Consider the following 144,179-nt stretch of genomic DNA (forward strand, 5'->3'; position numbering starts at 1 on the left):
TCATGTACGGCATAATTTTTTTCCGCCTCTAAACGTTGTGCTGATTTAAAAAAAACATATCAACATTCCTCATTCGAGCTTCGCATACCATCGATTCCCACTGTACGTGGGGTCTGACACTTTTTTTTTCCTCGATGTAGAAGGTTATCGATGCACCGACATTGACAGCGACGATGAACGATCAGCTGCTAGCTCCCGAGAAACTAATGGCACTTCACGTCCTCCCGTGCGTTAATGTTTTTCATGCTCATAAGTCGCTTTGACTGTATTTAATGTATAGTATCATTCGACATGGTCAAAAAAAAAGCATAGCTTTTCTTGTGCACTGTATGTTGCGCGATTACTGCAGATGCTATTGAAAGCCGCATGCCACCAACACGCTCGAGCTCGACCAGCAAAGCGAATTGCTTTGAGCGATGGAACGAGCGGTTCCGACTACAATGCACGCCTTTCTGCCAACTTCTCCTGCATTTCACCGGTACCTTCCAAACGGCGTTGTTTTTCGACGGATTTTCTTATTGCGACGTTGCGTAAAGCGTACGTGCGTATTTTTCTCGATATTTTTGTTTCTATTGTGCTGGTGGAACGTGCGACATTCGAGTTCAGTGAATATCATACGGCTAGAGTTTGAACGGGGCTATGATACCTGCGCTATTTTCATGTAATCTTAAATGCTTGTGTTCCGATGAGTAACCACATCTGTGTTTCTTACAGCACCAGTAATGATGACGGTGTAATATATTTGCAAACCATCGCCACATCAAACATTCGGTCCCGTGCAATTGCGATCGTGCTGCTCACTAGTCGCCTGCTACTGCGGTAAATCCTTCAGGCAGGTTCAGCACATACTATCTTTGAGTGTCGTTGAGTTCATACGTATATTCATGCGTTTTTCAGTCACACGCGAAGGGCTACACAGTGTATCGTTGATCGATGGTTGATCAGGTGACACTACTATGCGGTAAAAAAATGAAGTAGTAAACATTTAGCAGTTCGTATTGGTTTGAAAGGTAGTTTGCTCCGATATACATACACTTAACGATTAAGAGTTCATCTGGTGAAACCGGTAAGTGGCGTTCGTTCATGCACCCTAACTTTTCCTATGTAAATTCGCGGGTGGACCCTCCTCCTGCAGCCCTCTTGGATTGCACGGCGTGCCACCTATTGCGCGTGGGCATTGCGAATACATCGATCATAAATCACCAAGTGGCCCAATTGTTCGCTTTGGCTATTTACCACATTGACACGCATATATTTTTTATTTCAGGGTATTATTTAGAAGAGTAACTGAAGACACAAATAAAGCAAACAGTTTAGGACCGTAATAAAAAGCCCACAACTTATTCAACCACGCAATTTATTGGCATGGCAATTGACATGAAGGATAATTATGACAACTTAGATTTTAGACCACACTGGCACGCCATCTTGGTGAGGTGTTCAGCCTCACACCTTTTCTCTCTAGTATAACACGATTTATAGAACTCGCTCTTCTACTACATGCTGCATTAATCATTGACGGTTTATTTAGTAATGTTTGGGCTCACATTGTCACCATGTCATTTTACTTTTGTTTACTTTAAAGCCTTGTGTCTACTTCGAAATGCAGCTAAAATAACGTCTATGCATCAGAAACACAGGCGTTTTCTATAAACGCTTCACAATACAACATTTAATATCGCAGCAACATTGCGTTGTACCAGCGTACATAGCCCTAAGGTGTTAGGGCATGACAGAACGACTTCGTGGTTTGAAGTCGGCCACCCATTACAGAAAGCGCACACGTTACTGCGCCTTCTTCTGTAAGACCACGTAGTGGTTGCTTAGCAAGTTCAAAAAGAGTCCATTCTCATGATTTCTCGAGGTTTAAAGCATGCTACCCACTATGAAAGATGCAGCCATATGCAAAAGATGCACAGTCACAAGCCACTTTCAACGTTATTGATAATATTGTAGTAATTCAAAATCTTATGTTCTCGAGCACTTTCGTATACGACAAAAAAACTATGCACTGAGTAGTGGAAGTACGCACTATGGACAGGATATTTCGGTCGCCTTACACTCTTAAAGAAGAATAAAACACTTTCGGGGAACTACTACTGACTTCAAAGAGGCCTACTACATCATGAATGTTCGAAATTCTTGTGTAGGGAGAATGCGGGGCGGAGCGTCCACAATGTCATCATTTATACTTCTTCGAAAAAGCATTTTGACCGCTACACACTTATGAGGCATAAAGTGCTCTTGGTAGATGCTGCGGCTGGCGACAATGAAGAATTTTGTCTGAGAGTTTCGTAATGGGTTGAAGCAATCACCCACACACTCATTACGCAATTCATATTGTGTAACACCTGGTTGTTGCTTTACTGTTCTAAAGCATTTTAATACGCGTGTTAACGTGATTCCTTAGCCAACATAAAGGTTGCATAATATTTCTTTGGAATGGAGTTTCGCGCAACGGCTTAGCTCAGTGGCATAATGCGGCTGCGATAGACCCCTTGTGCAAACTGCAGGCAATCCTAAATATTTTTCTAAATAATATATTTGTTTCAATTCACACCATAGCGGTTACGAACACCGGGGCTGGTGGCAGCGGCAGACAACTACGACACTCTTGTTATCATGTCACAACAGCTTTCGCTGTAAAATTTAGTCCTACGCCACCCTCATTGTGCGCACATTGTGATTCCTCAAAATGAAAGTTTATACTCTCTTTCGCTCAGCTACCCCAACGCCTGCGTCCGTGACGTAAGGCATTTGAGTGAGTACTGTTTACGTGGTGTTTTTTTACGTGTCAATGCAATGTATTTTGTGCGGATGCCTTATGTCCAAAAATGAAACAAAATCCCAGCATATAAATGGAGTGAATGATGGTGAGTGTGCGCGGCTCCAAATGTACATTTGTAAACCGTGAATCTGCCGTACATCTTGCCCAGTCGATCATTATGTAAAGCCGGCGAGCACACGCCGCAGCTGTTTTCCGAGCCCTCCTATCAGCCGCCTTATCTTCGTCGCTCATATTCGAACCACACATACTGCCGGCGAAAGAGGAAGCGTGCCAAGAGCGAACTCATTTCATTCCATTAGCGAACGCGGTCTCCTATATCACACGAGAGCGCATATCTGAGTGGAGCGAGCGCCGCAGCACCATCTGGTGAGCACTCTGAGTACTAGCCGTGACTACTACAACGCAGGACTTGTCTACGCCTCAAGGGGCTTCGCTCGTAAAAAACATGGCAGGCCTGAGCAGAAAGGACAGCACAGTCACAGTGAAAGCTGAAAAATAGTTATTTCTAGAATCCGTTCTGAGATACGAATACAAGTACGCCCGTGGGGTACCCATTGCGACAGAAATTGTATTCTTCTCACAAAATGTGAAGAACGCACTACGCCATTGTTCGTCACTCTGCGCAGGGGCGAGGTACCCGCTACGTATTTGCAAAGCGTTATGTGCATTTGGTTTATGCTCTGCCTGATGACGAAGAGGAATAATGACTGCACACTTCGTAACGGGTTGGAATCATTCAACGACTCACTTCTCACGCAATTTGCTTTGTGGGACATACCTCCTTACACAAGTTGCATTGTCTGACGGCTTGTCCTTATTTCATTCCCCACCGTGATATATAATAAATATGTTAACGGCGGTTCCTTTCCACCAAGGCGCCAGTGAAGATCTTTTTGCGAAAGAGTTTCAAGCACCGGCATGACTGTTTGCTAGAATACTGAGTTGCCACGAACTGGGCTCTAGTTCGAACCTCGTTCCATCCTGGACATTTTGCTTTATTTTCGGCTTCTTCTTATGTTTGTGTAGATGTGACAAGGTCACATTTACACACACGTTGCCCTTCACTTCTCTCTCTATTCTCCTTTAATCTCCTCACCCCTACCCCCGTGCAGGGCAGCAAACCGGACGTGCGTCTGGTTGACCTCCCTGCCTTTTATTTCTTCCCTTCCTCCTCCTCCTCCTCCTCCTCCTTCTCCTCCTCTTCTTCTTCTTCTTCTTCTTCTTCTTCTTATCTCGCAAAATAGCGACTATGGACACCGACAGCAGCAGTGAGCAACTGCGGAGCCGTAAAGTGTCCTTGTAGTGGCATTCACTGTAATACATTTGATACATGTGCGTGTACGAAATATGCATGAGAGAGACTGTCTCTGAATATGGGCTTAAATTGCAACAGGGCACAAATTTGGAGTTAAAAAATATTCTAGGCCCATTGCTGAACACCTCCTGTGCGTTAGACTCTACACAATTGCTACTGACGTTCTTACGGGTCACAGGCATGAACGACACCTTGCAGATAGTGCAGTGCATGTGAGTGACTTTATTGTTATGTGGCTGTTATGCGTGTATGTAACTGTATGTGTTGTGTGTTTATCATTGTATATATGACTTTCATCACCTGGCTACTGGAGTGGCCTGTCAGGTGAAAAACCAGGCAAACCTCTCCAGCTTCCCGTTAAAATATTTCTCTCTCTGAAATACTGAAAGGAAGGCACAACCATACCAGGCATTCTAGCCAGGTGGTCAGGTACATAGCACCGCTTACTACTTTTATTACATGAAAGTTTGTAATTTCGAAGGTGCGAAATACATTGAAACCATTATACCTTCATCCATGTTAAAAGTTCAAAGCACACTGCTTGCTTGGGCTTGAAAGCACAATCTTTCACTACATTATAATCAAACCAGCCACTGATTTGTAGCGGACACCACGTGCACCACAATTCAAAGCTAGCATCTGCGTCAAACTCAGGTTCGTGTTCCCAAAATTATTTTTGCAATTAGACGTCAGTCGGCATAACATTATTACATGAACTTGGTGTACATACTTGCACATTTTCACTCAGCTGCTAACTTTTACCTGTGTGACTACAATGATTCACTGTCGCAAAGCTCAGACCATCGCACCATCGTGACTCCTCTAGAGTTTCCGACTGTCGCAGACTGCGCTGAGTGGCACTACTGTGCTGTGCTGCTTTTTCTCGCGCTTAAGGACGATGCAGTAATGCAGACAAGCTGAATTGTTCTCAACGCGTGTTTTTTTTCGTGCTTTAGGATCTCATATTTCACCTGGCCATGTCTACTTAGAACCACACATGCACAGCTTGGCAGCCCAGTACAATGCGGTTTTGGGGTGAGGGCGACCGTTCTTTGAATAACCTAGATGGTCAAAATTTCCGCACTCTTCCACTACAACGTTTTGCATAATCATTTGGTGTCTTTCGGGGTTTGAAACCCCAACAGTGATAATAGTGCCCGTGCAGCTGAGTGAGTAACCGGCATATGCTCGTATGCGCCTCTGTATAAGAACGGCGCTGAACGCCAGGCACGTGAAATGTACGAAACGTACGGTGCCGTCATCACGGAGGCCAGCCGAAAGTAATAAATATTGATACAAAACAGCCGCTAAACACGGCTGCATGAAAGAAGAGGACGAAGTCAGTTTTCGTTGGATGCTGATCTGGCGCCATCTTGCTCGTCGAGACCTGTGCGCTGTAAATAGTTCATTAAACAAGTTACTCGTAACATTATTGGTGGAGATGAACGACCCCCGTACCTTGATGGAGACATGCAGCGGTCGCACCATCGGCGACCTTTCGACTGCTTCGACTACTGGTACTTCCTCTACGTCGCCATCATCAGTTTAAGCCACCACCTACGTCACACTCCCGCACCTCCAGGATCCCGGCACTTTCTCCGGTGATGGTACGATCGATCTCGACACTTGGCTGAAGCGGTACGAGCGCGTCAGTGATACTCACCGCTGGGATCCCACGCTCATGCTCTCCAACGTGCTTTTCTACCTGGATGGCACTCCCCGAACATGGTTTGAAAGCCACGAAGCCGACATAACGAGCTGGAATCTCTTCAAAGAAAAGATACGTGACCTGTTTGGCGATTCATCTGGTCGTCAGCTCGCTGCGAAGAAGACTCTTGCCACAAGGGCCTAGTCTTCTACCGAATCGTACGTCTCCTACATTCTTGCCGTTTTGGCCCTTTGTTCCAAGGCCGACCAGTCCATGTCGGAAGACGAAAAGGTTAACCACGTCTTGAAAGGCATTGCCGACGATGCTTTCAACCTGCTGGTTTTTAACAACGTCTCGAGCATCGACATCATCCTTAAAGAATGCTGACGTCTCGAACAAGCTAAAGCCCGCCGTTTAGCCCAAAACATCGTGCGCCTTCTGAACACAGCGGCCACTTCTTCGTGTGACGATGCCTTCCACCAGGCCCCTGTATGTGACATTCTCACACGCACCATTCATCGAGAGGTCGAGGCAGCACAACCAATAGCCACGCCACTACCGACGCCTGCGCCTTCCCCGACCACGATTTCTTTGATACAAGCCGTCGTTCGTCAAGAGCTATCGAATGTCGGCCTACACTGTTCCTGCCGTATACTCTGCTGCGCCTTCTTTTCGTCCCCCTTCTGCTCCTCGCCGACAACGCAATCCGTCCGAATGGCGTACCCTTGATGACAGGCCCATATGTTTCAACTGTCGACGCGTTAGTCATATCGCACGTCATTGCCGCAGCCGCTGGGCTCCATCGTACCATTATGCACCTCAGTATCACACCAATTCTGCTCGTTAGTCGTCCCCATCACTTTCTCCATCAACGCCGACCACATTTTCCGCCCCTACAGCACCTCTGAGCAGACCTCGCTACGACTGGTCACCATCCCCTGCTCGTCGTCAGTCCCTGTCGCCCCCACAACGCCGTGCTGCCTCCCCGACCTATTCGCAGCACCTCTGACCGGAAAACTAGGCCGTGCAGCTTCTGGAGGTGGAGCTGCGTTGACGACCTTCGTACGAAATCCTCGATTAACGTTAACAATGAACCGGAACATTTTGGACGTTACTATCGACAATGTTCGTGTCAGTGCATTGATAGATACTGGCACGCATGTGTCCATTATGAGTGCTAACCTTCGCCGCCGACTTAGAAAAGTTGTCACGCCCACCCTCAACCGAGCTGTACGAGTCGCCAATGGAGGAACTGCCGCAATTCTGGGCATGTGATCTGCGCGAGTGTCTATTGGGGAGAGAAGCACTGTCGTTCTTTTCGCCGTTATCGAACATTGCCCTCATGAACTCATTCTCGGTATGTATTTTATAGCCACGCATTCTGCCCTCATAGACTGTTCAGCTGGCTCTCTCCATCTTGAATTACCCCTCTTTTCCGACCCACCTAGCCCACCGCAAACCAGCCTCTGCTGCATTGATTTCACGCGTCTCTATCCTAACTCCGTCACACATGTCGACTTATCCTCCACGCCGCCAGTACCTGATGGTGATTACATGGTGGCCCGGATTCCTGCAGTGATGCTTACGTATGGTGTTGCTGTGCCACATATGATTCTGACGATTAAGAGAAACCGCACCTTCCTTCTACTGGTCAACTTTTCACTCACCACCCAAGTTCTGCCACAAGGTATCTCCCTGGCCAAAATTACTGCTTTCCAAGATGACCATGTCGAGCCCTTCAGAGTTGAAGATTGCTGCAGCTCAGTCAGTGGTTCCACTCCATCACGTTCTTGGGGCGCCGACATCGAGCGAATAGTGTCATCGGACCTCACGTCTGAGCAAGCTGCAGCGCTTTGCCACGTTCTTGAGGGCTATCATGGCATTTTCGACTTTGCCAGCAACTCTTTAGGTCAAACGACCATTGTCACCCATCGCATAAATACTGGCCATGCAACCCGAATTCACCGACGCCCCTACCGTGTGTCTGCGTCGGAGCGTGCAATATTACAACATGAAGTCGGCAAAATGCTTGTGAAAAACATTCTCGAGCCTTCATGCAGCCCCTGGGCTTCTACAGTCGTCCTTGTTAAAAAGAAAGATGGAACATGGCGCTTTTGTGTCGATTACCGTCACCTTAACAAAATTACCAAAAAAGACGTTTATTCTTTACCTCGCATCGACGACGCCCTCGACTGCCTGTACGGTGCCACTTATTTTTCAACGATTGATCTTCGGTCAGGTTACTGGCAGATAGCCGTCGACGAGATGGACCGCGAGAAGACCGCATTCATCCCTCCTGATGGTCTTTATCAGTTTAAGGTGATGCCCTTTGGACTCTGCAATGCACCAGCCACATTTGAAAGAATGATGGACCAATGATGGCTCCGGGGGTTGAAATGGTCCACCTGCTTATGTTACCTTGATGATGTTATTGTCTTTTCGCCCACATTCGACTCGCATCTTGATCGTTTGTCAGCTATTCTGGACGTTTTTCGTCGAGCCGGACTCCAGCTTAGTGCCTCCAAGTGCCGCTTCGCTCGTCGTCGAATTTCCGTGATCGGTCACCTTCTCGATGCCCAAGGTGTGCGTCCAGACCCAGAGAAAATTCGCACAGTCACGAACTTTCCCGTTCCGAAGACCACAAAGGATGTCCGCAGTTTTGTGGGGTTGTGCTCGTATTTCAGACGCTTTGTTAAGGACTTTGCGACCATTGCACGCCCACTCACAGACCTCTTGAAGAAAGACGCCTCGTTTACCTGGGGCCATGACGAAGCGTCATCGTTTTCGTAACTTACGACACTGCTTACAACGCCACCAATCTTGGCTCACTTTGATCCATTAGCCCCAACCGAGGTTCACATGGACGCCAGTGGACATGGCATAGGAGCTGTGCTATTGCAGCAATAACGCGGACACGACCGTGTTATAGCCTACGCAAGTTGACTGCTATCTCCAGCCGAGCGCAACTATTCCATCACGGAGCGCGAGTGCCTCGCCCTTGTATGGGCAGTCGCCATGTTTCGCCCATACCTTTACGGGCGCTCATTCCGTGTTGTCACGGATCATCACGCGCTTTGCTGGCTAACCTCCCTGAAGGACCCCACGGGATGTCTCGCTCGTTGGGCTCTACGCCTTCAAGAGTACACGTTCTCTACAATGTACAAAACAAGGCGATTACATCAGGATGCAGATTGTTTATCCCGCTACCCTGTTGACAAAGCAACCGATACCGACGCTATCACGGACGTTTTTTTTCCGTGTCGCAGCTGTTAAACATTGGCGAAGAGCAACGTCGGGATACTTCTTTACGAGCCATCATTGACAAACTGGAGTCAACGCCTCGCGACCCGTCCCTACGAATGTTTTTGGTGAAAGACGGGATCCTATATTGCCGCAACCTTGATTCTTTCGGATCTGACCTACTTCCTGTCGTCCCAGTGCACCTGCGTTCCACTGTCTTGCATCAACTTCATGACGCTCCCATGACGGGCTATTTGGGCGTTTCTCGCACATACGATCGGGTACAACGTCGGTTTTTTTTTTTTGCCTGGACTTGCCCGCTCTGTTCGATGCTATGTCGCCGCTTGTGAGCCCTGTCGGCGTCGCAAAAGGCCGTCTGCCCTCCCAGCCGGCTACCTTCAACCGATCGACGTTCCCAACGAGCCTTTCTTTCGAGTTAATCTCGACCTGTTGGGTCCTTTTCCACTCTCCACAACCGGAAATAAATGGATTGCTGTTGCCATGGACTACGCGACGCGGTACGCAGTCACACGAGCACTCCCGACCAGCTGCGCTACCGACGTTGCGGACTTTCTGCTGTACGACATAATATTAGTGCACGGTGCTCCCCGTCAGCTTTTCACCGACCGGGGCCGCACGTTCTTATCAGCTGTCGTTCATGAAATCCTGAGGTCTTGCCATATCAAGCACAAATTTACTACTTCGTACCATCCCCAGTCAAATGGCCTCATGGAACGCCTTAACAGGACCCTAACCGATCTGCTTGCCAAATACATTGCGCCAGACCACCATGATTGGGACATTCATTTGCCATATGTGACGTTCGCCTACAATTCATCTCGTCACAACACTGCCGGATATTCGCCCTTCTATCTACTATATGGCCGGGACCCAACTCTACCTTTAGACACGTTACTACCTGCGGCCACTGAATATGCTGGGGAAGCCATTGCCCGCGCCGACCACGCGCGCCAAGTCGCCCGTAACCATCTACAGGCTTCACAGGCGCGCCAACAACAGCTCTACAATTCTCACCATAGGGACGTGCACTTTTCTCCGGGTTCTCTCGTGCTCCTCTGGTCACCTACTCGGCGTGTGGGACTGTCGGAAAAACTGTTGTCGCCCTACACTGGACCATTCCGTATCGTTCGCCAAGTGACAGACGTCACGTACGAGATTGTTCCAACTGATCCAACAAAGTCATCGTCAGCTCCGAGCGACATTGTTCACGTGGCTTGGCTAAAGCCCTATTACCCCTCTTTGACATCATCTGCGTAAATTTAGCACCGGGACGGTGCTTCTACCGCCGGGGGTTATGATACAAAACAGCCGCTAAACACGCCTGCATGAAAGAGGAGGACGAAGTCAGTTTTCGTTGGATGCTGGTCTGGCGCCATCTTGCTCGTCGAGTTCTGTGCGCTGTAAATACATCATTAAACAAGTTACTCGTAGCAATATCAACTCTCTTTTTCTTCATCGGTGTCCTAAGAGAGGCCAACTGGATGGCAGGAGCATCACGGCACCTTGGCCCTCTTTTTACAAACATTTTTGTCAATGTGAACGAGCACATTATAAACACTGGTGCAGACGGAACCACTACTCTCTATGAATGATTTTCCACAATTGGTTTCCACATGTAAATTCAGATGGCACCATAACACAATGGACGACTCCTTACCATGGCCGTGTTTCTGCCATGTCTATCTGCAGCACTGCTCAACAACGACTTCACGTCGTCTGTTCAACGTCATCGTAGTGCCTGCGCGCACTCGAGTAGAAGCGAAAAGTGAAGCGGAGCACCGCCGTGCGGTCTAGTGGCTAAGTTACTCGGCTGCTGACCCGCAGGTCGCGGGATCGATTCCCGGCTGTGGCGGCTGCATTTCCGATTAAAGTGGGAATGCTTTAGGCCCGTGTGCTCAGCTTTTCGTACAAGTTAAAGAACCCCAGGTGGTTGAAACTTTTCGGATCCCTCCAATACCGCGTCTCTCATAATCATACGGTGGTTTTGGGACGTTAAACCCCACATCTCGATCAATCAAAAGCGAAGCAGACACTGTGGGGACGCCGAGCCGACGATGTGGCAGAAATTTTCAGCCAGCTTCCGCATAGCAGCATAAGGTCACGGCAGAAAGACGGCTATGGTAGGGAAAGTCAACATGGCGGCACCTATGGGACAGTTTCCTTCCGCCTCGATCATAGCATGTTGTCCTCCTGCGCTATGTGGCCCGTAAGTTCGCACCACATGCGTTTATTTGCTTGATATTACCATCCTGAAGCTTCGAGAGCAATGTATTCGTCGGTATTTTGCAGTGCTTTCTTGATTTATACTCAATTTCTTGAATACGAGGCTTAGCAGGCATGGTTAAATAAAAACAGCTGATCTCCTTAACAAATACAGTACATACCTGATGTTTGCCCTCAGCTTAAGATGACACGAAGTAGTAGCTGCTTTCTCAACTTATTTTTGTTGTGATGATGTTTATTCAAACAGAGAACTCGCAACGAGATGCCAACAGAAAATGGGCGTACGGAAATTCTGGCAAAGGTGGCACTCGTTCTCACGCAATCAGACGATGATGATTCCACAGCCACGGCTCGTTCCCACTCAGGGGGGTCGGCCAATCAGAGCACGAGGTTTTTGTTCTCTTTCGAGGGTGCATACGAGTTGGTGCGTATGCTCCACTTCAATACCCCTAGGGTGAAGATTAGCCATCCTGGTAACTCAGGCAGTAGGCACAATGAGGGGGTCGAAGTAGGGGGTGTAGATGGTCGACGTGTACGATCTCACGTCCTATATGGCGCAAATCTGGCGATTGTGTTAGGGGCTCAATGGTGTAATTCACCAGCAAGGTTGCGTCAATGACATGGTACGGACCATGGCACCGGGCCAGAAGTTTAGAAGAAAGGCCAGGAACGTGTGTGGGCACTCAAAGCCACACAAGGGAGCCAGCACGAAACGTAGAAGCTATGTGATGAACATCGTCATGTCGGGTCTTTTGTAGACCTTGAGCCTTACTTGTCAGAGACCTAGCCAACTGACGGCAGTCTTCAGCTTATCTGGTGACCTCCGAAAGCGGGGAGCACTCAAATGCATCAGGGGGGTACGGGAGTATAGTGTCGAGTGGGTGGGAACATTAGCAGCCGTAAAACAGAAAGTACGGGGGAAAACTGGTAGTCGCTTGCGTCGCGGTATTATAAGCGAAGGTAACAAAAGATAATACAGCGTCCCAGTTAAGGTGGTCGGAGGAGGTGCACATCCTCAGCATGTCACCAACTGTGTGGTCGAACCGCTCAGTGAGACCATTTATCTGTGGATGGTATGCGGTAGATTTCCGGTAGATGATGATACATTCAGCGAGGATTCCTTGGATGACCTCCGACAGGAACACTCGACCCCTATCACTGAGTAATTCCCGTGGAGCACCATGGCGTAGAATGAAACTGCGGAGAATAAAGAGTGCAACTTCATGGGTGGTCGCTGCCGGTAGAGCTGCAGTCTCAGCGTAGCGTGTCAGATGATTGACGCCGACAATACTCCACTGGTTTCCAGAGCCACCTCAAGGGAGGGGGCCATTGAGGTCGATACCCACGCGGTCGAATGGGCGAGCTGGGAACGGGAGTGGCTGTAACATGCCAGTAAAGTGCCTCAGAGGTGTCTTGTTCTGTTGGGAAGTGATGCAAGCCAACGCATTTCTGCACAAAGCGATACATTCCTCGCTAGTAATGTTGTTGGCGCAGCCATTCGTAGGTTTTCAGGACACCTGCGTGAGCACTCTGGAAATCTGCATGGAAATTCATGCAGATGCCAGAGCACATATGAGCAGGGACAGCAAGTAGCCACTTCCGACCACCAGGCATATAGTTGCGGCGGTACAGAATGTTGTCTCACATGAAAAAGTGAGCTGCTTGCCGGCGTAGCGCTCTTGTGGAAAGGACAGCAGACGGATCGACAAGGTAGTCGATTAACAAGGCAAAGTATGGGTCTTTACACTGCTCCGAGAGCATGTCAGTGGTGTCGAGTGGTGACAAGGTGGTAAAAAGGGGTGACAGAGAAGCCACATCTGGTGTTAATAGCGATCGAGAAAGTGCACCAGCATCCGCATGCTTGCGACCAGAATGATATACGACGCGAATGTTGTATTCCTGCAATCGAAGTGCCCAATGCCTCAGGAGTCCGGACGGGTCTTTCAAGGGGGACAGCCAACATTTAGCGTGGTGGTCTGTGGCCACGCCGAAAGGATGGCCATAAATGTACGGACGAAACTTCGTCAACGCCCAGATGATGGCCAAACACTCCTTCTCTGTTACGGAGCAATTCAATTCAGCCTTCTTAAGAGCGCGGCTTGCATAAGCGACTACGTATTCGGCTTGGGTGCCTTTTCGTTGTGCCAAAACTGCACCAAGACCAACGCCACTTTCGTCGGTGTGAATTTTTGTGGCAGCAGTGGGGTCGTAGTGACGAAGAATAGGTGGTGAGGTCAGCAGGTAGCACAGCTGGGGAAACGCGTCGTCACATGGAGGTGACCGTGCAGATATACCTTTGCGGTTCGAAAGCAGGCTCGTAAGAGGTGCGATGATGGACGCGAAGTTGCGCACGAAGCGACGAAAGTAGAAACAGAGACCAACAAAACTTCTTAGGGCTTTCAGTGATGTGGGTATTGGGAAGTCAGTGACAGCTCCAAGTTTATTGGGATCCAGAAGAACACCGTTTCTTGTGACGACATGTCCCAAGATGATTAGCTTTCGTGCTGCGAAGTGGCACTTCTTGGTGTCAAGTTGTAGGCCTGCAGAAGTTAGACACGTCAGAATCTTATGGAGACGACCAAGATGTGTTGGGAAATCAGCTGAAAAGACTACGATGTCATCCAGGTAAAACGAGCAAGTTTTCCACTTGTCAGCACGCGAGGTGGTATCGATCATGCGCTCAAATGTCACAGGCACGTTTCAGAGCCAAAATGGCATGACTTTGAACTTATTTAGGCCATCTGGTATTACAAAGGCTGTTTTAGGGCGATCGCATTCAACCATTGGCACCTGCCGATACCCAGAACGCAGATCCAAGGATGTAGAGTACTCGGCGCCTTGTAAACAGTCAAGAGCATCGTCGATTCATGGTAGCGGGTAGACATCTTTCTTCGTAATCTCGTTTAAGCGGTGATAGTCTATGCAAAATCGAACACGGTGCCATTTTTTTTTCTTTACCAGAACCACAGGTGATGAATAAGCGCTTTGAGAAGGCTGTATGACTCCACGTTTAAGCATATTATCTACTTGCTCTGTGATGACGCGGCGTTCTTCGGCGGAAAAGCGGTAAGGAGGCTGTCATAGAGGCGAATGTGAGCCGGTGTCAGTAGTATGTGTGATAGTCGCGGTGCGGCCCAAAGCAGGTTCTTGAAAGTCTAAAGAAGAGCGAAACTTATTAAGGAGAGCAACAAGTTGCCGGCAATGTGAGGGGGGGGGGGGTCTGCGTCAATAGCATTGTCGAAAGCTGACGAAATTGACGGCTCAGGCGCAATCAGTGATTGCGGCAATGTGACATGGGGTTTCGTCGGGAAAAACAATATCATCGATATGGTCGAGAGACTGTACATATCCTATGGTTTCACCACGGAGTAAGCCAATGGGGCAGTTGAAGTGGTTGGTGACCTAACCAGCATTATGGTTAAACCATACGCAATTGTGAGAATGGCAAATGGGAGAACGATACTCTTGCGTTCAGTAAAAACCGTAGATGGCGTAAACATCACCGTGGCGTCAGTTTGCGTCACACATTAAAGGCTAATAGAGACTGAACCTTCCGGAGGCAAGGTGAAGTCGTCGTCAGCGACGAGTTTGCAGAGCAGTGGAGAACGGTCGGGAGATGAAAATTCACATGTTGGCACAAGGGACACTTTCGCACGCGAACAATCGATGATAGCTTGATGGCGTGATAAGAAATCCCACCCAGGATCAGGTCATGAGAATAATATGGTAGAACAAAACATTGGACGATGTACAAAACGTCTTGAATGACGGCGCGCGCCGTACACACAGCCGAGGGATGAATGCGTTGTGCGCTAGCCATAGACAGCACCATGCCACAGAGAGATATGGTCACTTTCTTCAGTTTCCGACAAAATTTTTCGTTCTTCACAGAAACAGTGGCCCCGGTATCAATTAACCCTAGTGTGACGACTCCCTCTACATCGACGTCAATAACATAATGCAGTGGAAATGGAGGCATTCAGAATTGCGCAGAAGTTGCAGTTCTTGATTCCGGAACTGCACTGATTATTTTCCCTCCTTAGGAGGTGGTCGACCACGCATAGCCCATAGCGATCGGCGACGAGGGAATGGGAAACAAGCAGTTGACGGGCGGCGATCCGAGTCGGAGTGCCTTTGTTCATATGCAGACGTGGTGGCCTGCTACGGCGCGTAAGTAGGAGTTCCAAAGGAGGCGTACGCAGGTGTGGGACGGTGGCGGCAGAAGCGTGCAATGTGGCCAGCGACGCCACACGCGAAGAAGATAGGACGGTTGTCATGGGTGCGCCACTCATTATATGGACGGAAGTGGGGTCCTGTAAACTGGAGGCGAGGCCGGAGGAGGTGGACCTGATAAGGAGACTGGATGCGGTGGGCGCCGTGTGACCATGGCTGTGTAGCTGAGAGGTGAAAATGGCGCAGGTGGTGCGTAGCCGGTAGTTGAGAAATCAGGTGGTACCGAAGTGCATGGGTAAGGGGCTGGCACTGTAGGGAGGACATCGAAAATTTCAGTGCGTATGGCCTGCTGAAAGACTTGTGGTTGGCGTGCCGCTATGCGGCAGCAGGGAGCGCTGTCGGGCGACTTCCTCTCTGATGAAGTCTTTGATCTGGTTGGACAGACTTTCTTGACGAATGTTGGCATTTGCGAGTGCGACAGCCGAGATCGAATCTGGTGGTGGGAAACTCTGTCAGGCAATGAAACGCTGACGACGCAATTCATCGAAGCTCTGGCGCAGACTTACGGGGACTGCCACCGTTGTCGGGCTTTTTGGCAGCAACATCGGGAATGCGCCATCCTCGATGCCCTTGAGAATCTGTCGAATTTTCTCTTCTTCAGGCATAGATGAGTTAACACGCCGGCAGAGGTCGAGCACATCCTCAATATAACTAGTAAACATCTCGCCAGCCTGCTGGGCTCGGTGGCATAGACGCTGGTTAGCGCTGAGTTTGTGGACCTCTGGTTGGCCGAAAGCTTCGGTCACGGGGGTCTTAAAGGTGGACCAGTTGGCGATGGCGGTTTTGCGGTTGTTAAATCATCGCTTAGCGACGTCATCCAAGTAAAAGATAACATAGGCGAGCTTGAAGTCATCGTCCCACTTGTTGCTGGAGCTTACGCATTCGTACAAGGAAAGCCAGTCTTCAACGTCTTGCTCACCTCTACCGCTGAAGATTGGTGGGTCCCGCTGACGGGTAGCGCCGGGGAAGATAGACGGGGCAGCCGATGGTGCTGGCTGTGCTTGGATGGGCTGGTTGGCGACTGCGTAAGTCATGTTGTGCGGTGGTCTTTCGGCCAACTTGCGAGAGCGGAGCTCCAGGTCTTCTTCGGGATCTCAGCACCGCCACCAAATGTGATTACGTTTATTCAACCGGAGAAGTCGAAACGAGGTCGCTACGAAAAATGGCCATACGGCAAGTCTGGCAAAGGCGGCACAGGTTCTCTCGCAATCAGAGCGCGGGTTTTCCGTTCTATTCCGAAGGCGCATACGCGTTGGTGCGTATGCTTCACTACACTGTTACAACAGGGGGAGAGCAGCAAGCTTAACTTGCCTTAAGCAGGTGGTCGCGTCTTCGTACATGGGTGCTGCTATGTTGGCTTCTTAACAGCGTACACATTGTGTCACTTCACTGGCCCAATAAATTCGCTTGGCAAACAGGCTGGGAGAAGGCCAGTTTACGGTTACGTGATCAAACATGACAGCCTGTGGGCCCCAGTGCAGGAAATCGTCTATAGGGCTCACCCACGTTTTTGCTGCCGTTTTCTGCTGAAATATGCAAGGACGTATCACGTAATTATAGCTGAAATAGCCGTACTGCGAGCTAGGTCTTTGCATAGGTCAGCGAACTCACTCAGGAGTCAACTCACTGACTCAGATCGAGGCGCGACTCTGAGCCTTAGTGAGCCTGGGTGAGTAGTATTTTTTGTGAGTCTAAGTCCGAGTGAGTGTGCTTGAAGAAACTTTTCGTGAGTGTGAGTCCTAGTGAGTTAGGCTGAGGAAAACTGCTGAGTCTGAGTGAGTCCGACTTCCCAACATGTCTCTCTTGAGTGAGTCTGAGCGAGTTCCACTTTGTTTTGCCGACCTAACGTTCTACCTAGGTATCTTCAGCATTGCTGTCAGCCTAACCTGGATTCACGTTTATGCTCACGTTTACTCACTAGTTTTCCAAAGCAGCGTTGTTCATACACATATTTATTGATCTGAGGCAAGAACTACGTTGGGGGTTGCCTTGACCTTCCCCTCCTCAACTCTTTCAGAGAAGGTATAGTTAAATATATGCTATGCTGTCACGTTTTTAAGAAAATTACATAATTAATTTGCAAGCCCTCAGAACTTCTTTTAAAAGATACAAAGATGTCAAATGGGGCCAAGAAGAGTACCAATGACGCGTGACATTTGTGTTAAAAAAGCATTGACACCATGGTCGAAGGAGAAAATTCTAGGCTAACGGACTTATGCGTCGACACACTCGGACTCGGGTGGAACCTTGATTCTGAGTGAGTACAGGGTAGTAATATTTTGGTGAGTTGGAGTTCGAATGAGTCCAGTTGAGGAAACTTTTTGTGAGTTTGAGCCCCGATGAGTCCGGCCGAGGGAAATTTTTGTGAGCCTGAGTTTGTGTTAGTTCAAAGCTCTAAATAAATTTCATGCGTGACTCTGAGTGAAGTCCTTGTGCTATAGTTCAAGCTTCAACAAAAGCTAGTAGTTAACGTGATATGGCAGCTACGAACGACAACAGTGTCCAAACTCACGCGTTCCGGCACTCTCGACCAGTGTGAGTCTGTACTCGATATGCACGTCTTCAAAGTTTCGTCAATTAGGGAGGCAAATAGCACGGGATGCACTGCCGAGTAGAAGAGTAACCAACACCATACTCGTAATCGCCTTAAATTGTCCCGCCACCAGGGGGCATACAGGAGCGTCCTCTCAAGAAGGATACATCGAGGAGGTATACAATACAATGGCCGCACTACGCAGTCGCTCCCTTGTGCGGCTGTGCTAGCGTTGTTAGCACGTTAGTGAAAAATAAACAATGCGACCTTGCATGGTTCTTGTATCAGACAGCAAACCGGACCTTCCATGACACGATAAATCTGATTGGCTCTCGCAAGTCGTGAAAATTACGTGAAAATACGTGGTAACTCATGGTTTCAATCATAGCCTGCAGCGTACACATATGAGCTTCGCGAGGTTTTTGTAGCCACATAGGTAACATGGGTCATTAAATGTTATCGTCGGACCTTTTCAGTTGAAACTTATCTTCTTTTATTACCATATAGCATCCGTGAGGGCTTTTGTAAGGCATGAATCCAGTGACATAGAACGCGGGAACTCACGCAGGCTTCAGATTTGCTCTTCTATAACAAACATACAAACGCAAGCGACGCAGCACTGGCTATTTGAGATTGTTCAGTAATTTTAAAAAAACTTTCAGAAAAAAGGACTAAACTAAACATTGTACAAAACTTTTGTACTTAACAAATTCTGCAGAAAAACATGTGCGACTCAAAGAAGATTAGCATTTTTTTGCTTCAACATCTTTAAATCATAGGACGTCCAAGTTAGTGTGATAGTTAATATACACACATTTTTATTAATGAACATTATGAGCATTGTTTCATAGACTTTTCTAACTCCTAGAAGGCCGCTGGTATACTTCCGCTTCACGTTATAGTACTAATTTAGAGAAGCACGTGATCAAAATCGGGAGTCAAACTCTGTTTTGCAGAACGCCCGATATGTTTCATCATTCGCGCAATCACGTTTCATTAGCCGACACGTAAATTGCTGATTCCACAATCTCATTACGGGACAGGAGATCCTAAAAGGACACCGCCATTACGTCACACTATCACGACGATTATTGCCACATTGGTTACAACTGCTGATAACATTAAATGTAAGCCTTATGCTAACCCCACCCCCGAACAAAAAGAGTCTCACTTGACGAATACATAAGCGCTTCTATTATCCAGCATTCTAGGCAATACGTTTATTGCTAAGCAAAAGATCCCAATAAAACGCACATGATAATTACACATGTAATTTGCTTCAGTTTAGCGCAAGAGTGAACATAATAATGCAAGTGACAACTCAGCTGCAGAAACACCACGCCAGGTAACAAACATGAATGTTAATATTAACATTTTAGTGATAATATTTACGATTTCACGTTGAGCTTGGTTATGTTCGTACCTAACTGTGTTCCTGGAGAGTTATATTCCACTTGGTCCTTCACAACTTAGGCTACACCGAACGTGTTGTCAGTGTCTTCAAGTTTTCAAGCTGCATGATAGAAGATCCTTACAGCATGCCTTGGGCAGGATATATTCTGTAAACAGTTTCAAAGCGAGGCACTCAATATGACAAAGCGAAATTTCATCAGTGTTCTCTTAGTTTTAATTATTTCGCCTTCACAATTACACAACATGTATAACTAATCATCTTTTCGAACTACAATGACACGTTGCTTTCTTCCTGTGACAGAGCAGTTCGCTTTTTTTTTGCCGAAAACAAATTCTTGACGCCAAAAAATGACACCACCTCCACGAAGGGAATCGCGAGCAAATGCGAATGCATTTCTTGCGCCGAGAGAGGGTACCATTGTCGTCAAACATTCGCCTTCACGGACTTCTGACATTGCCTTGAGAGGCGCCCAGCCAAGGAACGGTCGAGAGTTATAAGCGAGCGGACAGAAGAGTGAGCACCAGCATTCTCGGCTCGGCGTTCACGTTTCACAGGTGCACCTCGATCACACCTAGCCAGCGCACAGTCGAGATATGCGCAAGCGGATAGGAAAGGGGAGCGCAGGACTGATAATGGCCGAACGGCGAAAGAAGGAGCGGTGAAGCACTAACCCTACCTTCTGCCACACTTTGATTGATTGATATGTGGGATTTAACGTCCCAAAACCACCATATGATTATGAGAGACGCCGTAGTGAAGGGCTCCGCAAATTTCGACAACCTGGGGTTCTTTAAGAAGCACCCAAATCTGAGCACACGGGCCTACAACATTTCTGCCTCCATCGGAACAGCTCAACGGCATCAACACGCGACGGCGCCTTTCTGTCACCCACGTGCAATGAGTCTCCTCAGCAAGCGAGCCCGTCGAGTAAACAACCGGCGCCTTCCTGTCTAGCGGGTCTGACGCAACGCCTGGCGACGTCACTCGTCCTTGGGTGCAGCCACCTGCAGCGCAGCCTCTCCAGATTCGATGAGAAAGAATGACGCGGCCCAGCGGCGACACCAATGGCGGATTCTGACCTCATGACAAGCGGCGCTTCTGGTTGAACATTTGGGATGGACCCGGTGCATAAAAAGAAGCCCTGCGGCGCGTCGAGAGCAGACCTGTTGGAGAGCAGACATGTGTGTCGCAGTTGAGCTATGTGTTAGCAAACCCATTTGAGAGTAGAGCTATGTGTTAGAGAGAAGAGCTCGGCTCTTCGCGTCTCTGTCGGCCCCAGCGCCAAATTTGTAACGCCTGTGTATATATGCTGTACATAAACCTGTTTAACTCACCGTCGTCTCGTCCGCTCGTCTATCAGCTCTGCGCAGAAGCAGTCGCGAGCTGAGAAGCCTACGCTACCAACCGGCTGGTGACCTTCCCGGTGAAATTCGAAGCAGTGGCGCCTTCGGGACCATGTTGGCGTCGCCGTCTTTCGCAACAGTGGTTGGCAGCTGCGGGATCGGCCGGCGTCAGCGACATCGATGCGGTGAGTGCCTGATGTTTTCCCTTCAGTTCACCAGACTACTCTAGCTCAGGTTGTAGTAGTTTAGAGAAGGGCTGTGTGAAGCATTGAAGTGAGCTTTGATCGTTTCAAGCAAAGTCGAAGTGCTTTGAAACCAAATTTAATGCGGAGGGGGTAAACACAGGAGTGTGAAAAATTGCTGGCGCGTCTTGCTAGTTGAATTATAGTGGGTACGGCAAGTAAACTGCTAACAGGGGCAAACAGCAAGAGGCTAGTGTGAACAATAGAGAACCTTAAAGTGAAGGAACTCATCGAAATTTGTGAGGAACTCGGCATTACTTTGGGCCGTAAGAAACGAAAGCAAGCGATCCTTGAGATCATGAAAGATTAGGGAGTGTCGGCTGAGGAAGTCGATGAGGTCTGGGTGGATATCAAAGCACGCCGCGAGGAGGCTGAAATGCGAGGAGCTCGCGAACGTGAAGAAGCTGAAAGGCGAGAACGCCGCGAGGAAGCCGAGAGACAGGAGCGCCTCGAGTTCAAACGAATAGAATTGGCAATACTACAGTGTTCGCAGGCGCCTAGCGTAGCTTCTCCAGCAATTCAAGTGAGCGGTTATAGAATTCGGGACCAATTGCCGCCGTTCATACTAGGCGAGGACATGGCGAAGTATCTCGTCAAGTTTGAACGCATCTGTGAGCGAAATGCTTTGGAGCGGTCTCTTTGGGCGCAGAACCTGTTAGCTCTTCTTCCCGGCGAAGTGTCCGACGCGATAACTTGCTTGTCGAGGGAAGCGTTTGAGAGCTATGACGAGGTTAAGGAAGTGCTCTTGAGACGTTATAAGTTGTCACCTAAGGCTTTCAGGCAAAGGTTCCGGTATGCCAAAAAGGGGAATGAGTCACACGTTGACTTCGCGTTTCGTCTTAAAGCCGATTTAATTGAATGGCTCAAGGGCGAAGGTGTTTATGTCGACCGCGATAAAATGGTGGAATGCGTTGCATGGAGCAATTCTAGAGCTGCATTGAGGAGGATGTCAAACTTTGGCTGCAGGACAAACTTGGTGAAGTACAGCTAAACAAGGCAACAGAGTTGGCTGAGGAGTATTATACTCGCCGAAAGTTGCATAGCAGGGCAGTGCACGTTGAAAAGGATGAAAGGAAAGAGGGCTTTTCAAAGAAACCTGATCAACGGAAACCCGCTCCGCACCGTAATTTCAAGAAGGACCCGTCTCTTACGAAGGACACTGTAGGGGGAGGGCAAACGGAAGCGGAGAAATCGAGTGAGGTTTCTAAACAACGCACTGATACCACTAGGGCGTTTGAATCACGGAAGCCACTAATCTGCTACAACTGCAAAAAGGAATGGCACATCGCGATAAACTGTAAGCAAACGTTTGCTTTAGCAACAATTCGAGAATGGGAAAAGAACATGCGGTTGTTAGAGCTGTATCTCCAAGAAATTAGGGTGAATGTGAAAACGTGTCGAGCACTTAGAGACTCAGTGGCAACCATGAACGTTGTCCATCCTTCATTGGTGTCTCCGGATGACTTTACAGGAGAATGCGCATGGATCAGGCAAGTCGCCGAGAAGCAGAGTGCTTGCTTACCAATCGCCACGGTTGTCATTGAAGGCCCGTTCGGTAAGCTTCGCACCCAAGCGGCTGTGACTGCCGCGCTTCCCGATCGTTTTCCTTACCTTTTCTCCAACAACTCAGAGCAGCTTCTCGAAGAGCAGGGTAAACCGTTCTTCCCCAACTTAGCGTACATTGCCCTCACGCGATCGCAAGCACGGAAGCTTTCGCAGGAGCTTGATTTTGTTCAATGCGGTGAACTCTCAAGTGACCTTGTCGGCAGGTCGACGGAACCTCAGAGAGGAAATTTTCCGCGTGAGTCATGTGAGCAGTCATGCGAGTGGCCCGTCGCCGAAGCGACCGGCGCGGTTTCCGTAGCAAGGAGAGACGACATGGCGCCATTGAATCAGAGCGAGAGGGCTGCAACGCTCTCGCCTCTAGCGAAAAGTTGGAGTGAGCTGTCGAGGGTTGATCGAGAAACGCTCATTTGAGAGCAGCGTGAGGACCTCTCGATTAAAGCGCTATTGGAAAGCGTAAACTTTGGAAAAAAGAAAAAGAATGTTTTTTTGAGAAAGCAGGGCTTTTGTATCAGAGCTACACAAATGCGCAAGGTCGCAAGTATGAGCAGCTCTTGGCGCCACAAAAGTATCGTCGCCAACTATTGGAACTGGCGCATGAAAACGCATGGGCAGGGCATCTCGGCATAAAAAAACCAAGGCTAGAGTTTCCCTTGAGTTTTACAGGCCAAAATGCTGGAAGGATATCGAAGACTTTGTACGCTCATGCGACACTTGTCAGAGAGCGGGGAAATCCACGGTGGAAGGCACCCATGAAGCTTATGCCAATTATCACAGAACATTTTCGGCGCCTAGTAGTTGATATAGTCGGGCCATTACCAGAGTCAAGGCAAGGTTGTCTGTACATCATACGGCTCTCTGCGTAGCCACAAGATTTCCGGAAGCGATACCACTTAAGGAGCTCAATTCTCCTTATGTCGTGGATGCACTGCTATCTCTAATTGCATGCGTCGGATTTCCTTCTGAAATCTAATTCGACAATGGTAGTGTCTTCACCAGCTGCCTTACTTCTACCTTTGAGGATAAATGTGGAATAAAAGTAGTGCACACCTCTATCTATCACCCGCAATCTAATCCAGTAGAGCGTATGCATTCCGTTCTGAAACGGATACTAAGAGCTCTCTGCTACGAGCACAAATGCGACTGAGAAGCGTGTATTCCTCCCGCTATGTTCGCTTTGAGATCAGCTCCTCATGAGAGCACTGATTTTAGCCCTGCAGAGCTTGTGTATGGCAGGAGTTTGAGAACATCATTGCGAATGCTACGCGAGTCCTGGGAGGGATTCGATGAGGACCCTAATGTAGTTGCATATGTTTTAGACCTCCTTCAGAGGCTTGAAAAAACGAAAGATCTTGTGGAAAGCCACATGAAGGCTGGACAAGTGTTGTCGAAGGAGTACTACGACAAATCGGCGAAGAAGCGCACATTTGAAGTTGGTAGTGAAGTAATGCTGCTGCGGCTGTCCAAAAAGAACAAGCTTGAGGTTCATTGGGAAGGGCCCGCCAAAGTAATATCGAAGCTTTCTGATACCAATTATGAAGTGAAATTAGAAAGGCGGCCGAACAAAATTTACCACAGTAACTTGACGAAACCATGCGTTCAAAGTCAAGCGGACGTAAATCTGCTGTTGAATGCTTCAGAGGAAGAGGGAGAAGAAATTGTGAGTTCTTGTGATGTAATCGAAAGGGGATCGGAGTTTATCTTGGAGCAGTTAAACCTACAGCCTAGGTTAAGTGAAGTCCAGAAGGAGGACCTGAGAAGGATTGTTTCCGAGTTTCAAGGCGTGTTTTCGGACCGTCCCGGAAACACGACGGTGATCTAGCACGATATCGAGCTAACTTGTGAGGGGCCAATCCGTAGCAAGCCGTATCGCGGTTCCTCCGTGCAAAAGCAGATCATGAAAGAGGAGATCGATAAAATGCTGGAGTTGGGAGTCATAGTACCGGGCGAGAATCACTATACATCCCCTCTAATATTGGTTCAGGTGCCAAGAAAAGATCCCAGGCCATGCATCAATTACCGGCGTCTTAACGCAATAACTCGAGACACAACTTACCCGATACCAAACATTGAGGACAGGGTGGAAACTGTGTCACAGTCCAGCTATATTTCCACGGTAGACCTCACGCGAGGGTATCGGCAAGTCCCCCTTACAGAGCGTGCTAGCCGCTATGCCACATTTGTTTCTCCATTTGGAACGTATCGTCCGCTTAAGCTGAGCTTTAGGTTGAAAAATGCACCCTTTTGTTTTTCAGGCATAATGGACCGCGTTCTTAAAGACTTCTCAGAGTTCGCTCTGCTGTATCTTGACGATGACGCCATCTTCTCCAACAACTGGGAAGAACATGTCGAGCATTTACGCGTCATGCTGAATAGGTTGAGAGAGGATGGCCTTACCGTAAAACCTACTAAATGTCACCTAGGGTGTGGCGAGGTGTCTTACCTGGGGCACGTTGTGTTGCGTGGCCGGCGTAGACCTTCAGAAATTAAGGTAGCCGCTGTCGTGAACTATCCACAAGCAACCACTCAATCTGAGATAAGGGCATTCTTGGGGATGGCTGGATACTATCAGCATTATGTGCAAAATTACTCTAGCATTGCCAGCTCTCTAACTGACACACTTCGAAAATCCGAGCCAGTTAAAGTAGTATGGGACTCAGAAAAGGAGAATGCATTTTGCCAGCTAAAACAGGCCCTAAGCGAAAAGCCTGTTCTCATGGCACCCGATTTCTTTAAGAGATTTGTGATTCAATGCGACGCGAGTGATTGCAGCATGGGAGCGGTATTGTGCCAGGAAGACAGTGCTGGTAACGTAAGGCCAGTTTTGTATTTAAGTCGAAAACTCAGCGGCAGGGAAGAGGCGTACAGTACCTCTGAAAAGGAATGCGCTTGCCTCGTGTAGGCCGTTCAAAAGCTAGCTTGTTATGTCTCCGGTTCGAGGTTTGTGGTTGAAATGGACCGCTGTCCTCTAACCTGGTTAAATAACATGTCCGCTAAATGTGGCCGGTTACTGAGGTGGAGCATGATACTCCAACAGCACAACTTTGACGTTCGCTACAAAAAAAGAAAGCTAAACGCTAATGCAGACGCATTGAGCCGTGCGTTTACTTGGTACCTTTTCCACCTTTCGGTTTCTCGCTGGCGATTCGGGGCAAAATATTGTCCTCATCACGGCCTTAGCTGAGCGCTCTCGTCCAGAATGAGCTCAAGGAGCCAACTTTATGTTCTATTCTATTTCGTTACGCTGTTGTACGTGTAAAAAAAATGAGTTCTCATTTTAAGAGTCTTGTGTCCCACATGTGCCTCTTGATGTAGAGGGAACGAAATTACGATAGACGCGTAGCTAGGTATATGTTGTACTATACTTTGCCTGGTGTTCTGTCGGGTGACCGAGGGCACTTGCTTGTGCCGTGTGTTGTCTGTTGTCGAACCGTTCTTGACAATTCGCAGAACCATCGACAAGTGCTAAAACCAAGGATCGTCAGAGACGAGCGAATCTGACCGGAAGTCGTGGCGACAAGCCAGTGGAGCTTGGATCCGTCCTCAAGAATGTGTTCCCGGAACAGAGTCTGGAGCTGCATTCTCCCCATGGCCCTGAAGGCGAACCTGGAGGGACCTGGTGCACGAGCGCACCTGACTTCCGAGCCCCGTGGAAGCAGCTCGTCTTTCCGGCGCATCGTCTGGCAGCGGGGATGCTGTTATGCCTGCGAGTCCGCAGCAAACGTCCATGCCTCAGAAGAAAAGAAATATGTGTCAAGGCCAGCACGCGAGCCCGCCTGACGCGATGACCAGCTCAACGGCGACAACACGCGACGGCGCCTTTCTGTCGCCCACGTGCAGTGAGTCACCTCAGCAAGCGAGCCGTCGAGCAAACAACCGGCGTCTTCCTGTCTGGGGGTGGGTTACGCAATGCCTGGCGACGTCACTCGTCCTTGGGTGCAGCCACCTGCAGCGCAGCCTCTCCAGATTCGATGAGAAAGAATGACGCGGCCCAGCGGCGACGCCAGTGGAGGATACTGACCTCACGACCAGCGGCGCTTCTGGTTAGACATTTGGGTTGGACCCGGTGCATATAAAAGAAGCTCTGCAGTGCGTCGAGAGCAGACCTGTTGGAGAGCAGAAATGTGTGTTGCAGTTGGGCTATGTGTTAGCAGACCCATTCGAGAGTAGAGCTATGTGTTAGAGAGAAGAGCTCGGCTCTTCGCGTCTCTGTCGCTCCAGTGCTGAATTTGTAACGCCTCTGTATATATGCTGTACATAAAGCTTGTTTAACTCACCGTCATCTCGTCCGCTCGTCTATCAGCTCTGCGCAGAAGCAGTCGGGAGCTGAGAAACCTACGCTACTGTTATGCCTGCAAGTCCGCAGCGAACTTCCATGCCTCGGAAAAAGGAAATCTGTGTCAAGGCCAGCACGCGAGCCCACCTGACGCGAACAACTCAACGGCGTCAACACGCGACGGCGCCTTTCTGGCGCGCACGTGCAGTGAGTCACCTCAGCAAGTGAGCCCGTCGAGTAAACAACCGGCGTCTTCCTGTCTGGCGGGTCTGACGCAATGCCTGGCGACGTCACTCGTCCTTGGGTGCAGCCACCAGCAGCACAGCCTCTCCAGATTCGATGAGAAAGAAAGACGCGGCCCAGCGGCGACACCAATGGCGGATTCTGACCTCATGACAAGCGGCGCTTCTGGTTGGACATTTTGTTATTCAAAGAATCCACCCGGTGCATATAAAGGAAGCCCTGCGGCGCGTCGCGAGCAGCAGACCTGTTGGAGAGCAGACATGTGTGTCGTAGCAGTTCTATGTGAGAGCAGACATGTGTGTCGCAGTTGAGCTATGTGTTAGCAGCCCTCTTGGAGAGCAGACATGTGTGTCGCAGTTGAGCTATGTGTTAGCAGTCCTATGTGAGAGCAGACATGTGTGTCGCAGTTGAGCTGTGTGACAGAGAAGAGAGCGTTGTGATAGAGAGTTGAGCTATGTGTTAGCAGAAGACATGTGTGTCAGAGCAGACCCATTTGAGAGCAGACCTATGTGTTAGAGAGGAGAGCTCGGCTCTTCGAGTCTCTGTCGGCCCCAGTTCCGAATGTGTAACGCCTCTGTATATATGCTGTACATAAACCTTGTTTAGCTCACCGTCGTCTCGTCCGCTCGTCTTTCAGCTCTGCACAGAAGCAGAGACGAGCTGAGAAATCTACGCTACCGAACGGCTGGTGACCTTCCCGGTGGAATTCGGAGCAGTGGCGCCTTCAGGACCGTGTTGGCGTCGCCGTATTTCGAAACAGTGGTTGCAGCGGTGAGATTCGTAGCGCCCTTCACAACACTACCAAACGTCTGGTGACCTTCCCGGTGGAATTCGAAGCAGTGGCACCTTCGGGACCGTGTTGGCGTCACCGTCTTTCGCAACAGCAAACACTAGTGGGAAGCATTCCACGTCGGTGCCCGTCGGCGCGATCACATAGCAAGCAGCGTCAAGCTGTTCACACTATCGGCGCTGTGAAACTCTCGAGGCGCGCTCACCCGCTGGCTCGTGGCTTTTTCTCGCCAACAGGTGGCGCGGGTGACACGTGAAATTCACAGCATGTGATAATCGCCGGGGACTCAAATTCAAATCGATGCACAGAAGCCATCAAAGAGAGGGTAAGGGGTAACAAGAGGGTTGCAGTAGGGGTGTTCCCAGGACGCAAGCTTGAAACAGTCATGAGGCAAGCAAGCGCAAAACTCAAAACTACAGCTGATAGACGAAACCTCGTTATAATTTCAGGCGGTTTAAACGATGGGTTAAATGAAGATACAGCAGGACTAGCAGCCACACTGGCGAAAGGCGTCGATGACATGCGCGCCACTTCTCCTAAGGTACAGGTAGTGATATGCACGATACGGGAGGTACCGGTGCGTGATAGCCACCTGCAAAGAGCGGTTGTCAACGCAAACCAAGAAATATGGCGGATGAGTCGAGAAAAAGGCTTTGAGGTGGTGTAAATAAACAGAGAAGTGCATAGGTGGGGTGGTTTTCAACGAGACAGAATTCACTTCGATAGATGGCTAGGTCATGAGGTGGGCTGGCGGCTTGCAGGACGCGCAGTAGCTTTTTTGGGGGGCAAGCGAGCCCTTCGGGGTTCAGGATAGCTATTAACGAGGAAAACAGCCAGGGAGACTCTTCGACAGGTGGTCAGGTGGTAGGGACCGATACGATTCCAAAGTGGCACCAGTATCTAAGATAGCTAGAGTCCGGGCATAAATAGACGTAGCCACAAGCGCCGAGCCAATTCAGACATAGGGTATATTAACATGCAGGGTGGTAGGAACAGGCTCAAGTGGGAAGAGATAGAATAACAGCTAAGGGAAGAGAGGCCAATGGTATACGGTTTTGTAGAAACACATTTCAGGGACATGGAACAACCTCCGAACAATCTGGACTACGCGTGGTAATATTGTAATAGAACAGAAGGCAGCAGAAAGGGGGGTGGTATTGGGGCATTCATCCATAAAAGTACAGACTGGCAAAGGGTCAAGCAGGAATGCAAGGAACATATATGGCTAAAAGGGAAAGTGGCAGGTCAAACGACACTCCATGGTTTCGTGTACTTGTGTACGGGAGCAAAGGCCAGAGAGGAAAACCAGGCAATGGTAGAGCGTATATCAAAGGACATTCAAGAGTTAGGAAGAGAGTGCGAGATAATTATACTAGGAGACATGAATGCGCACAGAGAAGATATAGATTGATATACTGACCCGACAGGCAAAATAATCATGGATATTTGTGAAAGGCTTGATTTGATCATTTGCAACAGTACCGAGAAGTGTGAAGGGCAAATAACATGGGAGGTAGAAAGGCTGCATTCGACGATAGATTATGCACTGATGTCACATAGAATGTATGATAAGCTCAGGGGAATGCACATAGATGAAGATGGCTCCAGAAGTCTGGGTAGTGATCACAAACGTATCGAGCTAAGTTTTGGAAGAGCAGTGAAAGTGGGAAGGAGATAAGATGAGCAACTACAGCAAAATTTTTATTCAGAAAGGCAAATTGAAATAGCCACTAAACAAACTGAGAAAGTAATCACGGAGGATAATAAGACTGTGTGGACATACGCGAATCTAATTAAACTGTTTGAGCTAGAGCCTGCTACGACGCGTGACAAGTCACCCGGAAAAGACGACACAAACCCAAAAGTTGGTGGGATGAGGAAGTTCAGAGAGCCATAGCAAAACGACAAGAATTCTCTGGGGAACACAGACATGCTAAGCAGCGGGGTGAACCGACAGATCATGTTGAAAGAAAATGGGAAACCTTTCTAAGCTGTACAAGGGATGCATCCCTTCTGATCAATGAAAAGATTAGAACAAAAGGAGCTCAGTGGCTGGCAGAAGTACATAAAAAAGATAGAAAGGCAGCTGCGGAATTTCGGAACCATCTAAACTCCCTAAGAAATGAGACGAGTCGAGAGCAGTGGTTTTTAACTACAGCCCAAGGTGCTAGGCTAGAAGGGGACGAAGCTATTAAATATATAAGAACAAGGGTGACAGAAACATTTCAACAAAGAAGTGCTTTATGCACCACAATAGACAAGGACGAACCAAGTGGTGCAATTGCTCCATTTTCACAACGTGAGTGGGAAAGGGCTGAGAAAAGGGTTCCGAGTAGCACATCAACAGGTCCACATGGCATTCCAGTTATGGTGATAAAGACATTAGGTCCGAAGTCTGAGCAGGCTTTGAGAGAGGCAGTGAGCAAACTAATAATCGATCGGGAAGTTCCCGATGGATGGAAACTTAGCAGGATGAGCAAGATCTATAAAGGAAAGGGGGACAAAGCTGACATAAACAACTACCGTCCCATAACAGTCACATCAGTGGTCTACAGGCTGGCGATGCAGATTATAAAGGAAAGACTGCAGGCATGGATAGAGGGTGAGGGGGTGCTGGGAGAACTGCAGAATGGGTTTCGGAAATACAGGAGGCTGGAAGACAATCTGTTCTCACTGACGCAGTGCATAGAAATAGCAGAAAAGGAACACAGGCCCCTGTGGCTAGCATTTTTGGATATCAAGGGAGCGTACGATAGCGTGGTTCAAGAAGAATTGTGGGGAATACTGAACGCACTAGGCGTGAAACATGTAGTCACTAATCTTTTAAAGGATATCTATAAAGGTAACAAGGTAGTTATAAAGTGAGAAAAACAGGTATCCAAGCCTGCAGAGGTAAAACGGGGGCTTAGGCTGGGGTGTCCCCTGTCACCCTTATTATTCATGATGTACCTACAAGGATTAGAGGCCAAATTAGAGGGAAGTAGACTGGGCTTCAACCTCTCTTTAGTCAAACAAGAAAAACTCATTGATAAGGCACTACCAGCAACAATGTACGCAGATGATATAGTGCTAATGGCCAACAACAATGAAGATTTGCAGAGATTGATGGACATCTGCGGTAATGAGGAAGATCGGTTAGATTTCAGATTCAGTAAGAAAAAATCAGTAGTCATGATTTTCAATGATAACGAAGGTAGTGAGCTTAGAATACCGGAGGTCACGCTAGAGATAACAGATAAATACAAATATCTGGGCGTATGGATAAGCAATGGGACCGAGTACTTGAGGGAACACGAAATATACGTGACGACTAAAGGTAACAGGAATGCAGCAGTGATGAAAAATAGGGCACTGTGGAATTACAATAGGTATGATGTTGTGAGAGGAATATGGAAAGGGGTCATGGTTCCTGGGCTGACGTTTGGCAATGTGGTCTTGTGCATGAGATCAGAAGTTCAAGGAAGATTAGAAATTAAGCAACGTGGAATAGGTAGGCTTGCTTTAGGAGCTCACGGGAATACACCAAATCAGGGAGTACAAGGTGATATATGATGGACATCATTTGAGGGCAGGGAAGCTAGCAGCAAGATAAAATTTGAGAAGCGATTGAGAGAAATGGGGGAGGAGCGTTGGGCTAGGAAGGTTTTCAGCTACTTGTACATGAAGAATGTCGATACAAAATGGATGAAGCGAACCAGGAAATTAACTGGTAAATACTTAGAAAACAGCAGGTGGCCAAACCAAAAAGAACTATCGGTTAAGAAGAAAGTGAAGGAAACTGAGACTGACATGTGGAGAATGGGCATGATTAAGAAATCTGCACTAGAGACCTATCGAACCTTTAAGCAGAAAATTGCCAAGGAAAGGATCTATGATAATACTCGGGGTAGTTCTCTACTGTTTGAGGCCAGGACGGAAGTACTGCGAACCAAGACATATCGGGCCAAATACGAAGGGGTAGACACAGTATGCAGTGCGTGTGGAGAGGAAGAAGAAACTACCGAACACTTGATAATGTTCTGTAAAGGGCTTCACCCTATAGTTCAGGATGATGGCGCTGAGTTTTTCAAAGCACTGGGGTTTAGGGACCGGGAGGGCAAAATAGACATTAAGCGGGTAGACGTAACTAGAAGAAGGTTATCTGATTGGTGGCTAAAGTCAAGGCACGAGTTAAAATTAAACCCTTCACTGCAAAGTACGAATCCTCAAACTCACTTTTTAAAGAAAAAAATAAATCTAGTTTTCGGTTCATTAAGTATTACGGCTTGGTGGCGCTAGCCACCGCCTAATCTAAAGGGTATAGCCATATCCATCCATCCATTCATCCATCCACGTGAGGAGAGGGCTCGGGTGTTGCAAGCGGTTAACAGGTTGAAGCGAGAGAAAGGTGACAAGCGGCGAGTGCACGGCAGGCGAGGGAGAGAGACGTCACCACGCATAGCTAGGAGGGCTGAACTACTTGGAGTGGTGTGAAAAGAGGGACATGGTTACACGGGCTAGTCAAATAGCTGCTTCGCATCCAAAAGAAAATATGCATGATTTGTAGGCGTGCGGCTGTGCCACCTTCATCTTGTATTGTTTGTTAAACTTAATTACAATACTTACCACGCTCTCCCTTATGCTACCTATTTATCTATCTTGCCAGCGATATTATTGTTTATAGGAAACCCCGCCCTAGTTTTTTTGTGAACTAATCCACGGTAGCATAGGACGTGTACTTTCTTCAGCACTGTGTAAGCCTCACATGTGCTCCTACTTGGCTGAGCCGTATTACATCCTGTTCAACATTCTCCAATTCCTCGAATAGCACAGCTAGACTAGCCTCACTAGATAGTGTCCTGGCGCTGAACATCGTCAATTTCAGATTCCTATCGTGGCCTATCTGGGCCCAGAGATTCTTAGCATCCTCCGCTGCGTCGCAGGTCTGACCGCCACCTTGGACAGTTGCTTCGTAGCCGCTGGGTACTGATGGCCAACGGTTAATTGCTGTATTCATTGGAGGTTAAGTGCAATTTTGTCAACCGCATAATACACCGCCAGGTGGTGACCTTAACCAAAGCGTCAGCGTGGCTCATGCCCTCCATCTAAACCCACAAGAGAAACCGCACCCGTGAGGAAATGCGAATACATTTGGGTGCACCCGATGAGTGTGCGAATAATTAATAAAGAGAGACTAATGTAGCGGCAACTCGCTTCAAGCGCATGCGTTCGACATTTGCACTCTTTGCTTCGCAGTAGTGTCTTCTTCTCCAACCGATGATGACGTTGAAGTTACTGCAGGGATGCCAGCACCAGGGAGAGGCGCAATGCTCGAGTTGCATTGTTACATTTCGTCCTAGTGATATCGTTGCAGCGAGAGATTTGGCTTCATCGAATTCCATCGCTATCAAGACACCCAAGCGCGCGCTCTGTGCAATATATAATATATATATATATATATATATATATATATATATATATATATATATATATATATATATATATATATATATATATATATATATATATATATATATATATATATATGTCCAAGCGCGCAGAGAAAGAGCGCCCGAGCTCTGTCTCCGCCAAGCGAGCTCCGCGATGCGAGCGTCCTCACCTGTTACGCACTTCCTATCCCTTACCTTCCGCTGGTCTGCGATTCGAGCGCCATCACACGCACGCGCGCTCCTCCTCTTCTTTACCCTCCACCGCTGGCCACCTGCTCCAGTTGCTTGGCGCAGCGCAGCGGTTGCTAGGGGTGAGGTGGAGCACGCTGAGATATCTGTGCGCACGCCAACCAGGGACGCACGACAACCCCCGACAAAGAAATGCTTTCGCATTTATTAGTTCTGAAACACACAGAGCAACGCCCTTGCTTCTTCTGGATACAACTCCGCGTTCCCCGCTTAAGCTCACCACGAGAAAAATCATGACTGGCCAGGAGGGAAGGCAGAACTCGCATTGCTTTTTCCTCTAATCGGTCATCCTGCTCGCTTCGCCTACTGACTTCAGGGCTCTCCGCAGCCTGTTGGAGTTTCTGGAGGGGACTGATTTCACCACCTATCGTTAGGCACCTGCAGTTTGCTGGACTCTTACTCCACTTTGGCGCAGTGCTCTCTATTGGGCTAGAGAGTTAAGCGTCATTCTAACAACAAACACTACTGTTACTACTACTACTACTACCACTACTACTAATCATAATATTTATTGACATTATTTATTTATTTATATTTATTCATAGAATACTTCGGACAAAAAGTCCAAGCAAGGTGAGCATACATGAAACACACTAAATAACAGAATTAAACAAGGTTGCAAAGCGTTTTTTACACAATTTTTGCTATAAGACAGAGGGGTTATTACTTTAAAAAAAAGTAACAATTGAACAACAAAGTGATAATACAATTCAAGGAAGTCATGGAAGAAGAGTATTTACACAAATGGTCAAGGGCGTTAAGGAAATTCTTCGGTTAGTTTATTCCAATCATCTATTGTTTGTGGGAAGTAGGAGTACCGAAAAGTATCAGTCCTTGCGAAAATTGGCGTTAATGAATGAGGATAGTGGTGTCGAGTGGGTCTGCTTAACAAGAGGGATACGTATGCTGCGGTGTCTAAGGGTAGCCTGTGGTTCACTATGTCTGAAAGAAACTGTGGCCGACTTTTTTTTCTTCGACTTTGTTATAGTTCTATACCATTTGCCGTTAGCAATGCAGTGGGGGAGTCGGTTGACATAAATTTACTATATATGAATCGTACTGTTTTTCTTTAAATTCTTTCTAGGTTTTGAAAGTTAATTTTTCTGTGGGCATCCCAAACTATGGAGGTGTACTCAAGTTTAGGCCTAATTAGGGAAAGTAGGAGAGGAGTTTAACACTAGGCGGAGCAGTCTTGAGCTTGTGGCGGAGAAGGCATAATTTACGTAAAGCGGCAGAGCAGATGTTATTTATGTGTAAATTCCAGGATAAGGTACTTGTTAACGTTAAGCCTAAGTATTTACAGGAGGCTGCTTTAAGTAAAGGTGCTTCAGCTAAATTGTATTTGTAGTTTAATGGGAATTTTTTGTGCGTTATGGGGAGATACACACATTTGTTTGCATTAAGAAGCATTCCCCATTGTTCACACAATTTTGATACATTGCATAAGATAGTATTAAGATCAGATTGGTCACTAATGCAAGTTACATCTCTAAAAACACAATCGGCAGCAAATAAACAAATTTGTACCGGGGTGCTAATTGCATTGACAATGTCATTAATGTGGACGAGAAACAGAAGGGGGCCTGGTACGCTCTTTTGCGGAACGCCAGAAGTCACAGGAAGGCAGCCCGATTGTTTTTCTCCTACCTGAACATATTGGTTGCGATTGAGTAGATAAGCTGAGATACAGGAGATAAATAATTCTGGTATACCAACTAGCCGAAGCTTTAAAATTGGTTTATCGTGTGGAACTGTGTCGAGTGCTTTACTGTAGTCTAAGAATACTACATCAATTTGGCCGTTAGCATCAAGAGAAGCTGCAAAGGTATGAACGATAGTAACCAATTGTGTTGTAGTAGAAAATCCTTTTCTAAACCCATGTTGATGATTTGTTAAAACTGAGCGTTCTTCTAAGAATTCATTTATTTATGAGCTATTATGTGTTCGATAAGCTTACAGCATGATGATGTTAAAGAGATCGGTCGATAATTTTGTAGTACCAGGGGGTCACCTTTCTTTAATATAAGAACTATTTGTGCCGACTTCCAGTCATCTGGCGATTCCGCTGACAACAGAGAGACTCGAAAAATGACGAGTAAGTATTTTGCAACAGACTCTGCAAAGCGACGCAGAAATATGTTGGGGATATTGTCGGGACCGCAAGAAGTCTTAGTCTTTGAGTTCAACAACAAAGCAATGACACCAGAATAAGAAATAAAGTTTACACTTGCAGCATTGACCGCATTTATGACAGATGGGGAAGCACTAGGAGTAGAAAATACACTATGAAAATACTCATTGAGGTGTTGAGCAATGGGAGCCTGATCAGACACCATTCAACCATTGACAAAAACCTGTAATATGGGCTTCTTTTTTTCGCTAATATAGTTCCAGAATTTCTTTGGATCATTTTTTATGAAGTTTGCGAGTGACGTATTGAAGTAGTATTCCTTCGAGGTGTGTACGGCATGAGCAAGCTTATCTAGAGTGTCAGCTATACCTTGGGGTCAGCATGCTTTTTCTTTAATCTTTTAACTTTACGCTTGAGATGAATGATGCTTCTCGTCATGCAGGGCATATGTTTATGCACCTTTTTACGTTTAGACGGTATAAATTTTTCGATACAGTAGAAGCATATGCGTTCAAATTGGTCCCACAATCTACAAACATCGGTAGCTACAAAATCTATCAGACAGGTTTCTAGGTGCTCGATAATGCAAGCATCATTGGCATGTGTATAGTCTTTCACACAATGAAAGGACCAGTTAGCAGTTTCCGAAAGCGGTACTCTGGTCCCGCTTTCGGAAACTGCTATTAGAAACAATTATTAGTAATAATTGAATTAAGGATATTATTATTATTAATAGTAATATTATTAATGAAATACTGCTACTACTACTACTACTACTACTACTATTACTACTACTACTACTACTACTACTACTACTACTACTACTACTACTACTACTAGAGCAGTGGCGTTCAATACCTTTAACATGCCGTGACTAGGCCACCTTAGCCTAAGTTTGGCGCGCAATGAGTCGCGCTTTTCTGACTGTCACGCCACTTTTTTGATATCGCTGTCATTGCTAATGACAGCTACCACCTACATTCGTAACCACAAGGGCAAGTTCAAATATTAATCAATCATTGATCATGAACGTTACTCGTCAGGGTAGAGATGTATGTCTAAGTCTCAACTTGGATGTACTGACGTGAAACGGTGCTGTAGCTATCAAACACCAGCAGACATTGTATAAGCTATTTTGAATCAATGTACAGTAAACAATTAACTACTTCTGTCAGAGACGGTTAGCTTTCGTTGTACACTAATCTGTAAGATGGAGGTATCAACCAAATATATTTCTAAATCTATAATAGTACAATCAGGTGTGACGATGACTAGTTCAATAAGTCATTTGAACTAAAGGTATTCTTCCATAAGCGTTATACCCCGCCGCGGTGATCTGGTGGCTCAGGTACTTGGCTGCAGACCTACAGGTCATGAAATCGAGTACCGGCTACGGTGACTGCATTTTTAATGAAGGAAACAATGCTGTAGGCCCGTGTGCTCGGATTTGGGTGCACGTTAAAGAACCCCATGTGGTCGAAAGCTCCGGAGCCCTCCACTGCGGCGTCTCTCATAGTCCTATGGTGGTTTTTCGACGTTAAAGCTTACATATCAATCAATCAATCCTTAAGCTTGATGGGCCATGAACAAGGTAAGATCTCTTTACACTCCGTCAGGAAGCGAGCAGAATTATATCTTGAGTTACGCTGTGAACATTCATTATCAAAACAAGCCTGATTGGATATTTCAAATGACAGGCCCAAAAGGGTGTTGTGCTACGGCCGTCATCGTGATTTATCCGTATTAACAAAGTCCTACTAACGTATGGCATTGGCCAGCTACTGCAGCCGTACTAAGAGCAATGTTCACGCAAATACTTTTGTTGTCGCCAACACGTAATCTAATATTCGACCGGAAAACAGATTTTCGCCTGTGTGCTTATGTTAGGCGTGGTGCCAGTGCCCAAAAATGTTCAAGTTTCAGCCGCACTGCCAGTTGAATATAGGTCATTCGTTGCTCCAACTCGCCCCCCCCCTCCCTGCCGACGTTGGACACCTGTGCAAGGATAGACGAGTCTTTCGCGAAGCGCGGGCCTTTACACAGCCTCGTTTGATTACGAGAACAACTGAGCACACAAGCTGTCACCAATGGTCATAGTGCCTAGACACAGGGTGGACCTGGCAGGGTGGAAATTCCTCCCGTGCTTTCTATATTCCAACTTCATCATGAAACAGACACATGTTCGTTTTTTTTTGTTTTACTTTTATTTTTGCATCATTCCACTCGTTCGTTTCGTGTGACTCTTGTCCATGCTAGCGCTTGTGTTTGCGCAGCCGTCAGACCAGCGCCGACCGGAGTCAATGGCTCTTTGATTACGCCTACTACCTTTCTGTTATTGTCTGCTGAGCCTTGTCCTAAATTTAAAACTTTTTTGTCGCGATTTCTTTCACTTTTTTAACCTCATTCTTCCCTGTAACTACGCCTTTATGGATGTTTGCGTACTCTCATCTTTTCGGGTGGTTCTCTCAGTTACTGAAAAGTTGGCACTGTGTAACCGTATTCATCGAGGTTCCAGCCTCTGGCTTCCAAGCTGCTTCTTTATATTGAGAAGTTTTTCAGAGCACTGCATCCTCATCATTGATCATCATTCACCACCCAAGTTTAAGTCACCAGCGTGTCTATTTTTCTTTCCGATTTTTTATTCATGACTCATATGCTTCTTTCCGCTGCACGTATGATTTTCTTCGGCTAAGTCATGCCACTCCAGTATCGAACAAGCGCCCAGTTCTAAACTCGACTTCATTCGTGAGATTCGAAGGATATTTTAGATTCTTTAAAACGATCAAATTGCAATCTCGCACTGTCCTCTCTTCGGGGCTTTTCTAACCTCCCATTTAGATAAAGGCCACACCGACACAACCGGGTGAACTCGCAGCAAATAAAGAAAAGTCAGGAAGAGAGAGAGGAAGGAAGAGAGTGGGCGAAAGGAGGTCACAGAAACGGCATAGGGCCTCCGGTTCTCGTCACCTGTCCAAGATTGTCCAACAATTTGCTTCTGCTTCGATGCTACGCTCTTCCTGAGAGTGACGACACTGCCAAAACGACATGGTGTTCTCGTCTTTTGCCATCTTCGCATTTCTTGCCACCGCTTTTTTTCAACGTACACTAGTGGCTACTGCTAAGGGTGGCAAAGTGGTGCTCAGTGATACATATCCCTGCAAGTCCGTATTCGACCCTGCAGTTCCCTTTGGTATGAGATTCTTTGAACGTAAGTAGTTTTTTCTTTCCGTATGTCATGGCAGTTTCGTTAGGCACTGTACGATAGGGTCATTGCATCTTTGCTTCAAACGTGTACTCCATTTCATGCAGAGCATTCAGTGTTGTGGAAGCTAGCGCAATATCTTACACGGGTTGCGTTTTTACCAGTAAATATTTTAATGTTTTACGAGCAAATGGGTTACCCTCTCCTTACTTTATGTGGTCCATATTATGCAGAACATGCAGTGTTGTGGAAGCTAGCGCGATATCTTACACGGGTTGCGTTCTTACTAGAAAATTTTTTAATGCTTCTACGAGCAAATTTGTTACCATCTACTCCGCGTGGACAAAGTAATAACTTTTAAAAGTTTGTCGTATGTCCCCGTTTACATGTCATGTAAAAACTATTTTGTGTATTGAGGTTTCTTTCAGGTTTTAAATTCATGTAATGGGGCCTAGGCAATTTTTTGGGCGGGGGGGGAGGGAGCACCTTTATTCGAAATGTGGGCTCGACACGCCGATGTAGTGCACAAATTGTGCTCTTTTTTTGGTGGTTGGATGCATAACCCTTATTATTTTCGTCAGAACGCGCTCTTGAACATTGCGGACCACTTTTTACGTGGGAGCAGAGCGAATACCCTCTGCTGCGTCGCAGACCCATTGAAATAGTAAAATATTTCCGGGGTAGGTGGGGTGATACGTGCCCGCCGTGCCACTCCTTGGCTACCAGGGCCATATCTAGGGGGTGGCACACTGAACACGTACCCCTCCCCCCCCCCCAAAAAAAAAAAACTTTGTCGCCATGGCATAGAGAGCCGAAAATGGCCATTTTAAGGGGGTGATCTTCCCGAAATTGAGATGGTGCCTCCCCTCTCCCCCACTCGAAAAAGATTCCTGAATACGCGTCTTCTGGCTACACCACTGTCATGTAATGCTTTGACAGCTTTCATGCTACGCCTTGTTAAGAATTAAGGTAGCTCTGACTATGTTACGCGTTTTTCACCTAAACTAAATGGTACTTTAGATTATATCAGTTCAGTCAACTCATCTGCTTTCCCATATGAACTCTCTGTATAGCTTCCTATCTGTCTATCTATCTATCTATCTATCTATCTATCTATCTATCTATCTATCTATCTATCTATCTATCTATCTGTCTGTCTGTCTGTCTGTCTGTCTGTCTGTCTGTCTGTCTGTCTGTCTGTCTGTCTGTCTGTCTGTCTGTCTGTCTGTCTGTCTGTCTGTCTGTCTGTCTGTCTGTCTGTCTGTCTGTCTGTCTGTCTGTCTGTCTGTTTTACATTCGATGAGCATGCACCACCCAGCCTAGCAACAAATATTACAGGACACTGCGTTTTTTTTTATCTAAATAATGAACATGTTCTTAGGTGACACTTCAGAAAATTTTGTTCTCTAAACAACTTGCGGATGTTCACAATGCAGCGGCTTTGCCAAATGTAATTGATAGTTGTGGCCAAACTCGGGGTGTATAAGTCGATAAGTATTATGCCTGAGCTCATTTCTTAAAGCCCCATGAGTATTGTTTGCTACACCAATAGCTATTGCAAGACAATTTTATTGCTTCATTCAGTGTTTCAGTAGAAACTGCTGACAAAAAATCTGCGCAATTTTTCATGCATTATGTTTTTTAGGAAGCTCAGTAGAAGAAAACTTGCCTAAATTGTATCAAACTTACTGAATTTCGTAATTTAACCCCGCACTTTTGCTGCTGGAAGGTATCAACGTCGCCGCGTGAAAAAATGTTAAATATTTCTCATTTTCTGATCTACAGTGAAAGAATCGCATAACTGGACTGATCCACATGTTTTTCTTATTTATTTATGACAGCCATTCTCTACAACCAAACAATTTATTGCGCCAAAACGTACAACTATAGCAGTCTCTCGTGTACTCTGACGACGCGAGTAATGCTATGGAAAAAAAACTCTAATTAGCAATATATGTAAATTACATCAATTCTTCTATTGCGTAGGGTGGCCGCAAGATGTCCGGGCAAAGCACATGTCCTGTCATAATATAACAATGGAAGAAGCTCTGGAGGTGAGATTTTACCACTTACAACAGCAACGCTCGTCTATTATACGTGATGAGTAATTGATTATAAATCACTATTCTGATTGTAAGCCTATGTTTCCAATATGTGATGTGATATGTCCCAAATTATTCGTAGTAAAAAAAACATGTGAATTTTTATGAACATATATGCTGTTTAAAACAGTAAAAAGCTTAATATCACGTGTGAAAAAATATCAACGATTGCTGTTACTAAATTTCGCAATGATCTTTTAATTTTTTAACTATCTGCAAAGCGACGCTCAAGCGTAGAGGTACGCTAGTTTTGGCTACTACGTTATTGGGCAAGCTGCCCCCTCAGCCCACACAGAAGATCATAAACTACGAATACCACTTTCTAAAACAGATGCTGCACGAAAGCTCTGCAGGCTTGCTCGCGAGCAAACCACATTACAATAAAATCAGCCACACTTCAAGCATGCCCGACTGTACTCGCTTGACCCTACGCTAATTCTTCAAGTCCCGTCGAGGCTTTGCCGAGAAGACCGAACCCTGTTATGTAGGCTGTGGTTGGGCGTTGCGTTTACCAACGCCTACGCTTTCCGCATTGCAATGGCCGACACCGCAGCCTGTGGACACTGTGGCAAAGAAGAAACGACCCAACATATTCTTTGTGACTGCCTAGCGTATAGTAAACAACGACTATACCTTCGCAAGCAACTAAGCAATTTAGATAATCAACCTCTGTCGGAGCAAGGAAATCTACAATATCGACAAGATACAACTTCACAAAAGAAGGTCCTGAAAGCGATACTACACTTTTTGCGATCGACCGTACTTACTGAACGGTTGTAGCTAGGACGCCCTCCCTGTGTGTGTTTTCGTTTTCTTATGAGTGCGCGTGCGTTTTTTTTTTTCTCTCTATCTGCCCCCTCTTTCTTGCCCCTACTTCCCAGCCCCCAGCGCTGGGTAGCAAACCAGATGCCAATATCTGGTTAACCTCCCGGCCTTTCCTTTCTCACTCTCTCTCTCTCTCTTTCTTAATGTGATCTGTTCTTGTGCCACACGTAAAGCGCAGCTTCATCCGTGTTTATATATTACAACGATTACTTTGCCTTACCGCACACCGGTGTTGATACCTTATTTTGCATAATTTTAGAAATATTACAGTTCTTTCAGAATATGGCATAAAACATGTCACCTGTGGACCTCGAAACATTGTCTGCATATAATATGAACTGATGATATGCCGCGTAAGAATAGTAAGCATAATTTTTAATCTGCATGTGATTGCAATGTTGCAGCAACTTTTTTTATTTTTTATTTTTTGCGGTTCTGATTGGAACCGTTGAGTTAGAGGAAATTTTTCAAGAGTGTTTGCATTGGAAAACTCAGTCTGTGTCGCCTCTATGAGCATCCATTCTACAAGTAGTTATCATTCGTTTTAAAGAATAGCGATGAGTACGTATACATTGCGGCAACACATTACTAAACCTAAGCTGTATAACAGTGCACTGTTATGCAGCTTAGTCTGAATATTGTATTGCTGCAGTCTGTTGTGGCTCCAGTCCTTAAGAGAACGAATTGGGAAGGTTAGTTCAAGGGATTTTATTGTTTACTGTTCCTAAAATTCCTTTTGTTTCTTTGTGCTATACCTTACCAATGTGTCATGTATGAAGTAGTGCAAGAATGTAATACATTGAATTACTTCTGCCCCTTTGTGCAGACATGGTACCTGGTCTGAATGTTATATACCATTTGAAAAGAATTTACCTATATACTGCAGTAAAATATCTCTTCAGTTTGCACCCAGTCACTCAGCCTATGAAACCATCTGAGATCATTATTCGCTCATTCGTACCTTGCAGAGACCAGAGCATTCTTTTTAGCAAACCGAAAATTGCTTAATATTTTTGTGCTGGAAATACGGCACCTTCTGGGACGTCATTCAGCACAATTTGAAAAAGCACTTATTTCTGAAGAGACGTGGTATTTCATTTTGCCTAGCATAAAACAAGGGCAGGGTGGGATTAAGTGATATTGCTGCGTCTTCGCAGTATATCGTAGCCTAGAATAAATGGTGGCTCGCGAGTAAGATTTATTGAATGTTCGATTCGATAGCACTTAAAATCAATAGAGCACATGTTCATTTGTAGAACACAAAGGATCTACGAAATGAAAGAAATGCAATCCACAAGTACAAGGCCTTTTGGAAATGAGGCCGCTTGACGATGTTTGTGATTGCTCGAATTCGCGTAGCCATTCTTGCCTTTTTCTTTATTGCATATCCCGGCAGGCTTGCCAAGTGTGTCGCGGTAGAATGTGGGTCCAGGATCTGGAATAATTCAAATGGCAGTCTGGTGACTCCGTACACGCAACGCGTACTTTAGTACACAACCGACTTTACTCTAACCGCGTCGTGTTCCAACTGCTCGAGCCGCGAGGGCCGTTCATTCATCCTGTTTGTCGTCTTCTCATCCAACGCGTGCCGCAGAGCAGAACTGCCGTTCCCTCTTCGCCCCGTCAAAGGCCATGCAATCCACATCATCACAATATTATTATGATAAGAATGCACATGGGGCATAAGAAAGTAAGAAATAAAAAAGCGTGAACGCAGCTTTCAGTTAAAGGCTGTGCTGCATAGACTTCTCAACTCTGCATAGCCAGTTACATTCCACTTGGCGCATCTGATATGGCTGATATGTATCACTACTGCATTGATAGAATTAAATATCACTTCAGTGTGCTTTTTTTTCTTTTACTATGGCATGCTTCTGAGCCCAAGTGGCTTGGCTGCGTGATATACGCATTAACTCCACTTTATGGTAGAAGACAATTGTTCAAGAAAAGTGGAAGATCTTCGAGTTTGAAAATATGAAGTTTAGTGGCAGTCGGCTTCTTTTGCGAATGCCTAGTCTTTGACGCTTTCGATATGGTTGTATGTAGCAGTGAAACACTGAATTCACTGTGCACAAAAACGTACGCACAGCGTGACCGGTCCTACGACGAGCACAAGGCGAAATGCATGGCCGCCGTGCTGCCCTCTGTGGAGGCATCGATGCGCGAGAAGGAGGCCTGCCGCATTGTCGTCGAAGCCACAAACATGAGCAGCGCCGCGTTCTGGACTGTTACAGAGGTAACGAGCTGGCTCCACTTCTTTGTGTTTGCGTATAGTATGCTCAGGCGACCATCATTCTGCATTGAACCATACATTAGCATATCACGCACTGCCATCACTTACTCTACATCGCGCATTCAGTGCGGCTGTGACGTAAAACACGTTACACTGTTAAAAGGAATACACAATCTTTCATGCTGTTTGAATCATAACTACATTAGCATGTAGCTGTGATGTTTCCATCGCAACTACACGGTGTTTCCATCATAACTACAAAGTTCAGTCGCCTTAACTACATGTTTGCATCATAACTGCAGCAAAATGGAGAGTTGGGCTAGTTGTCTGGTAATCAATTTGAAGTGTTCGTGCATTCTACAGCTTGATCTACACGACTGAGAATAACTTATGCATGTTCCCTTCCTTAAATCTCGGTGCTCCTGCTCATGCCAGCGAAATATACTTGTATACACCGCCATCGCGAAAGTTCTCCCATCAGCAGCATAATTTTCTATGCAAACAAACATCTCGCACAATTCATGCAAATGGTGCTCGCCAAGAAAAAGCAGAACTTTGGCACTGAACGAAAGGAGCAATATTAGAAGTTGTGTTTTTATTTCAGGACATCTCTTTCAGCCTTTCCGTCACGTTATTGAATATCTATAAATTATTTTCGAGCGAAGAATAGCCAGTTTAGCCCCTACTTCTTTATTCCTCTGTGAAAGAAGACGCTTACAAGGTGCATCGAACTCTTTAAATAATTTGAGAAGTTTAGTTGTGAATCCAAAGTCATATTAAACAGTTGAAACTACGCACACGCAAGGCTTCTTGCGGCCTCGATTTTTATAGTGATTCGGTGGGTCTATCCTAACTCTCATTGACACTTGTGACTATCACCGCCTGCACAACCAAGTAAGTTGCAACCCTACTGGTCGCCAATAGCCATTTCAGTCTCAAAGCCACTAATTCGGCCCAATCGCTCGCAAATCTATCTATAGGTCACGCGACTGCTGTCGCAAACCTCCTTAGCAATCGCATGCGCACGAAGAAAAGTACAGTTTACGGTAAAATGGCTATGCGAGCACACGTTCATTCTACGGTAACTTGTATAAGCAGGACACTTGTGCGAGCATCGGTCGCCTCGAATTGCCTTTTGGTCACCAGTCGCAAACGATCGCGCTACTGTTGACAGTCACAGATGTGATTGACGCTTTACAGTGCTCTTTATATCACGTGAACCCTAATCTTTTTCCTTTTACCCAAACGCCGTAAAAACGTAGTGACCAGAATACTCCACGCCTTGAGCTAATCGCCTTGTGGGGGCTCACGAACCTTTGCGATGAGCCATGCGAAAAAAAGTGTCCGCATTCTTTCAACTCAAACAAGCGATCCAAAAAAGCAAAGTGAAGGGGGAACTCATGCACCTCTTGGTCCCAAGGACTGTTTGTACCACACACCAGTTTTTCGCCGAAACAATCTCAGTCTCATGAAAATTTACGGGTTTCGGCTTATAAGCCCCAGATCAGGTATTTCAATAGAAAGTTCAAGAGTAAAGTCTAGAATTCGTAAGCTCTATAAAATTTAATGAATAGCGAAAAAAATAGTCCCATTGGAATTTTTTCACTGAGTTTTTTTTACATGGGAAATGCAAACGAAAATAGTGTTTAACTACCTTTTGCGTTTGGAGAATAATTTTTTAGCGAAATCATGAGACTGCAGCCATAAGCATATATTTATTCGCGGACCAGAAACGTTCAGTCCAAAGAACGTTGAAAAAAATTTGAGTTGTGAAAAGGAACTTTATGCACAGTGCTTTAAAAAGTGAGCTGACATTATCATGCAGTTTTGAAAGTGAAGCGACCCTTTTGCTAAGCAGTGTAAACTTGGAGAGAAGAAAACAATGCGCATGTGCTCTTTTTCTATAACAACAAAATCGCCAAAAAGGCTAAGGTCTGTCACAACTGATAGGGGTATCCCATGAGTCGGAGAGAACTTTTATACTGCAGTATAAGATTGTCTCGTAACTATTTCATTTTGAAATGAACTAATTTAACAGAGGCTGCTAAAGCTCTTCAGCATTTTATGGTTTCGATGTGGCTATTCCAAATTATATCATGTGACCAAAACAAAAGTTGTGCAAAGCAGCATGAAAAACAAGTGACTTCGTCAGATTTTTTTTCTTACGGTCGGCGCTCACCCCTATCATGTCATCAATATAAGAGTCATATTGTTTATACCAGGCCTTATTCAAATGCATTGTCTCTTGGCAATGTTTTGAGGGCTGTTCATGTTTATAAATAGCACGTGGTGGCATGTACGAAACATGAATTGCGTTTTTACTACAAGCGCGTGCTGTCTTTTGCATCAGGGCGGACATGAAACGTCTGATAATGTAGGTTACAAAACTCTTTTTCAGGTTCGAAGGTGCATAGCAGACAGTGTCATGTTTCCGGATGCCGATGAGGTAAGACTATAGTTCAAATGAGAATTTGTAAATTAGGCTGCGGCTGCTTTTAAAAGTGGCCTTGTGGTACACAATTCCGGTTACAAATACAGCGTGATGGTAAATTAAATCAGTCAGTGTGGTACTTTTTCAAACTACTATGTCGAAAATGCTAACAAAGCTCATTCAAACTCTACTGCTAGATGCTCAAAATCATCCCACAAGACCAATTAATCGTACAGGCGTCATCGCAAATTCATATTGTGCCCGTTTAAAACAACAAATAGGAAAATCATGCGCATAATGGCAAGCAGATCGAAACCTGCTCCGCATTCTTCACGCACAAACGACGCACAAAACGTACTTACAGGTACACATGAACGCGAATAAACGTCTCAGTTCTTACTTCGCTGTGTCTGAAAAGCGCACCTTTTCGCAAACGGAGACTGTGCAATGGTTGCAGTGATCTTTGTGGGCCCGGTAAATACAACAAAATTGTTTCAGTGAAAGCTGAAGGCCAGCCAAGACGTTCAATCCTCCCCACCATGAAATAAGGGCGCACGAGCGAGCGTCCACATCCCTCCTCTCCGGGAGGCAAAGTACGAGGGAGCGATAAGAGAACACGATGAAAATACGGTAGCTCCCCCCCCCCCTACGTCAAGGTGCCCGCCAACAACGGTAAGTGGTAGATATAAATAGCTTGCCGTTTGTACATCGCCGGAAGTATTTTTCGGTGGCTGAGTTGTTAGCGTCTCACATTCACGACGCTGAGGTCCCATGTTCGATTCCGCGTGCTGGAGTCTTTTTTCTGGATTTTTTTCTTTCTTGCGTTTTTATAATATAGATACGTATACATATACGATGCATGACATCGACGACCACGCCAAAGCCGGTGGCAAAATCCAGCCCACAGTGTTCATATAATAGCCATCGCGATAGAAAGTAAATAGGACTACATCACAATTTTCGTATCGATGGCACATCCTCAGCATAAAGTAGGTCTCGCGCTATTCCAAGAATAGACACCAGGTGTGTGTGTGTGTGTGTGTGTGTGTGTGTGTGTGTGTGTGTGTGTGTGTGTGTGTGTGTGTGTGTGTGTGTGTGTGTGTGTGTGTGAGAGAGAGAGAGAGAGAGAGAGACTGGGACGCCACAGAGGTAATTGCGCTCTTGCAGGAGCAGCTTGACCTGGAGTCTAAGCGTGCGCTTTGTCTTCGTGAGGCACTGCCGGATACACCTGAAGCTGACAGGGCCGTCGCATTTCGCCGAGCTGCCCAGGAGGCCAATGCACTCACGAAACGGCACACTGATCTGAGGCAGAAAGTAAGTGTCCTTGAAGAACTATTTTTCGAAAGGCTCATAACAAAACTTACGTTTTTAGAGCGGTCATACAGACAGTGCTACATTAGCCCCGACACTTAAGTGTCATAAAAAGCTGTGGCGTCGTTCCTTAGCAATTCTATTATTATGGCTAGGTAAAAGCAAATGAAAAGACGGATTATGAACGTCTTCTTCATAACGGGGTGTTGAAACGTGTGCCACGCAGCTTGACAAAAATACTTTTTTTTTCTTTTTTTCAAGTTGGTCTCATGGTGGTTTTCAAGTTGGTCTACTTAAAATAAATCGATCTTGCTATATTAAAAAAATCAGTTCATCGTCCAGTTTTTTTGAAATTGCAGCAAAATGACCTTCTTTTTCCCACTATTTATTTCTCTCATTTCGCTCTTGTTCTCATCCACCAATAGTCTAACCATCTCTTAGATATTTGTATCGCTGGCGTATTTTCTCTTAAGCCCGAAATTTTATGTAGGCCTGTGCTCAAATGTGTACCTAGAGGGACATCTCCGCATTCACTCAAAATGTCGAGAATCAAAGCTAAATTGCCCTCTATTATATTAAACTTTATTCGGCCTCTATCTAAATGCCCCGTTGCAGTGGTAACAATATCATGGTGTTGATATTTTCGTGTCCTTTAAAATTCCGTGCATGGAAGGAGAAGAAGGAGGAAGGGAAGAAGTGAAAGGCAGAGAGGTGAACCAGACGCACGTCCGGTTTGCTACTCTGCACTGGGGGAAGGTGTGAGGGGATTGAAGGAGGAGAGAGAAAGAAGTGAAGGGCAACGTGTGTGTACATGTGACCTTATCCATTGCACGCTTATAAGCGGTCGCATAGTTCGATCGTCTTTAGAAAACTCAGCAATGCCCGCGTCCTTTTGCTGGCCTGTGACGCGTAGAGCCATGAACCAAGGATCTTCTCTTCGAAAAAGGTCTACCGTCTAGTGTATCTAACGCTTCGCGTAGCAAGTTGCATTCGCTCGCAAAACGTTCACATGAACACAGTAGATGTTCTATTGTCTCGTCCGTGTCGCATAATTCACATCGGGAGCTATCCGCCATTCCTATGCGAAAGCAGTACGCCTTCGTACGTAAAAGCTACTCCTAACCACAGGTGGCACAGTAAAGTTGCATCTTGGCGGGAGAGGTCCGATAGAACTTGAAGCTTTATCGATGGGTCCAGCTTGTGTAGGTGGCGGTCCCCGACACTGGGGTCACTCAGCCAAGTTTTCGACATAGTGTTATCGTAGGAGTGAAGGCCCCTTGTAGCGTCGGTTCTCGACAATCGAATTGGGGTTGTCTGGGCGTCAGCGTAGGCGGATCAGGCAAATTATCAGCAAGGTCGTTACCTACAATACCACAATGCCCCGGCAACCACTGGAACACCACGTCATGTCCTTTCAATAAAACTTCGTGAAGCATTTCTCTCATTTCATTCACTAGTTGTTGATGCTCCCTTTGTCGTACAGCTGATTGCAAGCTCTGAAGGGATGCCTTGGAGTCGCAGAACACAGCCCATTTCGAGGTCGGGCTTCCGCGATATAAAGTATGGCAGCACGCAAGGCGGCAAGCTCCGCTGCTGTGGATGTTGTCCTATGCGACAGTTTGAACTTTATAGTGACCTGGTACGTCGCGATGACAACAACACCTGTGGAGGTGTCAGCCGAGACCGTGTAAATGTGGGTCCTCTGGCCGTATTTTTCGTTGAGTAGCGACAATTTCACCTGTCGTAGGACCACTGTTGAAGAACGGCTCTTGTTCATTATACCCGGAATAGTGAGGCGCACCTGTGGTTATTGTAGGCACCACGGAAGTGACGCTGGTCGTGTTGCAGGAGTGAAGTCAAAAGGAAGGCCTTTCCTATGAGTGGAAATAATATTTGAAAACATCGCTTGCGTTCTTTGAAGTGGCAACACTGCAAAATGGTGGCCAGGAACTCTGCAGAGTTGTCTTATGTGGGCTCTTAAATTGTCAGTGGTGATGTATGTTTGAATTGGATGCTCTCTTGCGGTCATAATTGCCCCGTAGGTTGAGGTGCATCGCGGCAATTCTAAGCACACGCATAGTCATTGTCCTTGCAGACTTTCGAGGGTGCGAATGTTTGTCTTGCACGTGCTTGCCAGTAACGGCAAGCTGTAGCGCAAAACTCCCAGAAACAGTGCCCTGTATAGCTGCATCATTGACCTTATCGATGTGCCCCAAGATTTTCCGCTGAGGAACCACATTATATGGACGATGTAAGTTAGCCTTCTCTTCAGGTAATTGCAGTGGGCACTCCATGAAGGTCCCTGTCAATAATCACACCCAGGAACTGATGATGCTTCTGGTATGGAATATTTTGTCCTTTGATGGGGACGGGGTATTGTGTCATGGCTCTGCGAGTAAACGCAACAAATGCGCATTTCTCCGTTGAGACGGAAAGACCTTGCTTGCGGAGATAAGAGCATGTCAGGGTGGCAGCCTGCTGGACTCTTGCACGTACTTATAGACGAGCTACAGCCAAATTCCATAGACAAATATCGTCAGCATATATGGATATGAGGACAGTATGGGCAAAATTTCACGAAGACCTACCATCACGAGGTTAAATAAAAGGGACTTGATACGGCGCCCTGAGGGACGCCACGTGAGGTATAGTAATTGGTGGTAGGTCCACCTGCAGTTTGTACGAAAAAAGACCTTCTCGTCAAATAATCCTGGATCCATCAGAACATACAACCACCGATTCCGACAGCTCCCTACGAGTCTAGAATGGCTTCATGTGTTACGTTATGATAAGCCCCTTTGATGTCGAGGAAGAGTACCAGTGGTATGCGCGTGAGGCTCTTCTGTTGCTGGATAAATGTTGTGAGATCAATCACGCTGTCAAGAGATTACCTACTTCGCCGAAAACCCGTCATGCAGTTTGGGTATACGTTGTAGCGCTCGAGGTACCATTCTAGGCGTGTAAGTATTATCTTTTCCATGACTTTTCCTACACAACTTGCGAGGGCAATAGGACGAAATGATGTCAAATCAAATGGTGACTTTCCTGGTTTCAGTGGTGGCACAAATCGACTTATCTTCCAATCCTGGGGAACAACGCCCGCCTGGCATGAGAGGTTGTAATAGCATAACAACTGCCCCCTGGCCTCCTGTTGAAGGTTGGCTAGAGTGGCGTAGGTGATGGCATCGGGTCCTAGGGAAGATGATCGTCGGAAAGCCGCCAAAGATGCGTCAAGTTCTTCTATAGTGAAAAGATTTTCCATTTCGGAGATGCGGCGTTCAGAAATAACACTCTTAACGATGCCAGCGGACAAGGCGGACACACCAGCGATTCGCGTACAAAACTCATTTGTCGCTTCAAGTTGGGTGCGGCCTAAATGTAGGGCTAAAGCCATGAAAGGATGTCTTTGTTGGGGAGTCGAGCGCAGGCAACGAATAGTGCTCCAGATGCGTGACAACGGCTTTCGGGGATCCAATGATTCGCAGAATGATTTCGAGCCTTCGTGTTGAAGTTTGTCAAAACGTCGTTGGACTTTTTTCTGTATGCGTCGTGCCAGCCTCAAGTCGCATATTGCTTTCGTCCGTCTGTATCGCTTTTCCGCCCTTCGGCGAAGCGCACACAGTTTTTCCAGTTCAACGTTGAAATCTGAGCGCTTGCTGGTGAACGGGAGGAGACAGGAAGCTTCCCTTATTGCCTATTTGATTAAATCCTCCAAGTTCTGCTCAGGGTCTTCACTGCATGTATTTTCCATGAGTCGCTGAAATTTGGACCAATCAATTCTTCGTATTGTGGTCCTAGGAGAGGAGTTAGTAAGACCCCTTATTCGCATATAACTTGGAATGTGGTCACTCCCATGCATTTCGATGTCTGAAAACCAGTGCACTTGCGACTGGAAGTTTCCGGATACCAGAGTCAAATCGAGGCAACTGCTGTACGTAAGGCTCCGCAGGTATGTAGAACTGCCATCATTTAAGAAACATAGGTCATGCTTAGAGGCGAATGACACAAGGTTTCTTCCTTTAGCATTGATTGTCGAACTACCCCAGATTAAGTGATGTGCGTTGAAGTCTCCAGTTATAACCCACGGGCCCATAGTTGTTGTCAGTATGTCTTGTAGTCGGTCTTGTTCAAACCATCCGGATGGTGATATGTAGACACCAATGAGTGTGAATGACACTTTTTCCTTTTTAACACGTAAGCAGACATATTGATTGTCATCATGCGGTTGAACTGCTTGATGCACATATGTGAAATCTATGCGAATGTAAACCACTTTTCTGCGTTCCTCGCACGTTGAAGAAACCGAAGATTCATACCCTGATAGTTTAGGAGGTTGTTGCACGTTTGGTTCACATATAACTATTACACGAATACGGTTCATGAATACATATTGACGGAATGAGGAGATGCGGGATCTCAGGCCTCTCGCGTTTCACTGTAGTATCGATGCTTGTCGGACCTCGTTGCGGAAGGAGAAAACTGGTCGAGCCATGGTTTCTACTGAAGACTTGCAAATACAGGACTTAGAGCATCCAGTACTTGTAGTGCACTCTGAGCGAGGGGAGACTTCAGGCTGATGCACAACTTTCGCATGGCATCCCGCAGTGTTCGGAACATTCTGATGACTTCTGTGTCCTCCTCGTGCAGCTTGTCAGCGGCTGGCTGAAGGGATGTGATTGTCGATGTGCGCTTGTAATTTGCAAGTGGCTGTGATTTCGGCAATGAAGGCCAAACTAATTCATCTGCAACATTGCTGTTCGTTGGTTTGTTGACCGCGCTGGCCACCTTCGGTCTGGGAGACAAGGGCGGTGAAAGAGGAAGGTGGTGGAGTGGCGCTGTTGATGCAGCGTCTGCGGCATTCTTTGATGAACTGCGGCGACGATGACACCTCTTTCTGGCGATCCTGGCAGCCTCTCAATGCGACGAATTGTCTCTGACAATTTGTTTCAATACCGCTATTTCTTTTTGGATTTTGGGGCATTCTTTTGACGAAGCTGCATGTGGCGCATGACAATTCGAGCATTTGAGAGTAGTTGCTTCGCAGTCATCCGCAGAATGGGCTTCCGCGCAAGAGGACACACCGTCTTATTTTCGCATACGCTTCTCACGTGGACCATCTTCACGCACTTATGGCAATGTAAGGGCTTTGGTACGAAAAGTCGCACAGAATGCCGAAAATGGCCCACCTTTACGTGTGAAAGAAAAGAGTCGCCCTTGAACATGATCTTCAAGCAGCGTTAGTTTCCCAAACGGACAACTTTTGCGATGACGCTGGCTTCATTTGCTGGAGGCTGGCTGCATTTGCCGGACGCTGGCTTCATTTGCCGCTGCTCATTGAGTAAACAAGAGTGCCCTCGCTGTCGTAGTCGCTGTAGAGTCCCGCATGGTTCCTGGATGGGGCCACCGCCAACGCCGCCGTATTTTGTGGACGTTCGTGGAGGACCACGTTCATCACTGACGGACACGAATGTGATATTCGCGAAGTTCGCTGATAATTAGGCGAAAAAAGAGAAAACCTACTGAAACAGCGATCTGCTAAGCAATCACTTCGTCGTCGTTCCATTCCGTGCAGAGATTTTATGTTTGCACCGCACCTTGTCAAAGCATTGCAGCATGAAGCATGTTGTGGCGCAGAAGAATCCCATCGCTGATTGACCGAAGGTTGTTATTTTGAAGAATGCTGGACGGTGTTAACGAGTTTTTGCAGCTGGCACAACCAGCTTGAGAGGCAATCGGACCAACATATACGTTTTTTTCCTCATGTTTGATGAATCTGCTCAACTAGAAACATTAGAGAAGGACGTAAAATGCATCATTATCTTTTTTGCTTTATTCCTGCTAGTGAAATCATTATTTTCTACAATTTACAACAATACAGATGAGCTGTGACCTTCACAACATTGTTTATTTTTAATAAACTTCAACTTTTTCTCGGTCATATTATTCTTCTTTTCATTCCTCACCCCCATCTTCACTACTGTAAGGAATCGCGGCAGAGGCGATGAGTAACCTAATCTCTTGATATATTTAACATCATAAAAAGAAGTCGACTGTCTCGACATCGCTGCCTTTGATAGTTTTATAGGTACAATGCTTAATCGATGCTGTGCAATCATGCGAATGGACACACTTTCGTGCTCCGCATGAAAGCTTTAGAGAACGTTAGCAGGGCCGACTTTCCACAAGGTGCAAAGCTTATGGTAGCAACGTTACCGGCGTGCACATCTGTAAGGCAGAATTGTGAATTTCTTAAACACACAAGCAGAAAAATATCCTCCACGCAAAGGAATGCGCACTATGCATTCGAGGAACAATATAAATAGGTGGGCTTGTCGTGCGTGTTTTACGCGCCCAGTTTCTGTGCCAGAAAATTTGTGGGGAAATTTTTCAATAGATGTCACACTACATTGTAGTTCAGTACAATTCTTCATCATGAATCTTGAATTATTTGTGTGTGGACTTTCATTGTTGGTCTATTACGATTTGCTGCTCTTTAGGCTGATTGTCAAATTTGCAGGTATATTGCACTATAAGTAATATTGCACTAAGTAATTATCGTCGTGTTATATTTCAGTTGGAAACCTGCATGCACGAATACCTGCTGCATATTGAGGCAAGTGAACGTTTGTATAATCTTTTGTGACAGCAAATCGTTCGTTGTGTTGTTATCGTATAAAAACAAACGTTTTTACCATGCGGATAGCCAGTTCAAACTTGACGACCGTGTCTTAGAAGCTGCTATTTCCAGGCTTTCGCACCGTTTAGTCTTCATATGAATTGTTGAGATATAACATTCTAAAACCACGATATGGTTATGATAGGGCTCCGGAAACTTCGGCCACCTGGGGTTCTTCAACGCGCAGCTCAAACTAAGTACACAGAAATCGAAAATTTTCACCTTCATTGAAAACGTGACCGCCGTGGCCGAGACTCGATCCCACGACTTGCGGGTTAGCAGCTGAAAGCAATTTAGTCTCTAGGCTACTGTGGCAGGTAAGTTTAATCGTAAAGAACAGTGACACCTACGTGCCTCTTGCGTGACCAACAAGATGTTCAGTAAACCTAGATTCACGTTCTCAATCTAAAAGGCTCTTAGCCTCTTCGCATAAATGAGATTGTAATTGGTGAGTAATGAACCATCACATGAAAGTTTGTGTGGCGCATTAGTGTAGTAGCGAGCAAATAGGGGGTTGGACACTCGAGAGTTACAGTGACCTTTGATATGTCGTGATTACTTGCCATATATATTATTCGCACTTCTCTTACGCGATCTGCAAACACTTTTTTTAACCTAACCTACCAAATCATGTCATATCATTGTTGCTCCACTTTCATGATTTTTTTCTAATTAAACAGCTATTATTTCACATTTCGCGTACGTCTACATTTCTCATTTCCTGAGCCAAAAAAACGTGATATAGTTGCCAAGCTGCATTCAGGAACGCCTACAATACTTACCTAATGGTCCATCCAACGTGGTTTCGTGAAACAATTTTTTTTCAATTTTCGTAAGTATGACAAAGATTGTTGCATTTCAGAAAAGTTTTATTCTGTTATTATCAGTACAGATAGTTATATTGAACCGACTTGAATGACGAGGCTTGTTATGTCAGTTTTGAATGACTTACTTTGGAAATATGTATAAAAAGTCACGTGAGAAGACGAACTTGCGCGCTCAGTATGCTATTCGAGTCATTTTGCCTGATAATTTCATTATCATATCACACAGTTTTTACATTTACTGCTTCCGCTCGTTTGAGGAAACTTCACCATCGCCGTAGAAGAATTCATCATATACGGAGGGGTCACATTAATGGAAAGACAGTATAAATAGCTGCATAGTTTGTTACAGTTCTTCCCGCGATTTTTTTATTTTTTTTTATTTTCAACATACTGTTAACCTATTGGAGGGTTCTTATAGCAGTGGGAGTAAAACGAAAAGCACAAATAACAGCCACAACAGAAGTAACAAGAAAATTTGGGTGGAGCAGCGTTGCTGAACAAGTAAAAATTAGGAAAAAAGGAAACTTCATGCATAAATAAAGTGGTAGTGAACGCATTATTAATTTTATACGATCGTAAAAAGGGTAAAAATGTTGATACATTAGTAAGAATTGATGTAAATACAAATATTGCATATCAACCCAATACAAAGTGCTAATCGTAGATTGAAAATGAAAATGCAGTGCATACTATGTTGTCAGGCGTATTACTAAATGCTATGTGCATTTTGCAACAACTGTATGATGTTCGGCTATAATTTGGTCAAGAGCATTTCATTGTTGAACGCATCTAGGAAAATAATAATAATAATAGAATGTTTTGTTGTTACAAGAGTATACTTGGACAGTGTGATCATTTGAATCGAAGCGGAGATAACAAGCCCGTGCAAAGTATTACCTTGTGTTAAAGGGAAACAGAGGACGTTATAATATTCAACTGAACTTCCTGGTTAACCCACGTTACTGTCGACGACGCCTTAAATTTTCCCACTGGTGTTGCAGCGAGTGCTTTGGAATACGCGAAAGAAGATCGTGTTTTCGTCTGCCCATGTGAGCCCGCTGAAAGTCTGTGAAACCTACGTCATATTCACCACCTTTAGGAGAAGCCATGCTGTACACTGACGCCTGATTCTCCCCGCTCACTGACTGGAAGTGCAAGAACAATATTTATATGACAAAGGCTCATGTTAGTATAACGAAGCTGGAATTCTGCATCCGGGTTTCAATATCTGGAATACCACAAACAGCAGAGTGCTCCGTAAACAAGTATTTTTCCAAGCATGGCCTTCGTGACATATTCGTGACGGGGCAACAGCAGAGCTAGACGAGGCGGCCACACTTAAGAAGTGCTGCTGTTGGAGATAACCTGGTTTATTGAGGATGACGTCTCCGCGTTCGCTCTGCATCTTAAGTGACCCTAAGGCCAGAGCCTGTTTTTTTTTTCGAAAGGTGTTTTGTGCATTCACTTTAGAGAAATCGCTTCACTTTTTGAATTCATCAAGAGTCAAACACGCTTTAAAGTGATTTTCGAAGTAATCCAGCTTCCATTTAACCGTATAATCTCAGTGTTTAAGTGGTCATGCATATGGTCATTGAATCCGGTTTAATGGCACCCCACCTGTCGGCGAACGCAATCTACGTGCTTAGCTGTAACTGAATCACAGGCAAATAAAGCAACAATGCATGTAACGAGTGAAACTACCCAGTAAAATTTATCTAAGGCTACACGCACTACAGACGCACTAGAACGTTCTGTTAATATTCTATAGTGTGTCATGAACGGCCTATGTTCGAGCTTGTTTGAGCAATTAGCAGCAACGTTAGTGGGCGAATAATTATTTCTGCGGTTTGAAGCCCTCGTTTGGCAATAAGATAATGAGGCACGTATAGCAATGAAGGGCCCTGCAAAGTTCGATCATCTAGACTTCTTGAACATGCACCTAAATGAAAGTACATGGGACTCGAGCATCTCATCTCCATCGAAGAGTGACCCGCGGCAACTGAGATCACTTTCGTGATATTCGGGTCAGCAGCCGAGCCAAATTTTCAGTTGTCTAGGGACCCAGTGTAACTTACGGAGAATGCTCCAGTTTCGTCAGACTATTTCCGTGATCCTCTAGTATACACAGCCGTGAACTAACATTTATAAATTGTCTTGCTCACCAAAGGCACTTTTGTTTTTATTTGCCTGTTTTCCAGTCACTTACGGTAATACTCGGCAAACTGGGGGCATGAGGTCACGTTCACCTAATTGAAAGCATTTAGTGCGATGCATCAAAGCAAGACATAAATGACAGCAATAAAAATTACAGCATACCCATAGAGTGAATGATGATGAGTGGGGCGAAGCGTCCGGACGCGCGGACATACGTATACAAGCACGGAGGATGGACGTCGGGCGGACTGATTGACGCATGGACGAACGCACGAACGTGCGGATGGACAGAAGCATGGACGGGTGAACAGACGGACGGCCAGAAGCACGGACGCACAGATGGGTGTAAGCACGGAACGACAAACAGATAGACAGACTCGTGATCTGACGGACAGAAGCATGGATGGACCCACGGATGGCAGCACGGACGAACAGAGGCACAGACGCATAGATGGGCAGAAGCATAGACGAACAAACAGACAGACAAATGGATGGATAGAAGTACAGTCGGACAGACGGGAGCACGAACGGATGGATGCACGGACAGATGGACGGAAGGAAGCACGGATGCACGAACGGAAGCACGGATACACGAACAGAAGCACGGATGGATGGATGGACGGTTGAACGAATGAACACACGGACAGATGAATACACGGACGAACGGACGGATGCTTCGCCCAACTCATCACCATTCACTCTCAAGATATGCTGTGAAAACCACTAGTGCCATCCAGTATTCGCTAAAATTTCTCCCAAGGACATACACACAGAACATTGAGCAGCTCATAAACTAGAGCTGGCTACATACTGCTACTACGGCTACAAAGGAGGGCACGACTTATGGCCTAAGGACCTTCGCCCTTGAAAAGTGGACATGGTGTACCAAGTGCTATGAACTGATCAAATTAACACTTATTCAATTTCGCATTCTACATCCTCAGTCATTTGTCATTGTAAAAGAGATTGTGCGCCCGCAGGCATGCTTACATCATCATTACTGGAATCTATGCATTTAGCTCACCAAATAACAAGACCTGTATAATGAAGAAGTATGTAGTGTTTAGCGCAGGCACTAACTTTTTTTTCTTCAGAGAAGTTTGTACAGCTCTCTGTAAAACTCCTCCGCTATTTTAACTATCCTATTCATATTGGTAGTTATTTTGCCTCCTTTGTCCCTCAGTGCATACATCCGATTTCTGCCTATCCCAAGTTTACTCTTCACTGCTTTCACGCTTCCTCCGTTTTTCAAAGCGTGTTCGATTCTCTCCATGTTATACCTTCTTACATCAGATACCTTACACTTATTAATCAACTTGGAAAGCTCTGCCAGTTCTATTTTGTCTGTTGTACTTGAGACTTTCATGCTTTGGCACTTTTTAATGAGGTTCTTCGTCTCCTGGCACAGCTTGCCAGTGTCTTGTCTAACTACCCTGCCTCCAACTTACACTGCACACTCCGTAATGATACTCGTCAGATTATCATTCATTGTATCTATGCTAAGGTTGGTTTCCTCACTAAGAGCCGAGTACCTGTTCTGAAGCGAGACTCTGGATTCCTGTACTTTCCCTCTCAGTGCTAGCTCATTGATTGGCTTCTTGTGTATCAGTTTCTGTCATTCCTTCTTCAAGTCTAGGCGAATTCGAGACCATACCATTCTATGGTCACTGCATCGTACCTTGCCAAGCACCTCAACATCCTGAGCGATGTCTGGGTGGGCACTCATTATAAAGTCTATTTCGTTCTTATTTTTGCAGTTAGGGCTCCTTCATGACCACTTATGGCTTCCCCGTTTTTGGTAGAAGGTATTCAGAATCCGTAAATTATTGCGTTCAGCAAACTCCACTGGTAGCTCTCCTCTGGCATTTTTAGTACCATTGCCATAATCTCCTACTGCCTGGTCTCCAGCCTGCTTCTTCCCTGCCTTCGCATTAAAGTCTCACATCAGTATAATATTTTGTGTTTTTACCTTACTCATTGCCGATTCCGTGTCTTCATTGAAGCTTTCAACTGAAGCGTCATCACGGCTGGATGTAGGCGCGTAAGCCTGTACCGCCATCTTTTTGTATCTCTTATTGCGTTTAATTACCATACCTATTACCCTTTCATTAATGCTTTAGTATTCCTCTCTGTTGCCAGCTGTCTTTCTGGGAATTAGAAGGCCCACTCCCAGCAGTTCTCTTCTGTCAGCCAAGCACCGATAACAAAGGGTGTGCCTATTCTGTAGCACCATATAAGCCTCATCTGTTCTCCTAATCTCACTGAGCCCTATTATATCCCATTTAACACCCTCTGCTTCCTCAAATAGTACTACTAGACCTACCTCACTAGATAAGGTTCTAGCGTTAAACGTTGCCAAGTTCAGGTTCCAATGGCGGCCTGTCCGGATCCAAAGATTCGTAGCACCCTCTGCTGCGTTGCAGATCTTACCGCCACCGTAATGAGTTGCTTCGCAGCTGCTGACACTGAGGGCTGTGAGTTAATTGACGTATGCATGTGGAAGGTAGTGGCCAGGTACTGCACCCGGGTGGCCAATCCTTTTCTGGTGAGGGAGTGCGTTACCAGCCACGGTCACCGGTGAGGCCCCATCCCAGGCCTCTTAATGCAGTTCAATCGCCACGCGGATTTTTTTTATCCGGTTGAGAGCTGTGCGGCACCGGGATTCGAACCACGGACCTCTTCCCTGTGAGGCGGATGCTCTAACCACTACGCCATCGCCGCATCATCTGTTTAGTATCAGTCACCATACATGCTACAGTCTTGAGCTCAGTGACCCCACTTAATACTTGATTGCACTAATGAGCAACTTCCTACACAGAAGGTTTTGGGGCAGAGTGCGTACAAATACGGTTCATGCACAGTGAATTGCACAGCGCGCGCGTGCTGAATGCTGAAAGGGCGGAAAGAGTACATAAGCACTCCTTTTAGTGCGAATTTTATTTTTTTGTTTTTACGCGTACCAGGCCATGTTGAGGCGTTTAAGTGAAATTCATGTCTAATCGTTTATACAGGAAGTGTCGTAATAAGGCGCGCAGATTGCACAGCAGGTTGGCTTCATCGTATAGGCTAACAAAAAGAAAAATGTGCGCTGCATTTTGGTGTACACCTTGACAGCATCAGTAAGCATGCTTGTAGGTGTGCGCTTGTTTTCTTTGCATGATGATGTTCCTGTTTCATTCTTTCAGCAGCACTCACAATTGGGCGAGTTGGTACGAATGCATGAATTTATGAAGCACTCTTTTCTGTCCTTGTTTTGCAACCTAGAAGTAGTTACTTCGTAACTACTTCTATGTTGCGCTGTTCTTACATTTAAAGATGGATTTATAACGGCGTGACAACGCAGACTATTGTTGCACGAACACAAGCGCTCTGAATAATATATATATATATATATATATATGTGTGTGTGTGTGTGTGTGTGTGTGTGTGTGTGTGTGTGTGTGTGTGTGTGTGTGTGTGTGTGTGTGTGTGTGTGTGTGTGTGTGTGTGTGTGTGTGTGTGTGTGTGTGACGCTACGATGAATGGGTGACGCGGCCTGGCTCATATCCCATGTTTATTCTGTTCTCCACTTCTTCCTTCTCTGCCTCTACCAACTATCGCTTCATACGTCACACAATTCCCCCTCCCCCCGAAAGATGGCACTGGTTACAAACTATAACAAATTAAAGAAGTGAATGAACAAAACAATGCCCAAATTCACAGTTTCACGTCCAGACGGAGTTCCACAATCTCACTAAATCTTCAAGGCCGATTGAGAAGTCCGATGAATTTTATGACAACTCTGGTGGGCGAGGTTGACTATTGCGTTCTGGCCAACAGAAGCACGCCTTGAACGTAGAAATTACTGATGCTACAGCGATTCTTGTCATGAATGAACAAGGGTCGAAGTACTTGTAGCATTTGAGAGTCGGATGTCGTAGGCCCGAATTTCTCCGTCGTAGACGCTGCTTTTTGTGTCGTGGCTGAGACAGAACGAGTGCTTGCAGCCTGCATGTGCGAGAACCGAAGCTGATGGTATGATGCCTTTGTTCCTTCTTTGTACACGTGGTAGCTGCACGTTTCTTTCGTAGCTTTCTGTAGTGTTCTCTCAGTTTGTTGAACCGTAAACACGGCGTTGAGAACTGGTGCAGGAAACTTTGTCGACGTTGCTTTCTGCGAAGATGACTCAGGCATCGACTTCGTCTTTGCTTCTTTAATTGATGTTGTCTCTGATGATCTTTCAGCCACAAGTGTACTCGTGAGGATGTTTCACTTGATCGTTGTTCTTGTTCGAGTAGCCGTTGCAGTTCTTGGAGGTCGTAGAGTTGCCTTTGTTGAAATTGCTCGTCTTCTTGCGAAAGTTCGTCAGATGGGCCTCTTTCAGGAACATGAGTCTGCTTTTCTTTAGATGGTGATGTGATCAGTAGATTGTCGGTAGTCGACACTGTACTGCTAGGCTTGTCCTGCGATGAAAGCAGCGTAACACGCTCCCAAGATGGTTGTGAGTCATCCTTGATTGTAAATGCTTCTGTCAGTTGACAATGCGCCGGCGTTGGTGAATTCGAAATTCCTGCAGTGCTTTGACTCACATGTGTGTTGTCACTTGACGATGAGAGCACAACAGAAATGGCTTCAGATGGTTCTGATGGCGTATGTTTTTCTTTTTGCAGCATGATTAGGCTGAAAATGTCTGCCGAACGACCCTGGTCGGGAACGTCAGGGTGGGGGCTGGTATTGCGAGGATTCACCAGCTCGTCACAGCTCATCACGCGCTCGAAACTGTTTGGGCCTTGTGTGTGACACAAAGCATCAAGGCATTCGGGTGGTTCAGTAGAATCTGAAGTGTTGTGGTGCAGTGAACACGTTGAAAATGCCGATTTCATTGTTTTTGGGAAAGCCGGCTTTAGGTTTAGTCTTTTGCCGAAATGGTCTGGATTCCTTTCGGTATACGGAGGCTTTACCTTGTCTGTTGCGACGTGCAAGTTACCAGTCGGTGTTCGAATGCGTGAGGTTTTTTCGGAAGAGTCATATGATGGTACAATGGTGGTATATTTTCTCTGAGGTCTCGTTTGGGAAATAGGCTTACTGCGGGAAGACTTCGCGTAACCCTGATGGGCGAGTTGAAAAGCCTTCCGCTGCTGAGGTATGTACAGGCCTTCATAGTACTCCTTGAAACGGCTGATCATTTCTTCTTTGATCTTTTTCCAAGACTCATCGTTCTCGAAGATGTGGGTGAGATAAAACTTGAATGCCTCACCTGAGATGTAGTCAGTGAAGTTTATGATCATCTCCCGTTCCGACCATGATGCAGCGGTAGCGTGGAGCTCGAACAGGTCGAACCAGTCTTGTACGGGTCCATCGTCCGCTGCTCCGGTGTACTTGGGGATGGGAAGGTCAGTAGATGCTTCTGACATGATGCTGGTCGATGCGTAATGCTAGGCGCTTGCACGGTTGTCCATGTGTGGTCAGGGTGTCTTGCGTAGAACTGCGTCGATGCTGAGCGACTGATGAAGGGGCGGGCAGGTCTCCATCCTGCCGACTCGTGTGACGCTACGATGAATGGGTGACGCGGCCTGGCTCATATTCCATGTTTATTCTGTTCTCCACTTCTTCCTTCTCTGCCTCTACCAACTATCGCTTCATACGTCACATATATATATACATATACATATACATATATATATATATATATATATATATATATATATATATATATATATATATATATATATATATATATTTATATATATATATATTTATATATATATATATATATATATATATATATATATATATATATATATATATATATATATATATATATATATATATATATATAAGATCTAACAGACAGTAATGCCAAAGAATGTACAGGGGAAGTTATTGGTTCTAATAACTTCCCCTGTACATTCCTTGGCATTACTGTCTGTTATATCTCATTAATATTATGTTAGAACATGGAAAAACGAGCCCTTAGTTATACACTTCTTTCCCTTATATATATATATATATATATATATATATATATATAAGGGAAAGAAGTCTATACCTAAGGGCTCGTTTTTCCGTGTTTTTAACACAATAATAATGAGATATAACAGACAGTAATGCCAAGGAATATATATATATATATATATATATATATATATATATATATATATATATATATATATATATATATATATATATATATATATATATATATATATATATATATATGTGTGTGTGTGTGTGTGTGTGTGTGTAGTGTTCCTACTTAAAAGAACGAAACAGCATTATAGCCTGAGTATAGAACTGGCGTCCATCTTAATCTGCTTTCTGCTTTATTTATAACTTCCGCCTTCTCTTCTTTCCTGCCCCGGCTCTCGTGTTTCTTGTTCTTCTCCTGTCCCAAGGCTCATACAGCTTCACCCTTCCCGGTTTTTTTTAATTACCCCTCCTGGGCTAATCTTTGAAGACATTTCCAATTGAAGCACATTCAACTGATCCACGTTCACAAGTGTACCAGACAGTCTTCAAAATTCCGTTCTGGTTGGCTGTCTTGGTCACAGAGTAAGGACCGTAAAATTTGGCGCTGTCATCTCTTATTCCTTTCTTCACTAGTACGAGGTCGGTGACTTGAATGTCTGGCATGCCTTCTGGATGCCTCTTGTGGAAATTCTTCTTCATTCGTTTTTGGTATCTCTCCTCCAGTGATTTTTCTTGCCTCTCCTCCATGATCACGATATTTTCCAAGAGTCCCAACTCATGGTCTGCCTGCAGAATGGGGATTCTCCTGAAGAAGCGTAGTGTAAACTGCACCCTAAGCCACTTGCATAGGATCAAATACGATGTTTCACGGCGGCTTCCAAAGAACATTTCCATCCACCAGGAAAATTATAGTACATCTTGATGTACTGTTTAACGTCCAGTATGGCACGTTCTGCCCGCCCATTCCGCCCATTCGCTGCGGGATGGTATGGAGCACAGAACTTGATCGATACATTGTGATCTCGAGCCCGTCTTGTTAGCTCTTCGCTCTTGAACGCAGGGCTGTTATCACACACGATTGGCCGCGTAGTCTTAAACATGTCTCTTTCGAGGTGTGTTATGACGCTATTTGCATCTTATTTTTCTGCTCGTGCCATGACCATCCTCGCGCATTCATCTATGGCCAGAAGAAAAGCTTGCCTTTTCTTGACTCCTTCCCGTTTCTTATTATGTCGGCAAAATCTAGGTGAACTACTTCGAAAGGCATGTTTGAGTGGCAAGGTAGTACCATAGCATCTGTAGGCTGTTTATACTTGGCTTTGTGTACTTGACACACATGGCAGAAACGAACGTACTGACGGACGTCTTTCTTTATGTGACGTCATGAAAATCTCTTGACCAATTTGTTATCATCATCATCATCAGCCTGACTACGTCCACTGCAGGACAAAGGCCTCTCCCATGTTCCGCCAGTTAACCCGGTCCTGTGCTTGCTGCTGCCAATTGATACCCGCAAACTTCTTAATCTCATCTGCCCACCTAACCTTCTGTCTCCCCCTAACCCGCTTCCCTTCTCTGGGAATCCAGTCAGTTACCCTTAATGACCAGCGGTTATCCTGTCTACGCGCTACATGCCCTGCCCATGTGCATTTCTTCTTCTTCATTTCAATTTGTTATAGGTGCACCAAAATTCGTCGTGTCCTCCAGATTCTGGGCTATTGTGGTACAAATAAAGGACTCTGGAAACAAGTGTTGGTGGGACTTGATACCGACCTTAAGTAAAAACCAGCTGTTCGGAACCTTCCCACAGCTTCACTTCATTGATTTATTCAGATTGTTCTGTGTTGCTTCGTACCATCAACCTTGATAGAGCATCTGCATATGTCACGTTCCTTGCTACGGCCTCGACTAGAATCACATCGTCCCAGTATACGTTGATCTTTAATTTCTTTATATCTGGCCTTGATAGAAAAAAAAGTTGTGTGTCACTCCCTTTATCACCAACAAGTCGCTCTCTATTTTCTGACCTTGAAACGCGATGTTTACAAAGGCCCACTGATCATGTAACGTTACTTTTCCATCATAGCCTTGTACCCTTAGGACTCTCCCACTATGCACACGATGTGCATCCACCATCTTGGCATTTATAATGGACACAGATCCCCGCTGTCTACGAGAGCCATCATTGGCTTGTTTCCTACTTTGGCGGGAAGGTGAAGTAGGCGAGATCAACTTAAAAAAAACAGTCTCATTTGGAGTCATCGGGTGGGACCGACCACCTTCATTTATTGTTTTTTTTTCTGTCAAATCCTCCTGAGCTTCAGCGTCGATATTATTCACTCGACCTTTTGGAGCACACCAGGTAAAGCAATCCGTGCTACTTGCGAGGTGGCTCGGTTCTCGCTGATTGCGACTTGACCCGTCCGCTTTACTCCGACTGAAACAGCTGCTTGAATTATCGGTTATGCTTGTTTCTGAAGTTGATGGTATGTTCTGAAGACACTCCAGGAGGTCATCTAGTGTTTTTGGTGACTGTATCTGCACCTGCTTCAAGACTTCAGTGTGTGTATCCATGTATTATTAAGGCTACTACGGCCGTAGATGAAAGCAAAGGCTCAGCTAGCTTTAAAAGACGGCGTTTCGCGAAGAAGTACTCGACAAGGGACCTTTCCGCTTGGACTTGAAATTAAGCGCTGAACTCCATCTATGTACTGGATTGCTTCCCAATGCTCTCAAAAGTTTTTTCTTCCACCGACTCCAAGAGTCAACACTGTCTTCCTGAATGCATATTTCATACCACTTTAGCGGAACACCTCTCAAGTAAACGCGCATGTTAGTGATTTTATCCTCGTCAGAGAGCCATCTGTTTTTTAGCGGCATATTCATAGAACTCAAGCCAACTTTCCGGACTTGAAGAAATATCGTCAAAGGCATCAGGTTCTACGAGTTTAGGCACCGGTTTCTGCATTTAGAGAGCTTATAAGGGATGTCATAATTTGGTTCTGTTGCACAATCTGTTCATGTCGCAGCTGAAGAGCTTTTAAAACGAGACTCACCTCTTCCGTTGAAGACCTTGATCCTGAGTCTCTTCGACGCGCTTGTTCAAGAAATAGGTTGTAGAAGGTCGCCGCACGCAATTTCACTTTTACAGCACCTTTCCGTCGTAGTTCAGTAGAGTCCACAGCTGTCTTTCCCACAACCAAGTTCACGAGTTCTTTTGAGCAGAGCTCACGAGGCAGGTCCACCGCTGCTTCATGTTGAACTTGGTACTTCGAAAAGATTATCTTGTCCGCGGAGGTCTCGTCAACAAAAAATGTCACTCTACTTTTGGCTTCGATGGCCGGCTGCGTCAAAATAATGTAGTGTCCCTACTTAAAAGAACGGAACGGTATTATACCCTGAGTATGGAACTGGCGTTCATCTGGTCTTGTCTTGTTGCCTAGGAGATCTTGGCTCATACCCACAAGGGGGATCACCTTAATCTGCTTTATTTATAACTTCATCCTTCTCTTCTTTTCTTCCCTGGCTCTGGTGCTTCTTCTCCTGTCCCGACGCTCATGCCGTTTCAATATATTTGTCACACTTTGCTTGCGTCCCTGTTAGCATGGTCGCGAATACACAAAAACTATTGCTACGCATACTTTTGCTGACATTCCCTATTTGTGGCACATTAAGCCGAGATGTGTATTAGCCAGGCGAAGCGGTGCATTTTACATTGCCTATTGCTGTCCAACCTACTCTTCAGTCACAGTCTGGCAAATTGCGTGGCAAATCGAGTGGCCTACACTTCAGAGTAGAGTAGTGTGTGTCGCATGCATTGAATGCACGGGTTCAATGCACAATGGTTCAATAGCCAGCAGTTACACTGATCGCACAAATGCAAAAAATGCCGAGCAACATTGAGTTGATCCATGAACATGCCTGTGCGATACGAGTGCTTTTAGTGATAAAAAGGAAAGTAGTGAAAGTTCCTACTTCTATAGATCAAAGCAGATGAAAGAAAAGGAGACTGCAACTGGAGGGCCTTTCAACTGAGGGATATGAACACAGATGCCAAGTATTACACTACCAAAATGCAGTTCACTCAAATGGCTGTTTTCTTTACGAGACACTTTCAATTGACCACAAGTGCCTCATGGTTCTTTGCACCCAGAAAAATGAAAAAATATAGTAATAAGGTACTTTTTGCGTCAAGAAATATAATTTACGCAGTACCAACACCTCTTTAAAAACCAGGTGCTTGAAAATTTGTAACTTTAATAAAATGAAAATGATGTGACTCGGTTTTAAAAATATATTTGTACAGTCCTTGGAAATCACTTAAGATGATTTTTATGAAGCCCTCGAGTGTTGTATATAATTTTTTACCAAGCTTGTTTTTTTAATTTCAGGCAACGAAATTCATTCCTTTGAGACTTACAAGAATATTTACTATATTAAAACTAACACACCTAAATATATATGTTCTGAATACGAACAACCTAAGACAATCACAGAAGTAACAATTGCCTCCCAAAATCAACAAAGTTTCAAAAAACAGTGTTTCTAGGAAACAGTTAAAAATGAAGATTCTTATTCGTCCTACAAAAAAGATATAGTAGTAACACTTTGCTTGTGTGACTGTTAGCATGATCTCAAATATTTGAAACCTAATTCTTTGTGTTACTCAGTGACGCTGGTCATTACTTCCTTGTTCGAAAATACTTTCTTCGAAAACTAACTGTGATTTCGCGATGTGTAGCCGTATGTGCCTATGAATGTCATCAGCAAAATAAAACAATAAATATACGTTTAGCGACCTTTCATGCAATTTACAAGAGAAAATCGGCAGCTTGAAGAAATGTGTATTACCAGCACATAGCTTTCACCTTGTTCTCAGATGTGGTCCAGCCAGTTTGTAATTTGGAGCAACTTTCGAAGCCAGGAAATTTTCGTTATGGAGCAGATTTGAAAAAGAAGAAAATGCGTTTTAGAGCAGGTTCAGGGCAGGGAAAAAGAGATTTAAGATAACTTGGAGCAGCATACGCCAAAATGTTAAGTGAATGTTCATTTAGTGTGCACACTACAAATGGTGCTGCAATGTAAACAAGGAGAGAGGGAAGTGGCTATAAAAGGGAAAAGAAGAAAAAAGTGAGCCCCGTAACTGTCTGCATCAGGGTGTGACACCTCAACAGTAGCTCACAATGGATGGGGGTGAGAAGGGATTAAAAGGATATGAATAAAGGTAGAGAGAAAGAAAGAGAGATGCACTGGGACAGCCAGTGAGGACATATGAGGGATAGGAGAGATAGCAAAGTTGGAAACACGGTCACAGGAGTCCGAGGATGGGGCACTACTCGCGAGAGCTCTTGTCGGCGTCAGGAGATAGCGTAGGGCAAGTCCAGTAAGTCAGAGCTACGCTGTCGTCTGAGATCGGCGACAGGAGATGACGTAGGGCCAGCCCAGTCGGCCAGAGCTACGCTGACGTTGGAGATCGCGAGGGCACAACCGGTCGGCACGAAATTCAGCGAGCGAGTGTAACCAAGGAGACAAGGCCAACGTGCACAGAGCAGCCTTCAATCAAGTTTTCAGCCCGACAGAGTGTCACATTGAATCATCACAGCACAGCCGACGGAAATCACTGAAGTGAAGCACTAGTGAATAGGCTAGCATGGCACTTACCATTCCTCCAAATGAGAGGTGTCATAAGGTCGGTTCAAAAAGGAAAAAAAGTCTCAAATATAAAAACAACATTCCCAACAATGAAAGAAATAAGGCTAAAACTCATTTTTTTATTATTTATAGCTTTGATGAACTTGCCTTTAGCGACAAGCTTAATCATGTTTCGCCGTCATAGGTCAAGTCGGTGCGCTGAATTATTTGCTCCCGTTTTTGGCAGTAAAACAAAAAAAAAACTTTGCGAAAAACAAGAGGGGGGCGAAAAACAATAAGAGCGAACATCAGCGTTGTGGTTTTTTAATGGCTTCGAGTCAGGTGCATAGACCAGAAATTTTTTTCGGGGAAAGGGGGGGGGGGCACCCCATCTATATGGCTGTTTCTCACTCTCTATGTCATGGTGAAAAAATTCGGGGGGGGGGGGGGGGATAACGTGCTTGGTGTGCCATTTCCTGGCTACGGCCCTGCTTCCAGGGGCCGAACACACGAGGGTAGGAGGGTTTCCCACAAAGCGAGATTCTCAACGGCGGAATGCTCCCGAAATTTCGTGTCATCAAAACAACAACGAAAGAAATCGATTTCCGTATAAACAACTCGCGTATGTATTCACACGTGAAGGAACGGTATGGCAAAGCTGGCTGCCACGAAAGCGCGGGTCAAAGCTTTGGCATTACTCGATACCAGATGTATTAGACGGGAACGTCAAAATGCTTCTAGCCTCTTTTACGTCTTCACCACAATTATTCTACCGCTGCATCAGCCACGTGCCATCGGAGCACATATATCAGTACCATATCGCCACGACCGCGGTTTTGTGCGCGGCTGTTACGGAAAAAGGTAGTTTTGTTTTCGATTCACGTGCGTTTAAAACTAAGTCGTTTTATGCTATCTATGATCGAAACTACCGCGGAGTTTGCGGAAAGCAGCGATGCTTTGACTGGTCGGGTGTTGTTCGAGCGTTGGTCGTTGGTCGTTGGTCGGATGTTGGTCGAGGCGCACACTTTCGGAGTTGTGTCAGTAACGTCGTCGCCATACATGTTCATGCAAAACAACTGTGGTTTCGTCCACAGCGGTTGTGGCAACGACAATCATACACACTGTAGAAGACAGTCCATGCACTGGTCGCACGTGTACTTCCGAAGCTTGATTTCGATCAGCCTGCGTTTGAAGGTTTCAATAGTTCTGCATCACTGAGACTCCACTGTATACGTTTAGATGAATGCCTCTCAATTTCGTTTATAATAAATGCGGTGGGCTCGCAAAAAGCCTGGAACGGACTGACCTCCATTTTTGTAAATGCGGCCAGATCTTGCACACAAATTTCGATTTCTAGGAGATTTTTATGGCAACCGTACAAACAGAAGAAATGATCAAATCAGGTAGTATCCCGGACAATGCAGAAGACTTGGCAGGCATGTGATGATGATAGCAAAAATACATATTGTTCTCTCCTGGTGGCGCGCCGTTTTTGTGACCTCCCCGATTAGCTAAGGCAATGAACTGAAGCTGACTGCAGAGGCCACGCTATTTTACAATTCTTTTTTGTCGAAAATAAAACATTTTTTTGTAAAATTTCATGCAAGATTGGTAAAATCATAAGTGCGGTCGAAATTTGTACATTGTATGGGAAAATCAGAAGAGCCGACAGGTATGCAGCATGCACAAGTCGCTAGAAGCACTACCGGCATCGCGATAAATTATCATCATTGCTAGACCACATCCATGTTCATAGCCTCTCAGATGGGGAAATATTGCTTATGAAATAACTACGTCCTTCTGGGATTAAATACTGCAGCTACGACGTGTCAGGGTCGGTCACGCAAGAAAAAACTGGTTCCAACAAGATACGTTGTCGGTCCATTTACAAATATTGTTCAAAACGTAACTTCAATGAATACCTAGTCAAATCTCATAGAGCCTAATGCATTTTCTGATTTGTGGGCTGCTTAAACTGTAATGGTTCACCTTATGTCCAAAGTTAGTGCATACCCTTCATATGATTGTAATTTTATTTGCCATAAAACAGAACTGTGCCGCAGCACTTGCCATAACGATATTCTGCCATGAAAGGTCTTTCATATTTTCTTGAATCGCGGTGGTCAGTCGATCAATGATTCCATTGCGCTATTGCGGCCACATCTGGAGAAGTAACCACCAGGAATAAATGATGGTGAAATGACATCCGGAGACTCAAGTGCTACATGATCGCTCAAAGCCCTATGCACTCCTCACCATGTTGAATCAATGCCTGCTTCCTTGAATGTCTTAGTATATTCATATTTACATCATAAATATCCACTCACGTAATAAATGACTATGTCCCTTTCTGTTATTCTAAAAGCCTTCAATGTAATTATATTGGTTAATCAAAACGCAAAAAAGATAGTGTTGGTGAACTTCTATAGTAAAAAAGAAGCGCTTAATATTGGGTAGAATTATTCTCATTGATCGCAACGGACTGTAGAAAGTTATTCTGGAAAAAGACATTGGATCACTTTTATCTGAACAAAGAAATTTTCATACACTGTTTTCAGAGTGTTGTTGCTACGGCATCAAGTATGTCTTCTCTTGCTGCTCATTGACGTCATGTAACACCAAATTCGGTATATGTGGAGCTAGCTAAACTGCCGCGAGCGCATTATGAAGGGTCTGAATATACTCCGATGTCACGTTGACGTGCGCGCACGCTAGGCACAGCGACGCTACGTTAGCAAAACGCGAGCACTTTATAGTCTGACGCCAGGCGTGATAGTGTCCGTCGGCGCGGCCCGACGACAACCAGCACGAAATCAGACATGCTACATTTCGCGCCAATGCATTAGCCAGGGAACACTGCGTCTCCCTATTTTTGTTACCGAGAGACGCCGGATGCACTGAAACGAGCATGCGTCAAAGCAACGCAGCGCGGCGCGTGCCAGCGAGTATATGGCAGGACCGGCACCTGGCGTAGCAATGCCGGCGTGACGCGACGAAATGAACGCTGGCGAGCATGCGCACCGCGTCACGTCAAAATGTACTGGCGCCTTGACTGTGGCATGTAGTAATGCTCTCACTTGACACGCATCTCATGATTATCATGCTTGCACCAGTCACATACCTTCGCCATCCATTGAAGTCACGTAATATCAAATTTGGCATACGTGAAGCTGGCGAAACGGCCGTGAGCGCATCAGGAGTGTGGCATGTAGTCATGTTGTTACATGACATGCATGTCATGATTATCAAGTTTGAATGTGTTATTTACCTATGTCATTCATTACCGTCATGTAATAACGAGTGTCGTACATGTGAAGCTAGCGAAACGGGCCGAGCGCATCATGAACGTAGCCTGTAGTCATGTTACAAGGCACGCATCTCATGTTTATCATGTTTGCACCAGTATAATACCTTCGTCATTCATTTACGTCCCCCAATACCAAGTTTGATGTAAGTGAAGCTAGTCAAACGGCTGCCAGCACATCATAAGCGTGGCATGTAGTCATGTTGTTACATGGCACGCATCTAGTGATTATCATGTTCGCACCAGTCACATACCTTCGTCATCCATTTACGAACCATAATACCAAATTTGGTATATGTGATGCTAGCGAAAAGGCCGCGAGCGCATCATGAGCGTGGCATGTAGTCACGTTGTTACACGACACGCATGTCATGATTTTCTCGTTAGGTTCTGTCACTTGGGTTCGTCATGCAATCATGTCATACCATACCACTTTTTCAACACGCCATGTGAAGGAAACCACCGCAAGAGCTGCAGGACCATGACATGTATATCATGACATTCATAACATACATATCATAATTTTGATGTTGTGACTAGTCAAATATGTTCTTCATACAGTCATGTAATGCCATACCAAGTTTGGTATCGATTCCGTTATTGAGACGGCAAGGAGAGCTAAAAGTCGTAGGCGGATAGATAGATAGATAGATAGATAGATAGATAGATAGATAGATAGATAGATAGATAGATAGATAGATAGATAGATAGATAGATAGATAGATAGATAGATAGATAGATAGATAGATAGATAGATAGATAGATAGATAGATAGATAGATAGATAGATAGATAGATAGATAGATAGATAGATAGATAGATAGATAGATAGATAGATAGATAGATAGATAGATAGATAGATAGATAGATAGATAGATAGATAGATAGATAGATAGATAGATAGATAGATAGATAGATAGATAGATAGATAGATAGATAGATAGATAGATAGATAGATAGATAGATAGATTCAATGTCGCCGAAGTTCACTAATAAATCCTTCGCATTTAAAACTCACGTTGCTCAATCGTTGAAAATCACTGCAGCGAGACCACAGCCTTGATAACATTGATTTAGCAACCGCAGAGTACGGCGTCTCTTTGCTTAGAGGAGCAATGACACCAAATTTCAAACTCATCAAGTGGCGTTCATTCGATTGCTTGGTATGGGTGAGTGTTTCTAGCGCAATATTAAGTGCGTCCGTTACGCAGAATTTATTCTGTTCCAAGCGCAAAGAGCGCCCAAAGCTCATCGGCGTGTGCCCGGCCTAAGACATTGACAGTATTTTGACGTGTTCTGCAAGCTCCTATATGCCACGCCTCAAGCACCAAGTGACAATAAGTGAGCAGTTATGACGTCTACAATTTTCGTATTGTCATTGTGCTGTCTACATGTGGTACCATCTGGATGCCTAGCAATGGCTTTACTTGCTTTGTTTCGCTAGCTTCGTGCAGCCCGTTCCTATGAATCCCGCGCTTTCGTAGATTCGCTTCGGGTGATTTTTGGGGTAGTCGTGAGCACAAACGTGATTATTTCAAGCTGTGGTCATCGTGAACATTTAACACACGCGCAGCGCTCATATGTCTTACCAGATAGCGCGGGCCAAGCATGAGTTTCCAACCGGCTCATCGGTGTTCGGTTCAGCGTCGATTTCAAAATCACTGCTCAGAAGAAAATGATTCGACACGCAGCGAATCAACGTGATTCCATAATTCACAGTGTTTTCTTCGTCGCTTGATGATGTTGATGATGGCGGCGACGGCAATGAGAGCGGCGGGGACATGCCTACACACGTTCGCGCCAAGCAGACGAAATGTCAACGAAAAATTGCGTCGCCATTTCGTGTGGCCACAGGGTCAGGCGGGTGGGACAACGGGAGGTGACCGCTTGGCAGCACTGGCCACACTTAAAATTAGCAGGCTTTGCATACGTTTTTAATTGTGTTCAATAGTGGTCATAAAATGAATATTATAAGCACTCATTCATCTCATTGTTGCATTACTAGTACTGAATCATTACTCGAGGATTCATAACTACGCGTTGATGCAAAAAACGCGACATGCGTCATGTTGATGTCACGGCTCCTCGTATTCACCGTAACCAAAGGGGAGGGCACACCGGCCTTGTGCCTGTTAAGGTATCCGGCTTCATCAGGAGCGGCTATCTACGCATTCGGTGAGCTTGTTCAGCTCTTGAATTCACACGAGCGAACGATACACTTGCGAAGAAATAAATTATGGAAGGAATGCACAAGCCCACCATGAAAAAAGTAAGTAATGTTTGTTGACCCAGCAATGCGCCGAACTAAGCACAAATCTTAATATCAGATTGCCTGGATACGCCCCCCATTTGTGGCACTCGACCAGCAAATGAAGCAATGAACCGTTTAGCCTAGTGTGAAAAAAACCGTAAAGCCATAGATAACTTCGACTTCAATCAAATAACGACTATTTGAATATAAGACATTGAGTTCTTGGTTTTCGTTATTTATTCCCTGCTCACGTAGTCGTGCTTCAATCATCAGCGGGCATTGATGCCTGTAGCATTATGTTTTCGACACTTTTCATTCCAAGTTTCGCGACTGATATATTTAGACCATGGATAGTGTTCGAAGGCTGCGTGACCGCTGAGTACCTTGTTTTTCCGCAGGAGCAGCGCGAATACCGCCAGCTGCTGCCAGACTGCCAGAGAAAGTTGTTCCCTGAACTCAACTTGCAGCAGCTGCAAGAGAAGCTCGACACCGCCCTCACAAAAGGAGACCTCAGTCTTTACGTTCAGGTAATGTCCTCCAAAGCACACATAGCGACATTTCTGTGTGTGCCCTCCTAATGTATACCAACATACGATATGATTATGATGCAAGTCGTAGTAGCGGGCTTGGGCGTGCGCACAAAGAGTGGGGTGCCCCCCCCCCCCCCTCCTAGTTACACAAGAGAGAGAGGTGCTCAAAATCTGCCCCATACATTGACTTAGTAGGTGAGGCAGTGGAGGAGAGGGACGAGCTGCGACTAGCCTTTTCCCCGCCTCCCTTAATGCTGGTCCTTACGAACACCTATGCAGGAAGGCACCGAGAATGACAACCATCCGGTGCCCCCTAAGGTGCATTGACATCACCCAGTACGCGGACGTCAAGCATTTCCTTTCCATCGAAATGTGACTGCCGTGGCCGGGATCAAAGCAGTGACCTTCGGTTGATTGCAGAGTGCCGTGACAACTCCTCCCGCGTGGCAGACGTTCAAGTGCTAATGAGTGGCGGGAAATGAACAATGAAGCATGCGTGCGCATCGCCTTTAACGTCGGCTGATTGTGTTACGGCCTCTATCGACCATATTTGGTGACATTGTTTCGGAAAACTCAAGGTATGCTATATTATTTTCAATGCGAAAACGTGTGAGCAGAGAAGCTGCGCCTCACGAGCTGGTGAAACAACAAAATAAGTCATGCCCGTTTGGCGCAGAGCACAGTTTGATCACTATAGCCACCGTATGAACATATAATTACCTGTGGTGTAATGGGTGCTGCTTCTCGCGATAGTACTCGTATGAAGCCGCCTTAGTATCGTCCGCAATTTTAGTAGGAACTGTTTGTCCTTCCCGTACATTAACCCTCTTGACTAGCTGCAGGTATGCGACCAATTTGCTGTTAACCTTGCATAGGTAGTGTTTTACTGGCAGTGTAACCATGGGCTATGCCTCTGGCAGTAGTGATGCTGAAAACAAAGGGAAGCGCAAAGCTTCACTACATAGGTTACTGACCCCTCAGAGAAGCTGGTCATATACGTACAACGGCGCAATTGCGACACTGAAGAAAATATAGGCCGACAGGAGGCCGACTACATGATTGCGGCCAGCCAACTGCGATGCGAATCCGGCAACAAGTCATACGGCCAGCTCTGCTGACTGTCAGTGTGGTAGACGGCTCCTCTCCTTTGCACAACCATATTTCCGCACATTAGGGAGTTTTCGAATAGCATACGCATAGCTTCGTGTTACCGTGTCGCACCACTGCGCATGCGTCGTACGTTAGCTTTCTGTGGGCTCCTGCTAAGTCACGGAAATAGCGTAGGCTATTCGAAAACTTCGTATTTCTGAAGCAGAAAAGTATCTGTGTTTCTTCCTATTATGAAGTGTTGTTTTGTTTTTTCACAACGCAGGACTTGAACAAAACATGGACCATAATTTTTTGGGTTGTTGGCAGTGTGGGTCAAATTGTAACTTGGTTGATAGGAAGAAAGGCTATAGAAATGGTGAACGTCAGCCTATTATTTATTATTCTATCGCTGCAGTTGGTAACAACAGTAAAGGCAACCTACAAGGAAGACTTTCAAGCCAACTTTGCAAGTTTGTTGTGGTGGCAGCGCAGACTTGCATGGGATAAACAAATTTCATGTTTCACAGCTTGTGCCCATATCAATGAAATTTCCTGGTGGACTTAAATTATACATTGTTTGACTGTTTCAGGTTCACACCTGCGTCTATCTCGAAACGACCAAAGGACAGGTAAGAGGTGCTCGTGCTGTATTGCATGGCTAGAAATACGAGGAACCACGCAGAAGCAGCATGTATCGTTATTTCTTAATTCACTAGCGCAACGCCTACAACACATATTTGTTTGACTAAATGCCGTACACCCTGCTTTCTTGCCCTCATTTAGTGGGAGCTACAGAACTTCCACGTGGTTCAAGCGTGTGCTCAGCAGGTGTACGACAACACCACCAATGAAGCCATTAGGACCCAGCTGCTGGCAGAATATGAGAAGTACATGGACAATGCGACCATAGAAAAGGCAAGTGTCGAGTTGCAACACAGCATAGCATGTTCCTAGCTTTCTGTATAAATACATAAACTTTATGACCCAGAGATTCTTCTTTTTTTTCGTAGCAGCAGCATTGCTTAATATGTTGAATAGACTGTACTGCGTCTTTCTTAGAAATCAGCTTGCAGCCGTGAACCCATATATATATTGTGTCAAAATTGTACTCAAAATTTAATTACTTTTTCTTGCGCATATATGAAGTGTACCAACTGTCTTTATTCAACTTTTATTGCTACGTGTTATGCAAAAATTTTTTCCTAAAACCGGTTTTAATCATCTGTGCAATCAAGATGCAACAATCACCGCGTGATGAAGAAAGGTGGGGCGCGATATTCCGCAGCATGACAACGGACCTCCCGTTTGCGGTGCGCTAATTGAAAGTCCCATCGGTTTATCTGTTTTTCTGAAGTAACTCTTCTCTTACGTTGCAAAATAGATGAAATAACCAGCAGAAAACGCAATGCAGCTGATTCCATCATTGCTTAAAAGGCTCTGTGTTTCATTTCGATCTAGCGTTATTGTTTATATTATGTCGTGTTTTACAAGGCTTGCAACGTATATTAGCTAAAGTTGGCTACTTTTGTAATGTAAACCCAATATAGTTATTTATTTCAATTTGTGGTCGGCAACAACCACTGTAGTCTTCGGCCATCTGTACGTGTTCAAAAACTTTTTTTCCGAACTTCTTACTTCAGAGCATCTCTGAAGCCGTGCATTCTTATTTCAATAGTGTGCTACTAGTATTCAATTCTTTCTCACAGCTTCTGTATTCTCGGGGCCACGCACAAAACATGTGTGAGACACAGAAAAACGGGTAGTTACAGGGATCGTTGAGAGCAAGTCATTAGGAGAGGCCCCAGTTATGTTTTTGTTGTTGTAGTTGTTCTTGTGGTTCCTGAAGTTTCGCTAATAGTGTTCTATGACCATCTTGGCACGCCGAGGCAATCATGTCTCATCAGCTCCCAACATTCGCTCACAAGAGCTTAATTGGACGTTTGTACACACTTTATTTAGACTAGGCATTAGGCACTGCCATGGTGGTCTAGTGGCTCCACTACGGCGTCTCTCATAATCATATGGTGGTTTTGGGACGTTAAACCCCACATATCAATCAATCAATGGTGGTCTAGTGGCTAAGGTACTTGGCTGCCAACCCGCAGGTCGCGGGATTGTATCCCGGCTGTGGCTGCTGCATTTTCGATTGAGGCGAAAATGTTGTAGATCCGTGTGCTCAGATTTGGGGGCAGGTTAAAGAACCCCATGTGGTCGAACTTTCCGGAACCATCCACTACGGCATCTTCCGTATTGCCACCTTGGCACTTGGTAAAATTCCTTGTTTAATAGACCTCAATAAACATTCTCTAGACCTCTGGAGCGATGTCACAATATCATAAGGCAGTTTTGCGATGTAATGCCACGGCAATCAATATTACTCGATTAGCCATTAGAAAACAGCTACCAAGATGTTAACTTCAAAAATAACTAAACGGTCTTAGCAATTTTCTGTGGACTATATATGTATTTAGGATGTATACTTATATTTAACAACCGCGTGATAATGCCCCGGGTTAGTAATTCTGCATCAAACTGTAATGCCTAACTTTTTTTCTCAGATCGTCGCATGTCACGCCAGGCGCCTCTACCCGGACGTGAAAAAGGTATGCAGCTTTTGACTTTCTTTTTCACGCGATACTCGCCACTGGTACTTATTGTCATTCTATAGTACATATGAATAGATGGACCCACCTGAAGAGGATAGTGGAATTGCGCATTTGGTTACTTTACTTAACTCTCATTGCACAAATCTGGTTTCCTTTGAAAGTAAATCAAAAAGAGTAACTGTGTTAAAATACCGAACAGTGAACAAGCCCAAACTCCACCGCGTACGAGATAAGTGAGACTGGAGCCACTACTCAAACTAGATGATTTTGTCAACCTTTCATGGTCACAATGCTCGGTACACAGGTCATGACTATTTACAATTATCATCAATATATTGAAATGTTCAATGAAATAAGTTGCAAAGATTAAGGCCCGTGTTGCTGTTGCAGTCACAGCTATGCAGGACATAAATCGTAGGGATTGTCACTTTTAGGTTTGAACTCAAGTTTACTGATTATGACGTAGAAATAAACAATTAGGCAGGACAAAAAAACACAACTTATCACCGGAGAAGATTCCACCTACGACTGATTTCCGAATAATGCGTCAATATATTAATTAACTTGCCAGATGTAAAGGCAATTTTTGGTATCCTGTTTTTTTCGTGTCGCTTGAGAGGTTCTCGTCGAATTTTACGTTTAAATATTGCTCTTGCACGCATCAGTTACCCGGCACCAAATCTTGCAGAACGAGAGTGGAGAAATGACCGTGATGTGCCGCTCGCCTCCGCTGCCCGGCCACGGAAGCAAAAAGTTCCAGGACACTGAGGCCCTACGTATGCGCAACATGGTGGCTCGTCAGGTATGATTTATATTGTGGTTATGAAGTGTCAACAAACCGAGGTAATTTTAAATAGGACATATCGGGTTGTATGAGACAGTGTCACGGTCAGTAAGTGCAATAACTTCTCCAGCTTTCGGCACATTCTTGTTAAGAGCCCCCTGACTCGGCTAGTGGAACCTCCGGTCCCATCTAGTCTCTGCCACTTTTGGACCACAATGAGGTTCTTACAGACTCACTATACTACGCTGGTATGTAGATGGTAACTGTAGGCAATAGCGATACTGAATTATTGCACAAGACTACCACCCGGGTCGTGACCAATTGTATTTATTATAGCGCTGGTGTCAAAAAAGTTAAGACAAAGAGGATAACAAAAAATGAATAAATTCAAGGAGTACAGCACATGAGATGAAATGCTTGATGAAGCAGTGTAGGCATGATAATTAATATACGTGAACGCTATTTATCAATTTATGACTACAAACATTAAAAAACGGTAAGACACAGCGAGGCTTAACAAAGAGTATAATTATGTGTGCATTCCCTTTTCACTTCTGCCCGAACAGAAATAAGATATACTTAGTACCTTTCAAACAGTGAGTGTCACAACATTTACTGCCTGTGTGACAGGAGGTAGTAGGTGCCGAATTGGTCAGCTTACGGCATGCTCTGACACAGCTTACAATTACTCTCTACACAGAAGTAAAAATACATATCTGGTGAACTTACTACTCTGGCAAGCTCAAATAAAACTGAGAGCGTCGGGTATTATTTTTTTACGTGATTGCAGTGACCCCCTCTATCATACTTTTTTTGTCGCGTTAAGCCCCTTACGCATATTTGAGGATAAAGAAGCGCCGAATCAGTAAGTTTACTCCTGAAAGCCGTAGTGCAAGATTAGAAATGAGAAAAACGAAGAATAGACAAAGACAAGCAAGGAGATGCAGAAAGACGGAAAGGTCGAAAACATGTGCTACGTCATTCAAGTAACGATGCGCTAACTGGCCCAAGATATGGCTGCATATTCTGCGCTAACGCCACTATTGCGCGGCGCGCACGATTATGTGCGCATCTTTCGTTCTGTTGCGGCGGCAGCTATCGCCACTACTCTCGTTCGTTTTTCTTCCTCGCTTAAGTTCATACTAAATATAAGCGAGCCTGGCTTGATAATAAAGGACGCTCTGCTCTCTTGCTGACCGGCGTAAGCTCTGTTCTTTGGCACGCCTTTGCGCGGCCCGCGGGATGCAAATAGCGTACTGCCCCAATTATTCTTTGCTTTTACACACACCTACAAGAGCTTTCGTATATATTAGAGGCACAATTATCAAGACAAACGTGCGTAAATATACCCTTTATAAATTCATGGTTAAGAATGCCGGGAAGACTTCCATTTCTCCTGACAGGTGCATAAGACAGTTTTTTTTTTTTTAGTACTAGCTTTATCTTATATAATGTCAGCCTCGAAAAAAATAGCGACACACGTGAGCAGAAAGATAGTGCCATATGCCGGGTATCGCGTGAGGTTGATTTTATACAGATCAACTCGTAATGAATTGCTCGCACCGGCACGTGTTTTACCTTGTTCCATATTTCATTACAGCTGATGTGCTGATTCATAAAAATCAAGTTGGAATAAAAAAAGTCTCCAAATGAAGTAATAATATTTGTTTCTAATGACGCGTGTTCCATGCCTGGTTGTTAAAGGCGTGACAATGAAGTCATTGCTAGGCCAAACAAAGTATTCTTAATTTATTTTTGTAGTGGCACTCTCGCAGCTATACAAGGATGATTTTTATTACATCTTTAAATGACTATTAGGACACTGACAATCATATTCATTCTTGTTATTATTCTAGGTTGGAGAGTGCATTCGCCGACGCTCGACAGTGACTGAGGTAAGAGCATAGTTTGCTTATGTAAGGGCTTCCAAAAGTAATACAAAAAAGTCAGACGTTCTTATTGAATTACGTAAAGCCAAACTCGCTGATTTTCAGATGCGAAGCCGCTCTTTGATTAGCCTGTGTAACGCTGTCCTTCCGTGCGCCTGTACAAACACACCAAAACGCGCTCCCCTCGCCGCAGGTGTTAGAGCGGCGCCAACTAGGTCACGCGACGGCTGCGCGTTGATATCATGGTCTCCTCAGAGTGCGTGCTGACGTCACTGTCTTTTTTGCCTGCGCTTACCATACACGGAGGAAGGAAAAAGGTAAGGAGAGGGCATGCCCAGCCGGGGCAGGGCGTAAAAAATGTGGCGGAAATGACATCACGGCGGCCATACTCAGTAGGCACAATGGCGGCGTTGTTATGGTTACGTGTTGCGCAGTGAAGCTTGTCTAGCAGTGAGCGGCCGCGGCTGGCGGCGGAATTTGTGCTTCCCCAGGTCTCGAGCTGAGCCGTGGTGGACAATATCTGTGCTCTGCGCCGCGTTATTGGTTACGCAGTGTTCGTCTGGCTGTTACATTACTCTTAGCAACGTTTACAAATCTTTTTGTCCATCACGGGGTTTCAACAGTGCGTAGAACAAGTGCATATCCATGTGTCGTGCGGCGGATGACGCGAATGAAGCAGTTAGTGTTCAGCGAAATGGCGTTGGGCACCATGACGAAGCTGAATGACGACGAACGCCTTGCAGGTCAGTGACGGTTGAGCAGTGCTCCTGCTTGTGACAACGGACGACGCTGTTGAGCCCAGCAAGACGCCGTGAGGACCATGTGCGCATACGTAGTTTCGTGTTGTGTGTGTACAGTAACAACTTGCATGTGCGTATTAAAACACCTTTTCTGTTCCGCTTGGTACACTCTCCACCAGCATTGCATGTAATCTCAACGTAACAGCAACCACGTTTAACTGTCACTAGCACCGTGCTCAAAGTCACCACGGTCGCAGAATGCTGACGCAGGTGAGTTTCACGCGGAACACGGACACAGTGGCAGGACGCTGCGTCAGTCGCGCAGCGGAATGCAACCGTAGAAGGCGCACGACCGATCGTGTTGTCTGTACAGTTGCTGAATTAATGATGTGAAAGCACTCGCCGTTGTCAGTGCATCTAGCGCGCGTTTTTTCGTAGTTGCTTCGTTGTCGGCGAGCTTTTACTCCCTGTTATTACTCGGACGAAGCGACTTCGCTGAAGGTGTCCCGCTGGTTCTGAGTGATGAGCCCAGCTCCATTAGTTTCGGATCGTCACGACACACGCGCTGCGCAGTCCACGTGCTTTCCGAGCCGGAGAGGGAGTCGCGCCTTCTGCTTCGCATTCATATGTAAACAAGAGAGGAGAATTTGCCTACTCAATACGGCCGACTTCCGGCTTCATCGCGGCTTCACAACGAGTGACGTCAGGGCCTCTCCTTACCTTTTCCTTCCTTCGTGTTACCATAGCACCCGCAGCTGCCGCTACCAGCCGCCACTCTTTGCTACCGCGACCACCGCTCGCTCTGCCCAGTCGTCTGTATTGGAAGAAGAATCCGCAACCACTCGAAGATGGTCCTGCTCTTAGTGCGTTGCCATGCTCGACTGCAACGTCACGATCCTCGCGCTGTACCTCGCGTCCAACCTGTCGAAATAACAGGTTCAGTGCTCTCTGGAAGAGACGCTGACTCATTGCGGTGCGTCGTGTCGACGCGCGCCTTCTATCGTCGCGGGGCACTTCAACGTTGACGCCAGCGGAGGAGGACGAGGGTGGCTTGTCAATTGCATGCGCGACGTGCTCTCGCTGAAGTGCGTGTCGGCGGAACGGAAACTAGCCACCACTATGAAGGAAACGTGCACCGATCTGCCCTTTACCAACTTCGACGACGAATGTCTGCAGTAACCTCTCAGCGTGCACTTCGCCGATCACAAGACAGTGGTAGTCAAAGCGAAACGCGGGTTAGCTCCAGTCCAGCGCCCGTATCTACACTAAAAAAAAGGACAAGACCTATGCCAGCCATCGCTTCTAACAAATTTTCTAGCGCTCACCGCAATACCCGCATTAGCAACGTTCAAACCCTAATGCGCCACCCGTGCAAAACTTTGCCTGCTTCTTCTCTCATCAGGGTTCTCTTCGGGAAGATGTGAATATTTTTCCCGCGGAGACAATATACGTGCGTTTGCTCAATTTCGCATGATGTCGCTTGACCTAATCAAGCAATGTTATGCTCTGCAAAGGTAGTTTACAAAAATAATTCCAAGTTTCTTGAAATAAAATTAAACAGAATTCGGCGGTTTATTTTTGCTGCTGTCGTTATTTTATAATGATATACAAAAAGGAGGCATTTTAATTATATATATAACTATAAGCTTTATTGGAACAGCACTTCCCAAAGCAAAAGAACACAAGTTTAACCAGCTTAGCACTTATAGGGTTCATCTTAAGTATCATTATTCAATAGACAGAAATTTATTTTTGTCAGCTTCATGCGTTCCTTTTTAGTTCTCACTGCAGCTTTGTGCACGAAGTCTTGTAGAAGAGCGCAATCAGAGCATAATCTCATCAGTGAAGTGCTGCTAAGTAATACCGCATAACTTTTTTTTCGATGTACTCGTGTCTCTGGCAGTCAATAACAGATAAAAATTAAACTTTTTATGGGGTATTCTGCAATAAAATGTGGCCACGCTGATTTCATCGTCCCATTGTTAGCGCCAGTTCTAGTGGATTTTCATATAGGAACTATAAAATTGTTCATATTGCATTCTATCCTTAGGAAAGTTTCAAAACCATAAACCAGCTAAAACCTTTCCATGTCCCTACTTGCTGGATAGTTATCACTGTGATCAGTGTTGCCATTCTAGCTAATTCGAAACTGCATGTGGTGACTTTTTTAATGACGGCAATCCCTTTTACTGGCGACTGAGTTATTTCGCGATAACATGAATTAATACGAAGACATATATAATGAAATATTTCGAAGGACTTGATTCAGCAATTTAATGCATCAATTGAGTGCATTATCATTCAACGTTAAAAATTCAGCTACTCAGTTTGGTTTGTGGGGATGCGTGATTTTGTAACTACACTGACGTGGTGGTAGTGCTTCATCACATTTGAATGATGAGCTGAGGTTATATTACTATAACCAGTTCTAGCCATCGTGGTTATTTAGCAAAGCCAGTCACAGTTTTTTTTTTTACAGTGAAAACAGTTATGAGATCACAACACGAGTCGCGTGTGCGCAGTAGTTTTCCGCTGCCGCTGCCGGTGTCCGTAACCACAATCACACGAAATTGAGAAAAAATCTCTGCAAATAAAAGGCAACACCAAGGACAGAATACTAATCAAACCCAATTTCCCTTCGTGACAACGCAGTATTCTACCACTGAACCCCTCCGATGCTTGAATTGAAACTCTTCAGCAAACTGGCCTTACTCAGGCTTGATGCCGGGAAAGGAATCGCAATATTATCAATAATAAAGTGTTTTAGAACAGCAAAGCAATACCCTGGTATAACATAATGCGAATTGCGCAACGAGTAGGCCTTCAAATGCTCCAACCCTTTACAAAAGAACTATCTTGTCCACCTATTAACTGTGGCGCATAACCACTGTGGGGGTGGGAATGGGGAGTTTAAAAAGCTTCTGGCACAATTTTTCATCGTCGTCAGTCGCAGCACACAAAAATTGCGCAAAGTTTCTTGCAAGAGTGTAGCAGGTATACCACGCTTCTTCGAAGAATGACGAAAGATGGAATAATGGGCGCCTGCCAACTACACAATGATTAATGGCGTGGTGGGTACCCTGCAAGTGTGCTTGCAGCAGCTTCCCGAAAAGGGTTAAAAAAAAAAAGTTCTCGAAGGCCGCTTTTCCAGCTCTCGCTGTGACAGTGCTGCGTGTTCCGCGCTGGCCTCGCTGTTATTTCTTTTTTGCTGTTCAAACGCACATCGGAATTGGATGTGATCCTTGTTCAGTTTAAGCAAGCATGTTCGGAGGCACATCAATAAATGCTCAACCTTCTCACAGTGAAGCTCTTCGGCAGATCGTTCATTGTATCTTGCATCACGAAACTATCCTCAACGGGTGTGTGCCGCAGAAATCGGTTACACCCCACTGCTCATGACTGGTCCACTAAAAACTAAAGAAGCCGCCGTCAAGCACCATAATGAATTTACTCATTCATTCATTCATTCATCTAACAACACAGGCCGAGCAGTATGTGCCACTGCTCGGCCTGTGCCCAAAACCTTCATCATTATGAACAGGTATATGTGCCGCAGAAATTGGGTAAATCGCAATTCTCACGCCTGGTCCTATAAAACTGAAGAAGGCAGCAGTGAGGCTCACTAAAGGCTGTGAAGCACCTACAGACACCAAGTACAAACAACGAGAGAATACTCGCGAACGGGAAAGGCAACGGCGACTGCGAGAAAACCCTCGAAGCGAAGGAAGGTCCACGCCAACGACGACGTACTCTTAGTCTATCTGAGGTGCGAACGCTTGATTTAAGCGGCAGGTAAAGTCTTGTGCTGAAACTTTCGGACATCCGTGGGATGTCTGTGACTGTTTGTTGTTTACCCCGAACCTCTCAGCGCTGAAAATCAGCGTAGAAACAGCCTGGCATCCCAGAACTAAAATTAACAGCGCAAACATAAAACACGCCCCACAGAGAAAAGAAACGACGCACACGAGCGCCGACTATCAACTGCTTTATTTCTTCATTTGAGAATGTATATTTATGTCCAAGCCAGCCTTACCACGCATGCGTGCACGTCAAGTTTTAAACAAGTGAAACAGTGGAACAGCATCACCAGGCTAAAGGCTATAGCAACCAGCTACAAGCAACCTTCAAACTACCTTCAGCGCCTAGCTAAGGCTTAGAATCAACCTAGAAGCAGCCATATTCGTCTTCAGAATTGCACAGTTTCTTTCAAGCCTTTCGCTGCTCAGTGCAAGCATCGCTCTTTTGTTTACGTGTTTTATTGGTAGTCCCCAATGCAGCACCTTGTATTACAATTTATATTATTATGACCATTTTTACACACAGGGCTACTGCAATGTTAATAATCAATGGTTATTCTACTCTGTAAAGGACTAGTTGTGTAGTACAAGACACCGAAGTTAAGCAGTGGGGCTTACCGAATTTCTGCGACAATTACATCCATAACGCAGGGCATGACCTGGGCTCTGAACAGAGTTAAGATTGGGAACTGCAGGGACTGTAAATTAAATAGGATCGTGTAGAAGAGGGTGTATTGAAAATCATTGGGAGGGGCCACCGTGCTGCAATAGGTATAACACAGTCCGATTATAGTAATGATGGTAATGCTCATGATTGTGCTGATCATGACGATGACGATGCAATAGCTTTCTCCTTTTTAGTGGCAATTTTTATGCGCTGGCACACTGGAACCATCCCCTTTTTCAGCCGTCGAAACCAACATGAGGTGAAACTGCAATAAATTCACCTTGTGTAAAAATACATTTTTTATGTTACTCGTGAACTGTGTAAGAGGAGTATTACCATGAACATCTATGTGGATGATGATGATCAAAAATTATCACTCCCAAAAGAGGGAACCGGCCGAGAGGTCAGTTACGCTGTTTAGAGGAGATCAGCGGGGATCCCATGGAACACCGCGGCCTCTAATGCGCGTAGAGTCTTGCCAACGAGGCTTCACTGTGTTTTCAACTTGCGTTGCTCGATGTATTCAGAGAAATTGGTAGGATGAAAAGACCTCAGCGGTGACCATACGTATATGTGTGGATTAATTAACAAATGTACTGATCTTGTTTACTTGTCTGTTATGAACATGGCCACATGGGCGAGGCAGTGTAATCGCTCTTTAGAGGTTTTTGAGCACCTGTACTCGGTAAAAGAAACAAACGCTTGGAGGAAATACGCTCACTTGCAACTGTGAGCGTCTGTTTGGCCAATGTCTGTTTTCTTTGCTCAGCGTCAGTGCTCATCTACATTGGCGAATTGCTATAACTATCCCTACAACCAGTGCTTTTTCTGCATATTTCATTCTCCTCTCACCTTCACGAAAAAATATATCTGCCGACAATAAAGCAACAACCACTGCGTTTTACTACCGCTCCTATTAGCTTGCTAAGTGACAAAAATAGGCTTTTGGCTGTGAAGACCACTTTTTAAAGTATAGTTTTCGCTTAACCCCCACAAGTGTAAACAATCCAACACGTAAAGTTGCTATGGACACTTTATGACATGCCTTTCTGTGTGATGTTTCTATCCCCGTACAACAACACCAAAAACATTGTCAATCTATGTTTTGAGCTTCGTTATACATCTTTGGAGCAACGTCTAAATGAAAATTAGTAGCCTTGGTTATTTAGTATAGCATCACGTCCGAAACTATTAATCAATAATTTATTTAATTATTTTATTTATTTATTATACCTCAAAGGCCCCTGCAGGAGTTTTACATGAGGGGTGGGCATTTAATGTGAGCAATGTAAATGGTGGCCAGTGAAGAGTTTTAGTACATAATGTCTTCGATTGCTTCGTTAAAATGAATGGGGCTAGAGATAACAACGGCATCGTTTGGCAGATCATTCCAGCCTTTTGCTGTTTCGACAAAAAAAGAATGCTGATGGACAAAGGTGAGGGTCTTTCCTGGGTAAACAGCCAATGGGCGGTTGATGCGGTCAGAGTGACGATGAACTGCTTCAATGACTGTCGTAGTAATGCGTAAATTATACAACTTATGAAACAAGCAAAGCTGTTTAACTTTATGCCTTGTTACGAGCAGAGGAAAATTATCTTGGCTTTTTAGTTTAGTGACACTTGTGTGGTAGGAATAGGCCGAATACATAAACCTTGACGCACGGTTTTGCACAGATTCAAGTGCATTAGACACTTTAGAGGAGAGGGGATCCCAGATCGCACATGCGTGCTCAAGTTTAGGTCAGACCAGTGTTTGATATGCGAGCAATTCTCCAGGTGAAGAACAAAAACGTAAATTACGGCACAGATACCTCAGAACGCAATTAGCATCGTTAGTCACGTTCGAAATGTGAGTTGCCCAAGTCAGATCCTGGGTTAAGGAAACAACCAGATATTTATGGATTTGAACAGATGAAACGTTAGAACTGCCAAATATGTAGCGATGCGGGACGTATGTCGTTGTGCGGTGGAAAGACACTAATGAGGTTTTGGAGACATCAAGAGACATTAGCCATGTATCACACCAATTCTTAATAATACTAAGGTCACACTGGAGAATTAAATTGTCGTTACAAGTGTAAATGGGACGATATAAGACGCAGTCGTCAGCAAATAGACGTATGTTAGATTGAATATTAGTAGGCAAGTCATTAATGTGAACTATAAATAGTAAGGTCCCTAAAACTGTTCCTCTAGGCACTCCTTGGAGAACGGGAGATAAACTAGAAGAGTGCGAGTTAGCGAATACAGATTGCTTACGGTTAGTTAAGAAATTTTGTAAACAAGTCAAACAACGTGATCAAGGTTTAGACAAGATAGCTTCAGAAATAATCTGTTATGTGGAACATTGTCAGATGCTTTCTCAAAATCAAGCAAAAGGGAATCTACAGGAACATTTTTATCGAGGCTGGGACTGACGTCGTTAATAAATAAGGCTAACTGAGTTTCGCACGAGAGTCCTTTTTAGGAAGCCATGTTGATTGGGGTGGGAAAAGTGTTGGGACATTAGGAATTTGGTTACGTGTTAATAAATAACATGTTATAATAATTTACATGGTATGCTGGTGAGTGAGATTGGACGGCAACTACTCTGAGCTGATGGATTACCTTTTTTTTTGGTACTGGAATAATCTTTCCCACCTTCCAGTCCTCTTAGACCACTCCAGATGTTAGTGATTGCTAGAAAATGAGTGAAAGTATTGCACTAGATATCTGTTTAGTATGTTTTTTTTAATTTTTGAATTGATGCTGTCAACGCCCCATGATGAAGTGAGTTTCAGTGATTCAATCACTTTCATTATGCCATTAGCTTCAAAGGTAATTCCGGGCATGACGGGGTGATTGTAAAGAGGCAAATTGGGTAATACTGTATCGGGTTCTTTGGTGAACCCCGAACCGAAGGCACAGTTTAATTTCTGGGCAACTCAAAAACTGAAATAGGACAGCTGCGTTCGTCACACAAGCTGACCTGTATTGAATGCTTCGGGTTAATTATTTTCCAGAACTGTTTAGGGTTATTCTGTAGCATACTAGGTAGGGAAATGTTATAGAAAGATTGTTTAGCTTTAGCCGAAAGCTAAAGGTAAAGTTTCTCAGATTGGTGATACCAATCCCAAGCACTAGCACTATTTTCGAGCTTTGCTGTTTTATAATGGCGTTTCTTTTTGTTCTTGAGGCGTTTTAGCGAATTATAAACCAAGGGTTAGCTGGTCGTTCAGTTACAGAAATAGTGGGAACATATTTTTCTATTAGAGCATGCATTTTATTCTTAAAAAGTAACCAGTTAGTGCCAACTGATCGATCAAAAAAGTTAGGCAAAAATTCTTCATAAAAAGGTATAAGGTTGGCATTCATGCTACAGTAATCGCCTTTATTGTACAGTGTTATTGTTTTTTTTTTATTCGTGGCTGGGCTGGCACATGGCCTTCAACTGAAACGTGGATAATTGAGTGGTCAGATATCCCGGGAATGATAATAGTGATAGCGCAAAGAATGACGTGACCATTTAATGGAGAGCTTAAAAAATGGAGCGAGCGTTACGACGTCCATATGGTGCACTTCTGATTCGGGTTCATAGGCGAGTCACTGGCGCATTCCCAGAAAGTGGGAAACCTGAACGAGTTCCTCAGGGGTCCGTTGGTACGGTCTGGCGGTGGCCGAAACATCGACTCCTCGGCCAGTTCTCGTCGCCTGTCCGCGTCTGTCGTCTCGCACAGACCCTTGGTGTAAAGGATGTAGAAGAGCTGCTTTACAGTGATGTTCAGGCCGGTGAGCAAGCCGTAGTCCTCGATGTTCACCTGCGACAAAAAACAAGAACAAGAAAACAGCGTGTTTCTGACCCACCATACTCGGAGACAAGTTATCTTGACATTGGAATGAAAGCTATGAAAACAAGACTCTTCCGCACATTCGTGTAGCTTCGCAAGTGGTGCGGAAGTTTGCGAATGATTTCTGTATTGCTTCCTGGCAATGTTCATGCGTTCGGAGAATGACATACACAAAATATGAATGTGAAATACGTTTCGATAGTTCAGAGTACATTTTAGTGTCAGTTTATGAGCACGCTTTTCTTGACGAACCCAACAGCGTGTTTGCGACCGCACACTGACCACACTACGTCATTGACGCTATGTTTACTTTGGAAAACTTAAGTGCTGAAAAGGTGGTGCTGTCGAAAAAACAGAAATCAATCGAAGGAATGCGTTTTTCTAAAGTGAACAATAACTCTATTTTACCTACGACTTCTCACTGGTGTTTTTTTCATTTGCAAATACTGTTGGCCGTTATGGCCGTAACAGGGTGGGCACAGCAAACATAAAACAAAAACAAGTACAATGCATTGTAATTAAGACATAATTTTAAAGAATGCACAAAGGAAAAAATATTTAAACGCTGTTAACAAGAGCATACATACATATATTGTGATGGTGGTATAGTATGCAATATGAAGTAACTACGCGATGTATTTTCGAACAACATGGCAATATATGTACAATACTATAGCAACACTCAATGTTCACGACGTATTTTTAAAGCACTTTTCAAAGATTTCTATGCTCTTCGAATTCAGTACCGGTACTGGCAACTGATTTCAGTCTTTTATCATTCGTGGAAAAAAGGAATACGCATAAACATCAAGATTGCATTTAGAACCCGAATACATAAACTGATTGCATGATCTGACATTGCTGGAAGGCCACGAAACAAGATAGGGTTTGGTTTCAATATTAGGTGTGTCCTTTTGATAACAAAAAAAGAAATTTAACTCGACCCACTTTCCGGCGATGAGCCAGCGTAGGCAATTCAAGCAACCGAAGCATTTCACAAACGGAGTCACTTTGTGAATAACGCAATAAAGTTAGCCTTGCGGCTTTTCTCTGTATTTTTTAATTCGATTTCTTAACCCCGACTAGAAGGGGTCCCACACTGCACTGGCGTATTCTAACGTTGGCCTTACGTTGGTCAAATATGCAAGCAGCTTAACGGATGGTGTTGCTAGCTTTAGTTTGCGACGATGGAACCATAACTTTTTTCTGCAGCTGCACAAATCCTGTTCACGTGTGGTTTCCAACTTGAGTCATTTGAAATGATTAGGCCTAGTTATTTTATCATGAGTCAGCTTCATTTAGAATTGCGGAATTCATTTCATATGGACATTTAATTACATATTTTTGCTCGTCGTAACTCTGAGCATAACTGACTTGGATTTGATTTTTATTTGATATGTGGGGTTTAACGTCCGAAAACCACCATATGATTATGAGAGACGCCGTAGTGGAGGGCTCCGGAAATTTTGAACACCTGGGGTTCTTTAACGTGCACCCGAATCTGAGCACATGGGCCTACAACATTTCCACCTCCATCGGAAACGCAGCCGCCGCAGTCAGGATTGGAACCCCTGGTTATTGATTTCACGGTATATTAAGCAATCATCTGCGAACAACTTGATGGTTTTGTCGTCACTAAGGTCATAAGCAATATCATTTATGTAAATAAAAAAAGCAGGGGTCCCAAAACGGATCCCTGTCGAACGACTGAAGTTATGTTTAGCATATTCGATTTGTTGCCGTTTATTTTGACGTATTGTGACCGACCTGTGAAGTATGAGTGGATCCACGCTACAACTTTATAACTCGTATTCATTTCCATTAGCCCACTTATTACGTTGGTGTGTACAACCCGGTCAACAGCCTTCGATAAATCTAAACATATAGCGTCAATCTGCTTTCTGTTATTTAGTGCAGTTGAAAAGTCATAAATTGTTTCTACGAATTGTGTAACAGCGGATAGATTCCGTCGAAAGCCATGCTGATTAGAAAAAAACGAACTCTTGTTTTCAAGATAACCGTAGATTGATTTTGATATCATGTCCTGAAGAAACTTGCACCACACGCACGTCAATTAAATGAGCCTCATATTGTTTGACACTCATAATAAAAAATGGCGCTTTATTTCAGTCAGATAAGATGGATAATTACCAGCAAACTTGAGCACTATCTCTTGGAGTGGTCGCAGGCATGCGCTTCAATTTTTAAGCTTCCGTAGTGTTTTCAAGAATAGTTGTTGCTGGATGTAGTGGCTTGTCAAAGTGAAGCCACTCTAATGAAAGATTCAGGGGTGTACCGGCTGTGTTACTTCTAGACTTGAGATTAACTGTGAGACATCATCTTATTTTTTTAGATGCATAGATTACTTCCCTCCAGTGCCCTAAAGCTTCCCGCACCTAACTTTCTTTTATACGTTGCCTCGAGCATCAGAAGCATTGCAACGTTTCCGCGTCTGACCCGGTAATGCACTACCTCCAGAATCGGCAGGCCTTTAACCATGCGGTGATTACGTCATAGCGATTTCACATGAGTTTGATGGTGTTTCACGTCATGACGAGGTTTTTACCTAAGGCTTTTGCCTTAGGTTTTCGCCCTGTGTTGTATTGAACCACAACTTTAAAATACCAGTCTGCCGAGGCGATTGTAGTAAATACTGGTCATATTAGTTTAAACGGCTCATACCTCCGATTTCATCTGTGGCACACCTCAATGTACGCTCTATAATGTACAACGCTCATCTCAATCTAAATATTCCCTTATATCTTTCATGTTTTTTTATTATTTCAGCAACTTGCAGGAGCACCTAACAGGGTGGTCTCGAAATAACAAAAGGTACCACGTCCTCTATTAGGACTTTCAGTGCAGCGTACCTGCTTTTCACGTTTGCTGAAGTACGTTAGGTCAAGCCTTTGAACGTATTTCGGGTAGTTGATTTTACTGCACAGCTTTAATTGCTACTTGACGCAAAACAATAGCCTGTCTAAGATACAATCCAGGCACCCATGATTAGACCGAATGGCAAAACGATGTGGAGTGCTACGTATGCAAAGGCAGGGTCGTAAACCATCCCATTCATGAATTTATGTGTTTTTATGAGTGGCTGTCATGTGTACTCTTTTATAAGGTGCCTGTTAGCCATCCCGATACCGACAGTAGTACATGTGATAAGCATTATTTAGTATCATAGACAGCCAGCACCAAGAACATTTCAATAGAAAATTTATGCGTGCTTAGTCAAAGTGGTTAACGATTTGGAGTACTTGTTTAGAAAATGGGTTTAACCATTCGGAGTACTTCGTACCTCTACTGTGGGAGAGCAGAAAGCCACCCCAGTCACTAACAGGCACTGCGGTGGTCATAGCAACTCGGCATCAGGAGACTTCTGAGATATCAACAACTGTGCACAGCGGGGTCCTTGACTTGCCACGCAGAAGCACGTTTATGTCTCTAGTTATAAATCAAAAGCTTGTAGATCCCAGCAAACTGTCTTCATAGATCTTAAAATCAGTTCCAGTCGAACATAATAATTTATGGACGAACAAATAACTTCAATTTCGCTGTGTGCGTAGCATTTTCATTAATACAGGAAAATACTTACACAAACAACAAGAATCACAGCATATCCACGGAGCCACCTCTCGTTTTAGTCTTGTAATGCCCGCTGGATGGCAGTGCTTGTATATGATCAATATATGCAGAAAAAGATGCGAGATGGTGGTACATGGAGTGTTCACTAGATGGACGGACGGACAAATGGACGTACAGACAGACCACCGGGCAGGCGGACAGAGACAGACGAATGGATGGATGGACATACGGATGAACGGAGGAAGGGACAGACAGACAAACAGACAGACAGACGCATGATTGAAAACACGGATGAAAGCATGAATGAAATCATGAACGGACGGACAGATGGACGCCGTATGGACGCACGGATGGACGGATGCACGAACAGATGCTTGGATTCTTCACCCCACTCATCATCTTTCACTCAGTGGACATTGTTAAGTTTGGCCTGGAAATTCGTCTGGGCAGTCGCCGTTGTTCGCAAGCCAGTCTGCCAGATGCTGTCCAAGATTTGAGTAATTACCCAGACAATGTGGCAGGCAAAGGCGAGTTCCCGTCTTTCAAATGCGGACCCTTTTGTCGTCTCTTCGAGCAGAAGCGGTGACTGAGATGCTTGGATGCTTCACCCCACTCATCATCTTTCACTCAGTGGACATTGTTAAGTTTGGCCTGGAAATTCGTCTGGGCAGTCGCCGTTGTTCGCAAGCTGGTCCACGGGGGAGGCTCTCAATCCCTTCAGCGCCCAGTCTGCCAGATGCTGTCCAAGATTTGAGTAATTACCCAGACAATGTGGCAGGCAAAGGCGAGTTCCCGTCTTTCAAATGCGGACCCTTTTGTTGTCTCTTCGAGCAGAAGCGGTGACTGATGCCATCAGAGAACTTCCTCCTTCAACCTTAACAACTGGTTGGCAGCGTGAGATGGACTTCACGACTTGGTGCTGTGCTGTGGTGAGTGCTTGGTCTTTGCTATAACTTTCCAGGCTTCATTTATTGAGTGTGAGTTGATTAGAAACTGGATTGTGTGTGCGTTAGGGAGATCACCTATTTGTGTGTTAGAGGGATCCCCTACATTTGTGTGAGATGCAGGACCAAATACAACGGCAATCATGGAGGTGAAGACACTGCTGAAAGATGGTCTTTTGTGCATTTGTGAAGACCTTGGTATTAAGATTAAGGAAGGAATGGGCCAGTCAGAAATTTTAGAGCTAATTTTGGGAAGCGCCAGTGAGGTGGATATTGGATACGCGTTGAAAGCTTAAGAAGGTTGGAGGAGCGAGAGGAGGAACGGAAACGAGAGGAACGCGAAAGAGAGGCACGGATAAGCGATATAAAAGAGCGTGATCGAGCACGTGCCTTGGTGCTCGAACAATTGGAACAGAAAATCGAGGCAATAAGATGGAAAATTCAGCCATCCGCAACTGTAGCGCACGAGAAGTGCGATAATCAAATGAGCGAGGTGCAGCCCAGAGTAGTAGAGAAGGCTGGCACGTTTAAAGACAGCAGCAGGTTTGATGAAGAACCAAATTCGAGTGCTGCGAAAGATGCTGCCCTGACTAGAGAGGCCGACGAAGGCCAGAGCGAGTGTGACGAGGTGCTGTGCCAGTTAAATTCTAGCGAAACAGCTAGTATAGCTGTAGAAAAGCTGGTACAGACCTTGTTTGTCGCGACGGTGGATCTTGCAAACAATGTGCAAGTAATCAAGAACACCGGAGAAAGCTCAGGAGAAGCAGCCAAAGTAGAAAGTGAGGGCAACAACGCGGTTGCAGATAGCTCCCAGGAATGCCAGCGAGACTGTTCAAGCAGCGGCATTGTTCTTGAGTGTGTTAACCTGTCCGCTGGTTTAAAATGTGAAAGCGATGATTTTGTTGAAAATCATTTAGACTGCGCGAGTTCGACAGCTGAGGAATGCTGTGAGAGTGTTCACGAGTGTGAGATGCAATCGGAAGGCTTAGAAACGAAGCGCAAAAAGCGGCGCAGACGAAAGCGACGTTGGAGAGCTGCGAGCGAGACAAAAGACACTAAGGGTGTAAAGAAAAGCTCGACATCTTTGAGCGTAGAAGAAAAGTACAAAGAAAGTGGATTTGCAAATAGAATCTCGTGTAAAGCGCCAGTTTTCTGATTCCGTCCACAGCAAGTGTCGTGGTGCACCACTGAGCTGTAAAGCCACCGATGACGCAACGCGAGCCCAATTTCCTAGGTGTGAGAAAACGGGTCGCAAGCGTTGCCGTAAAAGAGGGAAGCGTACGCGAGCAATAAAGAGAAGCTATGAAAGAGGTAGCAATCAGCCGGGCGAACGAGAGAAGGATAGACCATCGGCCCACTCAATGAAAGGTCCTTTGTGGCCTACAGTACGGCCCAGACGGCGAAACAGTAAGCCATGGTGCAAGTCCTCGCGACGGTATGCGCGGTGGAGATTTAGAGCTTTTCGTGGAAAAGAGTGTCGACGTGGTCCTAGAGTGTCGACGTGGTCGACTTGTTCTCATCTACAGTACAGAATTACTTACGTGATGACACGTGAAGTGTATATTGTACATATATATTTTTGTACTCTGTTTGCCCCATTCTGATGATACACGTACATTTATTGTACTGCCTAACATCGAATTTTCATGCTTTGTAATTTTTATTATTTTGATGTTACTATGTTTGCTCTTGGTTATAGTTTTTTTTTTGTACCCCACTCCCCTCTGTAAAGCTATGTGCGATTGAGGGTAAAATAAATGAAATGAAATGAAATGAAATGAAGAACGGCCACAATCGCTAAACACCGCAGCACAGGAGCGAGCCCAAAAAGGGCATGGCCACTCTTTTCCACGCATTGCTCGGGCCCACTCCGCGAACCTGACAGAGACAGGCTGAAATCGCGAATGATGCGTGACTGCGCCGTTCAGCTTGTAGCCCAGACGCGACGTTGCCTCGGGAGTTCCCGAAATCCGCCAAGTCCGCGACCACCACGTGTGCGATTAAGGTGAGGGACGGCTGTAAGCTGGAGAAGGTGACACAGGAATTTACTGGGAAGCATGTTTTTTGCTTATTTTTGCTTATTATGAGAAATATAACTGATTAGTAATAACATCCTAATCATATATTTTATGACATGAATGTCATGATATACACTTCATGGTCTTGCTGCTCTTGCGGTGGTTTTATTCACATGACACTTTGCGAAACCGATATCGTATGACATGACTGCATGGCAAACATAACTGACTGATCCTAACGTGAAAATCATGACATGGATGTTATGTTTTTTATGTTATGACTATGTTATGACTAGTCGTGACTATATACACACGCCCCCTCAAGGTTCGCTCGCGGTCACTTCGCTAGTTTCACATATACTCAATTCGGTATAACGGGACGTGAATCAATGATGAAGGCACATGACTGGTGCAAACGTGATAATTATGAAATTAGTGTCATGTTATAACATGGCAACATACTGCGCTCATGATGCGCTAGCGGCCTTTTCGCCAGCTTCACATGTAACAATTTTGGTATTACGTAACGTGAACGAACGATGAAGGTAAGAGAGAGAGATAAAGATGCAAGGAAAGGCAGGGAGGTTAACCAGACGCACATCTGGTTTGCTACCCTGCACTGGGGAAGGCATAAAGGGGAGAAAAGAGGTTGCAGAGAGATGAAGATGAACGATGAAGGTAAATTACACGTTTAAGCATGGGAATCATGATATGCGTCTCATGTAAAACATTACTACATGCTACGCTCATAGCACGCTCGTAGCCGTTTAGCTAGCTCTACTTATACCGAATTTTGTAGCAGGTGACGTGAATAGACGACGAAGGTAAATGACATGTCCAAACATGATAATCATCATATGCGTGACATATGTAAAACATGATTACATGCTACGCTCATAGCGTGCTCGCGGCCGTCTCGCAAGGTCTACATCTACCAAATTTCGTATCGCCTGACGTGGATCGACGACTAAGATAAATGACACCTCCAAACATGATAATCCTCACATGCTTGTGGTGTAAAACATGACTACATGCTAAGCTCATAGCATGCTCGCGGCCGTTTTGCTGGCTCCAGATATCATCACGCGATACTAAAATTGGTATCACATGACGTGAATAGACGGTGAAGGTAAATGACACATGCAAACATGATAATCATGTGATGGAAGTTATGTACGGCATAATTTAAGTCCGCCTCGTGACTTTATGCTGATAATAAAGTGACATATAACAGCTTTCCTCATTCATGCTTCGCATTTTATCGATTCTGACAAAACGTGCGTTCGGCCATTTTTTTTCTAAGGCTCACTCTCTCCAAACTACGAGGCCTCGTGATGAGATCTACGCCGACCACGGAGAAAGGAAAAGCTTGACGCCGACAGCGGACATGAAAGCCTTAAGAAATGGCTTTGCTGTTAAATGATCCTTCTAATACACCGGCCAACTTCCGCCTTCCTGAACGTCATGACCCCGTGAAGCTATATTTATTACAGTATGAAGGCGTCTTGCTCAAAGCAGCAGTGCCACCGAAGCGACAGTCTTTGACTATATTGATAATTACAGTGAAGATGATGCTAGCTAATGAATATTCTCTGATATCTATATATCATATCTATTTAAACAATGTTGACGACGTGTCACCTCATATGTCTCTATTATCACTCCTATATTTCAACCTGCAGTAACGAAATATTTAGTATGTTCCGCTTGTTGAGCTAAGCTTGCCCGAGTGGAACGCGATAGCATAACCGGGCCCGTGCATATCACATATTCAGTTTTTAGCCTTTCTTCACTTCTCGGTGCATGCCTCAATGTCCCGCGAAAAAAAAAACGAACTTAACGACGCGTAACATCAGCTGTTTCAAATAATTATAGAATGCCTGCTGCAAGTACAGTTTCGGAGTGCCCACTACGCCATAACTCTTCCGTTTTTGAATCAGTGCAGTGCCAGTACACGTCCACAAGGGAACACGCAAGTCTACGCAGCTTGTCACTTTGTTGATGTTTTTGCTACTAATGATGATTGAATATGCGCGATAAGTTATTAAGAGGTGGGCCTTTGGAACACCCACTTGTAGCGCAACTGACGTGTTCTTACACCAGGCCTAATTTTACGCTACTGCCACGCAATGTTACGCTCGTTGATACATGGCATAATTGATAGGGGTCAAACATTCCAAAACTACGATATCATATCACATACACTGAAGTGAAGAGCTGCGAAAGTATTGACTGCCGGGGATTTCGAAACGTGCACCCCAAGTACACGGGGCTCGAGCATTTCCGCCTCCGTCAAATATGTGGCCACTGTGGCCGTAATTTGCTCCCGCAACCTCCGGTTCAGCAGTCGAGCATCGTAACGACAAGACCATCATGCCGGGAGCATTACATGACAATACTACATGGCATTCATACAGAGCTTTCAGGTGCGAAAGCAGCTCTTTGAGTAGCTTGTGTATCGCTGTTCCTCCGTCCACACCACTCCCTCGCCGCAGATGTTAGAGTGGTGCAAAGTAGGTCACGTCATTCTAGCAGTGCACGGTGACGTCTCTCTCCCGCGCCTGCCACACGCTCACCGCAAGTCAGCTCTTTCTCCTGCTCCAACCTCTACATCGCTCGCAGCGCTCGGGCCTACTCCTCACGTGGGCATCATCTAACCCTCGCCACCTCTTTCCACCTGTCCGCGATAAGAAGCCGCAAGCCAGCGGGTGCGTGCACTGCACGTGCCTCGAAAATCTCGTCACGCCGACAATGTAGACAGCGCGTGCGCCGCGCGCCTCTGCTTGTCGCGCGATCACACCGACAGGCGGGACGCCGTCGTGGCATGCTTCCCGCTAGTGTGCGTGTACCTTTCCCGGCTGTCGCCGGCGTTGGGAGGGTTAGCGAAGCCTATAGAGATCGTGAATGGTGACGTCAACTCCGACGAGGTGCCAGAGGGAAGCCGATTGCAAGTGTCCGCAGCGGAAGACCAGTGACAGCGACGAGGTGCGAGTCAAGAACATCGGTCGCGTTCGAGAATGCAGATGGCGTGCAGGTAACATCGGCGAGACGCGAGCCAAGGAAGCCGAGCGCAAGCGTCATCAACGCGTCCCGCCTCCCGTGTCTTTGCGTTTCGAACAAACGTTTACTCGAGTAAACGCTACACCAAGTTTCGCTTCAAACCGTTCTTGAACGCTCGTTTCAACCGGGTCAACACCGTGCGCACTACTGGTGCTTCGCATCTTATGGTGCATTCAGACGACGGACAGAATCCGGATTTGTCGTGGACGCGGACAGCTAATCCGCGGATGGTCCGCCTGCAGGCGCATCCACACGACGGACGGTGTCCTAGGGGAAAACAGCCGGATTACCCTCGACAGCAGATTCGGCGCTCACCTGCGCCCGCTGGCAGCAGACCGGTTTGAGAGTATTCAACATGGATGCCCGCAAGAAGCGAAGCTTGGCTGCGATGTCTGTCGTGTTGTGACAAATGAACGAGTAGTGTTATTCTTTCAGGAGAAAAGGGAGTTGCTAGCAGGATATTCTTTCAACTACATTATTCCCTACTTGTAGAACTTCTAAACGTGTCTCCCGCCTTTTTTTTTAGAAGCGGCACGTTGCCGGTTGCAGAAGTTGGAATATTTCACCACCATGACGGCTAAGAATCTCGCGTGTTAAGCGACGGCGGCGACATTTCCCGAACCACCAAAAGTGATTTCTGCATATTTAATCACCTGAGAACAAAGTCTCCGGAAACTAAGTAAACAATGCTCAAGCGTAGATGATACCGACCAGTCATGCAGCTGTCCGCGAGCCATGGAGGACATGCCGCGAGCAGACGAAAAGTGTACTGGTTGCCACCGACCCCAAGCTATTCCGCTGAAGTACCGGCTCTCCCCCGCCATAATCCCGATGTGAGAAACAGGTTGGGTTCATCCGCGCGGCTCGCGGCGCGGACGAGTCGCGCACGAGGGGAATCGCTGATGTGAGGTCACGTGACGTGCCGTCCGTCCCGCCACATCGGGATTCGATCCGTCGTCTGAATGCACCATTATCAGGGTTTCTTTCGGGGAGATGGCCCGTAGTTTTTTTTTTTTTTTTGAAGATGTTTTAAGCCATAGCACGGCTCTGTGGTAGAACACCTGCTTGCTAAGCACAAAGCCTGGGTTCACTTCTCAGTCGAACTAAAGATTCTTAGTCCTTCTTGTCTGCATTTTCCTCGAATTTTCGGTCATGGACAACGCTGAAGTTTTTACGTCCAATAACACTGACACTCAAGTTTCTCCAATACGAGCTGTTTAAAAGTGCTTCACACTTGGCCTCGAAGGCAGTCAAATCGGCATAACATGCTGCAAATTCCCTCCCTTTCCCACCTAAGCGGCCGGCAGAACAACCCGAGAAACTAGAGTGAAAAAAATTAGTCAGAGACCAATTTTTCCGCCACGCGACAGCAGATCGCCTTTCCGCTTCGCGGCTTTGGCTCCACTAGCTAAAACCACGTGATATCTGACCGCAATCTCAACATGGCGGCTAAGGCGACGCTGCCGGCTCACATTGGTGCAATTGCAAACTACCCATAGAGCACGACAAAGCTCCCGGCCTCGATAAGGACGCGTTCATTGACAGCCTGGTCATCAGGGTTACGATAGCCGAGAACACTGGAAGTAGAAGGTGCTGCAGCAGCGAGTCAGCATGCCCTAATGTGTCTCGCTTTTTCACAGCTGGCTGATACCGCTGCCGCCGCTGCCAGGGTGTTTGCTCAGATAGTTTTCGCTGCGTATCTTCCCAAAACAACGTTCCAAAAGGTTCAAGGTGTTTATTTTCAGTGCTTTTCACTCATAACTAGAATTCGGTATGAAACTTAGCGCTGAGGAAATGGGCAAAAAGGAATGAATTCTCAGCGGAAAAGGCAGTGGTGTTGATGGCGTGTAACGGCAGAATGAAAGTGGACGTTTCCAACCTGCAGGGACGTGTTTTTCAGGTCTATCTAGCGTTTTCGTTTTCTCTTTGGTTCCGAAGTCTGAATGTGGCATAACAGCAATATATTACCAGGGGTAGAAGATTCGCATTTGATTCGGTTTTAAAACTTACTATTCACGCAAACCTAACCATTACTCAAATATAAATTAAATACCAGCATTAGAAGCGAATAAATCTTATTCGTAGCCTAGCCCGACCGATGGCTCTAAATACGTGAAGCGGACGGCTCTCACTTCTTCAGGCGCCACCATCTTGCTATATACGTATACGGAATCATGGGCCTGTCTTAGCGGTGAACGCCTTAAGCTAAAAAAAGCGCACGTGCGCAAGGGTTTGTGTTGTGCAGACGTATTGCTTGTGTTTCCTGCTTTCCGCTATACTAAAGCTTTCAAATTACACTCAGTGCTGCGGCCGCTTGCATAATGCCCCCACAATGACGGTGTTCAGTATAACACAATAAAACATCGCGCCGAACAACGTGACCGATTATTTTTGTTTCCACTCGAAGTCTGTTCAGTGGCCCACAGGCAGTGGGGTCCCTCACCTTGTTTACGTGTTTGAGAAAAAGCTTGAAGGCCGGCAGCAGCGACAAGCTCTCCAGCACGTCGAACTGTGTAGTCTTTTCTGTGCGCAACCTGACGCCGCCGGGCATTGAGGACGCTGCGTCTGCGTCTGAACCCGCGTAGTTTCGTTGCAAGCATTTCTGCACGTCGTGGTAGCCCAGCTCGGTGTCCACCGACCAGTGCAACTTGCTTTGTGGGAAGTTGCCGTAGTGGATGCCGGCGAAGAGCGCCCCGATCACTTTGGTCGCCACTCTGGGAAGCTGCGAGTGCGCGTATGTGGTAAACTGATTGATTGCTCAATTTTTATTGATTAACTATTACTCAATAGATCAACTCGTAAACAAATATTCAGAATATTGATTGATTCATCATTCATTCATTCATTCATTCTCTTGAAAGTTTCTTGGCACATAAATGATGCAGAATTTCTTCCAGTATATACATCTGCGCCAGCCTTCGTGGTCAAGTTGTTATGATACTCGACTGCATGCTGACCTACACGTCGCGGGATAAAAACTCGGCCGCGGCGGCTGCACTTTCGATGGAGGCGATACTGTTTCAGTCCCATGTGCTTGGATTTAGGTGAGCTCTAAAGAACTCCAGGTAGTCAAAATTTCCGAAGCCCTTTCCTTATCTAAGGACGTCATTCGTAGTTTTAGGTAGTTAAACTCCCAGTGATTGTTACTGTGTACATCTGTCAGTTGCAGCAGTGTCTTGGTGCCAGGAAGAAAAAAACACAGCCTCCCGAAGCAATTTTTATTAGTTGGAGCTGCATACACTGACAAATACTGGGTGAGTTTGAGCGAGAAGAAACACTTCTCACGTTTGCTTTTTGGACTGTTCTGAGGAACTAAGAGACACAAGCTCCGAAACATACTTCTAAAGCATCGCCGTGTGAAGTACAAATTTGGGTGTTTTTATGAGCCAAAACGGTCACAGTGATTACGAGGTCGGCCAGTGGGAGGAAACTGGATATATTTTGTCCAGAACGGCTTGCTCAACATAGGCCTAAATTTAATACATGGGAATTTTTGCGTTTCACACAGGTCTAATTGCGACAGTCACGGCTGAAAATCAAATCCGCTTCCACAAATGCAAGTACCTTAAAGCGTAAACGTGTCTGAACGCAGCGCTTACAGATCCCTCTCCTGTGTCGCAACGGTGTGCATCCAGCATTTAAGCATCGAGACACAAAAAAAAAACTGTAGGGATATCAGTTTTTTAATAGCCAATCACTTAATGCGTTGCAGCGCAGCTGGAGCTCTAGTCACTAGTCTAGCTACAAAGCGAGGCTGCAAAGTACTAATGCTGATAATTTTTTATGTGGAGCAATGGACAGCTTTTCGAATATTATTGTTCTGAAAACATTCCATTTCTTCAATATAGACAGCTATAATACATCGTGTTTGATTTCTATTTCATTGCTTGCACATATAGGGCTTCTACTTATGCCCGTTTCGTGTATATTTACATCAATTTCTTGCGTTTTATATTTTTTGGGTATTATTCATGCTAATGTGAGACAGAATATATATTCTGAAGATCTTGATAAATACCTATACCGCTCATGACGATCAGCACAAAAAAGAATACCCCACTTAGCGCTTGTGCCGTGTCTTCCTCGTTTTTGGTGTTCTTTTTTGCGCTGACCGTCTTGAGTATGTTCCAACTAGCCCAATTTGTAAATTACTTGATCTATACCGCTTTAACTGACCTCATTAGATTCGTGTCCATCCATTGAACTACCATCACTATTTACCTTGTGGGGGTGCTGACACCCCCCCTGTACAGTTGTCTGCGCCGCGTGGCGCACGTGTCTCGCCCCAAGGCTTTATTGCGGTGGTGACCACCGCCGGGCGATAGATGGCGTTGTGTTCGCTTTCAGTACCACTGCTGGTAGAGTGGTAGCGCCGGCGGTGGCCCCTGGCGGAAGGCGGGCCTTGGTGGTGGGCGAGAGTTGAGCGAGTCTCTTCGGCGCGTGGCGGCTGCCGCGAACGGTTGTCTGTAGCGCGGGTCCCCGGTGCTCGGCACCGCGGGCTTTGTGCCGGGGTCCCGCGTGTAAAGTCAGGCGTTGGCGACGCCGCCTTGGGTATGTGCTAGTGTGTTGGGTGTGTTAGTGTGGGTTTATCATGTTATTGTGTGTTTAGTGTGTCCCTGCGTTATGTTTGTATGGTAGCGTGTTAATTGAAATTGTTGTATCATTCGGCGGACGATATCGTCGTCTAAATTAGTTAATAAAAGTATGTATGTGGTGTGCTTGTACCGACCGTGTCCACTGTGTCCGTCACTCCGAGAGCGTGGCGTGGCGGTGCGCGCGTTCGCCTCGCCGAGACCCCACACTGGCTGCCCAACGTGGAGCTCTTGGAGTGTCGGACGACAGTTTTTGCGGTTCGGTACAGGGATTTTGTTAAAGCCGGAGTAGAGTAGGCCTAGGGGGGACTTCTTTGCTAGCGTCGGTGGTGTGCTTTGTTGAGAAGCGAGGGGATTGGTTTTGTAACGTGTTTCAATTTGTCGGCAGGTTGACTTTCTATTTTTTTTTTTTGCTCGCAAGTGTTCTTATTTTTTGTTGTTAGTTTTCAAAAACGTTGTTGAATTAGGACGAGAGCCATGCGGTCCGCATCCTGGGGTGAGCAAGGCCTAGAGCACGTGGTTTGTAGGCCAGGCCCGAAGCGAGTGAGTACGGAAGCCTCGTGGGTGGTCCGACTTTCTGTAAATAGCTTCTTCTATCTCTTTGGGCTCAGGGAGCCGGGCGTCGTTGCTGACTTGTATTGCGGCTCGACGCCGGGGCGTCGTGACACCGCCCGGGGCGGTGGACGCCGATCGCTCGGTAAGCTGCTGTGTGCGGCGAGCGATAGGGCCACCTCACAGAGTGGACGTCTCCTCGCGGCTGCCTCTCCTGCGCCTAGGCTGGGTGCTGGGTGGATGCCGGTTGTTGCCGAGCGACTCATTAGGCCTAAGGCTCTGCGCAGCCGCCTGTCGCACGTGGCACAACTAGGTGGATCGTGGCGTTGAGGTGTTGCGCTCTGCTTCCCTCACTTTTTTTTCTTGTGAGCACGAGTTAGGAAAAGTGATCTTTGTTTTATTTTGATGGGCGTCTCGGCCGCCACCGATGTATTAGCTAGCAGTACTGACCACCGTACCACGTGGCCGAAAAGCCTGAAGCTCCCTCCCCTGGGCCGCGCTCCTTTGTTTCTTTCGAGTTTGTTTTTGTTGATGTATTCAGCGGGAGGGGTGTCATCCACGGCCGGCTGTCCTGCATATCGTCAGCGTCACTGGCCAGGAATGCGGTCGTGAGGTCGGGCGATGGAGATGCCTGGGACCTGCGCAACTGCCTACAGTCCGGCGCCCTCGCGAGTGCTGGTCGCAACTGGAAGACGTGTCGGTGCTAGCGACGGATCGTCGCGCCGACGGCAACGTTGCTGTTGCGGGGCCGGTACTGAGGTGAAGCCTAGCCGGACAGTGCAGCAGTGTCGACCGGCGGCGGTGTCGTGGTGCAAGGACATTGTGGTCGTGCGATATTATTTTTTTGTTAAAGCTTGTGTAGCTATTTTTTGATTTCGGGGTATGGTTTGATTTAAGGTTGGGGGAATGTGGGGGTGCTGACACCCCCCCTGTACAGTTGTCTGCGCCGCGTGGCGCACGTGTCTCGCCCCAAGGCTTTATTGCGGTGGTGACCACCGCCGGGCGATAGATGGCGTTGTGTTCGCTTTCAGTACCACTGCTGGTAGAGTGGTAGCGCCGGCGGTGGCCCCTGGCGGAAGGCGGGCCTTGGTGGTGGGCGAGAGTTGAGCGAGTCTCTTCGGCGCGTGGCGGCTGCCGCGAACGGTTGTCTGTAGCGCGGGTCCCCGGTGCTCGGCACCGCGGGCTTTGTGCCGGGGTCCCGCGTGTAAAGTCAGGCGTTGGCGACGCCGCCTTGGGTATGTGCTAGTGTGTTGGGTGTGTTAGTGTGGGTTTATCATGTTATTGTGTGTTTAGTGTGTCCCTGCGTTATGTTTGTATGGTAGCGTGTTAATTGAAATTGTTGTATCATTCGGCGGACGATATCGTCGTCTAAATTAGTTAATAAAAGTATGTATGTGGTGTGCTTGTACCGACCGTGTCCACTGTGTGTGTGGGGGTGCTGACACCCCCCCTGTACAGTTGTCTGCGCCGCGTGGCGCACGTGTCTCGCCCCAAGGCTTTATTGCGGTGGTGACCACCGCCGGGCGATAGATGGCGTTGTGTTCGCTTTCAGTACCACTGCTGGTAGAGTGGTAGCGCCGGCGGTGGCCCCTGGCGGAAGGCGGGCCTTGGTGGTGGGCGAGAGTTGAGCGAGTCTCTTCGGCGCGTGGCGGCTGCCGCGAACGGTTGTCTGTAGCGCGGGTCCCCGGTGCTCGGCACCGCGGGCTTTGTGCCGGGGTCCCGCGTGTAAAGTCAGGCGTTGGCGACGCCGCCTTGGGTATGTGCTAGTGTGTTGGGTGTGTTAGTGTGGGTTTATCATGTTATTGTGTGTTTAGTGTGTCCCTGCGTTATGTTTGTATGGTAGCGTGTTAATTGAAATTGTTGTATCATTCGGCGGACGATATCGTCGTCTAAATTAGTTAATAAAAGTATGTATGTGGTGTGCTTGTACCGACCGTGTCCACTGTGTCCGTCACTCCGAGAGCGTGGCGTGGCGGTGCGCGCGTTCGCCTCGCCGAGACCCCACACTAGACACGTGCGCCACGCGGCGCAGACAACTGTACAGGGGGGGTGTCAGCACCCCCACAACCTCTCATCATTTCTGAAACCTTGATGAGCTCTAGAAAAGCTAACGCGAAATGAATAATTGGAGGAAAGTAGAGCAAAAGAAAAAGAGCATATGTTGTCAATCCTTTCGTGGGGCTTCACGACCAGGATGTTCGCCCTGTGTATCCAAACATTTGGGCACTGCCACTCTGTATTGAACGTTAATGTGCGCGCTTTCAGAAAATTCTTTTTAGGATTAGTTAATGCGTTGTCTTGCTATAGATGAAGACCGCCTACTAAACTTCGAAGTTGCGAGTAAACACCGGGCCTTCGCATTTGATTTGTCACGTGTTATGTTGGAATGGACATGTTTCATAGATGAATGCATATGCGCTAAGTTATTAGCATTGCTAGCTTCATCTGCTTGAATTTTCTTTTTCCGCTATTCCGACACACCACCGATTATCTGTTTATTGATTTTCATACCCTGTTTGTTGCTATGTGATTTTCACCATTCTATTACCTCCTTTATACGTTACGTCAGCAGAGTTTTCCTTCAACGACTGTCAGTTTGGACGACATTTTCTTGGCAAACCATTTATTAGCCTCTGAGATTTTTATCAGTGCCAGTAGTATCAGAAGCACGCATGTATCGCATACAGTCAGCCTAGTAGAAAGCCACCAGTCGTGGCTTCAGGAAAACCACTGAATTGATTTCTACGTGTTTGTCTAGCGATATCTTTGCTTAGAATCATCAGTGTCACTGAGTAGCGTAGGCCTCATCTTTCTTGGCTATTGCTTTTTTATTTCTGTCATGGCATGTTCTCATACTTAACAACCAAGTATGTATCAATGCTATAAAGTACGTTATTGCTTCAGCTCGTATTGTGTACGAAATTTCTCCAAGCTCCACAAGTCGAGCTGTTATCAGCATAAAGACCAAAATTAAAGTAATCAAGGTGGTTGTGATCACATATCAAACTATCTCTGTCATATATATCCTTGCTCTTTAGGTGGCCTTGGTATCTTACTTGTCTAAAAAACACTGTATACTCCACTTTCGCTAATTTTTTGCGGGTGCTGCAACATTTCATACGTTGTAATTATGAATACCTGCCCATTTGTCCACTTCGGTGGCACAGTTGTTACAGTGCTCTGTTGTTGTACCAAACTCATGGGGTCAATACTGGACTGAGCGGACGCATGCAATTCAGTGTAGGTGCAATACGAGAGGTCCGTGCACAGTGCGATTTCAGTACACTTTACAGAACAGCAGATGGTGAACCTTTCCGGAGTTCTTCCCTCAGAATTATGTCGTCGATCGGCGCGTAAGGTCCGAGATATTATTCATCGGCATCTATTTAACGAAATCACTTTTATAAATTTTCATCGAAGCTCGAACTGTTACTAGCCAACACCATTGATATTTGCAGAATAAAATGTGTAGAAAGTCACGATAAAGATGTTTGGTCTCGGATCCTTTTGCTTTCTTACTTTTTGGACCAATTCAGAACTTCTACTTAAAGGTGTAAGCTAAGGAACATGAATTACTTCATCGGTGTTGCTAGCGCAGTCTATTACCTGAAGTAGCATAGACTCTGGGTCGTTCATGTAAGCGGGGTCGAACATGGCCATGGGCACGAAGATACTTTGGGAGTCCCTGTCGAACTTGGGCACCGTGTCGAAGACCGAGCCTCTCCACTTGGTCACCGTAGGATCGCGACGCATTTTGATTCTTGCAAGGCGTCGTTCCATCAGCTGCCTAGCTAGGCTCCTGTAGCATGTGGCAGTTCGGTAACAACGTTAACGCTCGTTTGCCACGTATGCTTAAAAATTATTTTATCCAGCATTCCCGATGAATAAGAAATGGCGACAATTACTGATCTTCTTTTACCAGCGCTTACAATTTTTTACGTATCACTGAAGTTGCGTCATTATTTGTAGCATACGTATGCAGAATTTCTGTGAATAAAAGATCAATGTTGGGTACCAAGCAGAGCAATAGCGCCTGAAACACGGTGCAACAAAATTAATGTGGCCCGGGACCGTCACAGGCAACTTGATCTACGATAACGCTGTATGCGTGGACTATGATTGTCATTGTTAGATAGCTTGTGCAAATTTCACATTTGTTCGATGCCTTTATAATGACTTCTTCTGTAGCATGAGGCGTCTCAAGACGGCTAAATAAATTATTCGAGGCAGTAATTAGAAGTGTTAATTAAATACCTTCCTAATTAGAGGAGTTAGCGCTTCTCTCAAACTATAAAATTTCAGTCTTTCATGCGAAGAATCCTTACAGCTTCGTAATCTTAAAAAATTGGTCTGTAATGTAAGTAATGCAATTCACCCAACAAACTGAAACACGAAAGAACACAATTGCCATATTCTTCTGAGACGTCTAGAATGAGTGAACGTCATTATATAGAACACTGACAGGTTTCGTTATGCGGATGTGCGAGTTTGGCCTGCAATTACAGCACGCCTGGCACGCATACGTTAACAATCGTGAAACAACTACACATGCGCAATTGTTTCGTTGAACAGCGACGCCAGTCGAGTCATCTGCTTGCTCTGATGAATGGTGCTTTGGTTTCGGTTTCGCCATATGTTTGGTTGACTTTCATAGCACTAGAACAATTACAAGGAGCTGCTTTTTCAATATCGAGGCTGCGATGGGCTCCTAGCATCGGCAACTTCGATTCTCCCATTAGAAGTAACCATCTGACTCCTTTATTAAAGAGCTAAAATCATTATTCTAATTACTTTCCAAATACTGTTTTTAGTCATCTTAGAACGTATAAGGCTACACAAAAAGTAACTGTTGAGGCACCTAGCAGATGTGACGTTTTCTTCATTTTTGAGAACTTTCGATACATTGCTGCAAACACCTTTGGCGAGCACAGTGAATTGCAACGACAAACATGTCTCTGTACTCGTCGAGTGTGCACTATGGACCTGCTGTTAGACCTCTTTATAACTGGTGCTCGCTTGACGCTGAATATTGACCACTTCTCATCGGCACCACAAGGATACCACGCCAATTCCGGTTTCCCTCAAGATTGGCGCACTTCGGAAAAGGGTGCTATTTTCTGCCTCCCATCGCGGGGCACAGCTCTCACGGCCTCTTGTAGTGGCTTTCTGTGCCTTCTCAGGGTAAACACGACCGTTCCCGTGATCACGCTATAGCATGTCACCCGCACTGTCTCCCATCACAAGGTGGGCCACATTTCTTTTTGGACAGAGTTCTCAAACACACGGCCCACTGAAATATCGCAGTGGCTCTGGTTTCGCTTGCCACCCGCTATATATATATATATATATATATATATATATATATATATATATATATATATATATATATATATATATATATATATATATATATATATATATATATATATTTATACTTCACAAAGAATATTACTTTTGTTACTTGGGTATATAGTATTTGCACGCCGTGTCCTTTGTTCATGTGAGCTACACATACGGGACTGATATCAAGCATTTTTGCGTAAGGCGCCCCATGTGGTCACTGTTAGTTGAAGCAGAACCATGAAATGAAACCTTCATATTTCACAAACAGTGTCCATATTTCAGTCATTACGTTGATTAGTATCTGAATGCTAATGTCAAGCGCTATTCAGAAAATATCCGAATTGTAAATATGGAAAACGCGCTCATTCAGAGGGTAGTTATAACTGATAGTTTAATCATCCCCGTTCTCCCCCCTCTTCCATCACTTCGACCTTCTCACTAGCCCGGCCCTTGCAGGACTAAATTTAGTGACAGCACTCCGCTAGCTATAGTGAGCCTGAGACTCCAGTCTAGGCGAAAATTGCTACAACTACATACGATATATTTGTGAGGTCCCAACCGCAAAGAAATCATCTGAAAATGGTGAAGCCGATAACGCATTCATAGTGCTAACTCATAACGGTTGCGTTAGATCACAATGCAAGAAGCCAACATCGACTCGCCTGTAGACGGTGATGACGTTTCCGGGCTGCACGTCCGGTACGAATTCGGAAGGTGAGTGCTTGTGCCCGCGTTTCGCCACAAACTTGTGGAACATCTCGATCTTGATGCGGGACAGGCGGTCCTTCAACATGAGCTTGTCGTCGATGCTCATCCAGGGAGCGCTGTTGATGGCGAGCACAAAGCTCGCTTGGATGTCGTTCAGCAAACTCCAGACCTGCGCGCATAAAGACGTGGCGAGGATCGCGGCCATTACCTGTATAAATATCTTGAACATATGTTTTTCGCCTCGGGAAACTCAGGGAAGGCAACAGACTCCGGTTTCGTACTACAGCTATAGCTGCGTATTCCAAGAATGAATCAAAGGAACAGCTTCACGGTAGTTGAACGACACTGAATAAGCACTAAGACTCATATAGAATATGTACAGCTAGCACTCAATTGAAAATTAGATCAAAATAAAGAACTGTAATTACTTGCCTTGTCTTTGTTGGGCGTGTTTTGTCGCACGTCGGCGTACGCGTGCAGAAATACGGCGGGCGTGACACGCTCAAACATGCGGATGCAGCGGCGCCATCGGGGCCAGTTGAGCCGGTGAAGGCCAGTGAGCTGCTTCATCTGCAGCGAGGCCATCTCCAGTGCCTGGTCTGGCAGCAGCGGCGAGATGTGCAGCAGTGCGCGGAAGCCCAGGTAGTTGAGCACGTCCACACCTTTGGTCACGTGGAGCACTGTTCGAAGGTCACGGAAGTACGCCTCCGTCTTCACCAGAACCTTCGGTAAAGAGGCGCAAAAGCGTTGTAAAACGTGGCGCTTTACAGGGTCCAGCTCAACCTATTTGATGTAAGCGTTGAAACATACATCGGTGTGTTCCATTCATGACGTATTCGTTTTTAATTACCGAAGCAGTGATCCTTGCGAATGTACGATGGAAAGAAGCACCTAGCTACCAGAGGTCTTCACAAATAGGGGGACCTAGGTTGGAAAACTTTCACCCGCCCTTTCTTTACACCTGTTTCATTTGCGGAAACTCCATACTTTAGCCTACGTCACATTCCTTTCAGTGTATCATGGGTATGAGGCGGGGGGGGGGGGGGAGGGTGTTTCATCCGTTTTGTCCGATCATTGTTAACAGAGTAGGATTGTGTTATGTCTCTGACGGCAATGGATATACCAAAGGCTCCTAGCGTTACATTGCTGGCATTGTTCACTTCCAATTTTTACTCCCGGAAAGTCAAGGCCCAAGGCAGGACATTGTGTAGAGTGTGCCACCTCTTCATTTTCAATTTTTCCTCTATTGCGAAGCACGTGGTACTTAGCACTCGACCAATAAGAGTAGTGGTGTCTGCACCCCCTCCCCTACTTGGGAACAGTGCGCACGCCTATATGCACCAACGAGGTATTGGTAAAAAAGCGAAACCCCCCTCCTTCCGAAAAGTTTTTGGCTACGGATCTGACCCCTACACTTTCACATTTTGTGTCAAGGTGCCGATTAAGTTGAGATAGAGTGACGAGGTTCTGTGCTTGTTGGGGATATAAATGGCGGGAAACAATGAAATACTCAGCAGTTTTCTGTCTGTGCATTGTAGCTATAGCCTTGCAGCGCAAGAACCACTCAATTCGCACCTTCAAAGCCAGCGATCAAAGAAAAAGCGAATTGAGAGCCCCGCAATCGCTTCATGTTTCGGATAAAATTCATTGCAAAGGGTTTTTTTTTTACCTGATGAGTGGGTTGTCAGTGAAGAAGGAGCAGGGGGGGGGGGGCTCAGCGTTGAATCTTTTCGACCCCTAATCGTGCACCCTGATCATGCCTATATGGGTACAAATACAGTGTAAGAGGTGTTCAGCGGCATAAGTTATTTCCGACATCAACGGTGTTATGTAGCAACGAGGACAGCGTATTGACCTTGCTAGAGCACAGTTTAATGAGCACATGGCTAGACAATGTACACAAGTTTATTGAGAAACGTAACACAAGCCGATTTACATGGAGTTAGGCTCACCCCTATAAATTAACAGAGACTTTTCTCAACGAATGATTACCTTCATGCGACTGTGGACGACGGTGATGTTGCTGAACAGGAATGTGAGTAGCTGTATGAGGTTAGCGTGGTGTTTGAGCTGCACCAGTTTGAAGTGGTTGGCAACGAATGCCTCGCTGCCGCGGTCGGTGGTGGCCTCTGCCAGCCGGGCGGAGAACTCGCGCACCCGCCTTGCGATGTCCACGTATTTGCCGCTGGTGAACACTTTGAAGCAGCTGGTTACCGCCATGGAGTACCACTCGGGCAGCGCGCTCTCCTGGCTGCCATACTGGCCGATCAGCACGTCCGGATCGCCGAGTGCTATGATGTACCGCTCTTCGTTCTCTGGATCAGGCTCTACCTGTCACATGACACACCAAAAACTTAGCCCACTAGCACCTTGCTATATATTGAAGGTTTGCTCCCCCTAACTCCTGAGGCGTGAAAAGGAAAACTCTTGAAACTTAATCTACAGATCGAAGGTTTTGTAGTAATTGAGATGGGAACTCTCCATTAAAAAGCAAGAATGAGAAGTTTGCTGAAATGATCGGCAGTTATATAAGGGGCAGGCCCCTTATAAAGGCGTGCCCTAGCGGCCTCCTCCCCTGAATTTCAGACGGGAAACGGTGTGTTACCAAGGGCAAATGATACATATTGGTCTTTTTGAGACATTTAACAAGTGCTACCCCCCTCTCCAGAAAAAAACATTCCTGGCTGCGGGCGTGATAAGGGAACACTTCTACGAGATCACCTTTTCAACGGAAATTTTTATGGCTTTTGCATGCGCCTATTTTTCCATTGTATGAAGTCTTGTGCGTGTGCTTCGGCCACAGTATATTCGCAAAGCTATCTCATGACCAGTGAATTCAATATCGGCGGCGCGTGGCGCTTAAATTGCGTTTCACGCAGACGACTTCCGGGGACGCGGATTCCTCGTGCACAAAGTGTTAGTTTCCTAGCTTAGTTCGTTCACGAGAATGTAACTTTAATCCAGCTTGGACGCCATTTGCAGAAAAAGCGCGCACAAGAAAGAGAGATGAAATGGCACCTGCGTTTCGCAGCCGTCATTAGCCTTGCATAAATTAGTGATTAATTTAAAATGAAAGCGTCATGGAAGCGTGTAAGAGCACGCTACGTCATGTCCTAAACTTTCGCTTCTCGCGTTCTTGTTTCGTGAAGCTCTAGGGTGTCAAGCAGAGGTCATCGCTTGTGTCATCGCTTCTTTTTTTTCGTTCCCCACTTTTTTTGAGTGCGCTAAGTTCTTTCGTCCCCGAATTTCCGTACGTGTGATGTAATTCTTTTCAGTTATATAAATAAGGTATTTCGTAGCCTTACCTAAGTGCGTCATACGTTCAGCCACGCGATCTCACCTTGACGGAAACGAGAACGTCAAGGCCCAGGTTCCGCAATAGAAGACTGGCACTCTTCCACACGTCAATTAGAGTCTTGGTGTCACGATGAAAGGGCCACCCGCGCAAACCCAGATCACCCATGAAGTCCAGAAGTGCAGTCTTGTGACTCTCAGCAAAAGGCTTATGCACGCAAGCATTGATAAGCGACTGAGCCTTGATGAGTCTGTTGTTAGTCCTCGCTTGCGACGTCATCGCGTGATAGATGTCCTCTTCGACCTTTTGCACAAGCAGCGAGTCGACGGACGAGCCCACTTCCGGATAGAGGTTCTTCCAGTGGTTGCACACGAAGCTATAGAAGTCGTCGCATGGCGACACACTCCAGTCCAGGTAGCTGGTGAGGTACACCGATTCCCTCTCACACACTTTCGTCTCGCAGAAGTGCCTGTTCTCGCCGCTTAACGTGACTATAGCACGAGTTCGTCGCTTTGCTGCCGTCGCGACGGCACGCCGACTTGTCCTACGCGTCGCTTTCTTGTGACCCATTCCTTTGGAACCGTCGGCGTCACTGCGGCGCGTAGTCGCCCGAGACCAAATCCTCTCAGTGCTCGAAGAAACTGAGTCACGTGCTTGCGCCCCTTGTGTGGTCGGGGCCATGGGCCTCGGCGTGCTTGCATTCTGGGCGCTCCCACCGGAGTTGTAGATTCTCTTGCCCTCCCACACAGCTATCTTTCTACGGCGCCGTGGCCTTTCTGTCGTAGTCCTGCTTGTTTCCTCTTCCACGACCATGGGCCCAGTCATGTGTTCTTCTAGAGCGGCGCCTCCACTGTCTGCGTTTTTCAGAAACACGTTTGATGGTCCTTGGGCTGCAGCTGCAGCGGCCGCGTCGACGGGTGGCAGGGTTTTTTTCTTTCTCGCTTGGACGTTCCCAGCCGCGTAGAAGACGGCCGGAACACCCCCTTCGTCTTCGAAAGAGCCGATATCACTCCCTTCCGTGGAAGGCCTGTGTACGAGCTCAGAGTACGAGTAAAAGAAGGCGGCCAGTCCGAACGCTGCCGCAACGGCGAACGTGGTACCGAATAGAAGTAACACACCAGTGAAAGAATACTTTCCACCAGTCTTCGATGGGTGCCCGTTCATGTGATCCGCATGGTAACACCTGTCATCGACATCGCTTTCCATTTCGCTTCCCACGACGCTGTCGAAGCCGGACTCCGGATAGCTGCCGCCGATGGTATCCGCGACACTCTCCGTCTTGTGCGCCGCCATCTCGCTGTCCTCCCAATCGGCTGTGGTGTTGCGACGGGCGTCTTCTTCAGCGTAGTAAGGCGCTGTACAGGCATCCGATGATGTTTTCGCCGAAAACTCACCTGTGGCGACGCTTTGGCCTCCGGATTCGTACGTTTTGGTCTTCCCGCAGACATAGCCGGTGGCACCAGTGGCGTACGGCCAGAATGGTAATCTACCTTGGGCGCCACTTAGGATGTTTCGGATGTACTCGAGCTTGTGCGCGTCGGTCACCACCTTGGAGGAGCCTTCACCCGACACCTCTTCATCTGTGGTCGTAGAGCGTCGAGAAACACGCCGGTGTCGTTCGTGGCGCTGATGCTGATGCGGGGGTGCCGAGGAAGTTGTGCGGCTCGAGTGGCTCACATCGGAGCTCGTCGTGACCTCTGCAGGTGCCGCGGGAATGTGCCGGCTGTGGTCATTTCGGACCCACCTGAGCATCGGAGCAAGCTAGGCTCGCCGGGGGCGGAGAAAAGCCCACGGCAGTGCTCTGGGCGCGCCGGTTTAGAAGAGCAATAGCAGAGGGGCACTCACGGTGGTTCTTGCATGGTCAGAAGGCTAGCACAATGCGCTTTTTTCATTGAAAAAACAGCATCTAGCTAGGCGGCAGAAAGTGCCTGCTTCTTCCTCCACTTCGTTGCACTGCCCTCTTTTGTGCGCCTAGAATGACTATGTTCCTGGCATTTCAAACATATAGATTCAAAGGAATATTTGTATAGTTTGTCGCGATGTTTATTGAACTGTACCGCTTTTTGTACTCATAGTTTGTTGGCTGCAGTTTTTTGGTTATAGTGCTGTTTTCCTCAGACATGGCACATACCCAGTGGAGAGGATTGGCCGAGTAGGATGTGAATTTTCCCAATAATTTCAGCATTGACTGCATAATAAAAGAAGTGCTTTTGCTTTTTTTGTTCTTTGCAGGTGACTCGACGATACGAGGAACGTCTGAGGATGGCCTACGCTCGTTCAAACAGCGCTGCTGTGAGTACGGACTTTTGAAACAGAGCGCGTAATCGAGCTCGTGCTTGATATATGCATTGGGCTGTGTTGTGAAACGTCTTCTTCTTAGTAAATCCAATCTCTAGGAATCTTTGTTTCCCCTTTGTAATTGTCCAAGACGGCAAACCAAACACTTGACTCACGTTTCACTTGCTCTACTACGTTGGTTTTCATGGCCATTGCTCGCTTCCCTGTTTGCAGCGCGAGACGGCACCTAAAGGAAAATTGCACACAAGACACTCAGAGCAGTGTTCTGTGGCGCTTCTTTTTTTCTGCTGTGGTGTCTCGTGCGATAAATATGAGAGCTAAAAACCAATCTCGCTCAACAAGATTGTAGTCTGCAACATCATTGCTCAAGTTTTCGCGACTTAGTATGCGGAGAGCGGGCCGCTGAAGTTCATTTGGAGTAGGCGTGAAGTCGTGGTAGCTCAGTAACATATCCGCAGGTCACGGGTTAGAATCCCGGTTGCGGCGGCTGCATTTCCGATGGAGGCGAAAATGTTGTAGGCCTGTGTGCTCAGATTTGGGTGCACGTTAAAGAACCTCAGGTGGTCCGAATTTCCAGAGCCCTCCACTATGGCGTCTCTCATAATCATATGGTGGTTTTGGAACGTTAAATCCCACATATCAATCAACTCAGTAACGTATGCTGTCGGGCTAGCAGCTGTGTAGAACTTCGTTGGCACAAAACTTGAAAGACGACGAAAGTGCAATTTGCCGTGTCTCTTCTTTCATCTTCTTTTAAGTTTTTTCACCGATCATGTTCCTATGAACGGTAAATAATCCGTTGCACACAGCTGTCTAGGCGGCACTCCCCGGAGCTTCACCACTACGGTACAACGTGATGCGAAGGTGCAATAATGCCGCTCTGTGCATAGCTTCTTCAAATCCAACCTAAACGTACATTTCCTTCCTGATAACTAGCTTTACACAAAACTACCACTAACTTTCTTCATTACCAACTTCCATGTTCTTTATACCTCTAGTATATGCCACACGGCATAGAAGAAAGGGCATGCATGTTTTGCGAGATTTCATACACGTGGCGTGAGTAATTTTCTGTTTGTGATTGTGTGTAGGTTTAAGTGCGTGCGCATGCCTGTGCTTGGTTCCTACATGTATATCGATTTCTGTACATTCTCTTTTTGTTTTTGTTTTTTCAGGAATGCACCAGCAAGCTGTTCCGCCAGTCTGGCATCAAGAACACTCGCTAGTACCGTTTAACTTCGTGGCTTTCATGCATGCAAAAAAGTGATTGTGTTTTGTCGGTTTGTCATAATTACTAATAAAAAACACTTCACCTTTGTCTTACTAATTCTTTCTTTCTCGTGATTATTCCTTTTTAAAAAGTGTTACGCCATCTCCCACTAAAGGGAACCATACGGGGATGCCAAGTATTGCGTGGTGTGCACTTGTGTTTCCATTGCTGTTAATTTTTATGTTTCTGTGTATGTTTCATTTGTGTGGGCTGCTCTTTCAGTTCTCGAACGTTGTAGTTGTCTCGAATGCCTCTGTGTGCTGGCCGCAGACTCATGTTATATACCTAGTTGCTTCGAAATTTGTGGCTCTGTATTTCCATTTCATTCCCGTCGCCACAGCCTTAAGGTATTCAGCTTGATGTTTCCGTTTCGATTCGGCTGCACGTTGCCTCGCAGCTTCGAGATTCGCTTGGCGGGGTTGCCGTTTACGTTCAACTTCGCGAGCTTGCAGTTTTTGATCCGCTTGCCTCCCGCGTTTGCCGTTTAGGTTCTGCGACCCGACCCCTCCTCTGCACAGGGCGGCTGCTTAGGCTCCTTACGTTAATGTTTTCACGCCTCGCGTTGCTCTCATTGCTTGCGGTACTCATGCCTCTGCGACTGGCGCCAACGTTGATGTACATAGCGCCATCGAGTAGTGGAACGGTAGTGAGCACGCCACCTTATATGGGAGAGGAGAAACGAAATGAAGACAGCACTCACGCCACCTGAGCTAGAAGAGGAAGACAATGGGAAGTTTGCACATGTGCAGTGGAGGAACGTTTTAAAGAGGGAAGGACGAACAGAGCCCTGAGCACAAGCTGCTTCCGCATCTAAAACAGGTAGAGTGTAGTCTCTATCTGTGCAGTTTTTAATGTTTGATAATCTTTCGATGTTCCGTTTCTTAGACAAAAGAAATAAACATAAACTTCACACATATTTGGCAGTTTATAATGCATCAGAGTCAGAATATTCAGAGTGTGTGAGGATTTTGTTTACTGTAGTCTATGAGGACATTGTTAGTCATCATTAGGTGTTTAAGAAGGTCTTCTATGCTCAGTTATTTATTGGCCCTTATTCTGTCACATAAATTTTTTACGTTTCCTTTCTCTCACTGTAGATCAAACTATGCAGCACAAAAAGGTAGCATTACCTTAATTATAGCCGCTGTTTTCACCCTTTCACTACTGCTCTCTCAGGTAAGCAATGACCGAAAAGCTGACGTGGTTTAAAGCGTGTAACAGCTTGGTAGCTGCGCCCTCTTTCCCTATAATAACCAGGCTAACCTGCGTTGGATTAAGCAAAACAGAGTATTGTAAATTGAGATTAACAGGTAAGACAAACATTTAAAGAATAGATACGCTTCTCAGAAGTTATCATCATTGCTCAAATGATACAACTTCAGTGACGCCGATTTTACGATAACTCATACACCAGAGATTTCTTCATCAGCATGGTGCCACCGTATCTGGTCAAGAGGTACTGAACCACTTTCTCAAGCCACAATCAAAATATTTCTGGGCATAGCCTGCATAGCTGACGAACTGACTGCCAAAATTTCGCTTGTTATTTTTTGCCAAATACGCCTAGTAACAGAGGAGTAACAAGATTTCGTCGCATGCTTCAAGCACTTACTTGCTTTTTTGTCTATATAAGTGATCTAGAAGCTAAATAGTGAGGGATGATACGGATGATAGAAGATACGTAAATGCGCGTCATGAAAGGCGTCCACTCACTTCCGGCATTATTTTGCTGCACGCTCGCGTTGTTACTGTGTATATTTAGGATGCTATGAAGCGCAGCGATGGCCCATGGAGGCACCCAATAGCAAGACGTGCATTCAAAGCAAACGACTCTCTTGGTTTACGTCATCTTTTGGTCAATAGCAGCTATCTGCTAAAGGATGACATCTAGCATTCGTCACTACCTCCGAACAGAGTGAGGACGGGCTTGCGTGAGGATAGGGTAATTGAGGATATTGAGAATATTAATCTATGCTCCGCTGCTAAAGTTTCATGGCCGTTCACAACCACAAAGCTTGCCTGAGTTGTTCGCAGAAGTGTTTGCTTTCCGTAGTGCACTTTTGAAGCATGCGCCACAAGCGGTTCCGGGCCTTCGTGTGAGCACTGTCCACCCGCCGCGTCAGACAGCCTGTTCAGATAATATACAGCTTCATGCGCCGTCCGCAGCTTCGGGGGGGGGTTGCAGAGACGAGTGCGTGCGACGAAGCGAACGCGCGTTTTATTTCTTCTTATTTTTTTTAATCGTGCAAGCTATATTTGGCGGCAACTTTTCTTAGCATTGATTGGAGCGAAAGCTCCAGAGCTAAATCGCGTGGATCCTACTACTAGTGATTGTATTTCCACAATTGCGTTCACATTTTCACAATAAAATATAAAAGTTCTTTCTTTGTTTACTCCGTGGAGCTGTTTGAGATAGGACGCAGCTCACACCATTAAGGTATTCATATTGCCCCGCCGTGGAAGTCTAGCGGCTAAGACACTCGGCTGCTGACCCGCAGGTCGCGGGATCGGATCTCGGCTGCGGCGGCTGCTATTTTCTATGGAAGTATAAACGCCGTATGTCCATAATCTCACATTTCGGTGCACGTTAAAAGATCCCAGGTGGTTATCGGAGCCCTCCATTACGGCGTCTTTCATAATCAAGTGGCGGTTTTGGGGACGTTAAACCCCACATATCAATCAATCAATAATGTTTCATGTGAAGGCTTGTATAGTGAAAATCATGGGTGAGCACGAAAGTGTATCAGAGACGATTCCGACTGAATTCACATAATGCTCGCGCAGTAAAGACACTCCATTGATAATATGCATTCGCAGTTTGCAGTTTCAGATGACATGCTCCATACCAAAAGGAAGCAATGCACAATTTTCAAAGGCTAATCGGTATGGTATGGTGAAATGACAAAATACTGATGAAATCAGTTGGCACGTTCGGTGGGCCATTCGCAATCGGCTAAAAAACATTTTGTCTCACATAGAACATAAAAAATGATGGCATTGATAACTATGCAGTGCTCAAACAGGCACATCACCAGCTAGTTGTTTTTATTTTTTTTTCTTAGTTCAATACTATACATAGCCGCTATCACTGATTCGTAAAAACGTCGATTTACAGCGCTTATTTCCACCATGAATCTTTTCCATTGATTGTCACCTATTTCACATAGCATACAGAAAGGATGAAAACGGGCTGAGGTGTTAGAAACATGAACACAAAGACAATAGGAAACTAAAAGAGCATGTGACTCCATATTCATCCCTCTGCCCAGTAAGCATTAGCCTTCTGTGAATAAGACTAACTGATCGTGTGTCCAAATTCCACGCACCCCTTCCTCACAGCTGTTTCATAGAAAACAACACATGGTCCTTACCTGACCAAGCAGCAACTCGAAGTGTCATTTTTGCTGTGGACTGGCGCACTTTTTTCTTTTTTGCCGTTTTTGGTATGTCTGGATTAATAATGCCTGTTGCAAAATAATAACGGAAGAACTTGGAGCGTACTGCACTCTATCGAAGAAAAGGAAGCAGAGCATAAATCAGGGCATGCGCATGCGGTCAGTTCGCCGCTAGAATTGGCAATGAATAGCTCGGCTACATAAAAATTATGCTGCTTTAGTTACCTTAGACATCGCCAAAGCATATGATAACATGGAGCACTGTATTTTGATAGATCGATTAGAATACCATGATTTTCCATCATACATAGTAGCGTGGGATCACGATTTTCTCGCAGACAGGAAATTTTATTGTTTTAAAGATGGGTTTTCATCATCTACTCATACCCAAACGAGGGGAGTACCGCAAGGCTTGGTGCTTTCCCCGGTGCTATTTAATTTACTAATGAGCACCATTCCACGTAAACAGGATATAACAACTTATATTTCTGCAGACAATATCGCATTTTTCGCAATGGCAGATAACATTCAGACCTTATATGAAGGGATGCAGACTTACCTTAATATATTGGAGAGCTGGCTCGATGGCAACAGCTTTTTACTTAATCCGAGTAAATGTGCCCTCCTTGTTTTCCCGCTGCAATACCCTGTGAACATCTCTCTGTCTTACCATCATGAGGATATACCACAGTTGGAATCTGTTAAATACCTTGGAGTAATTTATCACACATCGCTTAACTGGCGACCTCTTATCGAATATATCGCCAAAAAAGGTGTGCAGGCCATTGGCATATTACGTAGGCTAAGCAACTACCGCATAGGTATGAGAAGAGACACATTGGTATTGATATATCGCATGTATGTTCGTCCCATTTTGGAATTTGGTTGTGTACTTTTCTCTGGAGTTCCAGCTTACAAGTTGTGGCCTATAATTCTTCTGGAAAGAGAAGTTTTGCGCTTATTCCTTGGCCTTCCCAAAACAGTTGCCAACAATGTGTTGTATCTCGAATTGAGGGTCCCTCTGCTTTCTTGTCGAATTCGCCTTCTGACTGTTCAGACATTCTTAAGAATTTATTAATCACCATTACGACATTCAGAAACAGCTTTTATTTCCACCCCGGAATCATTTTTTGCTGCAAGATGCCCGCGATTTCACAAGCCACAAATTATATTTGTGCAAAATTTACTGGAGCCTCTAAACGTACGTATATGCGAAATCATGCCGAGTCGTGATAGTTTAGCCCCGGTGGAAATTCAATTCGACGGCATTTTTTTCTAATATTGCCAAATTACTTCCCCAAAATATTTTGGATGGTTTACTATAAGATCACCTGCGCCATATTACGACGAACGTTATTATTGCTACAGACGCATCGCAATACGACGAAACGTCAGGGGTTGGTATTTTCACCCCGATTTTAAATTGGATTTATTCCCTTCGACTACCGATTTCCCACCCGTTTTTGTGGCTGAGTTTCTGGCAGTAGTGCTCGCCTTACGCAAGTTATATACAGCAATTACATCAGCTGTCATAATAACAGATTCTCTATCTCTCTGTGCAGCACTTTCTGTTGGTGCTGATAATCACGTAACAAAGGCGTTCTGTGCACTAGTATCTGTGCATTTGAGAAAAGTACGATTAGTTTGGGTGCCTGGACACAAAGGTTTGTTTCTGAATGAAATAGCCGATTGCTTAGCTAAGTCGTCAATCAGCGAACCAATTCTACCGCTCTGTCCATCATCCGCTTATGTGACTGCTGCTCGATTCCGCAGACGTACGCTTATGCAAGTCTTTAAAGGTTCAGCACTAACAAACGCTACAAAATATCGCCATTTATTATATCCCTGGCGAAGAGACTTTTGCTACACTCGAAAACAAGAAGTAGCTATCACAAGGCTGCGTTGCCGGGTACCAAATCTAAATTTCTATAAACACAGGTCTGCTCAGGCACCTTCGCCTCTGTGCGCATTTTGTGATGAATTGGAAACAATAGACCATATCTTTTTGACCTGCAGGCGGTTTAACACATTACGAAAAACCCTATTAGAAATATCTTTGCGTGGTATTGGTATGGACTTATCTCTGCCTGTCATTTTATCTTTTGGAGCTTCGATTTCTTTCTCTAATGGGACAGTATGCGCGGCCGTCCGGGACTATATTGATGAAACTAATAGGTTGACTAATTAACCGGTTTCGTTATCCTAACATGTTCACATAATTATATACGTATAAAAACAGATGATTGCTCTATTCTAAGAATAAATTCGTTTATGTAAATATTTGTATGCATTACATTAAGCACCACACTTGCCTAGGCTATCGGTAATCTTTCTGTTAAACCTCCATCATTCCAAATCTGAACAGTAAATTTTGAAACCACTCGATTCTTGGCCGATCTCCCACAGTGGGTATGCGCCACTACCAATAGGAGAACAACAACAACAACAACAACAACAACAACAACAGCAACAACAACAACAATGAATGGATGTCTCCCTTTCATGTCTGGGCGACAAGTCATTTCGCTACATTGTTGGTGCCGAAACCCGGGAACGAACCAGGGACCTTTAGAAACCTGTGTAAAATACCTGTGTACAATACCTGTGTACAATGCCTGTGTAAAAACACACAGAGACATATAATGTGCATGTTGCCTGTTGCTGTCGAAATCACTTGAGTTGTGCTTACAAGGTAAGCTTGTCAAAGGACGTTTCTTCGTGCAGCTCGTAATTGTGTTTCGTTTATTTCGCTCCCTGGGACTTGACCCGCACAACGTGTAATTTTGAGCGCTTCACGACACTAGACGTTGCGAGGTGCACGACACAATATGTCGACTGTAGCGCTTTTTTACCGTAGCTAACTTCACAATGTGATCATCGCACACTCCCCCACCCTTCCTCTTTTTAGATAACTATCAGCATTCCTGCCACCCCCAACAAAATTGCGATAACTATTATTTACCATGTAGTTTCCTAAAGTTAAGTAGACGGTATACTGACGCTGAAATTTTTCAGCGATCATGGGAATGATGGGTACTACATGAACCCGCATAGCCTTCGTGCTTGTGAGCTTCAAACGCATTTGTGGCTTCGTTTATTGACGTGCTTTGTTTTATTTGGAATAAAAGAACAAACCGTTTTAAACTTCGTTACTCGTTTTGAATTGGTGAGCCTAAAAGATTAAGGTGGTGTATTGCAACTGCTGAACAATTGCTATTTGTCGGTTTTCAGTTCGCTTTTCGTAAAGGGAAATCAACCATATCTGCTTAGCTTTTACAAAAAGGGATTATTTTGCGCAATATTGGACCAATAAAAATTAACGCTTGGAATATTCATTGATTTTGCTAAGGCGTTTGATTTCTTAAAGACATGAACTTTTTATTGATAAGCTCACTAAGTATGGTATACGAAGTCCTTGTCTTGATGCTTTTTGGTCGTATTTAACTCAATGTGGTCAAGCAGTTGCTGTTTATGGTCAGTGATCGCCTGCGCGGTCAATTAAATGCAGTGTTCCCCATTGTAGTCTGATCGGTCCTTCTACTTTTATTGTTTACAATAATGATATATTCAACATTTCCAGTGACCAACACTTCACACTTTATGCCGACACTAGAAGCATGTTTCTTAGCGGCAACACGCCCCACCAGCTTATACGAAAAGGAAATATTGTTCCTAAGCATTAAATTAGTAGTCAGTGGCAAACGAACCGCTCGTAAAAAGTAAAAAAAAACTGGAACTGTCGTTTCTTGGCTCATAAATGTTGTAGTTACCCAGAAAACCGTCCGGTGCTTAGCCAAAATCAGACATCACAGCTTGTTTTAAGTCACCTGGTGTAGTATTCGATTCGCCAGTCAAGGGGACATATCACGCCACTCACATCGAAAAGAAAATGCATCCGGCAGTTGGTTTTCTTTCTAGATTGTGTTTCGATTTCCCTACCTGCTTCTAGCTAACAATTTATTATGCTTTGTTTCAATCGCAATTATTCTCATTTCGTTTGGGGCACGACATCAACAGCTAACCTTTAACCGACTGCTTGTACTATAAAATGAAGCTCTGAGGCATATTGCCGGCATCGATTACGGAGCACACATTAGGGTTCTTTCTTAAATATAATATTATCCGTGTTACTGCTATTCATAAACATTGGCAAGCACGCTGTTTTACATTTTAATCACCTGTCGTAGTAGCGCCCTTCATACATTTAGCAACCTTAATCTTGAAAGACAAAGCTGTCTGTGCTATAGGTGCCGAAAAGTGGACCATTCAAAAATTTCAGTAGACTAACCTCTCTCAGACAATTACTCCATTTTTTCACCCAACATGATCAGTCCCCGATCGAGAAAGCGTGATAGAAACAAAATCAAGCGTACGTGGTTCACTCATATGGTTTATTTTGTCACCAATACGTTGCACAATGAAGCAATGATTGTACGCTGTTACTCCGATTTAACAGTGACGTCCTCGCCCAATGCAGCCGTTGTAAGAGCGTCAGTGCTCAACAATTCGTTCTCGTAAGAAGCAACAGTGGTTGGCGGCTGATCCGTAACAACTTCGCTGTCGTCCACAGCGCTCGCTTCAGGGGTGACGGTGCTTTCTTCGACGCCAGAAACTGTAGTTGGCTTCAGGGGCTTACCCAAGTGGTGGTTGTAACACACCTGCGTCATCAACGTTCGTGGGTAAAGTGAACTGAATGTAACACATGCCTGATCAAATTACAGTGACCTTTTAAGTAATTCAAAAGCGGAAACGTTGAATGTTTTCCTCTGGAGGAAGCCCAGAAATACATCTGTTTATAGTAACACAGAAGAACTCTCATAGGTTGTGCAGTTCTTACCTAGCATTGGACGTTGGCATTCCGATTAAAGTACACTAAAAAGAACTGTGAATTCTGTGCTTCGCTTCTTCAAACTAGGTCTTTGTTAGTTACTCTCATTAGCGAACAATGCGCAAATGCTTTACTCTACCGCAGAGAAAGCTGCCTCTACTTAGTAAAGCGTGTCTGTTGTACTATCACAGACAGTTGGACGTCAAGAATGAGTTTCTAACTAGCTCGAAAATTCCTAAGACATTCTCAAGCTTACTGCGGAAGTCCTTAAGTTTAAGCGTTTCTTTATGCGTCCGCCTTGCCCCCTTTATAAGCACGGCAGGAGCAAACAAAGAAGTTGCAATGTAACTTCTTTGAAAACGTTGCTAAATTGCAAACTTTGAAATTGTGAAACTTTTTTGACGTAATAATGATTGTTCGAACATAGCTAAGATAACTAACTAACATAACTAAGATGGCTAAATAATAGCTTATTTTTTCATATGTGAAAGACAGCGCGACAAAGCGAAAAACCCGGATGGAACACTACTGAACGAGCACTGACACAAAAAAGCATAGCAGTGCTCCTTCTGTGCTTTCTTCTTCTTATGTGTTTAATTTTTCACTGCATCTTTCACCAATGTAACCAACACAATGACTTAACTTCCCGCCACAGAAAAGTAAGGCATTATTTGTTAGTAAAACGAACCTCACCGTGGTTAACGCAGCGCAGACCATGATATACAAATATGGTGTCGTACATTGCAATTGAGCTCTATGATGTAATGATTTCTTTTCAAATAATTCAGTTGAAAAAAGACAGCGCCGCCGTACCTCCAGCCTCTTCTGTTCCTTTTCTACCGTAGTTTGGTACTGTCTGTATTCCATAAACACCTGCAAAGTGATCAAAACACGCATGAAAACAAACGCAAGAGCATCAAAGAAATGTTTTCTACAAAACGTCTGTGGCAGAAATTAATTTATTTCAGCCTCACTATTTTAAAATAAACCACAGTAAATCCACACTAATATACGACGTGCATCGTTAATCAGTTGTTAGGCTGTTGACTACGGAGCAGCAAAAATTTACAAACGTATTATTGCTCAGAAAGAAAAATGACTGTAAATGCAAATTACATAAGTGCCTAACTTTTCATGCTGTACCTAAAATAATTACGACTTTTGGGGTTTAACATTCGGGAATGATGATATCATGATGAGAGATGCCTATTGGAGGAATGCGGGAATGTGGTGGCGAGATGTTCCTCAATGTGCATCTGAGGCTAACTACACGGGCCTCGAGCAAGTGCGCTTACTTCGTAAATGCGGCCCCCGCAGCGGGGATTCGATCCCGTGATTTGCGGGTCAGAAATCCACCAACATAACCACTATAGACCACCGTGGTGAGTCACCGCATTTAAAATTGTGATGAATAGGTTTGTCAGACAGCATCGCATCACAGAGTAAGCTGAATACGCATAGCACATTTGCGTTTGCTTGATTTATTTTTTAAACGCATCTTCGCAGCTGAACAGCTATTGTTTACTAAGCACGAAACTGCAGGTTCGACAACTTGCTGAAATGATATCGCCAGGCATGCAAGTAAATGATCCTTCGGGCCATGGTACAAAAAATCTTGAAATTGTTTTCGAGCCAGAGGCCAAGCCGCTTTTCAATACTTACTGTGTATTTTTTAACGTTAAAACCCGATATTTGAATCGGTTTTTCTGTTTCCTTTTTCTTTTGTTTGACTAACCAGCGCTTCACATGCGGCAGAGCTTTTCGAGGTGTACCTTTAGAAATCTTCTATTCATTGCTGTGGAATGAATATGGTGGCCTTAACAGATATGCAAGCGTTGTCCTTCTGGTCGTCGTTTTTGGGCCAAAATTGATACAACAAGCATATATCAAGTGACCGAGACTCTTGCATAAGAGAAGCAGAAACCACGGCACGAGATATTGTCTCAATGTAAACTGCTTCCTTTCCCATTTGGGTCTTCCTACTGTTTAGCTTCAAACTACTCTCATAACTCTACGAGTCTCGATCAAGTCAGGCTGTGGAAACCTTCTCAGCACATTTTGGGAATTTCACCGTAGCGCCGACTCTAGCTTCTTTTTAATATAAAAACGCACGCCTACAAGGTCGGCTTCATGAGCAGTGCCTAGCTATAACCTAAGTGTCTCCAAGTCAACAATATTCGGGTGCCTGAACGTGTGCGCAGAAGGTTGTCCCATCGTCTTCCCGCCAAGTTCATCTGCGTGGTTATGCTAAGTGTTAAGGTCGCCTACTCTATTTTTTTATGTTTGCACTGTTAGGTGAGCAGTCCCATCACTATGGGCAATTCCCTCACCATTTTCGAAATATACCGGCGTGTTCGTATTTCGCGTTGCATGGCTAACGTCACCTCAGCCTTTTCATTTCCATACGCTACATGGTACAGGAAGAAAAAAAGCAGGCACAGTGCTTTATCCAAAGCTGCAATGGTGTGTATGCGCTAATAAGGTGAGTAAAACTAAAATGACCGAAATATATATTCAAAGAAAAATCTGAAGGAAGACTTACGAGTTTTACATAAACACTCACCTCACTCAAGGCTCGTTTATGCATCACACACAACTTCAGCTGAAATAATGAATACGGAAATAGTTAATTACGTCTTTCGTCTTTATATATAGTAGATTCATGTGACATGCACGCAATGTGAAGATCACAACATAAGCAAGTGTTATGTTATAATGTCAAACAAATATGTGAATGCACTTACTTTCAGGCCCACTTGACAAGAAAATTTATTCAAATTGTTGACGCTAAGAAATGTTTCTGAGAAACGAACAACCGAGAAACATAAATTTTGAAAGTGTGACTGAAGACGCAAGCTTTTCAATTTGCATCAACGTTCGAACATTGTTATAAGATGAAACGTGTAGCTCTATAGTCTTCAAGCCTCAAAAGCGCGTTCGTTATGCGTTTCATTGTGAAATATGTTGGCTAAGGGTACAAGCAAGGCCTGAGTAATCGTAATCAGGTACTGTATTATTGATTATCAGCCGACGAAGCGGACGGCCCGGGATTGGGCGCTCTCGAAATGATGTGTTTCACTTGTGATATCATACTGAATGTTCTGGTTGGTCCATATTTATTCGATGGAGTGTTTCCGCAATAATAGTGGGCAACTCAATTCGCGCAGGTAGTTTTTCCTATCGTTATTATTCGACCAATGTAGGACAATGTAAAAGACTAGGTTATCTATAGTAAGGCCAGTCTTCTCATGAGCATCAAGTTCGCATATATACAAAAAAGATAGTAGCTTATAGAACCTGCTCTGAAGATTTAAAAAAAGTGTGTTAGATGGCTCAAGCTTTCATTTCTCGGATAGAGTTTCAGACCGAACATGATTGTCACAGAACGAGCGCTACAAATGGGCGCGCCGCCAAATTGTCGCGACGAAACGCCGGAGTGACGCCACGAGGTCAAAAGAAAAAGAAAACAAACATCTAAAGGCTCCCCGGGCGCGCGCTCTCCCCTCGGAAGCGTGGCTTCGCTGACGAACCTCCTCACCCCACATCGGCGGCCGAGCAAGCGCGCGAGAATTCTAGAACGAAAGAGGCGTGGTCACGCCGGGTTGAGTCATCCATCGCGGAGAGCATTCGAACCGTCTCACCCCCTACCCAGCCTTCGCTGCGTATCGCGCCGACGAAATGACAAGAACTTTCTGGAATGTCGTGCGGAAGGTATTTAACCGAGCAGCGGAGACGAGAGATCAGGAGAAGACGGAAGTTAGCGCCAGAGCGCGAAGGGATCCCGCCATGTAGTCGGCGAAGGTTTTGCCTGTAGCGACAAAGCAGGAGATGAAGAGGATTTCCACCTGAGGGGTGAAGGCTCGAGCTACAGGCAAGAGCGTGTGTTTACCGCTATCAAGCGAAGACGCGTGGCAACAGCTGCGTGTGTGAAGCCGACGTGTTTCCGGCGAAGAAGTTTGAAGCTTGGAGAGTGGCCAATTGAAGACGCGAGGTTTCCTGGAAGAGAAACTTCGAGGGCGCGGAACGACAACAACGCTGGACTTCGAATGAGTGATTCTCGGAAGAGTATCATCCAGACTTTTGTTCCAAGAACTTTGGACTGGATAGGTTTTCTATCTCTTTAGTCTTTAAGTGTCTTGGTGGTTCAATGCATGCGACTGCATTGTAGTGCGTATCGTTGTCTGTGTCCGTTGTTTTGAGTGTGGCTGATTGTACTGTGCAGTACGTTGTTTGATTGGTGACGTATTGTATGTAACTATTGTGGAGTGCGCTGTCTTGTGTATTGTTTTCGATCTGCCATTTTTGAGAATATAATATTTGTTTTGTTTATCAACTATCGGCTCTGACTTGTTCTTTGGGCCACAGCCAGCGTCCGCTGGCGCGCCAAAAAGGACCACTTCTAAATTGTCCACGCTTTCGTGGTGTCGTTCGGGGGGCCAATACTTCGGCCCTTGGAATTAGCCCGGCGATCGCCTCCCTAATTAACGGGACCTGTGTGACAATTAATCTGGCGTCCGCGACACAGGACCTTTTGGTGCACAGTGTGTCCAAAGTAGTGAGAAAGAGCCTCGAGTTGTTGATAGTGCTATCGGAACGATTTTGTGTGTTGTTCAGTGTTCTGGTTAACGAGTGCAGGGGAGTGTTCTGATAGACTGATTTAGGCAGATACTTTTTGCACGCGGCAAGGTTTTATTTGCGAGTTGCGAGACAAAATGGATCTCGAAAAGTTAGTCGCTCTTGGTGAGAAGATGGGTCTTTCTGGCGCCGAACTACGGAAGTGGGTCACCCAGAAGGAAAAAGAAGAAAAAGAGAGGGCCAAAGAAGAAAAGGCAGCTGAGCTGGAAAAAGAAAGGCTGGCGGTCGAAAGAGCCAAAGCGGAAAAAGAAGCTGAGTTGGAACGAGAGAGGTTGGCAGCTGAGAGAGCCAAGGAAGAAAAAGCAGCTGAGTTGTAACGAGAGAGGTTGGCAGCTGGGAGGGCCAAGGAAGAAAAAGCAGCTGAGTTGGAGAGAGAAAAGTTGGCAGCTGAAATGGCGAGAGAAGAAAGAGAAGCAAAGGAGCGACAGCTGAAAGAAGAAAGAGAGCAGCAGTTGAAGTTGGAGCTGGAGAGAGAAAAGCTGGCCGCTGAGAGGGCGAGAGAAGAAAGAGAGGCAAAGGAGCGACAGCTGAAAGAAGAAAGAGAGGAAAGGGAACGGCAGCGGCAGCACGAGATGGAACTCGAGCGGCTCCGGTTGCAACAGCGAAGTGAAACTCCCGTCCAATCTAGAGTTGAAAGCAGCGAACGGGAAGATCATGGCTTCCGCTTGAACCCAAGCAAGCTGCTCGTGGCGTTTGATGAAAGGAAGGACGACCTTGACGCGTGCCTTCACCAATTCGAGACGATTGCGAAGAGCCAGAATTGGCCGGAACATCAATGGGCAACTGCTTTGAGTACTTGCTTGAGTGGTGAAGCGCTCAGTGTGTACGGTAGGCTGACGCCGACCGATGCAGCCAACTATGCAAAGGTGAAAGCTGCTTTGCTGAAGCGATATAGGTTTACTGTAGAAGGATTCCGGGACAGATTTCGGACAGGAAAGCCAGCTGATGGTGAGACGGCTACGCAGTATGCCACCCGACTTTGTCATTATTTCGACAGATGGATTGAACTTTCAGGGACAGCGCAGGAGTACGATGAGCTTAGAGAGCTCCTAATTAAAGCACAATTTCTTACTAGTTGCCACCCAAGTCTGTCGCTGTACTTGAAAGAGAGGAAGGCTGAGTCACTTGAAGGAATGCTTAAATTGGCTGATCAATTCTTGGAAGCGCAAGGTGGAACTAATCTGGCCAAGGTCAAGAAGGATTGTCCCGATGATTCGAAGAAATTGGCTCCCGAAGAACAGAAGCGTGCACCAGAGAGCATTCCGCGATGTTTTCTGTGCAACCGAGTGGGTCATCGTGCGAAAAACTGTCGAACGATCTTTACGAGCCCTACGGCAGTAAAATGTTTTAAGTGTGGTCAGACTGGGCACAAAGCAGACGCATGTCGAAACGGAGTGAGTCAAACTCACCAGGTATCCTGTGTGCAAGCGGCACCGAAATCTGATAATAATGCCGTCACCGATGGATTCGTAGAGTTGAAGAATGGGGAGAAAATTCCGATTGTGGGTGCTGTAATGTCAAAACAGCCAACCGGTGTTACGAAGGGAATGCCAACGCTGCCTGGAAAGGCTGCAGGCAAGAAGATTATGGTTCTAAGAGACACCGGTAGCTCCACGGTTATCGTGCGGAGAAATTTGGTACGGGAAAGCGAGTTGACAGGCAGAACGAAACCGGTTTGCCTAATTGACCGTACGGTTCGGATGCTTCCCGAAGCAGAGATTGAGGTGGAAACCCCGTACTTCAGCGGGAAGGTTACTGCTTTATGCATGACGACCCCCCTGTACGACCTTGTCATCGGAAACATCGACGGGGTGCGAGGACCGAATGATCCGGAATGTTTGGTAGAAGACCCTAAGATACAGCCCTCGCCAACCCAGCGACCGCGAGATACAGTGGAGGAGCATCCCGTGACAGATCTCACTAGAGCCCAAGGTGAAGCCGCGGCGCAAGAGACAGCGAATGAGAAGCCGATCGTGTTGAATGAGTTCACGCGCCGGGCAGCTGGACTTACGTCGGCACGACCTCAACCGACCGGCAGTGTAAAGGTGACGGAGTCGGCCAGCCGGGCCAAATGTAGAGACATGAACAAGCTGGTAAATAAACAGACAGGACCCGTCGAACGTCATGACCCGTTAGCAGGGTCGGAAGTGACAACGATGGCTGAGACGCTGCCTCAGATACCGTCATTGGAAAAGGCTCGCCGAAAAAGAACAAGGAAAAACAAGAAGAGATCGAGCGAGCACCGCAAGAAAGGACGCAAGCGCAGCTCGAAATACACAGGATAGGTGCGAGGTGGAATCGAATTGTGTTTGGCAGGGCTGAGTGCCATATGCTGTGTTAGTGTTCTTGTTGTCCTGTGTCGCAACTGTATGTTGAGTGAGTCAAAATGTTTGTTACGGTGATGTGATGTATACTAATGATGTGAGTATAGTAATTGTTGTAATGAGAGAACTTCATACATTTGTATTGTTTGGAATGTGTGATGAAGTGTTGTAGTCATGTACCTGTGGCTATATTTCATGTGTCGTGGAATTGAATTACAATGTACAGTTGTATTGAGTGATCTATTGTGAATGTGAAGTGTCATGAGTGCCGGATTGTGTTACAGTCTGTGAGAGGTGTGGTGACTGTTCGCGCTCGTTTGTGTGGTTTTGAATATTATGAGATAATATTCTGAAAGTGGGGGGCAGTGTCACAGAATGAGCGCTAAAAATGGGCGCGCCGCCAAATTGTCGCGACGAAACGCCCGAGTGACGCCGCGAGGTCAAAAGAAAAAGAAAACAAACATCTAAAGGCTCCCCGGGCGCGCGCTCTCCCCTCGGAAGCGTGGCTTCGCCGACGAACCTCCTCACCCCACATCGGCGGCCGAGCAAGCGCGCGAGAATTCTAGAACGAAAGAGGCGTGGTCACGCCGGGTTGAGTCATCCATCGCGGAGAGCATTCGAACCGTCTCACCCCCTACCCAGCCTTCGCTGCGTATCGCGCCGACGAAATGACGAGAACTTTCTGGAATGTCGTGCGGAAGGTATTTAACCGAGCAGCGGAGACGAGAGATCAGGAGAAGACGGAAGTTAGCGCCAGAGCGCGAAGGGATCCCGCCGTGTAGTCGGCGAAGGTTTTGCCCGTAGCGACAAAGCAGGAGATGAAGAGGATTTCCACCTGAGGGGTGAAGGCTCGAGCTACAAGCAAGAGCGTGTGTTTACCGCTATCGAGCGAAGACGCGTGGCAACAGCTGCGTGTGTGAAGCCGACGTGTTTCCGGCGAAGAAGTTTGAAGCTTGGAGAGTGGCCAATTGAAGACGCGAGGTTTCCTGGAAGAGAAACTTTGAGGGCGCGGAACGACAACAACGCTGGACTTCGAGTGAGTGATTCTCGGAAGAGTATCATCCAGACTTTTGTTCCAAGAACTTTGGACTGGATAGGTTTTCTATCTCTTTAGTCTTTAAGTGTCTCGGTGGTTCAATGCATGCGACTGCATTGTAGTGCGTATCGTTGTCTGTGTCCGTTGTTTTGAGTGTGGCTGATTGTACTGTGCAGTACGTTGTTTGATTGGTGACGTATTGTATGTAACTATTGTGGAGTGCGCATTCTTGTGTGTTGTTTTCGATCTGCCATTTTTGAGAATATAATATTTGTTTTGTTTATCAACTCTCGGCTCTGACTTGTTCTTTGGGCCACAGCCGGCGTCCGCTGGCGCGCCAAAAAGGACCACTTCTAAATTGTCCACACTTTCGTGGTGTGGTTCGGGGGGCCAATACTTCGGCCCTTGGAATTAGCCCGGCGATCGCCTCCCTAATTAACGGGACCTGTGTGACAATGATAAAACGTGTACTACCACAGTTGAAATAGGAAAGACGATTCGCCAAGCCATCATTTTTTCGATGCTGAACAATAGAACAAAAAGAATTTAGAGCAGAGTATTCTGAAAATTTCCCCATGCATGTAGTTCGCGTGGCCAGATTAATGATACGTACTGTCGCCAAAGCATTTGAGCGTAATCTTTGCCTGGAGAGCATCCATGTTTTATAAGGTAAGGAAGCTACAAAGTCTTATTTTCGTGTGAATTGCGAAGCTCTAATGGTGTTAGAAATGTATTCGACAGCAAAACGAAAATGCTGAGTTGTTTTTCCTGCTGCGTGTATTTCAATAGCCTTTCACTTTCTAACTAAATCACCAAGTAAGAAGTCGGGTGAGCACTGTAAACATTAACAGCTTCATTGTAAATGGCTAACGCTTACTGTATTACAATCATTCTTAGGGTTGTACGTGCCTGAATTGCGCTATGATTCTGAGAGACAATGTCGTTGAAGGCTGCGCAAATTAGAAGACGTGGAGTTTTTTAGCCTGCCCCTTAGCTTAAGTACAAGGGCCTATATCGGTTAGGCTCCAACAAAACAATTAGTGTAAACGCAGTAGTTGTTAACAAGGTACGCACAGATAATCAAACACTGCGCGATGTCTTTTCCTTTAACGAACGTGCAAAACTAATGTAAAGTCACTTTCAAAACTATAAGCACGATAAGGTGACGTGAGGAAGCCATCAGTCACCGTGTCTCGCTGAGGTCTTCGCACCCAGCAGATAATTTGCAAGGTAGAAGGCGCGTGCCACCCATATAGGCTCAACCACGCATAGAGATTGCACCGATTAAATTGTCCGGCAAGCTGTAGGGGGAAGATGACTGCTGATCTGCTCCACATCTATTTCCTCTTCTACTCACGGCTTTCCTTGTTTGCGTCATTAGAAAGTGCGCAGCAAACCATCATGTTTCTTCTAATGCTCTTCCCGTATATCTCATCCGAATAAAATCTTATCACTCACAATTTATATGAGTGTCACGTGATTTAGTCACGTACAGACGAACTGGAAAGCCGAGGAACGCATTGCATGCTGCCCAAACATTCTCTGCAAGGTGACTGGCGACAATAGCGAATTCGCAATAAGCATGCTGGTAGCACCGGATTCCACAATGGTACGGCAAAGGGCAGGTGTAGGCTACGCAGCGGAGAGATATGTCTGACGGAGAAAACAAAACAGTTCCGGCAGAAGCGGCCGTACAGGTCAGGGCTACAAGGGCGGGTGTGTTCGGTGCTATTTTCATGTCTGCAGCGACGACAAGCTTGCAAGCTGCGGAAAAGGAATCCACCAAACGAGAAGTTGGCAGCGGTGTAAGGGCAAGTTCTGCACGTGAGCAATCTATGATAGTCCGATGGCGCGAAAGAAAGTCCCATCCAAGAATGACTTTGTGGGAGAATGACGCCAGCAAAAAAAAATATCAATGACATAAAGTTCACCTTGAATAGTGACACCTACACTTCATGAGGAGCATAATGGCGATGGCGAAGATCTCTTCAAGTGTCTTTACTAATACGAATGCATTGAAGAATACTGCTGCAGCTTTTTTTTCGTACATAAGCGTCTCTGCGGTAGTTACTTCGTAATGGCCTCATGCAACCCTAGTACCGACCTTCTCGTTGGGATCAGGATTGTCGTACACAGTCGACGTATCGTACATCTCGGTCATGTGAGGACGCTCTCGGCGTCCGGAAAGGCAGCGCAGGAATTCGGGCCGCTGGAGGCCTTCAAACTGAAAGGCAAACACGGCATGAGTGCGTGAATAAGGATGCTGTTAAATTATATTGTTTTGCGAGTAATTAGTGCTAGCAAGACAAGCGATAAGCTTTTCATTTGTGACTACGAAATGATTGTGCGTAAATATGATTATCGTTTACCACTCAGCCTAAAGCAAGCTCTTGAACCTCTTGCATTTCCGCTAAGATTCTCTTAACACGCATTTAATCCTTGACCCACTCTTCTCGCTTGTTCGTTAAGGTTACTTCTATTATTTTTCTTTTAATAGCTTGCTGTGCTGTCTTCAATTAAAGCTGAACCTTTCCCTTACTTACCTACTGGGTCTGTAGGTTCTGCCCAGCAGGTACGGGGAAAATGGAGCTGTTGTATACTTTCCTCTTGAGAGTAGAAATAAAGCACGTTACACAAATTGAGAATATTAATCAAACAAGCTCTACCCCTTTTTTTATTTTTATAGTTAGTTCATTAGCATTGTTCAGATCCGCGGTCACTACCTGCCTTAAGCAGTCGTATTTGTTCACAAGTTATAAAACCTCGCCGCCTATCTCTGAGTTGTTAGCTTCTGATACTGTTCAATATACCTTTCGTTTTCTGCGTATATATTCAATCTTGGACCTACATTTCCGCATTCACTGCCCAATTCATTGATCATGCTTAGCAATGGCATCAGTACATCGTAGGTTACTAAGGCGCTTTCAGCCTGCCTAATAACGCGTGAGTCGGACGCGAAAAAATAGCCGGGCCGACAGGATTAGGAAGCTTGTGATCAAGAAGCTAGAATAAATTTGCATTCAAAAAATGCACCAAAATATGAAGTTGGATTACAAAGGCTGCAGCAGGAACATGACTGAAACGTTTGCCCTGCAGTAGCCATAATCAAATTTACAGCGAGCATTATTGTTATTATTATTATTATTATTATTATTATATTATTATTATTATTATTATTATTATTATTATTATTATTATTATTATTATTATTATTATTATTATTATTATTATTATTATTATTATTATTATTATTATTATTATTATTATTATTATTATTATTATTATTATTATTATTATTATTATTATTATTATTATTATTAAACCCACTGCTTAAGTTTCTCCTTATATCATAAATGAATTCACATTCACCTTGTCACTATAAATTAGCATATTGCGGCTACAACCTTGCTACCGACCCCTTACAGTGGAGAATTAACTACAACGTATACAGGGCCAAACTACTTAAAGGGACTGATAATGCTTGGCAGTAGTGTCAGAGTAAAACTTTGTTTAGATATTACTGTTCATGTGCGTTCATTATATTTTTCTCTCGACAAAGAGATTAGCGCCATACCACAAAAAAATTGTCCGACACATTCTGCGAAAACCATCAGACACATTGTGCTCATAGAAAGTGTTCCGGTATCTCACTAAAGCTTAGCTAATATCATCTACGGCAGTGATAACTGCACTAATAATGTATTATCTTTAGCACTGCAACAGCTCGCCAGAATGAGAGGCCCTTAAAAAGAGAAAATGCGTGAAGGTTATGCGCCAAGGTTGGAGACATGGCTGAACAGAAAGGAGATCAGTAATCATAACGAAGAACACACAAACAAGGGGGCCAGAGTTCAGCTGCAAAACATTAGACACAGCACCCGTTTAAGTGTTTTCGAGGCGCTTAGTTATTTCAAGTGGCGCACATTCGTGTGCACGAGACTATATTTACGTTGGTTACTTACCAGTACATGGGTTCCTCCTTTGGCTTCACAGCGTAGCATCTGAAAAATGTTATCAACGTGTTTTAGTTAAGGTACTTGAGATTTATAGGTGTCGCACTTGCACTGCGATCGGATCTTCGAGAGACTTGAAGCAGAGCTCTGCACGAAACAAAGACGCTGGAGTAAATGGCAAACGGAGGCAGGCTCTAACTTTCGAGAACAAAACTCACTTACCATTCCAGCCGATGGTGGTGTAGTGTTTTAAGAATAGTAAATAGCATGTTTAATTGTGTTTTTCTTCATTCACTGACAACGTAAATCTATTTGCTATAACTTCAGAATAAGACATACTTGTTCGTACAACCACGTCCGTGACCATAACGAAGCTTTTTGCTTTAGGACATCATTATTGCAACACTAAAATTTATAGATGAACAAGCACAGGAGAGTAACCCAGTGATAAACCACAAATGAAGGCTGGCTTTTGAAATTTCCCCGGCTCGATGGAGTTAAACCAACCTTTTAGAGCGTACAAACAACTACCGTGGAAAGCATGGCACGGTGGTTTCCCGCATGCAAGTAGCGGCACACTGCCCATTTTTCTCTTCGTATAACCGGCTCGGTTGTCGCATGATAGAAGGAAGATCTCAAGAGCCGCGTGCACCCGCCGGCTCGGGGCTGTCGCTGACCAACGAAGAGGAGTGCATGGAAGAGGGGAACAAGCCAACACTGTGTATGTCCGTTGCTGTGATGACACACATGTAAGGAGGAAGACGATGAAACTGGCGTTGGCAGAGCTGTCTAGCATCAAGGTCAAGCGCACGCACAAACTAATTTTGGGGGAGGGGGTTATTTTTGTACAGCAACGTGTGCAAACTTGTTGTCTTTAAGATCGACAATGTAATTGCCGCCCACAGCTGCAGCGATGACTTCTGAGGACGACTTATGACAGAGTGGTCAATGTTGTTGAGGTTTAACGTCCCAAAAATAAGGTATGATTACGAAAAATGCCGTGGAGGAAGGCTAAACGGCTGTAAGCCCATGTGCTCAGATTTGGGTGCACGTTAAAGAACTTCAGGGGGTCGAAGTTTCCGGAACCCTTCACTGCGGTTTCTGTCAATATCATATAGGGTTTTTGGGACACCCCACATATCCACAAAATTGAAAGATGCCGTAGATTTCGCTCCGGAGATTTCCACTAACGAGGGTTACTGAATGTGCACCTATTTCTGAGCCCATAGACCTTAAGCATTTTGCCTCTATTGAAAGTGCGGCCACCGTGGCCTGGATTGGATTCCGCTACCTTTGGGTCAGCTGTGGAGCACTATAATCACTAGACCACGTATACCTTCACGTGTTTCTGGAATGAATTGCTCTGACAAATGTCTATGGTCATGGCGAACTATAGCAGTTCCGAGCGATTGTCTCGTCACATTATCGAGAAGTCGTTCACATAAGATATGCCGCAGGGCCTGTTGTTACGACAGTCGTCACAACGAGCATTGTCAGACATTCTCAAGGCACCCCTGCAAATGATAACCAGCATCGGGTGGCGCTCGTTCTACACAAAAATATTTATTTTTTTAATATTTATTCATTTACAGAATACTGTGCACCCTCCTTGATGGTTATTACAGGAGTAGAAAATAGAAACATTGTACAAGCAAGATAATGCAACGACAAGATATCCAAAAATTAAACGCACGCAGAAGTAACATCTTTACGTCAAGTATCTCGATTATGGGATTTGCCGCTGTACATGGCATACAAACATATATATAACAATACGTGGTCAACAAAACCAAGAGATTCAAGAAAATAAAACAGATTGGAAAAGCTTTCACCCGTACTCTAGTCGTTTAACCAGAACTTGAGGACACCAACGCGTGGTTTTCAATGCTTTCTAGAAATTTTCGAAGTGTTGGCTGTGCTACAGTGACTGAACCTAGCACATTTCATTCTCTTACTACGCGAGGAAAAAATTTAAAAAAAGGAAAGGTGTTGTTGTTACAAAAGTATTTATTCTTTGTACATTTCTTCGTAATTTTCGGAGCCCTTCACTGCGGTGTCCCTCAAAATCATATGGTGGTTACCCTAACGGTAAGGGCATATCACGTACACCATGACTGTTACCTAAGTATTCGATGATTACCACGAGGAAAGCCTTTTTTGGCAACCAACCTTGTCGATGTTTTCTTCCTGCACATCTAGTCCTAGACGGAAAGACATGGAAGCGCGGACAGCACTTGGCACGTGATGCAGCATTTCCCTGACGCACTTGTAGTATATTATCAGCTCTTCCTTGGCCCACTGCGAGTCACGATAGAGAATTGTGTGACAACTGCACAACGGAACAACCGCAGTAATTCCGACAACAGCACTCTCATGCAGCATTAGCATACAACCCACATCGTTCCCGGTGCAGTCCCGTGCCACAGAGCCAGTGCGCCTCACTTCATCGGCATGGCGCCGGCTCAATAAAACGCGAAAAAAAAGCTTGGCCTCGTACATTCACTCAAATTTAATATTTTGAAAGTTGGCCGTGCCATTCATGATGTTGTTTCGAGTGAGCGCTAAATAATGCTACCCTGTATAGAATCTGAGGGAAATAGGTCCTCCGTACGAGAGACAGATCTGTTTTTCAGGCAAAGAAAATGCCAGCGCGTAAATTAACTTAATTAACTCGTGACATGACAAACTTCGCTGGCCTTCACACACTCAAGCTTTCACAAGGAATTATCGGTTGCTCAATGCTGATGCCAAATAACAATGTATGGCTGAAAAAATGTGTTCGCAACGAGGCTTGATTAAACCTACTTACTTGTTCTATTATTGGTGCCGATAAAAGGAAACTGTCAATGTTTCATGATTATCATCCTAATCAAAACATCTATATTACACCTCTTCTCCAAATATTTCTGGTCGCAGCCTAAAATGCAACCCTAGTTAATTAGTATAAAGGTTGCCGTAAATGCGACCGTCGGCATATGCATACCACAGAGGCGAGAGGGCAGAGGTTGGGACAGTGCTTATATTTGTGCTTTTTCGGTAGCTGAAGCTTCGTTAACTTACGTTCTGGTACAACAGTAATCTTAACAAGAGGACGTTTCAAGAAAAGTCAGTGGGGGTCTACTTACTCGATTAAACAATCTCTTTTCCTGTTAATATGACGCGAAAACGTTGCCGCAATTGCATACTCTTGTAACATTTTTTTAAGGGACGCTAAAGTCATCTACTAAGTCGACGTTTATTGTTGAAATGGCGGTCCAGAAACCTCGTAGTGTCACTTTTGTGTTAAAGAAGGGCCTATTTTGAAATAAAATCACGTTTTAGTGCTCCGAATCGGGTTAGCCCACTTCAAAATTACCCGCCTCAAGAAGCGGACCAACCAGACCGACTCACGTCACTGTTGCTATGCACAGCGTTGCCCGGCTTTACTGCGCTAGTAGCTGCAGACTGAAAGCAGTGGGAGCCACGGCAGCAACAACGGCCATTGATCAATTTCCCGCCATTGGCTTCGAGAATGCAGACACTTTTGTTTCAACTGCGCTCCGCTAGATAACACCACCTGTCTCGTGTAACCACACGAAAATTCAATTTCTGAACCACTTGAGCCATTCCCCATAGTGAAGTCCGGCGGTTCTTTTTCTCCATGAATCAAACAGAAACGAACAAGCACCTTTTTAGTGCATCTTCTAATGCCCGGAAGGTTCTTTATTCAGTGCAGTTAGATCAATTACTAGTGATTAATTGTAGGTGGTCCGTCTTATGTCATCGGGATCATTTTGAAAATGTCCTACTGCGGCGCTTGTGTTCTTGCGCGTTTACCTTAATTTCTCGGTAAGTAGGCCGTTGTTGCTGATAATATTGTCGTTTTAGATGTTGTCATACATTGAGATTTCACTCTGACGTAAATTGTTATTTGACTTTAGTGTCTCTTTAAAAGAAAATCAAAGAGACATACTCACTTTACCTGTAGGAGTTTCCATGAAGGTGCACAGTTGAAGCTGCAAGGGTAAAAACGTTGCTCGCATTAGCGTAAAAATCTTCCACATTGTGGCAATACAAAAGAGAGGACCATGCTGGAATTAAGACGAATGCCTTGTGTGAAAGTTCTTTACAAATTACCTTACTCTTGATTTCAATATAACCGGAACAACCGGTATACGTTGATTATGCATGTGACCTTTACGTTGGAACATTTAAGCTAGCACAAGAAGAATGAAAAAACTCTTCTTCGTGGGATTTTCGTACAGGAGGTTTATTTCGATGCGTAGCCAGCCTTTCTGCGGTACTCACGGTAATAACTAATGCGTTTCGACGTCCCAAAACTACGATAGGGTTGTGAGGTCCGCCGTAGTGGAAGCCTCCAGAAACACCTGAATTGTTTTAAGGTGTTCTTAAGTACAAGTACACGAGACTCAAGCACTTTAACCTTCGTTGAAAATGTGGCTGCCGTGACTGAAATTCGACCCCGTAACCTTCAAGTCAACACTCAAGCACCATAACGACTAGACCACTGTGGCGGTTCAAAAGTTACTGCAATGCACTGGTTCTGTCACTGAGATCCCTTGCTAGATTCATTCATTCACTTTTGCTCGTTCGCATTTTCGCTCACACATTATGTTCTCTTCAGAGTACCGAACCACTACAATGGTATGCAAGCGGACCCTCTTCAGAGTAAACCGGTTTCGATCTGATGCATTAGAAACACATTTATTAACAAGATTCAGGACGTGAACACACGGGTGGCCTGTTCCTTCTCCCAGAGATAAGCAGTAAACGTGCTAATAGATTTATCAAGTCCACCAGCGTATTCATTGCCAAAGTGAGAATCACACGATTAACGCACACTATGAAGCATCATAAGGCTCCTGATATGCACGAATATGTCCTCGTACGGCTGCTGCGAGCCGCTGACCGGCGCCTACCACAAGATCACCTGAGAAGTGCAGTGAAAACGACAAACAACGCACGTACCGCATGTTTACATTGGTGTTGCGATTCTTCTCAAGACACAATTTCGCTGCAGAAACAGCAACGTTTGGAAAAGAATTCAAGTACACTCTGTGAATTTTAAAGTGTGTTTGGCGGAAGCCTGAGGCCACCGACTGACTATGTCTTGTCTTTTTTTTACCCTCTCTTGGCATTCACGTCACTGCTGAGAGAGTGTGAGGAGGCAAGGCCACACTTGGTGCCGTTCTAGGGCACGGACGGACGAATGGTCACTGCGAGTATGAGTCCTCACAGGCTTTGTCCTTAAAAATCCTCGTTAGAGAGCCAGGACTGACCGCGTCGTCCATGTAGGCATTCCTGTTCTTCAAGCTGTCCAGGAAGACAGACTCCAGCCTCTCTTGCGGAACGTCCGGCGGCAGCCGCTTCATGCATAAATCTCTCGCCTTGCTCCTCTCGTCCAGTTCCTGAAGATAACATAGCGAAGGAGGAGGAGGAAGAGTGTACGGAAACGTACTGCGTCTCCTATTTCATAGTGATAGTGCCATCTTTCTTTTTCTAACAATGATCGAGCATGGCAGATAGGTTGAGGTGGTTGAAATGCATAGTTCTTTAAGGACAACGCAAAAGACGGGAAGAAGAAAGCGAACACACGGTTACTATTCTCTATTTTCTGCTGTTGTTTGAGTAGCATGCCTAACATTAACCGCTGCCCCTATTGAAACCATGGTGTCTTACATGCTGAATCTGAAATTTGATGAGGCCGCCGAGGAGAAACTCCAGAACAATCCTAGTTATCTGTAGCTCGGCAACGTGTATGCAATACATGCCACAAGTGCAGTGATGCAATCAGCACCATCAAAATTAGGCAGCCACATCAAGCTTCAAACCAGT

At 45.5% G+C, this 144,179-nt stretch overlaps 3 protein-coding genes across 3 annotated transcripts in view; 1 reads left to right on the forward strand and 2 right to left on the reverse strand.

Moving 5' to 3' along the window:
- Window positions 1–38,674: 38,674 nt before the first annotated feature.
- On the forward strand, window positions 38,675–118,230 carry LOC119186545 (uncharacterized). The gene is made up of 14 exons (XM_075894597.1): window positions 38,675–38,889; window positions 40,870–40,937; window positions 43,900–44,046; window positions 46,442–46,489; window positions 47,642–47,788; window positions 54,360–54,398; window positions 74,975–75,103; window positions 76,786–76,824; window positions 76,979–77,110; window positions 78,754–78,798; window positions 79,490–79,603; window positions 81,442–81,480; window positions 116,838–116,897; window positions 118,079–118,230. Exons 1-14 carry the CDS (start codon window positions 38,727–38,729, stop codon window positions 118,127–118,129), a joined length of 1,221 nt encoding a protein of 406 aa, XP_075750712.1. The 5' UTR covers window positions 38,675–38,726; the 3' UTR covers window positions 118,130–118,230.
- Window positions 90,147–115,527, reverse strand: LOC142817362 (neprilysin-like). The gene is made up of 7 exons (XM_075894390.1): window positions 114,651–115,527; window positions 113,303–113,641; window positions 111,743–112,033; window positions 111,265–111,479; window positions 108,866–109,058; window positions 102,559–102,837; window positions 90,147–90,475 (listed from the first exon to the last, which is right to left on the reverse strand). Exons 1-7 carry the CDS (start codon window positions 115,428–115,430, stop codon window positions 90,215–90,217), a joined length of 2,358 nt encoding a protein of 785 aa, XP_075750505.1. The 5' UTR covers window positions 115,431–115,527; the 3' UTR covers window positions 90,147–90,214.
- Window positions 118,231–136,474: 18,244 nt separating the features above from the next.
- The window catches only part of LOC142817555 (uncharacterized), a 17,920-nt gene continuing 10,215 nt past the window's right edge, over window positions 136,475–144,179 (reverse strand). The window contains exons 7-11 of the mRNA XM_075894598.1: window positions 143,624–143,752; window positions 142,301–142,339; window positions 140,514–140,642; window positions 138,354–138,392; window positions 136,475–136,615 (exon numbers count right to left, since the gene is read on the reverse strand). Of these exons, the coding sequence (XP_075750713.1) occupies window positions 136,475–136,615; window positions 138,354–138,392; window positions 140,514–140,642; window positions 142,301–142,339; window positions 143,624–143,752 (477 nt within the window). The remainder of the gene's footprint in view (window positions 136,616–138,353; window positions 138,393–140,513; window positions 140,643–142,300; window positions 142,340–143,623; window positions 143,753–144,179) is intronic.

This window comes from Rhipicephalus microplus, chromosome 5 (assembly GCF_043290135.1).
Source record: "Rhipicephalus microplus isolate Deutch F79 chromosome 5, USDA_Rmic, whole genome shotgun sequence".
In the NCBI taxonomy this organism is placed as follows: domain Eukaryota; kingdom Metazoa; phylum Arthropoda; class Arachnida; order Ixodida; family Ixodidae; genus Rhipicephalus; species Rhipicephalus microplus.

What these genes read in the sequence shown, in the direction of transcription:
- LOC119186545 (XM_075894597.1), top strand. Translation starts at nt 38,727, where the DNA reads ATGGTGTTCTCGTCTTTTGCCATCTTCGCATTTCTTGCCACCGCTTTT. An exon ending in CAATGGAAGAAGCTCTGGAG is followed by an intron (nt 40,938 to 43,899) that starts GTGAGATTTTAC and finishes ACGTACGCACAG; the next exon opens with CGTGACCGGTCCTACGACGA. An exon ending in TGTTTCCGGATGCCGATGAG is followed by an intron (nt 46,490 to 47,641) that starts GTAAGACTATAG and finishes GCGCTCTTGCAG; the next exon opens with GAGCAGCTTGACCTGGAGTC.
- LOC142817362 (XM_075894390.1), bottom strand. Translation starts at nt 115,430, where the DNA reads ATGACTGGGCCCATGGTCGTGGAAGAGGAAACAAGCAGGACTACGACA. An exon ending in ACGTTCTCGTTTCCGTCAAG is followed by an intron (nt 113,642 to 114,650) that starts GTGAGATCGCGT and finishes GTCATGTGACAG; the next exon opens with GTAGAGCCTGATCCAGAGAA. An exon ending in TCGTCCACAGTCGCATGAAG is followed by an intron (nt 112,034 to 113,302) that starts GTAATCATTCGT and finishes TCTTTACCGAAG; the next exon opens with GTTCTGGTGAAGACGGAGGC.